This window comes from Eleutherodactylus coqui, chromosome 11 (assembly GCF_035609145.1).
Source record: "Eleutherodactylus coqui strain aEleCoq1 chromosome 11, aEleCoq1.hap1, whole genome shotgun sequence".
Classification (NCBI taxonomy): domain Eukaryota; kingdom Metazoa; phylum Chordata; class Amphibia; order Anura; family Eleutherodactylidae; genus Eleutherodactylus; species Eleutherodactylus coqui.
This window is the reverse complement of record NC_089847.1, coordinates 52640915-52781759: the sequence shown is the minus strand read 5'-3', so window position 1 is coordinate 52781759 and position 140845 is coordinate 52640915. Positions and strand designations below refer to the sequence as shown.

Here is a 140845-nt window from a genome sequence, read left to right as displayed (position 1 = left end):
GGTTCGATTCCCCGACGGGGACTGCTTTTCTCGTTTTCTACGAAGCTATTTCCCAAGACTGTCGCCATCTTTGACAAAGTCCATCTCAAGAAGAAGTGCTTCCTGCTAAATGCTAAGAAGCATGCCACTTTGCTATCCTCTTGCCTATGTACTATTTACAACACCAGGTTATGTTTTTCTGCATTTCACCTCCAAACAGCGCTTTGTCCCCAGGAATCACTGCAGCTTTACCTTTGGGGAAAAGGAAAAAGTCTGATTTGTCAGACTTGAGATTTCTTTAGCTGGACTTTGCAGTTAGATGACTCAAGATATCATCTGTGGAAGCTATTTTTCTTTTGGCAGAACATCTGCGTATGTGTAAATGGGCAAAATTCTATCGGTCCCAAGAGTAAATGGGTCTGCCCGAATACTGCCATGCTTTCATCAGCTTCTTCCTCGTTAGTATAGTGGCGAGTAGTCACGCGGGAGACCGGGGTTCGATTCCCCGACGGGGAGTGCTTTTCTCGTTTTCTACGAAGCTATTTCCCAAGACTGTCGCCATCTTTGACAAAGTCCATCTCAAGAAGAAGTGCTTCCTGCTAAATGCTAAGAAGCATGCCAATTTGCTATCCTCTTGCCTATGTACTGTTTACAACACCAGGTTATGTTTTTCTGCATTTCACCTCCAAACAGCGCTTTGTCCCCAGGAATCACAGCAGCTTTACCTTTGGGGAAAGAGAAAAAGTCTGATTTGTCAGACTTGAGATTTCTTTAGCTGGACTTTGCAGTTAGATGACTCAAGATATCATCTGTGGAAGCTATTTTTCTTTTGGCAGAACATCTGCGTATGTGTAAATGGGCAAAATTCTATCGGTCCCAAGAGTAAATGGGTCTGCCCGAATACTGCCATGCTTTCATCAGCTTCTTCCTCGTTAGTATAGTGGCGAGTAGTCACGCGGGAGACCGGGGTTCGATTCCCCAACGGGGAGTGCTTTTCTCGTTTTCTACGAAGCTATTTCCCAAGACTGTCGCCATCTTTGACAAAGTCCATCTCAAGAAGAAGTGCTTCCTGCTAAATGCTAAGAAGCATGCCACTTTGCTATCCTCTTGCCTATGTACTGTTTACAACACCAGGTTATGTTTTTCTGCATTTCACCTCCAAACAGCGCTTTGTCCCCAGGAATCACTGCAGCTTTACCTTTGGGGAAAAGGAAAAAGTCTGATTTGTCAGACTTGAGATTTCTTTAGCTGGACTTTGCAGTTAGATGACTCAAGATATCATCTGTGGAAGCTATTTTTCTTTTGGCAGAACATCTGCGTATGTGTAAATGGGCAAAATTCTATCGGTCCCAAGAGTAAATGGGTCTGCCCGAATACTGCCATGCTTTCATCAGCTTCTTCCTCGTTAGTATAGTGGCGAGTAGTCACGCGGGAGACCGGGGTTCGATTCCCCGACGGGGAGTGCTTTTCTCGTTTTCTACGAAGCTATTTCCCAAGACTGTCGCCATCTTTGACAAAGTCCATCTCAAGAAGAAGTGCTTCCTGCTAAATGCTAAGAAGCATGCCACTTTGCTATCCTCTTGCCTATGTACTGTTTACAACACCAGGTTATGTTTTTCTGCATTTCACCTCCAAACAGCGCTTTGTCCCCAGGAATCACTGCAGCTTTACCTTTGGGGAAAGAGAAAAAGTCTGATTTGTCAGACTTGAGATTTCTTTAGCTGGACTTTGCAGTTAGATGACTCAAGATATCATCTGTGGAAGCTATTTTTCTTTTGGCAGAACATCTGCGTATGTGTAAATGGGCAAAATTCTATCGGTCCCAAGAGTAAATGGGTCCGCCCGAATACTGCCATGCTTTCATCAGCTTCTTCCTCGTTAGTATAGTGGCGAGTAGTCACGCCTGTCACGCGAGAGACTGGGGTTCGATTCCCCGACGGGGAGTGCTTTTCTCGTTTTCTACGAAGCTATTTCCCAAGACTGTCGCCATCTTTGACAAAGTCCATCTCAAGAAGAAGTGCTTCCTGCTAAATGCTAAGAAGCATGCCACTTTGCTATCCTCTTGCCTATGTAATATTTACAACACCAGGTTATGTTTTTCTGCATTTCACCTCCAAACAGCGCTTTGTCCCCAGGAATCACTGCAGCTTTACCTTTGGGGAAAAGGAAAAAGTCTGATTTGTCAGACTTGAGATTTCTTTAGCTGGACTTTGCAGTTAGATGACTCAAGATATCATCTGTGGAAGCTATTTTTCTTTTGGCAGAACATCTGCGTATGTGTAAATGGGCAAAATTCTATCGGTCCCAAGAGTAAATGGGTCTGCCCGAATACTGCCATGCTTTCATCAGCTTCTTCCTCGTTAGTATAGTGGTGAGTATCCCCGCCTGTCACGCGGGAGACCGGGGTTCGATTCCCCGACGGGGAGTGCTTTTCTCGTTTTCTACGAAGCTATTTCCCAAGACTGTCGCCATCTTTGACAAAGTCCATCTCAAGAAGAAGTGCTTCCTGCTAAATGCTAAGAAGCATGCCACTTTGCTATCCTCTTGCCTATGTACTATTTACAACACCAGGTTATGTTTTTCTGCATTTCACCTCCAAACAGCGCTTTGTCCCCAGGAATCACTGCAGCTTTACCTTTGGGGAAAAGGAAAAAGTCTGATTTGTCAGACTTGAGATTTCTTTAGCTGGACTTTGCAGTTAGATGACTCAAGATATCATCTGTGGAAGCTATTTTTCTTTTGGCAGAACATCTGCGTATGTGTAAATGGGCAAAATTCTATCGGTCCCAAGAGTAAATGGGTCCGCCCGAATACTGCCATGCTTTCATCAGCTTCTTCCTCGTTAGTATAGTGGCGAGTAGTCACGCCTGTCACGCGGGAGACCGGGGTTCGATTCCCCGACGGGGAGTGCTTTTCTCGTTTTCTACGAAGCTATTTCCCAAGACTGTCACCATCTTTGACAAAGTCCATCTCAAGAAGAAGTGCTTCCTGCTAAATGCTAAGAAGCATGCCACTTTGCTATCCTCTTGCCTATGTACTGTTTACAACACCAGGTTATGTTTTTCTGCATTTCACCTCCAAACAGCGCTTTGTCCCCAGGAATCACTGCAGCTTTACCTTTGGGGAAAGAGAAAAAGTCTGATTTGTCAGACTTGAGATTTCTTTAGCTGGACTTTGCAGTTAGATGACTCAAGATATCATCTGTGGAAGCTATTTTTCTTTTGGCAGAACATCTGCGTATGTGTAAATGGGCAAAATTCTATCGGTCCCAAGAGTAAATGAGTCTGCCCGAATACTGCCATGCTTTCATCAGCTTCTTCCTCGTTAGTATAGTGGCGAGTAGTCACGCGGGAGACCGGGGTTCGATTCCCCGACGGGGAGTGCTTTTCTCGTTTTCTACGAAGCTATTTCCCAAGACTGTCGCCATCTTTGACAAAGTCCATCTCAAGAAGAAGTGCTTCCTGCTAAATGCTAAGAAGCATGCCACTTTGCTATCCTCTTGCCTATGTACTGTTTACAACACCAGGTTATGTTTTTCTGCATTTCACCTCCAAACAGCGCTTTGTCCCCAGGAATCACTGCAGCTTTACCTTTGGGGAAAGAGAAAAAGTCTGATTTGTCAGACTTGAGATTTCTTTAGCTGGACTTTGCAGTTAGATGACTCAAGATATCATCTGTGGAAGCTATTTTTCTTTTGGCAGAACATCTGCGTATGTGTAAATGGGCAAAATTCTATCGGTCCCAAGAGTAAATGGGTCCGCCCGAATACTGCCATGCTTTCATCAGCTTCTTCCTCGTTAGTATAGTGGCGAGTAGTCACGCCTGTCACGTGGGAGACCGGGGTTCGATTCCCCGACGGGGAGTGCTTTTCTCGTTTTCTACGAAGCTATTTCCCAAGACTGTCGCCATCTTTGACAAAGTCCATCTCAAGAAGAAGTGCTTCCTGCTAAATGCTAAGAAGCATGCCAATTTGCTATCCTCTTGCCTATGTACTGTTTACAACACCAGGTTATGTTTTTCTGCATTTCACCTCCAAACAGCGCTTTGTCCCCAGGAAACACAGCAGCTTTACCTTTGGGGAAAGAGAAAAAGTCTGATTTGTCAGACTTGAGATTTCTTTAGCTGGACTTTGCAGTTAGATGACTCAAGATATCATCTGTGGAAGCTATTTTTCTTTTGGCAGAACATCTGCGTATGTGTAAATGGGCAAAATTCTATCGGTCCCAAGAGTAAATGGGTCTGCCCGAATACTGCCATGCTTTCATCAGCTTCTTCCTCGTTAGTATAGTGGCGAGTAGTCACGCGGGAGACCGGGGTTCGATTCCCCAACGGGGAGTGCTTTTCTCGTTTTCTACGAAGCTATTTCCCAAGACTGTCGCCATCTTTGACAAAGTCCATCTCAAGAAGAAGTGCTTCCTGCTAAATGCTAAGAAGCATGCCACTTTGCTATCCTCTTGCCTATGTACTGTTTACAACACCAGGTTATGTTTTTCTGCATTTCACCTCCAAACAGCGCTTTGTCCCCAGGAATCACTGCAGCTTTACCTTTGGGGAAAAGGAAAAAGTCTGATTTGTCAGACTTGAGATTTCTTTAGCTGGACTTTGCAGTTAGATGACTCAAGATATCATCTGTGGAAGCTATTTTTCTTTTGGCAGAACATCTGCGTATGTGTAAATGGGCAAAATTCTATCGGTCCCAAGAGTAAATGGGTCTGCCCGAATACTGCCATGCTTTCATCAGCTTCTTCCTCGTTAGTATAGTGGCGAGTAGTCACGCGGGAGACCGGGGTTCGATTCCCCGACGGGGACTGCTTTTCTCGTTTTCTACTAAGCTATTTCCCAAGACTGTCGCCATCTTTGACAAAGTCCATCTCAAGAAGAAGTGCTTCCTGCTAAATGCTAAGAAGCATGCCACTTTGCTATCCTCTTGCCTATGTACTGTTTACAACACCAGGTTATGTTTTTCTGCATTTCACCTCCAAACAGCGCTTTGTCCCCAGGAATCACTGCAGCTTTACCTTTGGGGAAAAGTAAAAAAAGTCTGATTTGTCAGACTTGAGATTTCTTTAGCTGGACTTTGCAGTTAGATGACTCAAGATATCATCTGTGGAAGCTATTTTTCTTTTGGCAGAACATCTGCGTATGTGTAAATGGGCAAAATTCTATCGGTCCCAAGAGTAAATGGGTCTGCCCGAATACTGCCATGCTTTCATCAGCTTCTTCCTCGTTAGTATAGTGGTGAGTGTTCCCACCTGTCACGCGGGAGACCGGGGTTCGATTCCCCGACGGGGAGTGCTTTTCTCGTTTTCTACGAAGCTATTTCCCAAGACTGTCGCCATCTTTGACAAAGTCCATCTCAAGAAGAAGTGCTTCCTGCTAAATGCTAAGAAGCATGCCACTTTGCTATCCTCTTGCCTATGTACTGTTTACAACACCAGGTTATGTTTTTCTGCATTTCACCTCCAAACAGCGCTTTGTCCCCAGGAATCACTGCAGCTTTACCTTTGGGGAAAGAGAAAAAGTCTGATTTGTCAGACTTGAGATTTCTTTAGCTGGACTTTGCAGTTAGATGACTCAAGATATCATCTGTGGAAGCTATTTTTCTTTTGGCAGAACATCTGCATATGTGTAAATGGGCAAAATTCTATCGGTCCCAAGAGTAAATGGGTCTGACCGAATACTGCCATGCTTTCATCAGTTTCTTCCTCGTTAGTATAGTGGTGAGTATCCCCGCCTGTCACGCGGGAGACCGGGGTTCGATTCCCCGACGGGGAGTGCTTTTCTCGTTTTCTACGAAGCTATTTCCCAAGACTGTCGCCATCTTTGACAAAGTCCATCTCAAGAAGAAGTGCTTCCTGCTAAATGCTAAGAAGCATGCCACTTTGCTATCCTCTTGCCTATGTACTATTTACAACACCAGGTTATGTTTTTCTGCATTTCACCTCCAAACAGCGCTTTGTCCCCAGGAATCACTGCAGCTTTACCTTTGGGGAAAAGGAAAAAGTCTGATTTGTCAGACTTGAGATTTCTTTAGCTGGACTTTGCAGTTAGATGACTCAAGATATCATCTGTGGAAGCTATTTTTCTTTTGGCAGAACATCTGCGTATGTGTAAATGGGCAAAATTCTATCGGTCCCAAGAGTAAATGGGTCCGCCCGAATACTGCCATGCTTTCATCAGCTTCTTCCTCGTTAGTATAGTGGCGAGTAGTCACGCCTGTCACGTGGGAGACCGGGGTTCGATTCCCCGACGGGGAGTGCTTTTCTCGTTTTCTACTAAGCTATTTCCCAAGACTGTCGCCATCTTTGACAAAGTCCATCTCAAGAAGAAGTGCTTCCTGCTAAATGCTAAGAAGCATGCCAATTTGCTATCCTCTTGCCTATGTACTGTTTACAACACCAGGTTATGTTTTTCTGCATTTCACCTCCAAACAGCGCTTTGTCCCCAGGAAACACAGCAGCTTTACCTTTGGGGAAAGAGAAAAAGTCTGATTTGTCAGACTTGAGATTTCTTTAGCTGGACTTTGCAGTTAGATGACTCAAGATATCATCTGTGGAAGCTATTTTTCTTTTGGCAGAACATCTGCGTATGTGTAAATGGGCAAAATTCTATCGGTCCCAAGAGTAAATGGGTCTGCCCGAATACTGCCATGCTTTCATCAGCTTCTTCCTCGTTAGTATAGTGGCGAGTAGTCACGCGGGAGACCGGGGTTCGATTCCCCAACGGGGAGTGCTTTTCTCGTTTTCTACGAAGCTATTTCCCAAGACTGTCGCCATCTTTGACAAAGTCCATCTCAAGAAGAAGTGCTTCCTGCTAAATGCTAAGAAGCATGCCACTTTGCTATCCTCTTGCCTATGTACTGTTTACAACACCAGGTTATGTTTTTCTGCATTTCACCTCCAAACAGCGCTTTGTCCCCAGGAATCACTGCAGCTTTACCTTTGGGGAAAAGGAAAAAGTCTGATTTGTCAGACTTGAGATTTCTTTAGCTGGACTTTGCAGTTAGATGACTCAAGATATCATCTGTGGAAGCTATTTTTCTTTTGGCAGAACATCTGCGTATGTGTAAATGGGCAAAATTCTATCGGTCCCAAGAGTAAATGGGTCTGCCCGAATACTGCCATGCTTTCATCAGCTTCTTCCTCGTTAGTATAGTGGCGAGTAGTCACGCGGGAGACCGGGGTTCGATTCCCCGACGGGGAGTGCTTTTCTCGTTTTCTACTAAGCTATTTCCCAAGACTGTCGCCATCTTTGACAAAGTCCATCTCAAGAAGAAGTGCTTCCTGCTAAATGCTAAGAAGCATGCCACTTTGCTATCCTCTTGCCTATGTACTGTTTACAACACCAGGTTATGTTTTTCTGCATTTCACCTCCAAACAGCGCTTTGTCCCCAGGAATCACTGCAGCTTTACCTTTGGGGAAAAGGAAAAAGTCTGATTTGTCAGACTTGAGATTTCTTTAGCTGGACTTTGCAGTTAGATGACTCAAGATATCATCTGTGGAAGCTATTTTTCTTTTGGCAGAACATCTGCGTATGTGTAAATGGGCAAAATTCTATCGGTCCCAAGAGTAAATGGGTCTGCCCGAATACTGCCATGCTTTCATCAGCTTCTTCCTCGTTAGTATAGTGGTGAGTGTTCCCACCTGTCACGCGGGAGACCGGGGTTCGATTCCCCGACGGGGAGTGCTTTTCTCGTTTTCTACGAAGCTATTTCCCAAGACTGTCGCCATCTTTGACAAAGTCCATCTCAAGAAGAAGTGCTTCCTGCTTAATGCTAAGAAGCATGCCACTTTGCTATCCTCTTGCCTATGTACTGTTTACAACACCAGGTTATGTTTTTCTGCATTTCACCTCCAAACAGCGCTTTGTCCCCAGGAATCACTGCAGCTTTACCTTTGGGGAAAGAGAAAAAGTCTGATTTGTCAGACTTGAGATTTCTTTAGCTGGACTTTGCAGTTAGATGACTCAAGATATCATCTGTGGAAGCTATTTTTCTTTTGGCAGAACATCTGCGTATGTGTAAATGGGCAAAATTCTATCGGTCCCAAGAGTAAATGGGTCTGACCGAATACTGCCATGCTTTCATCAGCTTCTTCCTCGTTAGTATAGTGGTGAGTATCCCTGCCTGTCATGCGGGAGACCGGGGTTCGATTCCCCGACGGGGACTGCTTTTCTCGTTTTCTACGAAGCTATTTCCCAAGACTGTCGCCATCTTTGACAAAGTCCATCTCAAGAAGAAGTGCTTCCTGCTAAATGCTAAGAAGCATGCCACTTTGCTATCCTCTTGCCTATGTACTGTTTACAACACCAGGTTATGTTTTTCTGCATTTCACCTCCAAACAGCGCTTTGTCCCCAGGAATCACTGCAGCTTTACCTTTGGGGAAAGAGAAAAAGTCTGATTTGTCAGACTTGAGATTTCTTTAGCTGGACTTTGCAGTTAGATGACTCAAGATATCATCTGTGGAAGCTATTTTTCTTTTGGCAGAACATCTGCGTATGTGTAAATGGGCAAAATTCTATCGGTCCCAAGAGTAAATGGGTCTGCCCGAATACTGCCATGCTTTCATCAGCTTCTTCCTCGTTAGTATAGTGGCGAGTAGTCACGCGGGAGACCGGGGTTCGATTCCCCGACGGGGAGTGCTTTTCTCGTTTTCTACGAAGCTATTTCCCAAGACTGTCGCCATCTTTGACAAAGTCCATCTCAAGAAGAAGTGCTTCCTGCTAAATGCTAAGAAGCATGTCACTTTGCTATCCTCTTGCCTATGTACTATTTACAACACCAGGTTATGTTTTTCTGCATTTCACCTCCAAACAGCGCTTTGTCCCCAGGAATCACTGCAGCTTTACCTTTGGGGAAAAGGAAAAAGTCTGATTTGTCAGACTTGAGATTTCTTTAGCTGGACTTTGCAGTTAGATGACTCAAGATATCATCTGTGGAAGCTATTTTTCTTTTGGCAGAACATCTGCGTATGTGTAAATGGGCAAAATTCTATCGGTCCCAAGAGTAAATGGGTCTGCCTGAATACTGCCATGCTTTCATCAGCTTCTTCCTCGTTAGTATAGTGGCGAGTAGTCACGCGGGAGACCGGGGTTCGATTCCCCGACGGGGAGTGCTTTTCTCGTTTTCTACGAAGCTATTTCCCAAGACTGTCGCCATCTTTGACAAAGTCCATCTCAAGAAGAAGTGCTTCCTGCTTAATGCTAAGAAGCATGCCACTTTGCTATCCTCTTGCCTATGTACTGTTTACAACACCAGGTTATGTTTTTCTGCATTTCACCTCCAAACAGCGCTTTGTCCCCAGGAATCACTGCAGCTTTACCTTTGGGGAAAGAGAAAAAGTCTGATTTGTCAGACTTGAGATTTCTTTAGCTGGACTTTGCAGTTAGATGACTCAAGATATCATCTGTGGAAGCTATTTTTCTTTTGGCAGAACATCTGCGTATGTGTAAATGGGCAAAATTCTATCGGTCCCAAGAGTAAATGGGTCTGCCTGAATACTGCCATGCTTTCATCAGCTTCTTCCTCATTAGTATAGTGGCGAGTAGTCACGCGGGAGACCGGGGTTCGATTCCCCGACGGGGAGTGCTTTTCTCGTTTTCTACGAAGCTATTTCCCAAGACTGTCGCCATCTTTGACAAAGTCCATCTCAAGAAGAAGTGCTTCCTGCTAAATGCTAAGAAGCATGCCACTTTGCTATCCTCTTGCCTATGTACTGTTTACAACACCAGGTTATGTTTTTCTGCATTTCACCTCCAAACAGCGCTTTGTCCCCAGGAATCACTGCAGCTTTACCTTTGGGGAAAGAGAAAAAGTCTGATTTGTCAGACTTGAGATTTCTTTAGCTGGACTTTGCAGTTAGATGACTCAAGATATCATCTGTGGAAGCTATTTTTCTTTTGGCAGAACATCTGCGTATGTGTAAATGGGCAAAATTCTATCGGTCCCAAGAGTAAATGGGTCTGACCGAATACTGCCATGCTTTCATCAGCTTCTTCCTCGTTAGTATAGTGGTGAGTATCCCCGCCTGTCATGCGGGAGACCGGGGTTCGATTCCCCGACGGGGACTGCTTTTCTCGTTTTCTACGAAGCTATTTCCCAAGACTGTCGCCATCTTTGACAAAGTCCATCTCAAGAAGAAGTGCTTCCTGCTAAATGCTAAGAAGCATGTCACTTTGCTATCCTCTTGCCTATGTACTATTTACAACACCAGGTTATGTTTTTCTGCATTTCACCTCCAAACAGCGCTTTGTCCCCAGGAATCACTGCAGCTTTACCTTTGGGGAAAAGGAAAAAGTCTGATTTGTCAGACTTGAGATTTCTTTAGCTGGACTTTGCAGTTAGATGACTCAAGATATCATCTGTGGAAGCTATTTTTCTTTTGGCAGAACATCTGCGTATGTGTAAATGGGCAAAATTCTATCGGTCCCAAGAGTAAATGGGTCTGCCTGAATACTGCCATGCTTTCATCAGCTTCTTCCTCGTTAGTATAGTGGCGAGTAGTCACGCGGGAGACCGGGGTTCGATTCCCCGACGGGGAGTGCTTTTCTCGTTTTCTACGAAGCTATTTCCCAAGACTGTCGCCATCTTTGACAAAGTCCATCTCAAGAAGAAGTGCTTCCTGCTAAATGCTAAGAAGCATGCCACTTTGCTATCCTCTTGCCTATGTACTGTTTACAACACCAGGTTATGTTTTTCTGCATTTCACCTCCAAACAGCGCTTTGTCCCCAGGAATCACTGCAGCTTTACCTTTGGGGAAAGAGAAAAAGTCTGATTTGTCAGACTTGAGATTTCTTTAGCTGGACTTTGCAGTTAGATGACTCAAGATATCATCTGTGGAAGCTATTTTTCTTTTGGCAGAACATCTGCTTATGTGTAAATGGGCAAAATTCTATCGGTCCCAAGAGTAAATGGGTCTGCCCGAATACTGCCATGCTTTCATCAGCTTCTTCCTCGTTAGTATAGTGGTGAGTGTTCCCGCCTGTCACGCGGGAGACCGGGGTTCGATTCCCCGACGGGGAGTGCTTTTCTCGTTTTCTACGAAGCTATTTCCCAAGACTGTCGCCATCTTTGACAAAGTCCATCTCAAGAAGAAGTGCTTCCTGCTTAATGCTAAGAAGCATGCCACTTTGCTATCCTCTTGCCTATGTACTGTTTACAACACCAGGTTATGTTTTTCTGCATTTCACCTCCAAACAGCGCTTTGTCCCCAGGAATCACTGCAGCTTTACCTTTGGGGAAAGAGAAAAAGTCTGATTTGTCAGACTTGAGATTTCTTTAGCTGGACTTTGCAGTTAGATGACTCAAGATATCATCTGTGGAAGCTATTTTTCTTTTGGCAGAACATCTGCGTATGTGTAAACGGGCAAAATTCTATCGGTCCCAAGAGTAAATGGGTCTGACCGAATACTGCCATGCTTTCATCAGCTTCTTCCTCGTTAGTATAGTGGTGAGTATCCCCGCCTGTCATGCGGGAGACCGGGGTTCGATTCCCCGACGGGGACTGCTTTTCTCGTTTTCTACGAAGCTATTTCCCAAGACTGTCGCCATCTTTGACAAAGTCCATCTCAAGAAGAAGTGCTTCCTGCTAAATGCTAAGAAGCATGCCACTTTGCTATCCTCTTGCCTATGTACTATTTACAACACCAGGTTATGTTTTTCTGCATTTCACCTCCAAACAGCGCTTTGTCCCCAGGAATCACTGCAGCTTTACCTTTGGGGAAAAGGAAAAAGTCTGATTTGTCAGACTTGAGATTTCTTTAGCTGGACTTTGCAGTTAGATGACTCAAGATATCATCTGTGGAAGCTATTTTTCTTTTGGCAGAACATCTGCGTATGTGTAAATGGGCAAAATTCTATCGGTCCCAAGAGTAAATGGGTCTGCCCGAATACTGCCATGCTTTCATCAGCTTCTTCCTCGTTAGTATAGTGGCGAGTAGTCACGCGGGAGACCGGGGTTCGATTCCCCGACGGGGAGTGCTTTTCTCGTTTTCTACGAAGCTATTTCCCAAGACTGTCGCCATCTTTGACAAAGTCCATCTCAAGAAGAAGTGCTTCCTGCTAAATGCTAAGAAGCATGCCAATTTGCTATCCTCTTGCCTATGTACTGTTTACAACACCAGGTTATGTTTTTCTGCATTTCACCTCCAAACAGCGCTTTGTCCCCAGGAATCACAGCAGCTTTACCTTTGGGGAAAGAGAAAAAGTCTGATTTGTCAGACTTGAGATTTCTTTAGCTGGACTTTGCAGTTAGATGACTCAAGATATCATCTGTGGAAGCTATTTTTCTTTTGGCAGAACATCTGCGTATGTGTAAATGGGCAAAATTCTATCGGTCCCAAGAGTAAATGGGTCTGCCCGAATACTGCCATGCTTTCATCAGCTTCTTCCTCGTTAGTATAGTGGTGAGTGTTCCCGCCTGTCACGCGGGAGACCGGGGTTCGATTCCCCGACGGGGAGTGCTTTTCTCGTTTTCTACGAAGCTATTTCCCAAGACTGTCGCCATCTTTGACAAAGTCCATCTCAAGAAGAAGTGCTTCCTGCTTAATGCTAAGAAGCATGCCACTTTGCTATCCTCTTGCCTATGTACTGTTTACAACACCAGGTTATGTTTTTCTGCATTTCACCTCCAAACAGCGCTTTGTCCCCAGGAATCACTGCAGCTTTACCTTTGGGGAAAGAGAAAAAGTCTGATTTGTCAGACTTGAGATTTCTTTAGCTGGACTTTGCAGTTAGATGACTCAAGATATCATCTGTGGAAGCTATTTTTCTTTTGGCAGAACATCTGCGTATGTGTAAACGGGCAAAATTCTATCGGTCCCAAGAGTAAATGGGTCTGACCGAATACTGCCATGCTTTCATCAGCTTCTTCCTCGTTAGTATAGTGGTGAGTATCCCCGCCTGTCATGCGGGAGACCGGGGTTCGATTCCCCGACGGGGACTGCTTTTCTCGTTTTCTACGAAGCTATTTCCCAAGACTGTCGCCATCTTTGACAAAGTCCATCTCAAGAAGAAGTGCTTCCTGCTAAATGCTAAGAAGCATGCCACTTTGCTATCCTCTTGCCTATGTACTATTTACAACACCAGGTTATGTTTTTCTGCATTTCACCTCCAAACAGCGCTTTGTCCCCAGGAATCACTGCAGCTTTACCTTTGGGGAAAAGGAAAAAGTCTGATTTGTCAGACTTGAGATTTCTTTAGCTGGACTTTGCAGTTAGATGACTCAAGATATCATCTGTGGAAGCTATTTTTCTTTTGGCAGAACATCTGCGTATGTGTAAATGGGCAAAATTCTATCGGTCCCAAGAGTAAATGGGTCTGCCCGAATACTGCCATGCTTTCATCAGCTTCTTCCTCGTTAGTATAGTGGCGAGTAGTCACGCGGGAGACCGGGGTTCGATTCCCCGACGGGGAGTGCTTTTCTCGTTTTCTACGAAGCTATTTCCCAAGACTGTCGCCATCTTTGACAAAGTCCATCTCAAGAAGAAGTGCTTCCTGCTAAATGCTAAGAAGCATGCCAATTTGCTATCCTCTTGCCTATGTACTGTTTACAACACCAGGTTATGTTTTTCTGCATTTCACCTCCAAACAGCGCTTTGTCCCCAGGAATCACAGCAGCTTTACCTTTGGGGAAAGAGAAAAAGTCTGATTTGTCAGACTTGAGATTTCTTTAGCTGGACTTTGCAGTTAGATGACTCAAGATATCATCTGTGGAAGCTATTTTTCTTTTGGCAGAACATCTGCGTATGTGTAAATGGGCAAAATTCTATCGGTCCCAAGAGTAAATGGGTCTGCCCGAATACTGCCATGCTTTCATCAGCTTCTTCCTCGTTAGTATAGTGGCGAGTAGTCACGCGGGAGACCGGGGTTCGATTCCCCAACGGGGAGTGCTTTTCTCGTTTTCTACGAAGCTATTTCCCAAGACTGTCGCCATCTTTGACAAAGTCCATCTCAAGAAGAAGTGCTTCCTGCTAAATGCTAAGAAGCATGCCACTTTGCTATCCTCTTGCCTATGTACTGTTTACAACACCAGGTTATGTTTTTCTGCATTTCACCTCCAAACAGCGCTTTGTCCCCAGGAATCACTGCAGCTTTACCTTTGGGGAAAAGGAAAAAGTCTGATTTGTCAGACTTGAGATTTCTTTAGCTGGACTTTGCAGTTAGATGACTCAAGATATCATCTGTGGAAGCTATTTTTCTTTTGGCAGAACATCTGCGTATGTGTAAATGGGCAAAATTCTATCGGTCCCAAGAGTAAATGGGTCTGCCCGAATACTGCCATGCTTTCATCAGCTTCTTCCTCGTTAGTATAGTGGCGAGTAGTCACGCGGGAGACCGGGGTTCGATTCCCCGACGGGGAGTGCTTTTCTCGTTTTCTACGAAGCTATTTCCCAAGACTGTCGCCATCTTTGACAAAGTCCATCTCAAGAAGAAGTGCTTCCTGCTAAATGCTAAGAAGCATGCCACTTTGCTATCCTCTTGCCTATGTACTGTTTACAACACCAGGTTATGTTTTTCTGCATTTCACCTCCAAACAGCGCTTTGTCCCCAGGAATCACTGCAGCTTTACCTTTGGGGAAAAGGAAAAAGTCTGATTTGTCAGACTTGAGATTTCTTTAGCTGGACTTTGCAGTTAGATGACTCAAGATATCATCTGTGGAAGCTATTTTTCTTTTGGCAGAACATCTGCGTATGTGTAAATGGGCAAAATTCTATCGGTCCCAAGAGTAAATGGGTCTGCCCGAATACTGCCATGCTTTCATCAGCTTCTTCCTCGTTAGTATAGTGGTGAGTGTTCCCACCTGTCACGCGGGAGACCGGGGTTCGATTCCCCGACGGGGAGTGCTTTTCTCGTTTTCTACGAAGCTATTTCCCAAGACTGTCGCCATCTTTGACAAAGTCCATCTCAAGAAGAAGTGCTTCCTGCTTAATGCTAAGAAGCATGCCACTTTGCTATCCTCTTGCCTATGTACTGTTTACAACACCAGGTTATGTTTTTCTGCATTTCACCTCCAAACAGCGCTTTGTCCCCAGGAATCACTGCAGCTTTACCTTTGGGGAAAGAGAAAAAGTCTGATTTGTCAGACTTGAGATTTCTTTAGCTGGACTTTGCAGTTAGATGACTCAAGATATCATCTGTGGAAGCTATTTTTCTTTTGGCAGAACATCTGCATATGTGTAAATGGGCAAAATTCTATCGGTCCCAAGAGTAAATGGGTCTGACCGAATACTGCCATGCTTTCATCAGTTTCTTCCTCGTTAGTATAGTGGTGAGTATCCCCGCCTGTCACGCGGGAGACCGGGGTTCGATTCCCCGACGGGGAGTGCTTTTCTCGTTTTCTACGAAGCTATTTCCCAAGACTGTCGCCATCTTTGACAAAGTCCATCTCAAGAAGAAGTGCTTCCTGCTAAATGCTAAGAAGCATGCCACTTTGCTATCCTCTTGCCTATGTACTATTTACAACACCAGGTTATGTTTTTCTGCATTTCACCTCCAAACAGCGCTTTGTCCCCAGGAATCACTGCAGCTTTACCTTTGGGGAAAAGGAAAAAGTCTGATTTGTCAGACTTGAGATTTCTTTAGCTGGACTTTGCAGTTAGATGACTCAAGATATCATCTGTGGAAGCTATTTTTCTTTTGGCAGAACATCTGCGTATGTGTAAATGGGCAAAATTCTATCGGTCCCAAGAGTAAATGGGTCCGCCCGAATACTGCCATGCTTTCATCAGCTTCTTCCTCGTTAGTATAGTGGCGAGTAGTCACGCCTGTCACGTGGGAGACCGGGGTTCGATTCCCCGACGGGGAGTGCTTTTCTCGTTTTCTACTAAGCTATTTCCCAAGACTGTCGCCATCTTTGACAAAGTCCATCTCAAGAAGAAGTGCTTCCTGCTAAATGCTAAGAAGCATGCCAATTTGCTATCCTCTTGCCTATGTACTGTTTACAACACCAGGTTATGTTTTTCTGCATTTCACCTCCAAACAGCGCTTTGTCCCCAGGAAACACAGCAGCTTTACCTTTGGGGAAAGAGAAAAAGTCTGATTTGTCAGACTTGAGATTTCTTTAGCTGGACTTTGCAGTTAGATGACTCAAGATATCATCTGTGGAAGCTATTTTTCTTTTGGCAGAACATCTGCGTATGTGTAAATGGGCAAAATTCTATCGGTCCCAAGAGTAAATGGGTCTGCCCGAATACTGCCATGCTTTCATCAGCTTCTTCCTCGTTAGTATAGTGGCGAGTAGTCACGCGGGAGACCGGGGTTCGATTCCCCAACGGGGAGTGCTTTTCTCGTTTTCTACGAAGCTATTTCCCAAGACTGTCGCCATCTTTGACAAAGTCCATCTCAAGAAGAAGTGCTTCCTGCTAAATGCTAAGAAGCATGCCACTTTGCTATCCTCTTGCCTATGTACTGTTTACAACACCAGGTTATGTTTTTCTGCATTTCACCTCCAAACAGCGCTTTGTCCCCAGGAATCACTGCAGCTTTACCTTTGGGGAAAAGGAAAAAGTCTGATTTGTCAGACTTGAGATTTCTTTAGCTGGACTTTGCAGTTAGATGACTCAAGATATCATCTGTGGAAGCTATTTTTCTTTTGGCAGAACATCTGCGTATGTGTAAATGGGCAAAATTCTATCGGTCCCAAGAGTAAATGGGTCTGCCCGAATACTGCCATGCTTTCATCAGCTTCTTCCTCGTTAGTATAGTGGCGAGTAGTCACGCGGGAGACCGGGGTTCGATTCCCCGACGGGGAGTGCTTTTCTCGTTTTCTACTAAGCTATTTCCCAAGACTGTCGCCATCTTTGACAAAGTCCATCTCAAGAAGAAGTGCTTCCTGCTAAATGCTAAGAAGCATGCCACTTTGCTATCCTCTTGCCTATGTACTGTTTACAACACCAGGTTATGTTTTTCTGCATTTCACCTCCAAACAGCGCTTTGTCCCCAGGAATCACTGCAGCTTTACCTTTGGGGAAAAGGAAAAAGTCTGATTTGTCAGACTTGAGATTTCTTTAGCTGGACTTTGCAGTTAGATGACTCAAGATATCATCTGTGGAAGCTATTTTTCTTTTGGCAGAACATCTGCGTATGTGTAAATGGGCAAAATTCTATCGGTCCCAAGAGTAAATGGGTCTGCCCGAATACTGCCATGCTTTCATCAGCTTCTTCCTCGTTAGTATAGTGGTGAGTGTTCCCACCTGTCACGCGGGAGACCGGAGTTCGATTCCCCGACGGGGAGTGCTTTTCTCGTTTTCTACGAAGCTATTTCCCAAGACTGTCGCCATCTTTGACAAAGTCCATCTCAAGAAGAAGTGCTTCCTGCTTAATGCTAAGAAGCATGCCACTTTGCTATCCTCTTGCCTATGTACTGTTTACAACACCAGGTTATGTTTTTCTGCATTTCACCTCCAAACAGCGCTTTGTCCCCAGGAATCACTGCAGCTTTACCTTTGGGGAAAGAGAAAAAGTCTGATTTGTCAGACTTGAGATTTCTTTAGCTGGACTTTGCAGTTAGATGACTCAAGATATCATCTGTGGAAGCTATTTTTCTTTTGGCAGAACATCTGCGTATGTGTAAATGGGCAAAATTCTATCGGTCCCAAGAGTAAATGGGTCTGACCGAATACTGCCATGCTTTCATCAGCTTCTTCCTCGTTAGTATAGTGGTGAGTATCCCCGCCTGTCATGCGGGAGACCGGGGTTCGATTCCCCGACGGGGACTGCTTTTCTCGTTTTCTACGAAGCTATTTCCCAAGACTGTCGCCATCTTTGACAAAGTCCATCTCAAGAAGAAGTGCTTCCTGCTAAATGCTAAGAAGCATGCCACTTTGCTATCCTCTTGCCTATGTACTGTTTACAACACCAGGTTATGTTTTTCTGCATTTCACCTCCAAACAGCGCTTTGTCCCCAGGAATCACTGCAGCTTTACCTTTGGGGAAAGAGAAAAAGTCTGATTTGTCAGACTTGAGATTTCTTTAGCTGGACTTTGCAGTTAGATGACTCAAGATATCATCTGTGGAAGCTATTTTTCTTTTGGCAGAACATCTGCGTATGTGTAAATGGGCAAAATTCTATCGGTCCCAAGAGTAAATGGGTCTGCCCGAATACTGCCATGCTTTCATCAGCTTCTTCCTCGTTAGTATAGTGGCGAGTAGTCACGCGGGAGACCGGGGTTCGATTCCCCGACGGGGAGTGCTTTTCTCGTTTTCTACGAAGCTATTTCCCAAGACTGTCGCCATCTTTGACAAAGTCCATCTCAAGAAGAAGTGCTTCCTGCTAAATGCTAAGAAGCATGTCACTTTGCTATCCTCTTGCCTATGTACTATTTACAACACCAGGTTATGTTTTTCTGCATTTCACCTCCAAACAGCGCTTTGTCCCCAGGAATCACTGCAGCTTTACCTTTGGGGAAAAGGAAAAAGTCTGATTTGTCAGACTTGAGATTTCTTTAGCTGGACTTTGCAGTTAGATGACTCAAGATATCATCTGTGGAAGCTATTTTTCTTTTGGCAGAACATCTGCGTATGTGTAAATGGGCAAAATTCTATCGGTCCCAAGAGTAAATGGGTCTGCCTGAATACTGCCATGCTTTCATCAGCTTCTTCCTCGTTAGTATAGTGGCGAGTAGTCACGCGGGAGACCGGGGTTCGATTCCCCGACGGGGAGTGCTTTTCTCGTTTTCTACGAAGCTATTTCCCAAGACTGTCGCCATCTTTGACAAAGTCCATCTCAAGAAGAAGTGCTTCCTGCTTAATGCTAAGAAGCATGCCACTTTGCTATCCTCTTGCCTATGTACTGTTTACAACACCAGGTTATGTTTTTCTGCATTTCACCTCCAAACAGCGCTTTGTCCCCAGGAATCACTGCAGCTTTACCTTTGGGGAAAGAGAAAAAGTCTGATTTGTCAGACTTGAGATTTCTTTAGCTGGACTTTGCAGTTAGATGACTCAAGATATCATCTGTGGAAGCTATTTTTCTTTTGGCAGAACATCTGCGTATGTGTAAATGGGCAAAATTCTATCGGTCCCAAGAGTAAATGGGTCTGCCTGAATACTGCCATGCTTTCATCAGCTTCTTCCTCATTAGTATAGTGGCGAGTAGTCACGCGGGAGACCGGGGTTCGATTCCCCGACGGGGAGTGCTTTTCTCGTTTTCTACGAAGCTATTTCCCAAGACTGTCGCCATCTTTGACAAAGTCCATCTCAAGAAGAAGTGCTTCCTGCTAAATGCTAAGAAGCATGTCACTTTGCTATCCTCTTGCCTATGTACTATTTACAACACCAGGTTATGTTTTTCTGCATTTCACCTCCAAACAGCGCTTTGTCCCCAGGAATCACTGCAGCTTTACCTTTGGGGAAAAGGAAAAAGTCTGATTTGTCAGACTTGAGATTTCTTTAGCTGGACTTTGCAGTTAGATGACTCAAGATATCATCTGTGGAAGCTATTTTTCTTTTGGCAGAACATCTGCGTATGTGTAAATGGGCAAAATTCTATCGGTCCCAAGAGTAAATGGGTCTGCCTGAATACTGCCATGCTTTCATCAGCTTCTTCCTCGTTAGTATAGTGGCGAGTAGTCACGCGGGAGACCGGGGTTCGATTCCCCGACGGGGAGTGCTTTTCTCGTTTTCTACGAAGCTATTTCCCAAGACTGTCGCCATCTTTGACAAAGTCCATCTCAAGAAGAAGTGCTTCCTGCTAAATGCTAAGAAGCATGCCAATTTGCTATCCTCTTGCCTATGTACTGTTTACAACACCAGGTTATGTTTTTCTGCATTTCACCTCCAAACAGCGCTTTGTCCCCAGGAAACACAGCAGCTTTACCTTTGGGGAAAGAGAAAAAGTCTGATTTGTCAGACTTGAGATTTCTTTAGCTGGACTTTGCAGTTAGATGACTCAAGATATCATCTGTGGAAGCTATTTTTCTTTTGGCAGAACATCTGCGTATGTGTAAATGGGCAAAATTCTATCGGTCCCAAGAGTAAATGGGTCTGCCCGAATACTGCCATGCTTTCATCAGCTTCTTCCTCGTTAGTATAGTGGCGAGTAGTCACGCGGGAGACCGGGGTTCGATTCCCCAACGGGGAGTGCTTTTCTCGTTTTCTACGAAGCTATTTCCCAAGACTGTCGCCATCTTTGACAAAGTCCATCTCAAGAAGAAGTGCTTCCTGCTAAATGCTAAGAAGCATGCCACTTTGCTATCCTCTTGCCTATGTACTGTTTACAACACCAGGTTATGTTTTTCTGCATTTCACCTCCAAACAGCGCTTTGTCCCCAGGAATCACTGCAGCTTTACCTTTGGGGAAAAGGAAAAAGTCTGATTTGTCAGACTTGAGATTTCTTTAGCTGGACTTTGCAGTTAGATGACTCAAGATATCATCTGTGGAAGCTATTTTTCTTTTGGCAGAACATCTGCGTATGTGTAAATGGGCAAAATTCTATCGGTCCCAAGAGTAAATGGGTCTGCCCGAATACTGCCATGCTTTCATCAGCTTCTTCCTCGTTAGTATAGTGGCGAGTAGTCACGCGGGAGACCGGGGTTCGATTCCCCGACGGGGAGTGCTTTTCTCGTTTTCTACTAAGCTATTTCCCAAGACTGTCGCCATCTTTGACAAAGTCCATCTCAAGAAGAAGTGCTTCCTGCTAAATGCTAAGAAGCATGCCACTTTGCTATCCTCTTGCCTATGTACTGTTTACAACACCAGGTTATGTTTTTCTGCATTTCACCTCCAAACAGCGCTTTGTCCCCAGGAATCACTGCAGCTTTACCTTTGGGGAAAAGGAAAAAGTCTGATTTGTCAGACTTGAGATTTCTTTAGCTGGACTTTGCAGTTAGATGACTCAAGATATCATCTGTGGAAGCTATTTTTCTTTTGGCAGAACATCTGCGTATGTGTAAATGGGCAAAATTCTATCGGTCCCAAGAGTAAATGGGTCTGCCCGAATACTGCCATGCTTTCATCAGCTTCTTCCTCGTTAGTATAGTGGTGAGTGTTCCCACCTGTCACGCGGGAGACCGGGGTTCGATTCCCCGACGGGGAGTGCTTTTCTCGTTTTCTACGAAGCTATTTCCCAAGACTGTCGCCATCTTTGACAAAGTCCATCTCAAGAAGAAGTGCTTCCTGCTTAATGCTAAGAAGCATGCCACTTTGCTATCCTCTTGCCTATGTACTGTTTACAACACCAGGTTATGTTTTTCTGCATTTCACCTCCAAACAGCGCTTTGTCCCCAGGAATCACTGCAGCTTTACCTTTGGGGAAAGAGAAAAAGTCTGATTTGTCAGACTTGAGATTTCTTTAGCTGGACTTTGCAGTTAGATGACTCAAGATATCATCTGTGGAAGCTATTTTTCTTTTGGCAGAACATCTGCGTATGTGTAAATGGGCAAAATTCTATCGGTCCCAAGAGTAAATGGGTCTGACCGAATACTGCCATGCTTTCATCAGCTTCTTCCTCGTTAGTATAGTGGTGAGTATCCCCGCCTGTCATGCGGGAGACCGGGGTTCGATTCCCCGACGGGGACTGCTTTTCTCGTTTTCTACGAAGCTATTTCCCAAGACTGTCGCCATCTTTGACAAAGTCCATCTCAAGAAGAAGTGCTTCCTGCTAAATGCTAAGAAGCATGCCACTTTGCTATCCTCTTGCCTATGTACTGTTTACAACACCAGGTTATGTTTTTCTGCATTTCACCTCCAAACAGCGCTTTGTCCCCAGGAATCACTGCAGCTTTACCTTTGGGGAAAGAGAAAAAGTCTGATTTGTCAGACTTGAGATTTCTTTAGCTGGACTTTGCAGTTAGATGACTCAAGATATCATCTGTGGAAGCTATTTTTCTTTTGGCAGAACATCTGCGTATGTGTAAATGGGCAAAATTCTATCGGTCCCAAGAGTAAATGGGTCTGCCCGAATACTGCCATGCTTTCATCAGCTTCTTCCTCGTTAGTATAGTGGCGAGTAGTCACGCGGGAGACCGGGGTTCGATTCCCCGACGGGGAGTGCTTTTCTCGTTTTCTACGAAGCTATTTCCCAAGACTGTCGCCATCTTTGACAAAGTCCATCTCAAGAAGAAGTGCTTCCTGCTAAATGCTAAGAAGCATGTCACTTTGCTATCCTCTTGCCTATGTACTATTTACAACACCAGGTTATGTTTTTCTGCATTTCACCTCCAAACAGCGCTTTGTCCCCAGGAATCACTGCAGCTTTACCTTTGGGGAAAAGGAAAAAGTCTGATTTGTCAGACTTGAGATTTCTTTAGCTGGACTTTGCAGTTAGATGACTCAAGATATCATCTGTGGAAGCTATTTTTCTTTTGGCAGAACATCTGCGTATGTGTAAATGGGCAAAATTCTATCGGTCCCAAGAGTAAATGGGTCTGCCTGAATACTGCCATGCTTTCATCAGCTTCTTCCTCGTTAGTATAGTGGCGAGTAGTCACGCGGGAGACCGGGGTTCGATTCCCCGACGGGGAGTGCTTTTCTCGTTTTCTACGAAGCTATTTCCCAAGACTGTCGCCATCTTTGACAAAGTCCATCTCAAGAAGAAGTGCTTCCTGCTTAATGCTAAGAAGCATGCCACTTTGCTATCCTCTTGCCTATGTACTGTTTACAACACCAGGTTATGTTTTTCTGCATTTCACCTCCAAACAGCGCTTTGTCCCCAGGAATCACTGCAGCTTTACCTTTGGGGAAAGAGAAAAAGTCTGATTTGTCAGACTTGAGATTTCTTTAGCTGGACTTTGCAGTTAGATGACTCAAGATATCATCTGTGGAAGCTATTTTTCTTTTGGCAGAACATCTGCGTATGTGTAAATGGGCAAAATTCTATCGGTCCCAAGAGTAAATGGGTCTGCCTGAATACTGCCATGCTTTCATCAGCTTCTTCCTCATTAGTATAGTGGCGAGTAGTCACGCGGGAGACCGGGGTTCGATTCCCCGACGGGGAGTGCTTTTCTCGTTTTCTACGAAGCTATTTCCCAAGACTGTCGCCATCTTTGACAAAGTCCATCTCAAGAAGAAGTGCTTCCTGCTAAATGCTAAGAAGCATGCCACTTTGCTATCCTCTTGCCTATGTACTGTTTACAACACCAGGTTATGTTTTTCTGCATTTCACCTCCAAACAGCGCTTTGTCCCCAGGAATCACTGCAGCTTTACCTTTGGGGAAAGAGAAAAAGTCTGATTTGTCAGACTTGAGATTTCTTTAGCTGGACTTTGCAGTTAGATGACTCAAGATATCATCTGTGGAAGCTATTTTTCTTTTGGCAGAACATCTGCGTATGTGTAAATGGGCAAAATTCTATCGGTCCCAAGAGTAAATGGGTCTGACCGAATACTGCCATGCTTTCATCAGCTTCTTCCTCGTTAGTATAGTGGTGAGTATCCCCGCCTGTCATGCGGGAGACCGGGGTTCGATTCCCCGACGGGGACTGCTTTTCTCGTTTTCTACGAAGCTATTTCCCAAGACTGTCGCCATCTTTGACAAAGTCCATCTCAAGAAGAAGTGCTTCCTGCTAAATGCTAAGAAGCATGTCACTTTGCTATCCTCTTGCCTATGTACTATTTACAACACCAGGTTATGTTTTTCTGCATTTCACCTCCAAACAGCGCTTTGTCCCCAGGAATCACTGCAGCTTTACCTTTGGGGAAAAGGAAAAAGTCTGATTTGTCAGACTTGAGATTTCTTTAGCTGGACTTTGCAGTTAGATGACTCAAGATATCATCTGTGGAAGCTATTTTTCTTTTGGCAGAACATCTGCGTATGTGTAAATGGGCAAAATTCTATCGGTCCCAAGAGTAAATGGGTCTGCCTGAATACTGCCATGCTTTCATCAGCTTCTTCCTCGTTAGTATAGTGGCGAGTAGTCACGCGGGAGACCGGGGTTCGATTCCCCGACGGGGAGTGCTTTTCTCGTTTTCTACGAAGCTATTTCCCAAGACTGTCGCCATCTTTGACAAAGTCCATCTCAAGAAGAAGTGCTTCCTGCTAAATGCTAAGAAGCATGCCAATTTGCTATCCTCTTGCCTATGTACTGTTTACAACACCAGGTTATGTTTTTCTGCATTTCACCTCCAAACAGCGCTTTGTCCCCAGGAAACACAGCAGCTTTACCTTTGGGGAAAGAGAAAAAGTCTGATTTGTCAGACTTGAGATTTCTTTAGCTGGACTTTGCAGTTAGATGACTCAAGATATCATCTGTGGAAGCTATTTTTCTTTTGGCAGAACATCTGCGTATGTGTAAATGGGCAAAATTCTATCGGTCCCAAGAGTAAATGGGTCTGCCCGAATACTGCCATGCTTTCATCAGCTTCTTCCTCGTTAGTATAGTGGCGAGTAGTCACGCGGGAGACCGGGGTTCGATTCCCCAACGGGGAGTGCTTTTCTCGTTTTCTACGAAGCTATTTCCCAAGACTGTCGCCATCTTTGACAAAGTCCATCTCAAGAAGAAGTGCTTCCTGCTAAATGCTAAGAAGCATGCCACTTTGCTATCCTCTTGCCTATGTACTGTTTACAACACCAGGTTATGTTTTTCTGCATTTCACCTCCAAACAGCGCTTTGTCCCCAGGAATCACTGCAGCTTTACCTTTGGGGAAAAGGAAAAAGTCTGATTTGTCAGACTTGAGATTTCTTTAGCTGGACTTTGCAGTTAGATGACTCAAGATATCATCTGTGGAAGCTATTTTTCTTTTGGCAGAACATCTGCGTATGTGTAAATGGGCAAAATTCTATCGGTCCCAAGAGTAAATGGGTCTGCCCGAATACTGCCATGCTTTCATCAGCTTCTTCCTCGTTAGTATAGTGGCGAGTAGTCACGCGGGAGACCGGGGTTCGATTCCCCGACGGGGAGTGCTTTTCTCGTTTTCTACTAAGCTATTTCCCAAGACTGTCGCCATCTTTGACAAAGTCCATCTCAAGAAGAAGTGCTTCCTGCTAAATGCTAAGAAGCATGCCACTTTGCTATCCTCTTGCCTATGTACTGTTTACAACACCAGGTTATGTTTTTCTGCATTTCACCTCCAAACAGCGCTTTGTCCCCAGGAATCACTGCAGCTTTACCTTTGGGGAAAAGGAAAAAGTCTGATTTGTCAGACTTGAGATTTCTTTAGCTGGACTTTGCAGTTAGATGACTCAAGATATCATCTGTGGAAGCTATTTTTCTTTTGGCAGAACATCTGCGTATGTGTAAATGGGCAAAATTCTATCGGTCCCAAGAGTAAATGGGTCTGCCCGAATACTGCCATGCTTTCATCAGCTTCTTCCTCGTTAGTATAGTGGTGAGTGTTCCCACCTGTCACGCGGGAGACCGGGGTTCGATTCCCCGACGGGGAGTGCTTTTCTCGTTTTCTACGAAGCTATTTCCCAAGACTGTCGCCATCTTTGACAAAGTCCATCTCAAGAAGAAGTGCTTCCTGCTTAATGCTAAGAAGCATGCCACTTTGCTATCCTCTTGCCTATGTACTGTTTACAACACCAGGTTATGTTTTTCTGCATTTCACCTCCAAACAGCGCTTTGTCCCCAGGAATCACTGCAGCTTTACCTTTGGGGAAAGAGAAAAAGTCTGATTTGTCAGACTTGAGATTTCTTTAGCTGGACTTTGCAGTTAGATGACTCAAGATATCATCTGTGGAAGCTATTTTTCTTTTGGCAGAACATCTGCGTATGTGTAAATGGGCAAAATTCTATCGGTCCCAAGAGTAAATGGGTCTGACCGAATACTGCCATGCTTTCATCAGCTTCTTCCTCGTTAGTATAGTGGTGAGTATCCCCGCCTGTCATGCGGGAGACCGGGGTTCGATTCCCCGACGGGGACTGCTTTTCTCGTTTTCTACGAAGCTATTTCCCAAGACTGTCGCCATCTTTGACAAAGTCCATCTCAAGAAGAAGTGCTTCCTGCTAAATGCTAAGAAGCATGCCACTTTGCTATCCTCTTGCCTATGTACTGTTTACAACACCAGGTTATGTTTTTCTGCATTTCACCTCCAAACAGCGCTTTGTCCCCAGGAATCACTGCAGCTTTACCTTTGGGGAAAGAGAAAAAGTCTGATTTGTCAGACTTGAGATTTCTTTAGCTGGACTTTGCAGTTAGATGACTCAAGATATCATCTGTGGAAGCTATTTTTCTTTTGGCAGAACATCTGCGTATGTGTAAATGGGCAAAATTCTATCGGTCCCAAGAGTAAATGGGTCTGCCCGAATACTGCCATGCTTTCATCAGCTTCTTCCTCGTTAGTATAGTGGCGAGTAGTCACGCGGGAGACCGGGGTTCGATTCCCCGACGGGGAGTGCTTTTCTCGTTTTCTACGAAGCTATTTCCCAAGACTGTCGCCATCTTTGACAAAGTCCATCTCAAGAAGAAGTGCTTCCTGCTAAATGCTAAGAAGCATGTCACTTTGCTATCCTCTTGCCTATGTACTATTTACAACACCAGGTTATGTTTTTCTGCATTTCACCTCCAAACAGCGCTTTGTCCCCAGGAATCACTGCAGCTTTACCTTTGGGGAAAAGGAAAAAGTCTGATTTGTCAGACTTGAGATTTCTTTAGCTGGACTTTGCAGTTAGATGACTCAAGATATCATCTGTGGAAGCTATTTTTCTTTTGGCAGAACATCTGCGTATGTGTAAATGGGCAAAATTCTATCGGTCCCAAGAGTAAATGGGTCTGCCTGAATACTGCCATGCTTTCATCAGCTTCTTCCTCGTTAGTATAGTGGCGAGTAGTCACGCGGGAGACCGGGGTTCGATTCCCCGACGGGGAGTGCTTTTCTCGTTTTCTACGAAGCTATTTCCCAAGACTGTCGCCATCTTTGACAAAGTCCATCTCAAGAAGAAGTGCTTCCTGCTTAATGCTAAGAAGCATGCCACTTTGCTATCCTCTTGCCTATGTACTGTTTACAACACCAGGTTATGTTTTTCTGCATTTCACCTCCAAACAGCGCTTTGTCCCCAGGAATCACTGCAGCTTTACCTTTGGGGAAAGAGAAAAAGTCTGATTTGTCAGACTTGAGATTTCTTTAGCTGGACTTTGCAGTTAGATGACTCAAGATATCATCTGTGGAAGCTATTTTTCTTTTGGCAGAACATCTGCGTATGTGTAAATGGGCAAAATTCTATCGGTCCCAAGAGTAAATGGGTCTGCCTGAATACTGCCATGCTTTCATCAGCTTCTTCCTCATTAGTATAGTGGCGAGTAGTCACGCGGGAGACCGGGGTTCGATTCCCCGACGGGGAGTGCTTTTCTCGTTTTCTACGAAGCTATTTCCCAAGACTGTCGCCATCTTTGACAAAGTCCATCTCAAGAAGAAGTGCTTCCTGCTAAATGCTAAGAAGCATGCCACTTTGCTATCCTCTTGCCTATGTACTGTTTACAACACCAGGTTATGTTTTTCTGCATTTCACCTCCAAACAGCGCTTTGTCCCCAGGAATCACTGCAGCTTTACCTTTGGGGAAAGAGAAAAAGTCTGATTTGTCAGACTTGAGATTTCTTTAGCTGGACTTTGCAGTTAGATGACTCAAGATATCATCTGTGGAAGCTATTTTTCTTTTGGCAGAACATCTGCGTATGTGTAAATGGGCAAAATTCTATCGGTCCCAAGAGTAAATGGGTCTGACCGAATACTGCCATGCTTTCATCAGCTTCTTCCTCGTTAGTATAGTGGTGAGTATCCCCGCCTGTCATGCGGGAGACCGGGGTTCGATTCCCCGACGGGGACTGCTTTTCTCGTTTTCTACGAAGCTATTTCCCAAGACTGTCGCCATCTTTGACAAAGTCCATCTCAAGAAGAAGTGCTTCCTGCTAAATGCTAAGAAGCATGTCACTTTGCTATCCTCTTGCCTATGTACTATTTACAACACCAGGTTATGTTTTTCTGCATTTCACCTCCAAACAGCGCTTTGTCCCCAGGAATCACTGCAGCTTTACCTTTGGGGAAAAGGAAAAAGTCTGATTTGTCAGACTTGAGATTTCTTTAGCTGGACTTTGCAGTTAGATGACTCAAGATATCATCTGTGGAAGCTATTTTTCTTTTGGCAGAACATCTGCGTATGTGTAAATGGGCAAAATTCTATCGGTCCCAAGAGTAAATGGGTCTGCCTGAATACTGCCATGCTTTCATCAGCTTCTTCCTCGTTAGTATAGTGGCGAGTAGTCACGCGGGAGACCGGGGTTCGATTCCCCGACGGGGAGTGCTTTTCTCGTTTTCTACGAAGCTATTTCCCAAGACTGTCGCCATCTTTGACAAAGTCCATCTCAAGAAGAAGTGCTTCCTGCTAAATGCTAAGAAGCATGCCAATTTGCTATCCTCTTGCCTATGTACTGTTTACAACACCAGGTTATGTTTTTCTGCATTTCACCTCCAAACAGCGCTTTGTCCCCAGGAAACACAGCAGCTTTACCTTTGGGGAAAGAGAAAAAGTCTGATTTGTCAGACTTGAGATTTCTTTAGCTGGACTTTGCAGTTAGATGACTCAAGATATCATCTGTGGAAGCTATTTTTCTTTTGGCAGAACATCTGCGTATGTGTAAATGGGCAAAATTCTATCGGTCCCAAGAGTAAATGGGTCTGCCCGAATACTGCCATGCTTTCATCAGCTTCTTCCTCGTTAGTATAGTGGCGAGTAGTCACGCGGGAGACCGGGGTTCGATTCCCCAACGGGGAGTGCTTTTCTCGTTTTCTACGAAGCTATTTCCCAAGACTGTCGCCATCTTTGACAAAGTCCATCTCAAGAAGAAGTGCTTCCTGCTAAATGCTAAGAAGCATGCCACTTTGCTATCCTCTTGCCTATGTACTGTTTACAACACCAGGTTATGTTTTTCTGCATTTCACCTCCAAACAGCGCTTTGTCCCCAGGAATCACTGCAGCTTTACCTTTGGGGAAAAGGAAAAAGTCTGATTTGTCAGACTTGAGATTTCTTTAGCTGGACTTTGCAGTTAGATGACTCAAGATATCATCTGTGGAAGCTATTTTTCTTTTGGCAGAACATCTGCGTATGTGTAAATGGGCAAAATTCTATCGGTCCCAAGAGTAAATGGGTCTGCCCGAATACTGCCATGCTTTCATCAGCTTCTTCCTCGTTAGTATAGTGGCGAGTAGTCACGCGGGAGACCGGGGTTCGATTCCCCGACGGGGAGTGCTTTTCTCGTTTTCTACTAAGCTATTTCCCAAGACTGTCGCCATCTTTGACAAAGTCCATCTCAAGAAGAAGTGCTTCCTGCTAAATGCTAAGAAGCATGCCACTTTGCTATCCTCTTGCCTATGTACTGTTTACAACACCAGGTTATGTTTTTCTGCATTTCACCTCCAAACAGCGCTTTGTCCCCAGGAATCACTGCAGCTTTACCTTTGGGGAAAAGGAAAAAGTCTGATTTGTCAGACTTGAGATTTCTTTAGCTGGACTTTGCAGTTAGATGACTCAAGATATCATCTGTGGAAGCTATTTTTCTTTTGGCAGAACATCTGCGTATGTGTAAATGGGCAAAATTCTATCGGTCCCAAGAGTAAATGGGTCTGCCCGAATACTGCCATGCTTTCATCAGCTTCTTCCTCGTTAGTATAGTGGTGAGTGTTCCCACCTGTCACGCGGGAGACCGGGGTTCGATTCCCCGACGGGGAGTGCTTTTCTCGTTTTCTACGAAGCTATTTCCCAAGACTGTCGCCATCTTTGACAAAGTCCATCTCAAGAAGAAGTGCTTCCTGCTTAATGCTAAGAAGCATGCCACTTTGCTATCCTCTTGCCTATGTACTGTTTACAACACCAGGTTATGTTTTTCTGCATTTCACCTCCAAACAGCGCTTTGTCCCCAGGAATCACTGCAGCTTTACCTTTGGGGAAAGAGAAAAAGTCTGATTTGTCAGACTTGAGATTTCTTTAGCTGGACTTTGCAGTTAGATGACTCAAGATATCATCTGTGGAAGCTATTTTTCTTTTGGCAGAACATCTGCGTATGTGTAAATGGGCAAAATTCTATCGGTCCCAAGAGTAAATGGGTCTGACCGAATACTGCCATGCTTTCATCAGCTTCTTCCTCGTTAGTATAGTGGTGAGTATCCCCGCCTGTCATGCGGGAGACCGGGGTTCGATTCCCCGACGGGGACTGCTTTTCTCGTTTTCTACGAAGCTATTTCCCAAGACTGTCGCCATCTTTGACAAAGTCCATCTCAAGAAGAAGTGCTTCCTGCTAAATGCTAAGAAGCATGCCACTTTGCTATCCTCTTGCCTATGTACTGTTTACAACACCAGGTTATGTTTTTCTGCATTTCACCTCCAAACAGCGCTTTGTCCCCAGGAATCACTGCAGCTTTACCTTTGGGGAAAGAGAAAAAGTCTGATTTGTCAGACTTGAGATTTCTTTAGCTGGACTTTGCAGTTAGATGACTCAAGATATCATCTGTGGAAGCTATTTTTCTTTTGGCAGAACATCTGCGTATGTGTAAATGGGCAAAATTCTATCGGTCCCAAGAGTAAATGGGTCTGCCCGAATACTGCCATGCTTTCATCAGCTTCTTCCTCGTTAGTATAGTGGCGAGTAGTCACGCGGGAGACCGGGGTTCGATTCCCCGACGGGGAGTGCTTTTCTCGTTTTCTACGAAGCTATTTCCCAAGACTGTCGCCATCTTTGACAAAGTCCATCTCAAGAAGAAGTGCTTCCTGCTAAATGCTAAGAAGCATGTCACTTTGCTATCCTCTTGCCTATGTACTATTTACAACACCAGGTTATGTTTTTCTGCATTTCACCTCCAAACAGCGCTTTGTCCCCAGGAATCACTGCAGCTTTACCTTTGGGGAAAAGGAAAAAGTCTGATTTGTCAGACTTGAGATTTCTTTAGCTGGACTTTGCAGTTAGATGACTCAAGATATCATCTGTGGAAGCTATTTTTCTTTTGGCAGAACATCTGCGTATGTGTAAATGGGCAAAATTCTATCGGTCCCAAGAGTAAATGGGTCTGCCTGAATACTGCCATGCTTTCATCAGCTTCTTCCTCGTTAGTATAGTGGCGAGTAGTCACGCGGGAGACCGGGGTTCGATTCCCCGACGGGGAGTGCTTTTCTCGTTTTCTACGAAGCTATTTCCCAAGACTGTCGCCATCTTTGACAAAGTCCATCTCAAGAAGAAGTGCTTCCTGCTTAATGCTAAGAAGCATGCCACTTTGCTATCCTCTTGCCTATGTACTGTTTACAACACCAGGTTATGTTTTTCTGCATTTCACCTCCAAACAGCGCTTTGTCCCCAGGAATCACTGCAGCTTTACCTTTGGGGAAAGAGAAAAAGTCTGATTTGTCAGACTTGAGATTTCTTTAGCTGGACTTTGCAGTTAGATGACTCAAGATATCATCTGTGGAAGCTATTTTTCTTTTGGCAGAACATCTGCGTATGTGTAAATGGGCAAAATTCTATCGGTCCCAAGAGTAAATGGGTCTGCCTGAATACTGCCATGCTTTCATCAGCTTCTTCCTCATTAGTATAGTGGCGAGTAGTCACGCGGGAGACCGGGGTTCGATTCCCCGACGGGGAGTGCTTTTCTCGTTTTCTACGAAGCTATTTCCCAAGACTGTCGCCATCTTTGACAAAGTCCATCTCAAGAAGAAGTGCTTCCTGCTAAATGCTAAGAAGCATGCCACTTTGCTATCCTCTTGCCTATGTACTGTTTACAACACCAGGTTATGTTTTTCTGCATTTCACCTCCAAACAGCGCTTTGTCCCCAGGAATCACTGCAGCTTTACCTTTGGGGAAAGAGAAAAAGTCTGATTTGTCAGACTTGAGATTTCTTTAGCTGGACTTTGCAGTTAGATGACTCAAGATATCATCTGTGGAAGCTATTTTTCTTTTGGCAGAACATCTGCGTATGTGTAAATGGGCAAAATTCTATCGGTCCCAAGAGTAAATGGGTCTGACCGAATACTGCCATGCTTTCATCAGCTTCTTCCTCGTTAGTATAGTGGTGAGTATCCCCGCCTGTCATGCGGGAGACCGGGGTTCGATTCCCCGACGGGGACTGCTTTTCTCGTTTTCTACGAAGCTATTTCCCAAGACTGTCGCCATCTTTGACAAAGTCCATCTCAAGAAGAAGTGCTTCCTGCTAAATGCTAAGAAGCATGTCACTTTGCTATCCTCTTGCCTATGTACTATTTACAACACCAGGTTATGTTTTTCTGCATTTCACCTCCAAACAGCGCTTTGTCCCCAGGAATCACTGCAGCTTTACCTTTGGGGAAAAGGAAAAAGTCTGATTTGTCAGACTTGAGATTTCTTTAGCTGGACTTTGCAGTTAGATGACTCAAGATATCATCTGTGGAAGCTATTTTTCTTTTGGCAGAACATCTGCGTATGTGTAAATGGGCAAAATTCTATCGGTCCCAAGAGTAAATGGGTCTGCCTGAATACTGCCATGCTTTCATCAGCTTCTTCCTCGTTAGTATAGTGGCGAGTAGTCACGCGGGAGACCGGGGTTCGATTCCCCGACGGGGAGTGCTTTTCTCGTTTTCTACGAAGCTATTTCCCAAGACTGTCGCCATCTTTGACAAAGTCCATCTCAAGAAGAAGTGCTTCCTGCTAAATGCTAAGAAGCATGCCACTTTGCTATCCTCTTGCCTATGTACTGTTTACAACACCAGGTTATGTTTTTCTGCATTTCACCTCCAAACAGCGCTTTGTCCCCAGGAATCACTGCAGCTTTACCTTTGGGGAAAGAGAAAAAGTCTGATTTGTCAGACTTGAGATTTCTTTAGCTGGACTTTGCAGTTAGATGACTCAAGATATCATCTGTGGAAGCTATTTTTCTTTTGGCAGAACATCTGCTTATGTGTAAATGGGCAAAATTCTATCGGTCCCAAGAGTAAATGGGTCTGCCCGAATACTGCCATGCTTTCATCAGCTTCTTCCTCGTTAGTATAGTGGTGAGTGTTCCCGCCTGTCACGCGGGAGACCGGGGTTCGATTCCCCGACGGGGAGTGCTTTTCTCGTTTTCTACGAAGCTATTTCCCAAGACTGTCGCCATCTTTGACAAAGTCCATCTCAAGAAGAAGTGCTTCCTGCTTAATGCTAAGAAGCATGCCACTTTGCTATCCTCTTGCCTATGTACTGTTTACAACACCAGGTTATGTTTTTCTGCATTTCACCTCCAAACAGCGCTTTGTCCCCAGGAATCACTGCAGCTTTACCTTTGGGGAAAGAGAAAAAGTCTGATTTGTCAGACTTGAGATTTCTTTAGCTGGACTTTGCAGTTAGATGACTCAAGATATCATCTGTGGAAGCTATTTTTCTTTTGGCAGAACATCTGCGTATGTGTAAATGGGCAAAATTCTATCGGTCCCAAGAGTAAATGGGTCTGACCGAATACTGCCATGCTTTCATCAGTTTCTTCCTCGTTAGTATAGTGGTGAGTATCCCCGCCTGTCACGCGGGAGACCGGGGTTCGATTCCCCGACGGGGAGTGCTTTTCTCGTTTTCTACGAAGCTATTTCCCAAGACTGTCGCCATCTTTGACAAAGTCCATCTCAAGAAGAAGTGCTTCCTGCTAAATGCTAAGAAGCATGCCACTTTGCTATCCTCTTGCCTATGTACTATTTACAACACCAGGTTATGTTTTTCTGCATTTCACCTCCAAACAGCGCTTTGTCCCCAGGAATCACTGCAGCTTTACCTTTGGGGAAAAGGAAAAAGTCTGATTTGTCAGACTTGAGATTTCTTTAGCTGGACTTTGCAGTTAGATGACTCAAGATATCATCTGTGGAAGCTATTTTTCTTTTGGCAGAACATCTGCGTATGTGTAAATGGGCAAAATTCTATCGGTCCCAAGAGTAAATGGGTCTGCCCGAATACTGCCATGCTTTCATCAGCTTCTTCCTCGTTAGTATAGTGGCGAGTAGTCACGCGGGAGACCGGGGTTCGATTCCCCGACGGGGAGTGCTTTTCTCGTTTTCTACGAAGCTATTTCCCAAGACTGTCGCCATCTTTGACAAAGTCCATCTCAAGAAGAAGTGCTTCCTGCTAAATGCTAAGAAGCATGTCACTTTGCTATCCTCTTGCCTATGTACTATTTACAACACCAGGTTATGTTTTTCTGCATTTCACCTCCAAACAGCGCTTTGTCCCCAGGAATCACTGCAGCTTTACCTTTGGGGAAAAGGAAAAAGTCTGATTTGTCAGACTTGAGATTTCTTTAGCTGGACTTTGCAGTTAGATGACTCAAGATATCATCTGTGGAAGCTATTTTTCTTTTGGCAGAACATCTGCGTATGTGTAAATGGGCAAAATTCTATCGGTCCCAAGAGTAAATGGGTCTGCCTGAATACTGCCATGCTTTCATCAGCTTCTTCCTCGTTAGTATAGTGGCGAGTAGTCACGCGGGAGACCGGGGTTCGATTCCCCGACGGGGAGTGCTTTTCTCGTTTTCTACGAAGCTATTTCCCAAGACTGTCGCCATCTTTGACAAAGTCCATCTCAAGAAGAAGTGCTTCCTGCTTAATGCTAAGAAGCATGCCACTTTGCTATCCTCTTGCCTATGTACTGTTTACAACACCAGGTTATGTTTTTCTGCATTTCACCTCCAAACAGCGCTTTGTCCCCAGGAATCACTGCAGCTTTACCTTTGGGGAAAGAGAAAAAGTCTGATTTGTCAGACTTGAGATTTCTTTAGCTGGACTTTGCAGTTAGATGACTCAAGATATCATCTGTGGAAGCTATTTTTCTTTTGGCAGAACATCTGCGTATGTGTAAATGGGCAAAATTCTATCGGTCCCAAGAGTAAATGGGTCTGCCTGAATACTGCCATGCTTTCATCAGCTTCTTCCTCATTAGTATAGTGGCGAGTAGTCACGCGGGAGACCGGGGTTCGATTCCCCGACGGGGAGTGCTTTTCTCGTTTTCTACGAAGCTATTTCCCAAGACTGTCGCCATCTTTGACAAAGTCCATCTCAAGAAGAAGTGCTTCCTGCTAAATGCTAAGAAGCATGCCACTTTGCTATCCTCTTGCCTATGTACTGTTTACAACACCAGGTTATGTTTTTCTGCATTTCACCTCCAAACAGCGCTTTGTCCCCAGGAATCACTGCAGCTTTACCTTTGGGGAAAGAGAAAAAGTCTGATTTGTCAGACTTGAGATTTCTTTAGCTGGACTTTGCAGTTAGATGACTCAAGATATCATCTGTGGAAGCTATTTTTCTTTTGGCAGAACATCTGCGTATGTGTAAATGGGCAAAATTCTATCGGTCCCAAGAGTAAATGGGTCTGACCGAATACTGCCATGCTTTCATCAGCTTCTTCCTCGTTAGTATAGTGGTGAGTATCCCCGCCTGTCATGCGGGAGACCGGGGTTCGATTCCCCGACGGGGACTGCTTTTCTCGTTTTCTACGAAGCTATTTCCCAAGACTGTCGCCATCTTTGACAAAGTCCATCTCAAGAAGAAGTGCTTCCTGCTAAATGCTAAGAAGCATGTCACTTTGCTATCCTCTTGCCTATGTACTATTTACAACACCAGGTTATGTTTTTCTGCATTTCACCTCCAAACAGCGCTTTGTCCCCAGGAATCACTGCAGCTTTACCTTTGGGGAAAAGGAAAAAGTCTGATTTGTCAGACTTGAGATTTCTTTAGCTGGACTTTGCAGTTAGATGACTCAAGATATCATCTGTGGAAGCTATTTTTCTTTTGGCAGAACATCTGCGTATGTGTAAATGGGCAAAATTCTATCGGTCCCAAGAGTAAATGGGTCTGCCTGAATACTGCCATGCTTTCATCAGCTTCTTCCTCGTTAGTATAGTGGCGAGTAGTCACGCGGGAGACCGGGGTTCGATTCCCCGACGGGGAGTGCTTTTCTCGTTTTCTACGAAGCTATTTCCCAAGACTGTCGCCATCTTTGACAAAGTCCATCTCAAGAAGAAGTGCTTCCTGCTAAATGCTAAGAAGCATGCCACTTTGCTATCCTCTTGCCTATGTACTGTTTACAACACCAGGTTATGTTTTTCTGCATTTCACCTCCAAACAGCGCTTTGTCCCCAGGAATCACTGCAGCTTTACCTTTGGGGAAAGAGAAAAAGTCTGATTTGTCAGACTTGAGATTTCTTTAGCTGGACTTTGCAGTTAGATGACTCAAGATATCATCTGTGGAAGCTATTTTTCTTTTGGCAGAACATCTGCTTATGTGTAAATGGGCAAAATTCTATCGGTCCCAAGAGTAAATGGGTCTGCCCGAATACTGCCATGCTTTCATCAGCTTCTTCCTCGTTAGTATAGTGGTGAGTGTTCCCGCCTGTCACGCGGGAGACCGGGGTTCGATTCCCCGACGGGGAGTGCTTTTCTCGTTTTCTACGAAGCTATTTCCCAAGACTGTCGCCATCTTTGACAAAGTCCATCTCAAGAAGAAGTGCTTCCTGCTTAATGCTAAGAAGCATGCCACTTTGCTATCCTCTTGCCTATGTACTGTTTACAACACCAGGTTATGTTTTTCTGCATTTCACCTCCAAACAGCGCTTTGTCCCCAGGAATCACTGCAGCTTTACCTTTGGGGAAAGAGAAAAAGTCTGATTTGTCAGACTTGAGATTTCTTTAGCTGGACTTTGCAGTTAGATGACTCAAGATATCATCTGTGGAAGCTATTTTTCTTTTGGCAGAACATCTGCGTATGTGTAAATGGGCAAAATTCTATCGGTCCCAAGAGTAAATGGGTCTGACCGAATACTGCCATGCTTTCATCAGTTTCTTCCTCGTTAGTATAGTGGTGAGTATCCCCGCCTGTCACGCGGGAGACCGGGGTTCGATTCCCCGACGGGGAGTGCTTTTCTCGTTTTCTACGAAGCTATTTCCCAAGACTGTCGCCATCTTTGACAAAGTCCATCTCAAGAAGAAGTGCTTCCTGCTAAATGCTAAGAAGCATGCCACTTTGCTATCCTCTTGCCTATGTACTATTTACAACACCAGGTTATGTTTTTCTGCATTTCACCTCCAAACAGCGCTTTGTCCCCAGGAATCACTGCAGCTTTACCTTTGGGGAAAAGGAAAAAGTCTGATTTGTCAGACTTGAGATTTCTTTAGCTGGACTTTGCAGTTAGATGACTCAAGATATCATCTGTGGAAGCTATTTTTCTTTTGGCAGAACATCTGCGTATGTGTAAATGGGCAAAATTCTATCGGTCCCAAGAGTAAATGGGTCCGCCCGAATACTGCCATGCTTTCATCAGCTTCTTCCTCGTTAGTATAGTGGCGAGTAGTCACGCCTGTCACGTGGGAGACCGGGGTTCGATTCCCCGACGGGGAGTGCTTTTCTCGTTTTCTACTAAGCTATTTCCCAAGACTGTCGCCATCTTTGACAAAGTCCATCTCAAGAAGAAGTGCTTCCTGCTAAATGCTAAGAAGCATGCCAATTTGCTATCCTCTTGCCTATGTACTGTTTACAACACCAGGTTATGTTTTTCTGCATTTCACCTCCAAACAGCGCTTTGTCCCCAGGAAACACAGCAGCTTTACCTTTGGGGAAAGAGAAAAAGTCTGATTTGTCAGACTTGAGATTTCTTTAGCTGGACTTTGCAGTTAGATGACTCAAGATATCATCTGTGGAAGCTATTTTTCTTTTGGCAGAACATCTGCGTATGTGTAAATGGGCAAAATTCTATCGGTCCCAAGAGTAAATGGGTCTGCCCGAATACTGCCATGCTTTCATCAGCTTCTTCCTCGTTAGTATAGTGGCGAGTAGTCACGCGGGAGACCGGGGTTCGATTCCCCAACGGGGAGTGCTTTTCTCGTTTTCTACGAAGCTATTTCCCAAGACTGTCGCCATCTTTGACAAAGTCCATCTCAAGAAGAAGTGCTTCCTGCTAAATGCTAAGAAGCATGCCACTTTGCTATCCTCTTGCCTATGTACTGTTTACAACACCAGGTTATGTTTTTCTGCATTTCACCTCCAAACAGCGCTTTGTCCCCAGGAATCACTGCAGCTTTACCTTTGGGGAAAAGGAAAAAGTCTGATTTGTCAGACTTGAGATTTCTTTAGCTGGACTTTGCAGTTAGATGACTCAAGATATCATCTGTGGAAGCTATTTTTCTTTTGGCAGAACATCTGCGTATGTGTAAATGGGCAAAATTCTATCGGTCCCAAGAGTAAATGGGTCTGCCCGAATACTGCCATGCTTTCATCAGCTTCTTCCTCGTTAGTATAGTGGCGAGTAGTCACGCGGGAGACCGGGGTTCGATTCCCCGACGGGGAGTGCTTTTCTCGTTTTCTACGAAGCTATTTCCCAAGACTGTCGCCATCTTTGACAAAGTCCATCTCAAGAAGAAGTGCTTCCTGCTTAATGCTAAGAAGCATGCCACTTTGCTATCCTCTTGCCTATGTACTGTTTACAACACCAGGTTATGTTTTTCTGCATTTCACCTCCAAACAGCGCTTTGTCCCCAGGAATCACTGCAGCTTTACCTTTGGGGAAAGAGAAAAAGTCTGATTTGTCAGACTTGAGATTTCTTTAGCTGGACTTTGCAGTTAGATGACTCAAGATATCATCTGTGGAAGCTATTTTTCTTTTGGCAGAACATCTGCGTATGTGTAAATGGGCAAAATTCTATCGGTCCCAAGAGTAAATGGGTCTGACCGAATACTGCCATGCTTTCATCAGTTTCTTCCTCGTTAGTATAGTGGTGAGTATCCCCGCCTGTCACGCGGGAGACCGGGGTTCGATTCCCCGACGGGGAGTGCTTTTCTCGTTTTCTACGAAGCTATTTCCCAAGACTGTCGCCATCTTTGACAAAGTCCATCTCAAGAAGAAGTGCTTCCTGCTAAATGCTAAGAAGCATGCCACTTTGCTATCCTCTTGCCTATGTACTATTTACAACACCAGGTTATGTTTTTCTGCATTTCACCTCCAAACAGCGCTTTGTCCCCAGGAATCACTGCAGCTTTACCTTTGGGGAAAAGGAAAAAGTCTGATTTGTCAGACTTGAGATTTCTTTAGCTGGACTTTGCAGTTAGATGACTCAAGATATCATCTGTGGAAGCTATTTTTCTTTTGGCAGAACATCTGCGTATGTGTAAATGGGCAAAATTCTATCGGTCCCAAGAGTAAATGGGTCCGCCCGAATACTGCCATGCTTTCATCAGCTTCTTCCTCGTTAGTATAGTGGCGAGTAGTCACGCCTGTCACGTGGGAGACCGGGGTTCGATTCCCCGACGGGGAGTGCTTTTCTCGTTTTCTACTAAGCTATTTCCCAAGACTGTCGCCATCTTTGACAAAGTCCATCTCAAGAAGAAGTGCTTCCTGCTAAATGCTAAGAAGCATGCCAATTTGCTATCCTCTTGCCTATGTACTGTTTACAACACCAGGTTATGTTTTTCTGCATTTCACCTCCAAACAGCGCTTTGTCCCCAGGAAACACAGCAGCTTTACCTTTGGGGAAAGAGAAAAAGTCTGATTTGTCAGACTTGAGATTTCTTTAGCTGGACTTTGCAGTTAGATGACTCAAGATATCATCTGTGGAAGCTATTTTTCTTTTGGCAGAACATCTGCGTATGTGTAAATGGGCAAAATTCTATCGGTCCCAAGAGTAAATGGGTCTGCCCGAATACTGCCATGCTTTCATCAGCTTCTTCCTCGTTAGTATAGTGGCGAGTAGTCACGCGGGAGACCGGGGTTCGATTCCCCAACGGGGAGTGCTTTTCTCGTTTTCTACGAAGCTATTTCCCAAGACTGTCGCCATCTTTGACAAAGTCCATCTCAAGAAGAAGTGCTTCCTGCTAAATGCTAAGAAGCATGCCACTTTGCTATCCTCTTGCCTATGTACTGTTTACAACACCAGGTTATGTTTTTCTGCATTTCACCTCCAAACAGCGCTTTGTCCCCAGGAATCACTGCAGCTTTACCTTTGGGGAAAAGGAAAAAGTCTGATTTGTCAGACTTGAGATTTCTTTAGCTGGACTTTGCAGTTAGATGACTCAAGATATCATCTGTGGAAGCTATTTTTCTTTTGGCAGAACATCTGCGTATGTGTAAATGGGCAAAATTCTATCGGTCCCAAGAGTAAATGGGTCTGCCCGAATACTGCCATGCTTTCATCAGCTTCTTCCTCGTTAGTATAGTGGCGAGTAGTCACGCGGGAGACCGGGGTTCGATTCCCCGACGGGGAGTGCTTTTCTCGTTTTCTACTAAGCTATTTCCCAAGACTGTCGCCATCTTTGACAAAGTCCATCTCAAGAAGAAGTGCTTCCTGCTAAATGCTAAGAAGCATGCCACTTTGCTATCCTCTTGCCTATGTACTGTTTACAACACCAGGTTATGTTTTTCTGCATTTCACCTCCAAACAGCGCTTTGTCCCCAGGAATCACTGCAGCTTTACCTTTGGGGAAAAGGAAAAAGTCTGATTTGTCAGACTTGAGATTTCTTTAGCTGGACTTTGCAGTTAGATGACTCAAGATATCATCTGTGGAAGCTATTTTTCTTTTGGCAGAACATCTGCGTATGTGTAAATGGGCAAAATTCTATCGGTCCCAAGAGTAAATGGGTCTGCCCGAATACTGCCATGCTTTCATCAGCTTCTTCCTCGTTAGTATAGTGGCGAGTAGTCACGCGGGAGACCGGGGTTCGATTCCCCGACGGGGAGTGCTTTTCTCGTTTTCTACGAAGCTATTTCCCAAGACTGTCGCCATCTTTGACAAAGTCCATCTCAAGAAGAAGTGCTTCCTGCTTAATGCTAAGAAGCATGCCACTTTGCTATCCTCTTGCCTATGTACTGTTTACAACACCAGGTTATGTTTTTCTGCATTTCACCTCCAAACAGCGCTTTGTCCCCAGGAATCACTGCAGCTTTACCTTTGGGGAAAGAGAAAAAGTCTGATTTGTCAGACTTGAGATTTCTTTAGCTGGACTTTGCAGTTAGATGACTCAAGATATCATCTGTGGAAGCTATTTTTCTTTTGGCAGAACATCTGCGTATGTGTAAATGGGCAAAATTCTATCGGTCCCAAGAGTAAATGGGTCTGACCGAATACTGCCATGCTTTCATCAGTTTCTTCCTCGTTAGTATAGTGGTGAGTATCCCCGCCTGTCACGCGGGAGACCGGGGTTCGATTCCCCGACGGGGAGTGCTTTTCTCGTTTTCTACGAAGCTATTTCCCAAGACTGTCGCCATCTTTGACAAAGTCCATCTCAAGAAGAAGTGCTTCCTGCTAAATGCTAAGAAGCATGCCACTTTGCTATCCTCTTGCCTATGTACTATTTACAACACCAGGTTATGTTTTTCTGCATTTCACCTCCAAACAGCGCTTTGTCCCCAGGAATCACTGCAGCTTTACCTTTGGGGAAAAGGAAAAAGTCTGATTTGTCAGACTTGAGATTTCTTTAGCTGGACTTTGCAGTTAGATGACTCAAGATATCATCTGTGGAAGCTATTTTTCTTTTGGCAGAACATCTGCGTATGTGTAAATGGGCAAAATTCTATCGGTCCCAAGAGTAAATGGGTCCGCCCGAATACTGCCATGCTTTCATCAGCTTCTTCCTCGTTAGTATAGTGGCGAGTAGTCACGCCTGTCACGTGGGAGACCGGGGTTCGATTCCCCGACGGGGAGTGCTTTTCTCGTTTTCTACTAAGCTATTTCCCAAGACTGTCGCCATCTTTGACAAAGTCCATCTCAAGAAGAAGTGCTTCCTGCTAAATGCTAAGAAGCATGCCAATTTGCTATCCTCTTGCCTATGTACTGTTTACAACACCAGGTTATGTTTTTCTGCATTTCACCTCCAAACAGCGCTTTGTCCCCAGGAAACACAGCAGCTTTACCTTTGGGGAAAGAGAAAAAGTCTGATTTGTCAGACTTGAGATTTCTTTAGCTGGACTTTGCAGTTAGATGACTCAAGATATCATCTGTGGAAGCTATTTTTCTTTTGGCAGAACATCTGCGTATGTGTAAATGGGCAAAATTCTATCGGTCCCAAGAGTAAATGGGTCTGCCCGAATACTGCCATGCTTTCATCAGCTTCTTCCTCGTTAGTATAGTGGCGAGTAGTCACGCGGGAGACCGGGGTTCGATTCCCCAACGGGGAGTGCTTTTCTCGTTTTCTACGAAGCTATTTCCCAAGACTGTCGCCATCTTTGACAAAGTCCATCTCAAGAAGAAGTGCTTCCTGCTAAATGCTAAGAAGCATGCCACTTTGCTATCCTCTTGCCTATGTACTGTTTACAACACCAGGTTATGTTTTTCTGCATTTCACCTCCAAACAGCGCTTTGTCCCCAGGAATCACTGCAGCTTTACCTTTGGGGAAAAGGAAAAAGTCTGATTTGTCAGACTTGAGATTTCTTTAGCTGGACTTTGCAGTTAGATGACTCAAGATATCATCTGTGGAAGCTATTTTTCTTTTGGCAGAACATCTGCGTATGTGTAAATGGGCAAAATTCTATCGGTCCCAAGAGTAAATGGGTCTGCCCGAATACTGCCATGCTTTCATCAGCTTCTTCCTCGTTAGTATAGTGGCGAGTAGTCACGCGGGAGACCGGGGTTCGATTCCCCGACGGGGAGTGCTTTTCTCGTTTTCTACTAAGCTATTTCCCAAGACTGTCGCCATCTTTGACAAAGTCCATCTCAAGAAGAAGTGCTTCCTGCTAAATGCTAAGAAGCATGCCACTTTGCTATCCTCTTGCCTATGTACTGTTTACAACACCAGGTTATGTTTTTCTGCATTTCACCTCCAAACAGCGCTTTGTCCCCAGGAATCACTGCAGCTTTACCTTTGGGGAAAAGGAAAAAGTCTGATTTGTCAGACTTGAGATTTCTTTAGCTGGACTTTGCAGTTAGATGACTCAAGATATCATCTGTGGAAGCTATTTTTCTTTTGGCAGAACATCTGCGTATGTGTAAATGGGCAAAATTCTATCGGTCCCAAGAGTAAATGGGTCTGCCCGAATACTGCCATGCTTTCATCAGCTTCTTCCTCGTTAGTATAGTGGTGAGTGTTCCCACCTGTCACGCGGGAGACCGGGGTTCGATTCCCCGACGGGGAGTGCTTTTCTCGTTTTCTACGAAGCTATTTCCCAAGACTGTCGCCATCTTTGACAAAGTCCATCTCAAGAAGAAGTGCTTCCTGCTTAATGCTAAGAAGCATGCCACTTTGCTATCCTCTTGCCTATGTACTGTTTACAACACCAGGTTATGTTTTTCTGCATTTCACCTCCAAACAGCGCTTTGTCCCCAGGAATCACTGCAGCTTTACCTTTGGGGAAAGAGAAAAAGTCTGATTTGTCAGACTTGAGATTTCTTTAGCTGGACTTTGCAGTTAGATGACTCAAGATATCATCTGTGGAAGCTATTTTTCTTTTGGCAGAACATCTGCGTATGTGTAAATGGGCAAAATTCTATCGGTCCCAAGAGTAAATGGGTCTGACCGAATACTGCCATGCTTTCATCAGCTTCTTCCTCGTTAGTATAGTGGTGAGTATCCCCGCCTGTCATGCGGGAGACCGGGGTTCGATTCCCCGACGGGGACTGCTTTTCTCGTTTTCTACGAAGCTATTTCCCAAGACTGTCGCCATCTTTGACAAAGTCCATCTCAAGAAGAAGTGCTTCCTGCTAAATGCTAAGAAGCATGCCACTTTGCTATCCTCTTGCCTATGTACTGTTTACAACACCAGGTTATGTTTTTCTGCATTTCACCTCCAAACAGCGCTTTGTCCCCAGGAATCACTGCAGCTTTACCTTTGGGGAAAGAGAAAAAGTCTGATTTGTCAGACTTGAGATTTCTTTAGCTGGACTTTGCAGTTAGATGACTCAAGATATCATCTGTGGAAGCTATTTTTCTTTTGGCAGAACATCTGCGTATGTGTAAATGGGCAAAATTCTATCGGTCCCAAGAGTAAATGGGTCTGCCCGAATACTGCCATGCTTTCATCAGCTTCTTCCTCGTTAGTATAGTGGCGAGTAGTCACGCGGGAGACCGGGGTTCGATTCCCCGACGGGGAGTGCTTTTCTCGTTTTCTACGAAGCTATTTCCCAAGACTGTCGCCATCTTTGACAAAGTCCATCTCAAGAAGAAGTGCTTCCTGCTAAATGCTAAGAAGCATGTCACTTTGCTATCCTCTTGCCTATGTACTATTTACAACACCAGGTTATGTTTTTCTGCATTTCACCTCCAAACAGCGCTTTGTCCCCAGGAATCACTGCAGCTTTACCTTTGGGGAAAAGGAAAAAGTCTGATTTGTCAGACTTGAGATTTCTTTAGCTGGACTTTGCAGTTAGATGACTCAAGATATCATCTGTGGAAGCTATTTTTCTTTTGGCAGAACATCTGCGTATGTGTAAATGGGCAAAATTCTATCGGTCCCAAGAGTAAATGGGTCTGCCTGAATACTGCCATGCTTTCATCAGCTTCTTCCTCGTTAGTATAGTGGCGAGTAGTCACGCGGGAGACCGGGGTTCGATTCCCCGACGGGGAGTGCTTTTCTCGTTTTCTACGAAGCTATTTCCCAAGACTGTCGCCATCTTTGACAAAGTCCATCTCAAGAAGAAGTGCTTCCTGCTTAATGCTAAGAAGCATGCCACTTTGCTATCCTCTTGCCTATGTACTGTTTACAACACCAGGTTATGTTTTTCTGCATTTCACCTCCAAACAGCGCTTTGTCCCCAGGAATCACTGCAGCTTTACCTTTGGGGAAAGAGAAAAAGTCTGATTTGTCAGACTTGAGATTTCTTTAGCTGGACTTTGCAGTTAGATGACTCAAGATATCATCTGTGGAAGCTATTTTTCTTTTGGCAGAACATCTGCGTATGTGTAAATGGGCAAAATTCTATCGGTCCCAAGAGTAAATGGGTCTGCCTGAATACTGCCATGCTTTCATCAGCTTCTTCCTCATTAGTATAGTGGCGAGTAGTCACGCGGGAGACCGGGGTTCGATTCCCCGACGGGGAGTGCTTTTCTCGTTTTCTACGAAGCTATTTCCCAAGACTGTCGCCATCTTTGACAAAGTCCATCTCAAGAAGAAGTGCTTCCTGCTAAATGCTAAGAAGCATGCCACTTTGCTATCCTCTTGCCTATGTACTGTTTACAACACCAGGTTATGTTTTTCTGCATTTCACCTCCAAACAGCGCTTTGTCCCCAGGAATCACTGCAGCTTTACCTTTGGGGAAAGAGAAAAAGTCTGATTTGTCAGACTTGAGATTTCTTTAGCTGGACTTTGCAGTTAGATGACTCAAGATATCATCTGTGGAAGCTATTTTTCTTTTGGCAGAACATCTGCGTATGTGTAAATGGGCAAAATTCTATCGGTCCCAAGAGTAAATGGGTCTGACCGAATACTGCCATGCTTTCATCAGCTTCTTCCTCGTTAGTATAGTGGTGAGTATCCCCGCCTGTCATGCGGGAGACCGGGGTTCGATTCCCCGACGGGGACTGCTTTTCTCGTTTTCTACGAAGCTATTTCCCAAGACTGTCGCCATCTTTGACAAAGTCCATCTCAAGAAGAAGTGCTTCCTGCTAAATGCTAAGAAGCATGTCACTTTGCTATCCTCTTGCCTATGTACTATTTACAACACCAGGTTATGTTTTTCTGCATTTCACCTCCAAACAGCGCTTTGTCCCCAGGAATCACTGCAGCTTTACCTTTGGGGAAAAGGAAAAAGTCTGATTTGTCAGACTTGAGATTTCTTTAGCTGGACTTTGCAGTTAGATGACTCAAGATATCATCTGTGGAAGCTATTTTTCTTTTGGCAGAACATCTGCGTATGTGTAAATGGGCAAAATTCTATCGGTCCCAAGAGTAAATGGGTCTGCCTGAATACTGCCATGCTTTCATCAGCTTCTTCCTCGTTAGTATAGTGGCGAGTAGTCACGCGGGAGACCGGGGTTCGATTCCCCGACGGGGAGTGCTTTTCTCGTTTTCTACGAAGCTATTTCCCAAGACTGTCGCCATCTTTGACAAAGTCCATCTCAAGAAGAAGTGCTTCCTGCTAAATGCTAAGAAGCATGCCAATTTGCTATCCTCTTGCCTATGTACTGTTTACAACACCAGGTTATGTTTTTCTGCATTTCACCTCCAAACAGCGCTTTGTCCCCAGGAAACACAGCAGCTTTACCTTTGGGGAAAGAGAAAAAGTCTGATTTGTCAGACTTGAGATTTCTTTAGCTGGACTTTGCAGTTAGATGACTCAAGATATCATCTGTGGAAGCTATTTTTCTTTTGGCAGAACATCTGCGTATGTGTAAATGGGCAAAATTCTATCGGTCCCAAGAGTAAATGGGTCTGCCCGAATACTGCCATGCTTTCATCAGCTTCTTCCTCGTTAGTATAGTGGCGAGTAGTCACGCGGGAGACCGGGGTTCGATTCCCCAACGGGGAGTGCTTTTCTCGTTTTCTACGAAGCTATTTCCCAAGACTGTCGCCATCTTTGACAAAGTCCATCTCAAGAAGAAGTGCTTCCTGCTAAATGCTAAGAAGCATGCCACTTTGCTATCCTCTTGCCTATGTACTGTTTACAACACCAGGTTATGTTTTTCTGCATTTCACCTCCAAACAGCGCTTTGTCCCCAGGAATCACTGCAGCTTTACCTTTGGGGAAAAGGAAAAAGTCTGATTTGTCAGACTTGAGATTTCTTTAGCTGGACTTTGCAGTTAGATGACTCAAGATATCATCTGTGGAAGCTATTTTTCTTTTGGCAGAACATCTGCGTATGTGTAAATGGGCAAAATTCTATCGGTCCCAAGAGTAAATGGGTCTGCCCGAATACTGCCATGCTTTCATCAGCTTCTTCCTCGTTAGTATAGTGGCGAGTAGTCACGCGGGAGACCGGGGTTCGATTCCCCGACGGGGAGTGCTTTTCTCGTTTTCTACTAAGCTATTTCCCAAGACTGTCGCCATCTTTGACAAAGTCCATCTCAAGAAGAAGTGCTTCCTGCTAAATGCTAAGAAGCATGCCACTTTGCTATCCTCTTGCCTATGTACTGTTTACAACACCAGGTTATGTTTTTCTGCATTTCACCTCCAAACAGCGCTTTGTCCCCAGGAATCACTGCAGCTTTACCTTTGGGGAAAAGGAAAAAGTCTGATTTGTCAGACTTGAGATTTCTTTAGCTGGACTTTGCAGTTAGATGACTCAAGATATCATCTGTGGAAGCTATTTTTCTTTTGGCAGAACATCTGCGTATGTGTAAATGGGCAAAATTCTATCGGTCCCAAGAGTAAATGGGTCTGCCCGAATACTGCCATGCTTTCATCAGCTTCTTCCTCGTTAGTATAGTGGTGAGTGTTCCCACCTGTCACGCGGGAGACCGGGGTTCGATTCCCCGACGGGGAGTGCTTTTCTCGTTTTCTACGAAGCTATTTCCCAAGACTGTCGCCATCTTTGACAAAGTCCATCTCAAGAAGAAGTGCTTCCTGCTTAATGCTAAGAAGCATGCCACTTTGCTATCCTCTTGCCTATGTACTGTTTACAACACCAGGTTATGTTTTTCTGCATTTCACCTCCAAACAGCGCTTTGTCCCCAGGAATCACTGCAGCTTTACCTTTGGGGAAAGAGAAAAAGTCTGATTTGTCAGACTTGAGATTTCTTTAGCTGGACTTTGCAGTTAGATGACTCAAGATATCATCTGTGGAAGCTATTTTTCTTTTGGCAGAACATCTGCGTATGTGTAAATGGGCAAAATTCTATCGGTCCCAAGAGTAAATGGGTCTGACCGAATACTGCCATGCTTTCATCAGCTTCTTCCTCGTTAGTATAGTGGTGAGTATCCCCGCCTGTCATGCGGGAGACCGGGGTTCGATTCCCCGACGGGGACTGCTTTTCTCGTTTTCTACGAAGCTATTTCCCAAGACTGTCGCCATCTTTGACAAAGTCCATCTCAAGAAGAAGTGCTTCCTGCTAAATGCTAAGAAGCATGCCACTTTGCTATCCTCTTGCCTATGTACTGTTTACAACACCAGGTTATGTTTTTCTGCATTTCACCTCCAAACAGCGCTTTGTCCCCAGGAATCACTGCAGCTTTACCTTTGGGGAAAGAGAAAAAGTCTGATTTGTCAGACTTGAGATTTCTTTAGCTGGACTTTGCAGTTAGATGACTCAAGATATCATCTGTGGAAGCTATTTTTCTTTTGGCAGAACATCTGCGTATGTGTAAATGGGCAAAATTCTATCGGTCCCAAGAGTAAATGGGTCTGCCCGAATACTGCCATGCTTTCATCAGCTTCTTCCTCGTTAGTATAGTGGCGAGTAGTCACGCGGGAGACCGGGGTTCGATTCCCCGACGGGGAGTGCTTTTCTCGTTTTCTACGAAGCTATTTCCCAAGACTGTCGCCATCTTTGACAAAGTCCATCTCAAGAAGAAGTGCTTCCTGCTAAATGCTAAGAAGCATGTCACTTTGCTATCCTCTTGCCTATGTACTATTTACAACACCAGGTTATGTTTTTCTGCATTTCACCTCCAAACAGCGCTTTGTCCCCAGGAATCACTGCAGCTTTACCTTTGGGGAAAAGGAAAAAGTCTGATTTGTCAGACTTGAGATTTCTTTAGCTGGACTTTGCAGTTAGATGACTCAAGATATCATCTGTGGAAGCTATTTTTCTTTTGGCAGAACATCTGCGTATGTGTAAATGGGCAAAATTCTATCGGTCCCAAGAGTAAATGGGTCTGCCTGAATACTGCCATGCTTTCATCAGCTTCTTCCTCGTTAGTATAGTGGCGAGTAGTCACGCGGGAGACCGGGGTTCGATTCCCCGACGGGGAGTGCTTTTCTCGTTTTCTACGAAGCTATTTCCCAAGACTGTCGCCATCTTTGACAAAGTCCATCTCAAGAAGAAGTGCTTCCTGCTTAATGCTAAGAAGCATGCCACTTTGCTATCCTCTTGCCTATGTACTGTTTACAACACCAGGTTATGTTTTTCTGCATTTCACCTCCAAACAGCGCTTTGTCCCCAGGAATCACTGCAGCTTTACCTTTGGGGAAAGAGAAAAAGTCTGATTTGTCAGACTTGAGATTTCTTTAGCTGGACTTTGCAGTTAGATGACTCAAGATATCATCTGTGGAAGCTATTTTTCTTTTGGCAGAACATCTGCGTATGTGTAAATGGGCAAAATTCTATCGGTCCCAAGAGTAAATGGGTCTGCCTGAATACTGCCATGCTTTCATCAGCTTCTTCCTCATTAGTGTAGTGGCGAGTAGTCACGCGGGAGACCGGGGTTCGATTCCCCGACGGGGAGTGCTTTTCTCGTTTTCTACGAAGCTATTTCCCAAGACTGTCGCCATCTTTGACAAAGTCCATCTCAAGAAGAAGTGCTTCCTGCTAAATGCTAAGAAGCATGCCACTTTGCTATCCTCTTGCCTATGTACTGTTTACAACACCAGGTTATGTTTTTCTGCATTTCACCTCCAAACAGCGCTTTGTCCCCAGGAATCACTGCAGCTTTACCTTTGGGGAAAGAGAAAAAGTCTGATTTGTCAGACTTGAGATTTCTTTAGCTGGACTTTGCAGTTAGATGACTCAAGATATCATCTGTGGAAGCTATTTTTCTTTTGGCAGAACATCTGCGTATGTGTAAATGGGCAAAATTCTATCGGTCCCAAGAGTAAATGGGTCTGACCGAATACTGCCATGCTTTCATCAGCTTCTTCCTCGTTAGTATAGTGGTGAGTATCCCCGCCTGTCATGCGGGAGACCGGGGTTCGATTCCCCGACGGGGACTGCTTTTCTCGTTTTCTACGAAGCTATTTCCCAAGACTGTCGCCATCTTTGACAAAGTCCATCTCAAGAAGAAGTGCTTCCTGCTAAATGCTAAGAAGCATGTCACTTTGCTATCCTCTTGCCTATGTACTATTTACAACACCAGGTTATGTTTTTCTGCATTTCACCTCCAAACAGCGCTTTGTCCCCAGGAATCACTGCAGCTTTACCTTTGGGGAAAAGGAAAAAGTCTGATTTGTCAGACTTGAGATTTCTTTAGCTGGACTTTGCAGTTAGATGACTCAAGATATCATCTGTGGAAGCTATTTTTCTTTTGGCAGAACATCTGCGTATGTGTAAATGGGCAAAATTCTATCGGTCCCAAGAGTAAATGGGTCTGCCTGAATACTGCCATGCTTTCATCAGCTTCTTCCTCGTTAGTATAGTGGCGAGTAGTCACGCGGGAGACCGGGGTTCGATTCCCCGACGGGGAGTGCTTTTCTCGTTTTCTACGAAGCTATTTCCCAAGACTGTCGCCATCTTTGACAAAGTCCATCTCAAGAAGAAGTGCTTCCTGCTAAATGCTAAGAAGCATGCCACTTTGCTATCCTCTTGCCTATGTACTGTTTACAACACCAGGTTATGTTTTTCTGCATTTCACCTCCAAACAGCGCTTTGTCCCCAGGAATCACTGCAGCTTTACCTTTGGGGAAAGAGAAAAAGTCTGATTTGTCAGACTTGAGATTTCTTTAGCTGGACTTTGCAGTTAGATGACTCAAGATATCATCTGTGGAAGCTATTTTTCTTTTGGCAGAACATCTGCTTATGTGTAAATGGGCAAAATTCTATCGGTCCCAAGAGTAAATGGGTCTGCCCGAATACTGCCATGCTTTCATCAGCTTCTTCCTCGTTAGTATAGTGGTGAGTGTTCCCGCCTGTCACGCGGGAGACCGGGGTTCGATTCCCCGACGGGGAGTGCTTTTCTCGTTTTCTACGAAGCTATTTCCCAAGACTGTCGCCATCTTTGACAAAGTCCATCTCAAGAAGAAGTGCTTCCTGCTTAATGCTAAGAAGCATGCCACTTTGCTATCCTCTTGCCTATGTACTGTTTACAACACCAGGTTATGTTTTTCTGCATTTCACCTCCAAACAGCGCTTTGTCCCCAGGAATCACTGCAGCTTTACCTTTGGGGAAAGAGAAAAAGTCTGATTTGTCAGACTTGAGATTTCTTTAGCTGGACTTTGCAGTTAGATGACTCAAGATATCATCTGTGGAAGCTATTTTTCTTTTGGCAGAACATCTGCGTATGTGTAAATGGGCAAAATTCTATCGGTCCCAAGAGTAAATGGGTCTGACCGAATACTGCCATGCTTTCATCAGCTTCTTCCTCGTTAGTATAGTGGTGAGTATCCCCGCCTGTCATGCGGAGACCGGGGTTCGATTCCCCGACGGGGACTGCTTTTCTCGTTTTCTACGAAGCTATTTCCCAAGACTGTCGCCATCTTTGACAAAGTCCATCTCAAGAAGAAGTGCTTCCTGCTAAATGCTAAGAAGCATGCCACTTTGCTATCCTCTTGCCTATGTACTATTTACAACACCAGGTTATGTTTTTCTGCATTTCACCTCCAAACAGCGCTTTGTCCCCAGGAATCACTGCAGCTTTACCTTTGGGGAAAAGGAAAAAGTCTGATTTGTCAGACTTGAGATTTCTTTAGCTGGACTTTGCAGTTAGATGACTCAAGATATCATCTGTGGAAGCTATTTTTCTTTTGGCAGAACATCTGCGTATGTGTAAATGGGCAAAATTCTATCGGTCCCAAGAGTAAATGGGTCTGCCCGAATACTGCCATGCTTTCATCAGCTTCTTCCTCGTTAGTATAGTGGCGAGTAGTCACGCGGGAGACCGGGGTTCGATTCCCCGACGGGGAGTGCTTTTCTCGTTTTCTACGAAGCTATTTCCCAAGACTGTCGCCATCTTTGACAAAGTCCATCTCAAGAAGAAGTGCTTCCTGCTAAATGCTAAGAAGCATGCCAATTTGCTATCCTCTTGCCTATGTACTGTTTACAACACCAGGTTATGTTTTTCTGCATTTCACCTCCAAACAGCGCTTTGTCCCCAGGAATCACAGCAGCTTTACCTTTGGGGAAAGAGAAAAAGTCTGATTTGTCAGACTTGAGATTTCTTTAGCTGGACTTTGCAGTTAGATGACTCAAGATATCATCTGTGGAAGCTATTTTTCTTTTGGCAGAACATCTGCGTATGTGTAAATGGGCAAAATTCTATCGGTCCCAAGAGTAAATGGGTCTGCCCGAATACTGCCATGCTTTCATCAGCTTCTTCCTCGTTAGTATAGTGGCGAGTAGTCACGCGGGAGACCGGGGTTCGATTCCCCAACGGGGAGTGCTTTTCTCGTTTTCTACGAAGCTATTTCCCAAGACTGTCGCCATCTTTGACAAAGTCCATCTCAAGAAGAAGTGCTTCCTGCTAAATGCTAAGAAGCATGCCACTTTGCTATCCTCTTGCCTATGTACTGTTTACAACACCAGGTTATGTTTTTCTGCATTTCACCTCCAAACAGCGCTTTGTCCCCAGGAATCACTGCAGGTTTACCTTTGGGGAAAAGGAAAAAGTCTGATTTGTCAGACTTGAGATTTCTTTAGCTGGACTTTGCAGTTAGATGACTCAAGATATCATCTGTGGAAGCTATTTTTCTTTTGGCAGAACATCTGCGTATGTGTAAATGGGCAAAATTCTATCGGTCCCAAGAGTAAATGGGTCTGCCCGAATACTGCCATGCTTTCATCAGCTTCTTCCTCGTTAGTATAGTGGCGAGTAGTCACGCGGGAGACCGGGGTTCGATTCCCCGACGGGGAGTGCTTTTCTCGTTTTCTACGAAGCTATTTCCCAAGACTGTCGCCATCTTTGACAAAGTCCATCTCAAGAAGAAGTGCTTCCTGCTAAATGCTAAGAAGCATGCCACTTTGCTATCCTCTTGCCTATGTACTGTTTACAACACCAGGTTATGTTTTTCTGCATTTCACCTCCAAACAGCGCTTTGTCCCCAGGAATCACTGCAGCTTTACCTTTGGGGAAAAGGAAAAAGTCTGATTTGTCAGACTTGAGATTTCTTTAGCTGGACTTTGCAGTTAGATGACTCAAGATATCATCTGTGGAAGCTATTTTTCTTTTGGCAGAACATCTGCGTATGTGTAAATGGGCAAAATTCTATCGGTCCCAAGAGTAAATGGGTCTGACCGAATACTGCCATGCTTTCATCAGCTTTTTCCTCGTTAGTATAGTGGTGAGTATCCCCGCCTGTCATGCGGGAGACCGGGGTTCGATTCCCCGACGGGGACTGCTTTTCTCGTTTTCTACGAAGCTATTTCCCAAGACTGTCGCCATCTTTGACAAAGTCCATCTCAAGAAGAAGTGCTTCCTGCTAAATGCTAAGAAGCATGCCACTTTGCTATCCTCTTGCCTATGTACTGTTTACAACACCAGGTTATGTTTTTCTGCATTTCACCTCCAAACAGCGCTTTGTCCCCAGGAATCACTGCAGCTTTACCTTTGGGGAAAGAGAAAAAGTCTGATTTGTCAGACTTGAGATTTCTTTAGCTGGACTTTGCAGTTAGATGACTCAAGATATCATCTGTGGAAGCTATTTTTCTTTTGGCAGAACATCTGCGTATGTGTAAATGGGCAAAATTCTATCGGTCCCAAGAGTAAATGGGTCTGCCCGAATACTGCCATGCTTTCATCAGCTTCTTCCTCGTTAGTATAGTGGCGAGTAGTCACGCGGGAGACCGGGGTTCGATTCCCCGACGGGGAGTGCTTTTCTCGTTTTCTACGAAGCTATTTCCCAAGACTGTCGCCATCTTTGACAAAGTCCATCTCAAGAAGAAGTGCTTCCTGCTAAATGCTAAGAAGCATGTCACTTTGCTATCCTCTTGCCTATGTACTATTTACAACACCAGGTTATGTTTTTCTGCATTTCACCTCCAAACAGCGCTTTGTCCCCAGGAATCACTGCAGCTTTACCTTTGGGGAAAAGGAAAAAGTCTGATTTGTCAGACTTGAGATTTCTTTAGCTGGACTTTGCAGTTAGATGACTCAAGATATCATCTGTGGAAGCTATTTTTCTTTTGGCAGAACATCTGCGTATGTGTAAATGGGCAAAATTCTATCGGTCCCAAGAGTAAATGGGTCTGCCTGAATACTGCCATGCTTTCATCAGCTTCTTCCTCGTTAGTATAGTGGCGAGTAGTCACGCGGGAGACCGGGGTTCGATTCCCCGACGGGGAGTGCTTTTCTCGTTTTCTACGAAGCTATTTCCCAAGACTGTCGCCATCTTTGACAAAGTCCATCTCAAGAAGAAGTGCTTCCTGCTAAATGCTAAGAAGCATGCCACTTTGCTATCCTCTTGCCTATGTACTGTTTACAACACCAGGTTATGTTTTTCTGCATTTCACCTCCAAACAGCGCTTTGTCCCCAGGAATCACTGCAGCTTTACCTTTGGGGAAAGAGAAAAAGTCTGATTTGTCAGACTTGAGATTTCTTTAGCTGGACTTTGCAGTTAGATGACTCAAGATATCATCTGTGGAAGCTATTTTTCTTTTGGCAGAACATCTGCGTATGTGTAAATGGGCAAAATTCTATCGGTCCCAAGAGTAAATGGGTCTGCCCGAATACTGCCATGCTTTCATCAGCTTCTTCCTCGTTAGTATAGTGGTGAGTGTTCCCGCCTGTCACGCGGGAGACCGGGGTTCGATTCCCCGACGGGGAGTGCTTTTCTCGTTTTCTACGAAGCTATTTCCCAAGACTGTCGCCATCTTTGACAAAGTCCATCTCAAGAAGAAGTGCTTCCTGCTTAATGCTAAGAAGCATGCCACTTTGCTATCCTCTTGCCTATGTACTGTTTACAACACCAGGTTATGTTTTTCTGCATTTCACCTCCAAACAGCGCTTTGTCCCCAGGAATCACTGCAGCTTTACCTTTGGGGAAAGAGAAAAAGTCTGATTTGTCAGACTTGAGATTTCTTTAGCTGGACTTTGCAGTTAGATGACTCAAGATATCATCTGTGGAAGCTATTTTTCTTTTGGCAGAACATCTGCGTATGTGTAAATGGGCAAAATTCTATCGGTCCCAAGAGTAAATGGGTCTGACCGAATACTGCCATGCTTTCATCAGCTTCTTCCTCGTTAGTATAGTGGTGAGTATCCCCGCCTGTCATGCGGGAGACCGGGGTTCGATTCCCCGACGGGGACTGCTTTTCTCGTTTTCTACGAAGCTATTTCCCAAGACTGTCGCCATCTTTGACAAAGTCCATCTCAAGAAGAAGTGCTTCCTGCTAAATGCTAAGAAGCATGCCACTTTGCTATCCTCTTGCCTATGTACTATTTACAACACCAGGTTATGTTTTTCTGCATTTCACCTCCAAACAGCGCTTTGTCCCCAGGAATCACTGCAGCTTTACCTTTGGGGAAAAGGAAAAAGTCTGATTTGTCAGACTTGAGATTTCTTTAGCTGGACTTTGCAGTTAGATGACTCAAGATATCATCTGTGGAAGCTATTTTTCTTTTGGCAGAACATCTGCGTATGTGTAAATGGGCAAAATTCTATCGGTCCCAAGAGTAAATGGGTCTGCCCGAATACTGCCATGCTTTCATCAGCTTCTTCCTCGTTAGTATAGTGGCGAGTAGTCACGCGGGAGACCGGGGTTCGATTCCCCGACGGGGAGTGCTTTTCTCGTTTTCTACGAAGCTATTTCCCAAGACTGTCGCCATCTTTGACAAAGTCCATCTCAAGAAGAAGTGCTTCCTGCTAAATGCTAAGAAGCATGCCAATTTGCTATCCTCTTGCCTATGTACTGTTTACAACACCAGGTTATGTTTTTCTGCATTTCACCTCCAAACAGCGCTTTGTCCCCAGGAATCACAGCAGCTTTACCTTTGGGGAAAGAGAAAAAGTCTGATTTGTCAGACTTGAGATTTCTTTAGCTGGACTTTGCAGTTAGATGACTCAAGATATCATCTGTGGAAGCTATTTTTCTTTTGGCAGAACATCTGCGTATGTGTAAATGGGCAAAATTCTATCGGTCCCAAGAGTAAATGGGTCTGCCCGAATACTGCCATGCTTTCATCAGCTTCTTCCTCGTTAGTATAGTGGCGAGTAGTCACGCGGGAGACCGGGGTTCGATTCCCCGACGGGGAGTGCTTTTCTCGTTTTCTACGAAGCTATTTCCCAAGACTGTCGCCATCTTTGACAAAGTCCATCTCAAGAAGAAGTGCTTCCTGCTAAATGCTAAGAAGCATGCCACTTTGCTATCCTCTTGCCTATGTACTGTTTACAACACCAGGTTATGTTTTTCTGCATTTCACCTCCAAACAGCGCTTTGTCCCCAGGAATCACTGCAGCTTTACCTTTGGGGAAAAGGAAAAAGTCTGATTTGTCAGACTTGAGATTTCTTTAGCTGGACTTTGCAGTTAGATGACTCAAGATATCATCTGTGGAAGCTATTTTTCTTTTGGCAGAACATCTGCGTATGTGTAAATGGGCAAAATTCTATCGGTCCCAAGAGTAAATGGGTCTGCCCGAATACTGCCATGCTTTCATCAGCTTCTTCCTCGTTAGTATAGTGGCGAGTAGTCACGCGGGAGACCGGGGTTCGATTCCCCGACGGGGAGTGCTTTTCTCGTTTTCTACGAAGCTATTTCCCAAGACTGTCGCCATCTTTGACAAAGTCCATCTCAAGAAGAAGTGCTTCCTGCTAAATGGTAAGAAGCATGCCAATTTGCTATCCTCTTGCCTATGTACTGTTTACAACACCAGGTTATGTTTTTCTGCATTTCACCTCCAAACAGCGCTTTGTCCCCAGGAATCACAGCAGCTTTACCTTTGGGGAAAGAGAAAAAGTCTGATTTGTCAGACTTGAGATTTCTTTAGCTGGACTTTGCAGTTAGATGACTCAAGATATCATCTGTGGAAGCTATTTTTCTTTTGGCAGAACATCTGCGTATGTGTAAATGGGCAAAATTCTATCGGTCCCAAGAGTAAATGGGTCTGCCCGAATACTGCCATGCTTTCATCAGCTTCTTCCTCGTTAGTATAGTGGCGAGTAGTCACGCGGGAGACCGGGGTTCGATTCCCCAACGGGGAGTGCTTTTCTCGTTTTCTACGAAGCTATTTCCCAAGACTGTCGCCATCTTTGACAAAGTCCATCTCAAGAAGAAGTGCTTCCTGCTAAATGCTAAGAAGCATGCCACTTTGCTATCCTCTTGCCTATGTACTGTTTACAACACCAGGTTATGTTTTTCTGCATTTCACCTCCAAACAGCGCTTTGTCCCCAGGAATCACTGCAGCTTTACCTTTGGGGAAAAGGAAAAAGTCTGATTTGTCAGACTTGAGATTTCTTTAGCTGGACTTTGCAGTTAGATGACTCAAGATATCATCTGTGGAAGCTATTTTTCTTTTGGCAGAACATCTGCGTATGTGTAAATGGGCAAAATTCTATCGGTCCCAAGAGTAAATGGGTCTGCCCGAATACTGCCATGCTTTCATCAGCTTCTTCCTCGTTAGTATAGTGGCGAGTAGTCACGCGGGAGACCGGGGTTCGATTCCCCGACGGGGAGTGCTTTTCTCGTTTTCTACGAAGCTATTTCCCAAGACTGTCGCCATCTTTGACAAAGTCCATCTCAAGAAGAAGTGCTTCCTGCTAAATGCTAAGAAGCATGCCACTTTGCTATCCTCTTGCCTATGTACTGTTTACAACACCAGGTTATGTTTTTCTGCATTTCACCTCCAAACAGCGCTTTGTCCCCAGGAATCACTGCAGCTTTACCTTTGGGGAAAGAGAAAAAGTCTGATTTGTCAGACTTGAGATTTCTTTAGCTGGACTTTGCAGTTAGATGACTCAAGATATCATCTGTGGAAGCTATTTTTCTTTTGGCAGAACATCTGCGTATGTGTAAATGGGCAAAATTCTATCGGTCCCAAGAGTAAATGGGTCTGCCCGAATACTGCCATGCTTTCATCAGCTTCTTCCTCGTTAGTATAGTGGTGAGTAGTCACGCCTGTCACGCGGGAGACTGGGGTTCGATTCCCCGACGGGGAGTGCTTTTCTCGTTTTCTACGAAGCTATTTCCCAAGACTGTCGCCATCTTTGACAAAGTCCATCTCAAGAAGAAGTGCTTCCTGCTAAATGCTAAGAAGCATGCCACTTTGCTATCCTCTTGCCTATGTACTATTTACAACACCAGGTTATGTTTTTCTGCATTTCACCTCCAAACAGCGCTTTGTCCTCAGGAATCACTGCAGCTTTACCTTTGGGGAAAAGGAAAAAGTCTGATTTGTCAGACTTGAGATTTCTTTAGCTGGACTTTGCAGTTAGATGACTCAAGATATCATCTGTGGAAGCTATTTTTCTTTTGGCAGAACATCTGCGTATGTGTAAATGGGCAAAATTCTATCGGTCCCAAGAGTAAATGGGTCCGCCCGAATACTGCCATGCTTTCATCAGCTTCTTCCTCGTTAGTATAGTGGCGAGTAGTCACGCCTGTCACGCGGGAGACCGGGGTTCGATTCCCCGACGGGGAGTGCTTTTCTCGTTTTCTACGAAGCTATTTCCCAAGACTGTCACCATCTTTGACAAAGTCCATCTCAAGAAGAAGTGCTTCCTGCTAAATGCTAAGAAGCATGCCACTTTGCTATCCTCTTGCCTATGTACTGTTTACAACACCAGGTTATGTTTTTCTGCATTTCACCTCCAAACAGCGCTTTGTCCCCAGGAATCACTGCAGCTTTACCTTTGGGGAAAGAGAAAAAGTCTGATTTGTCAGACTTGAGATTTCTTTAGCTGGACTTTGCAGTTAGATGACTCAAGATATCATCTGTGGAAGCTATTTTTCTTTTGGCAGAACATCTGCGTATGTGTAAATGGGCAAAATTCTATCGGTCCCAAGAGTAAATGAGTCTGCCCGAATACTGCCATGCTTTCATCAGCTTCTTCCTCGTTAGTATAGTGGCGAGTAGTCACGCGGGAGACCGGGGTTCGATTCCCCGACGGGGAGTGCTTTTCTCGTTTTCTACGAAGCTATTTCCCAAGACTGTCGCCATCTTTGACAAAGTCCATCTCAAGAAGAAGTGCTTCCTGCTAAATGCTAAGAAGCATGCCACTTTGCTATCCTCTTGCCTATGTACTGTTTACAACACCAGGTTATGTTTTTCTGCATTTCACCTCCAAACAGCGCTTTGTCCCCAGGAATCACTGCAGCTTTACCTTTGGGGAAAGAGAAAAAGTCTGATTTGTCAGACTTGAGATTTCTTTAGCTGGACTTTGCAGTTAGATGACTCAAGATATCATCTGTGGAAGCTATTTTTCTTTTGGCAGAACATCTGCATATGTGTAAATGGGCAAAATTCTATCGGTCCCAAGAGTAAATGGGTCTGACCGAATACTGCCATGCTTTCATCAGTTTCTTCCTCGTTAGTATAGTGGTGAGTATCCCCGCCTGTCACGCGGGAGACCGGGGTTCGATTCCCCGACGGGGAGTGCTTTTCTCGTTTTCTACGAAGCTATTTCCCAAGACTGTCGCCATCTTTGACAAAGTCCATCTCAAGAAGAAGTGCTTCCTGCTAAATGCTAAGAAGCATGCCACTTTGCTATCCTCTTGCCTATGTACTATTTACAACACCAGGTTATGTTTTTCTGCATTTCACCTCCAAACAGCGCTTTGTCCCCAGGAATCACTGCAGCTTTACCTTTGGGGAAAAGGAAAAAGTCTGATTTGTCAGACTTGAGATTTCTTTAGCTGGACTTTGCAGTTAGATGACTCAAGATATCATCTGTGGAAGCTATTTTTCTTTTGGCAGAACATCTGCGTATGTGTAAATGGGCAAAATTCTATCGGTCCCAAGAGTAAATGGGTCCGCCCGAATACTGCCATGCTTTCATCAGCTTCTTCCTCGTTAGTATAGTGGCGAGTAGTCACGCCTGTCACGTGGGAGACCGGGGTTCGATTCCCCGACGGGGAGTGCTTTTCTCGTTTTCTACTAAGCTATTTCCCAAGACTGTCGCCATCTTTGACAAAGTCCATCTCAAGAAGAAGTGCTTCCTGCTAAATGCTAAGAAGCATGCCAATTTGCTATCCTCTTGCCTATGTACTGTTTACAACACCAGGTTATGTTTTTCTGCATTTCACCTCCAAACAGCGCTTTGTCCCCAGGAAACACAGCAGCTTTACCTTTGGGGAAAGAGAAAAAGTCTGATTTGTCAGACTTGAGATTTCTTTAGCTGGACTTTGCAGTTAGATGACTCAAGATATCATCTGTGGAAGCTATTTTTCTTTTGGCAGAACATCTGCGTATGTGTAAATGGGCAAAATTCTATCGGTCCCAAGAGTAAATGGGTCTGCCCGAATACTGCCATGCTTTCATCAGCTTCTTCCTCGTTAGTATAGTGGCGAGTAGTCACGCGGGAGACCGGGGTTCGATTCCCCAACGGGGAGTGCTTTTCTCGTTTTCTACGAAGCTATTTCCCAAGACTGTCGCCATCTTTGACAAAGTCCATCTCAAGAAGAAGTGCTTCCTGCTAAATGCTAAGAAGCATGCCACTTTGCTATCCTCTTGCCTATGTACTGTTTACAACACCAGGTTATGTTTTTCTGCATTTCACCTCCAAACAGCGCTTTGTCCCCAGGAATCACTGCAGCTTTACCTTTGGGGAAAAGGAAAAAGTCTGATTTGTCAGACTTGAGATTTCTTTAGCTGGACTTTGCAGTTAGATGACTCAAGATATCATCTGTGGAAGCTATTTTTCTTTTGGCAGAACATCTGCGTATGTGTAAATGGGCAAAATTCTATCGGTCCCAAGAGTAAATGGGTCTGCCCGAATACTGCCATGCTTTCATCAGCTTCTTCCTCGTTAGTATAGTGGCGAGTAGTCACGCGGGAGACCGGGGTTCGATTCCCCGACGGGGAGTGCTTTTCTCGTTTTCTACTAAGCTATTTCCCAAGACTGTCGCCATCTTTGACAAAGTCCATCTCAAGAAGAAGTGCTTCCTGCTAAATGCTAAGAAGCATGCCACTTTGCTATCCTCTTGCCTATGTACTGTTTACAACACCAGGTTATGTTTTTCTGCATTTCACCTCCAAACAGCGCTTTGTCCCCAGGAATCACTGCAGCTTTACCTTTGGGGAAAAGGAAAAAGTCTGATTTGTCAGACTTGAGATTTCTTTAGCTGGACTTTGCAGTTAGATGACTCAAGATATCATCTGTGGAAGCTATTTTTCTTTTGGCAGAACATCTGCGTATGTGTAAATGGGCAAAATTCTATCGGTCCCAAGAGTAAATGGGTCTGCCCGAATACTGCCATGCTTTCATCAGCTTCTTCCTCGTTAGTATAGTGGCGAGTAGTCACGCGGGAGACCGGGGTTCGATTCCCCGACGGGGAGTGCTTTTCTCGTTTTCTACGAAGCTATTTCCCAAGACTGTCGCCATCTTTGACAAAGTCCATCTCAAGAAGAAGTGCTTCCTGCTAAATGCTAAGAAGCATGCCACTTTGCTATCCTCTTGCCTATGTACTGTTTACAACACCAGGTTATGTTTTTCTGCATTTCACCTCCAAACAGCGCTTTGTCCCCAGGAATCACTGCAGCTTTACCTTTGGGGAAAGAGAAAAAGTCTGATTTGTCAGACTTGAGATTTCTTTAGCTGGACTTTGCAGTTAGATGACTCAAGATATCATCTGTGGAAGCTATTTTTCTTTTGGCAGAACATCTGCGTATGTGTAAATGGGCAAAATTCTATCGGTCCCAAGAGTAAATGGGTCTGCCCGAATACTGCCATGCTTTCATCAGCTTCTTCCTCGTTAGTATAGTGGTGAGTAGTCACGCCTGTCACGCGGGAGACTGGGGTTCGATTCCCCGACGGGGAGTGCTTTTCTCGTTTTCTACGAAGCTATTTCCCAAGACTGTCGCCATCTTTGACAAAGTCCATCTCAAGAAGAAGTGCTTCCTGCTAAATGCTAAGAAGCATGCCACTTTGCTATCCTCTTGCCTATGTACTATTTACAACACCAGGTTATGTTTTTCTGCATTTCACCTCCAAACAGCGCTTTGTCCTCAGGAATCACTGCAGCTTTACCTTTGGGGAAAAGGAAAAAGTCTGATTTGTCAGACTTGAGATTTCTTTAGCTGGACTTTGCAGTTAGATGACTCAAGATATCATCTGTGGAAGCTATTTTTCTTTTGGCAGAACATCTGCGTATGTGTAAATGGGCAAAATTCTATCGGTCCCAAGAGTAAATGGGTCCGCCCGAATACTGCCATGCTTTCATCAGCTTCTTCCTCGTTAGTATAGTGGCGAGTAGTCACGCCTGTCACGCGGGAGACCGGGGTTCGATTCCCCGACGGGGAGTGCTTTTCTCGTTTTCTACGAAGCTATTTCCCAAGACTGTCACCATCTTTGACAAAGTCCATCTCAAGAAGAAGTGCTTCCTGCTAAATGCTAAGAAGCATGCCACTTTGCTATCCTCTTGCCTATGTACTGTTTACAACACCAGGTTATGTTTTTCTGCATTTCACCTCCAAACAGCGCTTTGTCCCCAGGAATCACTGCAGCTTTACCTTTGGGGAAAGAGAAAAAGTCTGATTTGTCAGACTTGAGATTTCTTTAGCTGGACTTTGCAGTTAGATGACTCAAGATATCATCTGTGGAAGCTATTTTTCTTTTGGCAGAACATCTGCGTATGTGTAAATGGGCAAAATTCTATCGGTCCCAAGAGTAAATGAGTCTGCCCGAATACTGCCATGCTTTCATCAGCTTCTTCCTCGTTAGTATAGTGGCGAGTAGTCACGCGGGAGACCGGGGTTCGATTCCCCGACGGGGAGTGCTTTTCTCGTTTTCTACGAAGCTATTTCCCAAGACTGTCGCCATCTTTGACAAAGTCCATCTCAAGAAGAAGTGCTTCCTGCTAAATGCTAAGAAGCATGCCACTTTGCTATCCTCTTGCCTATGTACTGTTTACAACACCAGGTTATGTTTTTCTGCATTTCACCTCCAAACAGCGCTTTGTCCCCAGGAATCACTGCAGCTTTACCTTTGGGGAAAGAGAAAAAGTCTGATTTGTCAGACTTGAGATTTCTTTAGCTGGACTTTGCAGTTAGATGACTCAAGATATCATCTGTGGAAGCTATTTTTCTTTTGGCAGAACATCTGCATATGTGTAAATGGGCAAAATTCTATCGGTCCCAAGAGTAAATGGGTCTGACCGAATACTGCCATGCTTTCATCAGTTTCTTCCTCGTTAGTATAGTGGTGAGTATCCCCGCCTGTCACGCGGGAGACCGGGGTTCGATTCCCCGACGGGGAGTGCTTTTCTCGTTTTCTACGAAGCTATTTCCCAAGACTGTCGCCATCTTTGACAAAGTCCATCTCAAGAAGAAGTGCTTCCTGCTAAATGCTAAGAAGCATGCCACTTTGCTATCCTCTTGCCTATGTACTATTTACAACACCAGGTTATGTTTTTCTGCATTTCACCTCCAAACAGCGCTTTGTCCCCAGGAATCACTGCAGCTTTACCTTTGGGGAAAAGGAAAAAGTCTGATTTGTCAGACTTGAGATTTCTTTAGCTGGACTTTGCAGTTAGATGACTCAAGATATCATCTGTGGAAGCTATTTTTCTTTTGGCAGAACATCTGCGTATGTGTAAATGGGCAAAATTCTATCGGTCCCAAGAGTAAATGGGTCCGCCCGAATACTGCCATGCTTTCATCAGCTTCTTCCTCGTTAGTATAGTGGCGAGTAGTCACGCCTGTCACGTGGGAGACCGGGGTTCGATTCCCCGACGGGGAGTGCTTTTCTCGTTTTCTACTAAGCTATTTCCCAAGACTGTCGCCATCTTTGACAAAGTCCATCTCAAGAAGAAGTGCTTCCTGCTAAATGCTAAGAAGCATGCCAATTTGCTATCCTCTTGCCTATGTACTGTTTACAACACCAGGTTATGTTTTTCTGCATTTCACCTCCAAACAGCGCTTTGTCCCCAGGAAACACAGCAGCTTTACCTTTGGGGAAAGAGAAAAAGTCTGATTTGTCAGACTTGAGATTTCTTTAGCTGGACTTTGCAGTTAGATGACTCAAGATATCATCTGTGGAAGCTATTTTTCTTTTGGCAGAACATCTGCGTATGTGTAAATGGGCAAAATTCTATCGGTCCCAAGAGTAAATGGGTCTGCCCGAATACTGCCATGCTTTCATCAGCTTCTTCCTCGTTAGTATAGTGGCGAGTAGTCACGCGGGAGACCGGGGTTCGATTCCCCAACGGGGAGTGCTTTTCTCGTTTTCTACGAAGCTATTTCCCAAGACTGTCGCCATCTTTGACAAAGTCCATCTCAAGAAGAAGTGCTTCCTGCTAAATGCTAAGAAGCATGCCACTTTGCTATCCTCTTGCCTATGTACTGTTTACAACACCAGGTTATGTTTTTCTGCATTTCACCTCCAAACAGCGCTTTGTCCCCAGGAATCACTGCAGCTTTACCTTTGGGGAAAAGGAAAAAGTCTGATTTGTCAGACTTGAGATTTCTTTAGCTGGACTTTGCAGTTAGATGACTCAAGATATCATCTGTGGAAGCTATTTTTCTTTTGGCAGAACATCTGCGTATGTGTAAATGGGCAAAATTCTATCGGTCCCAAGAGTAAATGGGTCTGCCCGAATACTGCCATGCTTTCATCAGCTTCTTCCTCGTTAGTATAGTGGCGAGTAGTCACGCGGGAGACCGGGGTTCGATTCCCCGACGGGGAGTGCTTTTCTCGTTTTCTACTAAGCTATTTCCCAAGACTGTCGCCATCTTTGACAAAGTCCATCTCAAGAAGAAGTGCTTCCTGCTAAATGCTAAGAAGCATGCCACTTTGCTATCCTCTTGCCTATGTACTGTTTACAACACCAGGTTATGTTTTTCTGCATTTCACCTCCAAACAGCGCTTTGTCCCCAGGAATCACTGCAGCTTTACCTTTGGGGAAAAGGAAAAAGTCTGATTTGTCAGACTTGAGATTTCTTTAGCTGGACTTTGCAGTTAGATGACTCAAGATATCATCTGTGGAAGCTATTTTTCTTTTGGCAGAACATCTGCGTATGTGTAAATGGGCAAAATTCTATCGGTCCCAAGAGTAAATGGGTCTGCCCGAATACTGCCATGCTTTCATCAGCTTCTTCCTCGTTAGTATAGTGGTGAGTATCCCCGCCTGTCACGCGGGAGACCGGCGTTCGATTCCCCGACGGGGAGTGCTTTTCTCGTTTTCTACGAAGCTATTTCCCAAGACTGTCGCCATCTTTGACAAAGTCCATCTCAAGAAGAAGTGCTTCCTGCTAAATGCTAAGAAGCATGCCACTTTGCTATCCTCTTGCCTATGTACTATTTACAACACCAGGTTATGTTTTTCTGCATTTCACCTCCAAACAGCGCTTTGTCCCCAGGAATCACTGCAGCTTTACCTTTGGGGAAAAGGAAAAAGTCTGATTTGTCAGACTTGAGATTTCTTTAGCTGGACTTTGCAGTTAGATGACTCAAGATATCATCTGTGGAAGCTATTTTTCTTTTGGCAGAACATCTGCGTATGTGTAAATGGGCAAAATTCTATCGGTCCCAAGAGTAAATGGGTCCGCCCGAATACTGCCATGCTTTCATCAGCTTCTTCCTCGTTAGTATAGTGGCGAGTAGTCACGCCTGTCACGCGGGAGACCGGGGTTCGATTCCCCGACGGGGAGTGCTTTTCTCGTTTTCTACGAAGCTATTTCCCAAGACTGTCGCCATCTTTGACAAAGTCCATCTCAAGAAGAAGTGCTTCCTGCTAAATGCTAAGAAGCATGCCACTTTGCTATCCTCTTGCCTATGTACTGTTTACAACACCAGGTTATGTTTTTCTGCATTTCACCTCCAAACAGCGCTTTGTCCCCAGGAATCACTGCAGCTTTACCTTTGGGGAAAGAGAAAAAGTCTGATTTGTCAGACTTGAGATTTCTTTAGCTGGACTTTGCAGTTAGATGACTCAAGATATCATCTGTGGAAGCTATTTTTCTTTTGGCAGAACATCTGCGTATGTGTAAATGGGCAAAATTCTATCGGTCCCAAGAGTAAATGAGTCTGCCCGAATACTGCCATGCTTTCATCAGCTTCTTCCTCGTTAGTATAGTGGCGAGTAGTCACGCGGGAGACCGGGGTTCGATTCCCCGACGGGGAGTGCTTTTCTCGTTTTCTACGAAGCTATTTCCCAAGACTGTCGCCATCTTTGACAAAGTCCATCTCAAGAAGAAGTGCTTCCTGCTAAATGCTAAGAAGCATGCCACTTTGCTATCCTCTTGCCTATGTACTGTTTACAACACCAGGTTATGTTTTTCTGCATTTCACCTCCAAACAGCGCTTTGTCCCCAGGAATCACTGCAGCTTTACCTTTGGGGAAAGAGAAAAAGTCTGATTTGTCAGACTTGAGATTTCTTTAGCTGGACTTTGCAGTTAGATGACTCAAGATATCATCTGTGGAAGCTATTTTTCTTTTGGCAGAACATCTGCATATGTGTAAATGGGCAAAATTCTATCGGTCCCAAGAGTAAATGGGTCTGACCGAATACTGCCATGCTTTCATCAGTTTCTTCCTCGTTAGTATAGTGGTGAGTATCCCCGCCTGTCACGCGGGAGACCGGGGTTCGATTCCCCGACGGGGAGTGCTTTTCTCGTTTTCTACGAAGCTATTTCCCAAGACTGTCGCCATCTTTGACAAAGTCCATCTCAAGAAGAAGTGCTTCCTGCTAAATGCTAAGAAGCATGCCACTTTGCTATCCTCTTGCCTATGTACTGTTTACAACACCAGGTTATGTTTTTCTGCATTTCACCTCCAAACAGCGCTTTGTCCCCAGGAATCACTGCAGCTTTACCTTTGGGGAAAGAGAAAAAGTCTGATTTGTCAGACTTGAGATTTCTTTAGCTGGACTTTGCAGTTAGATGACTCAAGATATCATCTGTGGAAGCTATTTTTCTTTTGGCAGAACATCTGCGTATGTGTAAATGGGCAAAATTCTATCGGTCCCAAGAGTAAATGAGTCTGCCCGAATACTGCCATGCTTTCATCAGCTTCTTCCTCGTTAGTATAGTGGCGAGTAGTCACGCGGGAGACCGGGGTTCGATTCCCCGACGGGGAGTGCTTTTCTCGTTTTCTACGAAGCTATTTCCCAAGACTGTCGCCATCTTTGACAAAGTCCATCTCAAGAAGAAGTGCTTCCTGCTAAATGCTAAGAAGCATGCCACTTTGCTATCCTCTTGCCTATGTACTGTTTACAACACCAGGTTATGTTTTTCTGCATTTCACCTCCAAACAGCGCTTTGTCCCCAGGAATCACTGCAGCTTTACCTTTGGGGAAAGAGAAAAAGTCTGATTTGTCAGACTTGAGATTTCTTTAGCTGGACTTTGCAGTTAGATGACTCAAGATATCATCTGTGGAAGCTATTTTTCTTTTGGCAGAACATCTGCATATGTGTAAATGGGCAAAATTCTATCGGTCCCAAGAGTAAATGGGTCTGACCGAATACTGCCATGCTTTCATCAGTTTCTTCCTCGTTAGTATAGTGGTGAGTATCCCCGCCTGTCACGCGGGAGACCGGGGTTCGATTCCCCGACGGGGAGTGCTTTTCTCGTTTTCTACGAAGCTATTTCCCAAGACTGTCGCCATCTTTGACAAAGTCCATCTCAAGAAGAAGTGCTTCCTGCTAAATGCTAAGAAGCATGCCACTTTGCTATCCTCTTGCCTATGTACTGTTTACAACACCAGGTTATGTTTTTCTGCATTTCACCTCCAAACAGCGCTTTGTCCCCAGGAATCACTGCAGCTTTACCTTTGGGGAAAGAGAAAAAGTCTGATTTGTCAGACTTGAGATTTCTTTAGCTGGACTTTGCAGTTAGATGACTCAAGATATCATCTGTGGAAGCTATTTTTCTTTTGGCAGAACATCTGCGTATGTGTAAATGGGCAAAATTCTATCGGTCCCAAGAGTAAATGGGTCTGCCCGAATACTGCCATGCTTTCATCAGCTTCTTCCTCGTTAGTATAGTGGCGAGTAGTCACGCGGGAGACCGGGGTTCTATTCCCCAACGGGGAGTGCTTTTCTCGTTTTCTACGAAGCTATTTCCCAAGACTGTCGCCATCTTTGACAAAGTCCATCTCAAGAAGAAGTGCTTCCTGCTAAATGCTAAGAAGCATGCCACTTTGCTATCCTCTTGCCTATGTACTGTTTACAACACCAGGTTATGTTTTTCTGCATTTCACCTCCAAACAGCGCTTTGTCCCCAGGAATCACTGCAGCTTTACCTTTGGGGAAAAGGAAAAAGTCTGATTTGTCAGACTTGAGATTTCTTTAGCTGGACTTTGCAGTTAGATGACTCAAGATATCATCTGTGGAAGCTATTTTTCTTTTGGCAGAACATCTGCGTATGTGTAAATGGGCAAAATTCTATCGGTCCCAAGAGTAAATGGGTCTGCCCGAATACTGCCATGCTTTCATCAGCTTCTTCCTCGTTAGTATAGTGGCGAGTAGTCACGCGGGAGACCGGGGTTCGATTCCCCGACGGGGAGTGCTTTTCTCGTTTTCTACTAAGCTATTTCCCAAGACTGTCGCCATCTTTGACAAAGTCCATCTCAAGAAGAAGTGCTTCCTGCTAAATGCTAAGAAGCATGCCACTTTGCTATCCTCTTGCCTATGTACTGTTTACAACACCAGGTTATGTTTTTCTGCATTTCACCTCCAAACAGCGCTTTGTCCCCAGGAATCACTGCAGCTTTACCTTTGGGGAAAGAGAAAAAGTCTGATTTGTCAGACTTGAGATTTCTTTAGCTGGACTTTGCAGTTAGATGACTCAAGATATCATCTGTGGAAGCTATTTTTCTTTTGGCAGAACATCTGCGTATGTGTAAATGGGCAAAATTCTATCGGTCCCAAGAGTAAATGGGTCTGCCCGAATACTGCCATGCTTTCATCAGCTTCTTCCTCGTTAGTATAGTGGCGAGTAGTCACGCGGGAGACCGGGGTTCGATTCCCCGACGGGGAGTGCTTTTCTCGTTTTCTACGAAGCTATTTCCCAAGACTGTCGCCATCTTTGACAAAGTCCATCTCAAGAAGAAGTGCTTCCTGCTAAATGCTAAGAAGCATGCCACTTTGCTATCCTCTTGCCTATGTACTGTTTACAACACCAGGTTATGTTTTTCTGCATTTCACCTCCAAACAGCGCTTTGTCCCCAGGAATCACTGCAGCTTTACCTTTGGGGAAAGAGAAAAAGTCTGATTTGTCAGACTTGAGATTTCTTTAGCTGGACTTTGCAGTTAGATGACTCAAGATATCATCTGTGGAAGCTATTTTTCTTTTGGCAGAACATCTGCGTATGTGTAAATGGGCAAAATTCTATCGGTCCCAAGAGTAAATGGGTCCGCCCGAATACTGCCATGCTTTCATCAGCTTCTTCCTCGTTAGTATAGTGGCGAGTAGTCACGCCTGTCACGCGGGAGACTGGGGTTCGATTCCCCGACGGGGAGTGCTTTTCTCGTTTTCTACGAAGCTATTTCCCAAGACTGTCGCCATCTTTGACAAAGTCCATCTCAAGAAGAAGTGCTTCCTGCTAAATGCTAAGAAGCATGCCACTTTGCTATCCTCTTGCCTATGTAATATTTACAACACCAGGTTATGTTTTTCTGCATTTCACCTCCAAACAGCGCTTTGTCCCCAGGAATCACTGCAGCTTTACCTTTGGGGAAAAGGAAAAAGTCTGATTTGTCAGACTTGAGATTTCTTTAGCTGGACTTTGCAGTTAGATGACTCAAGATATCATCTGTGGAAGCTATTTTTCTTTTGGCAGAACATCTGCGTATGTGTAAATGGGCAAAATTCTATCGGTCCCAAGAGTAAATGGGTCTGCCCGAATACTGCCATGCTTTCATCAGCTTCTTCCTCGTTAGTATAGTGGTGAGTATCCCCGCCTGTCACGCGGGAGACCGGGGTTCGATTCCCCGACGGGGAGTGCTTTTCTCGTTTTCTACGGAGCTATTTCCCAAGACTGTCGCCATCTTTGACAAAGTCCATCTCAAGAAGAAGTGCTTCCTGCTAAATGCTAAGAAGCATGCCACTTTGCTATCCTCTTGCCTATGTACTATTTACAACACCAGGTTATGTTTTTCTGCATTTCACCTCCAAACAGCGCTTTGTCCCCAGGAATCACTGCAGCTTTACCTTTGGGGAAAGAGAAAAAGTCTGATTTGTCAGACTTGAGATTTCTTTAGCTGGACTTTGCAGTTAGATGACTCAAGATATCATCTGTGGAAGCTATTTTTCTTTTGGCAGAACATCTGCGTATGTGTAAATGGGCAAAATTCTATCGGTCCCAAGAGTAAATGGGTCTGCCTGAATACTGCCATGCTTTCATCAGCTTCTTCCTCGTTAGTATAGTGGCGAGTAGTCACGCGGGAGACCGGGGTTCGATTCCCCGACGGGGAGTGCTTTTCTCGTTTTCTACGAAGCTATTTCCCAAGACTGTCGCCATCTTTGACAAAGTCCATCTCAAGAAGAAGTGCTTCCTGCTAAATGCTAAGAAGCATGCCACTTTGCTATCCTCTTGCCTATGTACTGTTTACAACACCAGGTTATGTTTTTCTGCATTTCACCTCCAAACAGCGCTTTGTCCCCAGGAATCACTGCAGCTTTACCTTTGGGGAAAGAGAAAAAGTCTGATTTGTCAGACTTGAGATTTCTTTAGCTGGACTTTGCAGTTAGATGACTCAAGATATCATCTGTGAAAGCTATTTTTCTTTTGGCAGAACATCTGCATATGTGTAAATGGGCAAAATTCTATCGGTCCCAAGAGTAAATGGGTCTGACCGAATACTGCCATGCTTTCATCAGTTTCTTCCTCGTTAGTATAGTGGCGAGTAGTCACGCGGGAGACCGGGGTTCGATTCCCCGACGGGGAGTGCTTTTCTCGTTTTCTACAAAGCTATTTCCCAAGACTGTCGCCATCTTTGACAAAGTCCATCTCAAGAAGAAGTGCTTCCTGCTAAATGCTAAGAAGCATGCCACTTTGCTATCCTCTTGCCTATGTACTGTTTACAACACCAGGTTATGTTTTTCTGCATTTCACCTCCAAACAGCGCTTTGTCCCCAGGAATCACTGCAGCTTTACCTTTGGGGAAAGAGAAAAAGTCTGATTTGTCAGACTTGAGATTTCTTTAGCTGGACTTTGCAGTTAGATGACTCAAGATATCATCTGTGGAAGCTATTTTTCTTTTGGCAGAACATCTGCGTATGTGTAAATGGGCAAAATTCTATCGGTCCCAAGAGTAAATGGGTCCGCCCGAATACTGCCATGCTTTCATCAGCTTCTTCCTCGTTAGTATAGTGGCGAGTAGTCACGCCTGTCACGCGGGAGACTGGGGTTCGATTCCCCGACGGGGAGTGCTTTTCTCGTTTTCTACGAAGCTATTTCCCAAGACTGTCGCCATCTTTGACAAAGTCCATCTCAAGAAGAAGTGCTTCCTGCTAAATGCTAAGAAGCATGCCACTTTGCTATCCTCTTGCCTATGTAATATTTACAACACCAGGTTATGTTTTTCTGCATTTCACCTCCAAACAGCGCTTTGTCCCCAGGAATCACTGCAGCTTTACCTTTGGGGAAAAGGAAAAAGTCTGATTTGTCAGACTTGAGATTTCTTTAGCTGGACTTTGCAGTTAGATGACTCAAGATATCATCTGTGGAAGCTATTTTTCTTTTGGCAGAACATCTGCGTATGTGTAAATGGGCAAAATTCTATCGGTCCCAAGAGTAAATGGGTCTGCCCGAATACTGCCATGCTTTCATCAGCTTCTTCCTCGTTAGTATAGTGGTGAGTATCCCCGCCTGTCACGCGGGAGACCGGGGTTCGATTCCCCGACGGGGAGTGCTTTTCTCGTTTTCTACGAAGCTATTTCCCAAGACTGTCGCCATCTTTGACAAAGTCCATCTCAAGAAGAAGTGCTTCCTGCTAAATGCTAAGAAGCATGCCACTTTGCTATCCTCTTGCCTATGTACTATTTACAACACCAGGTTATGTTTTTCTGCATTTCACCTCCAAACAGCGCTTTGTCCCCAGGAATCACTGCAGCTTTACCTTTGGGGAAAGAGAAAAAGTCTGATTTGTCAGACTTGAGATTTCTTTAGCTGGACTTTGCAGTTAGATGACTCAAGATATCATCTGTGGAAGCTATTTTTCTTTTGGCAGAACATCTGCGTATGTGTAAATGGGCAAAATTCTATCGGTCCCAAGAGTAAATGGGTCTGCCTGAATACTGCCATGCTTTCATCAGCTTCTTCCTCGTTAGTATAGTGGCGAGTAGTCACGCGGGAGACCGGGGTTCGATTCCCCGACGGGGAGTGCTTTTCTCGTTTTCTACGAAGCTATTTCCCAAGACTGTCGCCATCTTTGACAAAGTCCATCTCAAGAAGAAGTGCTTCCTGCTAAATGCTAAGAAGCATGCCACTTTGCTATCCTCTTGCCTATGTACTGTTTACAACACCAGGTTATGTTTTTCTGCATTTCACCTCCAAACAGCGCTTTGTCCCCAGGAATCACTGCAGCTTTACCTTTGGGGAAAGAGAAAAAGTCTGATTTGTCAGACTTGAGATTTCTTTAGCTGGACTTTGCAGTTAGATGACTCAAGATATCATCTGTGAAAGCTATTTTTCTTTTGGCAGAACATCTGCATATGTGTAAATGGGCAAAATTCTATCGGTCCCAAGAGTAAATGGGTCTGACCGAATACTGCCATGCTTTCATCAGTTTCTTCCTCGTTAGTATAGTGGCGAGTAGTCACGCGGGAGACCGGGGTTCGATTACCCGACGGGGAGTGCTTTTCTCGTTTTCTACGAAGCTATTTCCCAAGACTGTCGCCATCTTTGACAAAGTCCATCTCAAGAAGAAGTGCTTCCTGCTAAATGCTAAGAAGCATGCCACTTTGCTATCCTCTTGCCTATGTACTGTTTACAACACCAGGTTATGTTTTTCTGCATTTCACCTCCAAACAGCGCTTTGTCCCCAGGAATCACTGCAGCTTTACCTTTGGGGAAAGAGAAAAAGTCTGATTTGTCAGACTTGAGATTTCTTTAGCTGGACTTTGCAGTTAGATGACTCAAGATATCATCTGTGGAAGCTATTTTTCTTTTGGCAGAACATCTGCGTATGTGTAAATGGGCAAAATTCTATCGGTCCCAAGAGTAAATGGGTCCGCCCGAATACTGCCATGCTTTCATCAGCTTCTTCCTCGTTAGTATAGTGGCGAGTAGTCACGCCTGTCACGCGGGAGACTGGGGTTCGATTCCCCGACGAGTGCTTTTCTCGTTTTCTACGAAGCTATTTCCCAAGACTGTCGCCATCTTTGACAAAGTCCATCTCAAGAAGAAGTGCTTCCTGCTAAATGCTAAGAAGCATGCCACTTTGCTATCCTCTTGCCTATGTAATATTTACAACACCAGGTTATGTTTTTCTGCATTTCACCTCCAAACAGCGCTTTGTCCCCAGGAATCACTGCAGCTTTACCTTTGGGGAAAAGGAAAAAGTCTGATTTGTCAGACTTGAGATTTCTTTAGCTGGACTTTGCAGTTAGATGACTCAAGATATGATCTGTGGAAGCTATTTTTCTTTTGGCAGAACATCTGCGTATGTGTAAATGGGCAAAATTCTATCGGTCCCAAGAGTAAATGGGTCTGCCCGAATACTGCCATGCTTTCATCAGCTTCTTCCTCGTTAGTATAGTGGTGAGTATCCCCGCCTGTCACGCGGGAGACCGGGGTTCGATTCCCCGACGGGGAGTGCTTTTCTCGTTTTCTACGAAGCTATTTCCCAAGACTGTCGCCATCTTTGACAAAGTCCATCTCAAGAAGAAGTGCTTCCTGCTAAATGCTAAGAAGCATGCCACTTTGCTATCCTCTTGCCTATGTACTGTTTACAACACCAGGTTATGTTTTTCTGCATTTCACCTCCAAACAGCGCTTTGTCCCCAGGAATCACTGCAGCTTTACCTTTGGGGAAAGAGAAAAAGTCTGATTTGTCAGACTTGAGATTTCTTTAGCTGGACTTTGCAGTTAGATGACTCAAGATATCATCTGTGAAAGCTATTTTTCTTTTGGCAGAACATCTGCATATGTGTAAATGGGCAAAATTCTATCGGTCCCAAGAGTAAATGGGTCTGACCGAATACTGCCATGCTTTCATCAGTTTCTTCCTCGTTAGTATAGTGGTGAGTATCCCCGCCTGTCACGCGGGAGACCGGGGTTCGATTCCCCGACGGGGAGTGCTTTTCTCGTTTTCTACGAAGCTATTTCCCAAGACTGTCGCCATCTTTGACAAAGTCCATCTCAAGAAGAAGTGCTTCCTGCTAAATGCTAAGAAGCATGCCACTTTGCTATCCTCTTGCCTATGTACTATTTACAACACCAGGTTATGTTTTTCTGCATTTCACCTCCAAACAGCGCTTTGTCCCCAGGAATCACTGCAGCTTTACCTTTGGGGAAAGAGAAAAAGTCTGATTTGTCAGACTTGAGATTTCTTTAGCTGGACTTTGCAGTTAGATGACTCAAGATATCATCTGTGGAAGCTATTTTTCTTTTGGCAGAACATCTGCGTATGTGTAAATGGGCAAAATTCTATCGGTCCCAAGAGTAAATGGGTCCGCCCGAATACTGCCATGCTTTCATCAGCTTCTTCCTCGTTAGTATAGTGGTGAGTGTTCCCGCCTGTCACGCGGGAGACCGGGGTTCGATTCCCCGACGGGGAGTGCTTTTCTCGTTTTCTACGAAGCTATTTCCCAAGACTGTCGCCATCTTTGACAAAGTCCATCTCAAGAAGAAGTGCTTCCTGCTAAATGCTAAGAAGCATGCCACTTTGCTATCCTCTTGCCTATGTAATATTTACAACACCAGGTTATGTTTTTCTGCATTTCACCTCCAAACAGCGCTTTGTCCCCAGGAATCACTGCAGCTTTACCTTTGGGGAAAAGGAAAAAGTCTGATTTGTCAGACTTGAGATTTCTTTAGCTGGACTTTGCAGTTAGATGACTCAAGATATCATCTGTGGAAGCTATTTTTCTTTTGGCAGAACATCTGCGTATGTGTAAATGGGCAAAATTCTATCGGTCCCAAGAGTAAATGGGTCTGCCCGAATACTGCCATGCTTTCATCAGCTTCTTCCTCGTTAGTATAGTGGTGAGTATCCCCGCCTGTCACGCGGGAGACCGGGGTTCGATTCCCCGACGGGGAGTGCTTTTCTCGTTTTCTACGAAGCTATTTCCCAAGACTGTCGCCATCTTTGACAAAGTCCATCTCAAGAAGAAGTGCTTCCTGCTAAATGCTAAGAAGCATGTCACTTTGCTATCCTCTTGCCTATGTACTATTTACAACACCAGGTTATGTTTTTCTGCATTTCACCTCCAAACAGCGCTTTGTCCCCAGGAATCACTGCAGCTTTACCTTTGGGGAAAAGGAAAAAGTCTGATTTGTCAGACTTGAGATTTCTTTAGCTGGACTTTGCAGTTAGATGACTCAAGATATCATCTGTGGAAGCTATTTTTCTTTTGGCAGAACATCTGCGTATGTGTAAATGGGCAAAATTCTATCGGTCCCAAGAGTAAATGGGTCTGCCTGAATACTGCCATGCTTTCATCCGCTTCTTCCTCGTTAGTATAGTGGCGAGTAGTCACGCGGGAGACCGGGGTTCGATTCCCCGACGGGGAGTGCTTTTCTCGTTTTCTACGAAGCTATTTCCCAAGACTGTCGCCATCTTTGACAAAGTCCATCTCAAGAAGAAGTGCTTCCTGCTAAATGCTAAGAAGCATGCCACTTTGCTATCCTCCTGCCTATGTACTGTTTACAACACCAGGTTATGTTTTTCTGCATTTCACCTCCAAACAGCGCTTTGTCCCCAGGAATCACTGCAGCTTTACCTTTGGGGAAAGAGAAAAAGTCTGATTTGTCAGACTTGAGATTTCTTTAGCTGGACTTTGCAGTTAGATGACTCAAGATATCATCTGTGGAAGCTATTTTTCTTTTGGCAGAACATCTGCGTATGTGTAAATGGGCAAAATTCTATCGGTCCCAAGAGTAAATGGGTCTGCCCGAATACTGCCATGCTTTCATCAGCTTCTTCCTCGTTAGTATAGTGGCGAGTAGTCACGCGGGAGACCGGGGTTCGATTCCCCGACGGGGAGTGCTTTTCTCGTTTTCTACGAAGCTATTTCCCAAGACTGTCGCCATCTTTGACAAAGTCCATCTCAAGAAGAAGTGCTTCCTGCTAAATGCTAAGAAGCATGCCACTTTGCTATCCTCTTGCCTATGTACTGTTTACAACACCAGGTTATGTTTTTCTGCATTTCACCTCCAAACAGCGCTTTGTCCCCAGGAATCACTGCAGCTTTACCTTTGGGGAAAGAGAAAAAGTCTGATTTGTCAGACTTGAGATTTCTTTAGCTGGACTTTGCAGTTAGATGACTCAAGATATCATCTGTGGAAGCTATTTTTCTTTTGGCAGAACATCTGCGTATGTGTAAATGGGCAAAATTCTATCGGTCCCAAGAGTAAATGGGTCCGCCCGAATACTGCCATGCTTTCATCAGCTTCTTCCTCGTTAGTATAGTGGCGAGTAGTCACGCCTGTCACGCGGGAGACTGGGGTTCGATTCCCCGACGGGGAGTGCTTTTCTCGTTTTCTACGAAGCTATTTCCCAAGACTGTCGCCATCTTTGACAAAGTCCATCTCAAGAAGAAGTGCTTCCTGCTAAATGCTAAGAAGCATGCCACTTTGCTATCCTCTTGCCTATGTAATATTTACAACACCAGGTTATGTTTTTCTGCATTTCACCTCCAAACAGCGCTTTGTCCCCAGGAATCACTGCAGCTTTACCTTTGGGGAAAAGGAAAAAGTCTGATTTGTCAGACTTGAGATTTCTTTAGCTGGACTTTGCAGTTAGATGACTCAAGATATCATCTGTGGAAGCTATTTTTCTTTTGGCAGAACATCTGCGTATGTGTAAATGGGCAAAATTCTATCGGTCCCAAGAGTAAATGGGTCTGCCCGAATACTGCCATGCTTTCATCAGCTTCTTCCTCGTTAGTATAGTGGTGAGTATCCCCGCCTGTCACGCGGGAGACTGGGGTTCGATTCCCCGACGGGGAGTGCTTTTCTCGTTTTCTACGAAGCTATTTCCCAAGACTGTCGCCATCTTTGACAAAGTCCATCTCAAGAAGAAGTGCTTCCTGCTAAATGCTAAGAAGCATGCCACTTTGCTATCCTCTTGCCTATGTACTGTTTACAACACCAGGTTATGTTTTTCTGCATTTCACCTCCAAACAGCGCTTTGTCCCCAGGAATCACTGCAGCTTTACCTTTGGGGAAAGAGAAAAAGTCTGATTTGTCAGACTTGAGATTTCTTTAGCTGGACTTTGCAGTTAGATGACTCAAGATATCATCTGTGGAAGCTATTTTTCTTTTGGCAGAACATCTGCATATGTGTAAATGGGCAAAATTCTATCGGTCCCAAGAGTAAATGGGTCTGACCGAATACTGCCATGCTTTCATCAGTTTCTTCCTCGTTAGTATAGTGGTGAGTATCCCCGCCTGTCACGCGGGAGACCGGGGTTCGATTCCCCGACGGGGAATGCTTTTCTCGTTTTCTACGAAGCTATTTCCCAAGACTGTCGCCATCTTTGACAAAGTCCATCTCAAGAAGAAGTGCTTCCTGCTAAATGCTAAGAAGCATGCCACTTTGCTATCCTCTTGCCTATGTACTATTTACAACACCAGGTTATGTTTTTCTGCATTTCACCTCCAAACAGCGCTTTGTCCCCAGGAATCACTGCAGCTTTACCTTTGGGGAAAAGGAAAAAGTCTGATTTGTCAGACTTGAGATTTCTTTAGCTGGACTTTGCAGTTAGATGACTCAAGATATCATCTGTGGAAGCTATTTTTCTTTTGGCAGAACATCTGCGTATGTGTAAATGGGCAAAATTCTATCGGTCCCAAGAGTAAATGGGTCCGCCCGAATACTGCCATGCTTTCATCAGCTTCTTCCTCGTTAGTATAGTGGCGAGTAGTCACGCCTGTCACGCGGGAGACCGGGGTTCGATTCCCGGACGGGGAGTGCTTTTCTCGTTTTCTACTAAGCTATTTCCCAAGACTGTCGCCATCTTTGACAAAGTCCATCTCAAGAAGAAGTGCTTCCTGCTAAATGCTAAGAAGCATGCCACTTTGCTATCCTCTTGCCTATGTACTGTTTACAACACCAGGTTATGTTTTTCTGCATTTCACCTCCAAACAGCGCTTTGTCCCCAGGAATCACTGCAGCTTTACCTTTGGGGAAAGAGAAAAAGTCTGATTTGTCAGACTTGAGATTTCTTTAGCTGGACTTTGCAGTTAGATGACTCAAGATATCATCTGTGGAAGCTATTTTTCTTTTGGCAGAACATCTGCGTATGTGTAAATGGGCAAAATTCTATCGGTCCCAAGAGTAAATGGGTCCGCCCGAATACTGCCATGCTTTCATCAGCTTCTTCCTCGTTAGTATAGTGGCGAGTAGTCACGCCTGTCACGCGGGAGACCGGGGTTCGATTCCCCGACGGGGAGTGCTTTTTCTCGTTTTCTACGAAGCTATTTCCCAAGACTGTCGCCATCTTTGACAAAGTCCATCTCAAGAAGAAGTGCTTCCTGCTAAATGCTAAGAAGCATGCCACTTTGCTATCCTCTTGCCTATGTACTATTTACAACACCAGGTTATGTTTTTCTGCATTTCACCTCCAAACAGCGCTTTGTCCCCAGGAATCACTGCAGCTTTACCTTTGGGGAAAAGGAAAAATTCTGATTTGTCAGACTTGAGATTTCTTTAGCTGGACTTTGCAGTTAGATGACTCAAGATATCATCTGTGGAAGCTATTTTTCTTTTGGCAGAACATCTGCGTATGTGTAAATGGGCAAAATTCTATCAGTCCCAAGAGTAAATGGGTCCGCCCGAATACTGCCATGCTTTCATCAGCTTCTTCCTCGTTAGTATAGTGGTGAGTGTTCCCGCCTGTCACGCGGGAGACCGGGGTTCGATTCCCCGACGGGGAGTGCTTTTCTCGTTTTCTACGAAGCTATTTCCCAAGACTGTCGCCATCTTTGACAAAGTCCATCTCAAGAAGAAGTGCTTCCTGCTAAATGCTAAGAAGCATGCCACTTTGCTATCCTCTTGCCTATGTAATATTTACAACACCAGGTTATGTTTTTCTGCATTTCACCTCCAAACAGCGCTTTGTCCCCAGGAATCACTGCAGCTTTACCTTTGGGGAAAAGGAAAAAGTCTGATTTGTCAGACTTGAGATTTCTTTAGCTGGACTTTGCAGTTAGATGACTCAAGATATCATCTGTGGAAGCTATTTTTCTTTTGGCAGAACATCTGCGTATGTGTAAATGGGCAAAATTCTATCGGTCCCAAGAGTAAATGGGTCTGCCCGAATACTGCCATGCTTTCATCAGCTTCTTCCTCGTTAGTATAGTGGTGAGTATCCCCGCCTGTCACGCGGGAGACCGGGGTTCGATTCCCCGACGGGGAGTGCTTTTCTCGTTTTCTACGAAGCTATTTCCCAAGACTGTCGCCATCTTTGACAAAGTCCATCTCAAGAAGAAGTGCTTCCTGCTAAATGCTAAGAAGCATGTCACTTTGCTATCCTCTTGCCTATGTACTATTTACAACACCAGGTTATGTTTTTCTGCATTTCACCTCCAAACAGCGCTTTGTCCCCAGGAATCACTGCAGCTTTACCTTTGGGGAAAAGGAAAAAGTCTGATTTGTCAGACTTGAGATTTCTTTAGCTGGACTTTGCAGTTAGATGACTCAAGATATCATCTGTGGAAGCTATTTTTCTTTTGGCAGAACATCTGCGTATGTGTAAATGGGCAAAATTCTATCGGTCCCAAGAGTAAATGGGTCTGCCTGAATACTGCCATGCTTTCATCAGCTTCTTCCTCGTTAGTATAGTGGCGAGTAGTCACGCGGGAGACCGGGGTTCGATTCCCCGACGGGGAGTGCTTTTCTCGTTTTCTACGAAGCTATTTCCCAAGACTGTCGCCATCTTTGACAAAGTCCATCTCAAGAAGAAGTGCTTCCTGCTAAATGCTAAGAAGCATGCCACTTTGCTATCCTCTTGCCTATGTACTGTTTACAACACCAGGTTATGTTTTTCTGCATTTCACCTCCAAACAGCGCTTTGTCCCCAGGAATCACTGCAGCTTTACCTTTGGGGAAAGAGAAAAAGTCTGATTTGTCAGACTTGAGATTTCTTTAGCTGGACTTTGCAGTTAGATGACTCAAGATATCATCTGTGGAAGCTATTTTTCTTTTGGCAGAACATCTGCGTATGTGTAAATGGGCAAAATTCTATCGGTCCCAAGAGTAAATGGGTCTGCCCGAATACTGCCATGCTTTCATCAGCTTCTTCCTCGTTAGTATAGTGGTGAGTGTTCCCGCCTGTCACGCGGGAGACCGGGGTTCGATTCCCCGACGGGGAGTGCTTTTCTCGTTTTCTACGAAGCTATTTCCCAAGACTGTCGCCATCTTTGACAAAGTCCATCTCAAGAAGAAGTGCTTCCTGCTAAATGCTAAGAAGCATGCCACTTTGCTATCCTCTTGCCTATGTAATATTTACAACACCAGGTTATGTTTTTCTGCATTTCACCTCCAAACAGCGCTTTGTCCCCAGGAATCACTGCAGCTTTACCTTTGGGGAAAAGGAAAAAGTCTGATTTGTCAGACTTGAGATTTCTTTAGCTGGACTTTGCAGTTAGATGACTCAAGATATCATCTGTGGAAGCTATTTTTCTTTTGGCAGAACATCTGCGTATGTGTAAATGGGCAAAATTCTATCGGTCCCAAGAGTAAATGGGTCTGCCCGAATACTGCCATGCTTTCATCAGCTTCTTCCTCGTTAGTATAGTGGTGAGTATCCCCGCCTGTCACGCGGGAGACCGGGGTTCGATTCCCCGACGGGGAGTGCTTTTCTCGTTTTCTACGAAGCTATTTCCCAAGACTGTCGCCATCTTTGACAAAGTCCATCTCAAGAAGAAGTGCTTCCTGCTAAATGCTAAGAAGCATGTCACTTTGCTATCCTCTTGCCTATGTACTATTTACAACACCAGGTTATGTTTTTCTGCATTTCACCTCCAAACAGCGCTTTGTCCCCAGGAATCACTGCAGCTTTACCTTTGGGGAAAAGGAAAAAGTCTGATTTGTCAGACTTGAGATTTCTTTAGCTGGACTTTGCAGTTAGATGACTCAAGATATCATCTGTGGAAGCTATTTTTCTTTTGGCAGAACATCTGCGTATGTGTAAATGGGCAAAATTCTATCGGTCCCAAGAGTAAATGGGTCTGCCTGAATACTGCCATGCTTTCATCAGCTTCTTTCTCGTTAGTATAGTGGCGAGTAGTCACGCGGGAGACCGGGGTTCGATTCCCCGACGGGGAGTGCTTTTCTCGTTTTCTACGAAGCTATTTCCCAAGACTGTCGCCATCTTTGACAAAGTCCATCTCAAGAAGAAGTGCTTCCTGCTAAATGCTAAGAAGCATGCCACTTTGCTATCCTCTTGCCTATGTACTGTTTACAACACCAGGTTATGTTTTTCTGCATTTCACCTCCAAACAGCGCTTTGTCCCCAGGAATCACTGCAGCTTTACCTTTGGGGAAAGAGAAAAAGTCTGATTTGTCAGACTTGAGATTTCTTTAGCTGGACTTTGCAGTTAGATGACTCAAGATATCATCTGTGGAAGCTATTTTTCTTTTGGCAGAACATCTGCGTATGTGTAAATGGGCAAAATTCTATCGGTCCCAAGAGTAAATGGGTCTGCCCGAATACTGCCATGCTTTCATCAGCTTCTTGCTCGTTAGTATAGTGGCGAGTAGTCACGCGGGAGACCGGGGTTCGATTCCCCGACGGGGAGTGCTTTTCTCGTTTTCTACGAAGCTATTTCCCAAGACTGTCGCCATCTTTGACAAAGTCCATCTCAAGAAGAAGTGCTTCCTGCTAAATGCTAAGAAGCATGTCACTTTGCTATCCTCTTGCCTATGTACTATTTACAACACCAGGTTATGTTTTTCTGCATTTCACCTCCAAACAGCGCTTTGTCCCCAGGAATCACTGCAGCTTTACCTTTGGGGAAAAGGAAAAAGTCTGATTTGTCAGACTTGAGATTTCTTTAGCTGGACTTTGCAGTTAGATGACTCAAGATATCATCTGTGGAAGCTATTTTTCTTTTGGCAGAACATCTGCGTATGTGTAAATGGGCAAAATTCTATCGGTCCCAAGAGTAAATGGGTCTGCCTGAATACTGCCATGCTTTCATCAGCTTCTTCCTCGTTAGTATAGTGGCGAGTAGTCACGCGGGAGACCGGGGTTCGATTCCCCGACGGGGAGTGCTTTTCTCGTTTTCTACGAAGCTATTTCCCAAGACTGTCGCCATCTTTGACAAAGTCCATCTCAAGAAGAAGTGCTTCCTGCTAAATGCTAAGAAGCATGCCAATTTGCTATCCTCTTGCCTATGTACTGTTTACAACACCAGGTTATGTTTTTCTGCATTTCACCTCCAAACAGCGCATTGTCCCCAGGAATCACTGCAGCTTTACCTTTGGGGAAAGAGAAAAAGTCTGATTTGTCAGACTTGAGATTTCTTTAGCTGGACTTTGCAGTTAGATGACTCAAGATATCATCTGTGGAAGCTATTTTTCTTTTGGCAGAACATCTGCGTATGTGTAAATGGGCAAAATTCTATCGGTCCCAAGAGTAAATGGGTCTGCCCGAATACTGCCATGCTTTCATCAGCTTCTTCCTCGTTAGTATAGTGGTGAGTGTTCCCGCCTGTCACGCGGGAGACCGGGGTTCGATTCCCCGACGGGGAGTGCTTTTCTCGTTTTCTACGAAGCTATTTCCCAAGACTGTCGCCATCTTTGACAAAGTCCATCTCAAGAAGAAGTGCTTCCTGCTTAATGCTAAGAAGCATGCCACTTTGCTATCCTCTTGCCTATGTACTGTTTACAACACCAGGTTATGTTTTTCTGCATTTCACCTCCAAACAGCGCTTTGTCCCCAGGAATCACTGCAGCTTTACCTTTGGGGAAAGAGAAAAAGTCTGATTTGTCAGACTTGAGATTTCTTTAGCTGGACTTTGCAGTTAGATGACTCAAGATATCATCTGTGGAAGCTATTTTTCTTTTGGCAGAACATCTGCGTATGTGTAAATGGGCAAAATTCTATCGGTCCCAAGAGTAAATGGGTCTGACCGAATACTGCCATGCTTTCATCAGCTTCTTCCTCGTTAGTATAGTGGTGAGTATCCCCGCCTGTCATGCGGGAGACCGGGGTTCGATTCCCCGACGGGGAGTGCTTTTCTCGTTTTCTACGAAGCTATTTCCCAAGACTGTCGCCATCCTTGACAAAGTCCATCTCAAGAAGAAGTGCTTCCTGCTAAATGCTAAGAAGCATGCCACTTTGCTATCCTCTTGCCTATGTACTATTTACAACACCAGGTTATGTTTTTCTGCATTTCACCTCCAAACAGCGCTTTGTCCCCAGGAATCACTGCAGCTTTACCTTTGGGGAAAAGGAAAAAGTCTGATTTGTCAGACTTGAGATTTCTTTAGCTGGACTTTGCAGTTAGATGACTCAAGATATCATCTGTGGAAGCTATTTTTCTTTTGGCAGAACATCTGCGTATGTGTAAATGGGCAAAATTCTATCGGTCCCAAGAGTAAATGGGTCTGCCCGAATACTGCCATGCTTTCATCAGCTTCTTCCTCGTTAGTATAGTGGCGAGTAGTCACGCGGGAGACCGGGGTTCGATTCCCCGACGGGGAGTGCTTTTCTCGTTTTCTACGAAGCTATTTCCCAAGACTGTCGCCATCTTTGACAAAGTCCATCTCAAGAAGAAGTGCTTCCTGCTAAATGCTAAGAAGCATGCCAATTTGCTATCCTCTTGCCTATGTACTGTTTACAACACCAGGTTATGTTTTTCTGCATTTCACCTCCAAACAGCGCTTTGTCCCCAGGAATCACAGCAGCTTTACCTTTGGGGAAAGAGAAAAAGTCTGATTTGTCAGACTTGAGATTTCTTTAGCTGGACTTTGCAGTTAGATGACTCAAGATATCATCTGTGGAAGCTATTTTTCTTTTGGCAGAACATCTGCGTATGTGTAAATGGGCAAAATTCTATCGGTCCCAAGAGTAAATGGGTCTGCCCGAATACTGCCATGCTTTCATCAGCTTCTTCCTCGTTAGTATAGTGGCGAGTAGTCACGCGGGAGACCGGGGTTCGATTCCCCAACGGGGAGTGCTTTTCTCGTTTTCTACGAAGCTATTTCCCAAGACTGTCGCCATCTTTGACAAAGTCCATCTCAAGAAGAAGTGCTTCCTGCTAAATGCTAAGAAGCATGCCACTTTGCTATCCTCTTGCCTATGTACTGTTTACAACACCAGGTTATGTTTTTCTGCATTTCACCTCCAAACAGCGCTTTGTCCCCAGGAATCACTGCAGCTTTACCTTTGGGGAAAAGGAAAAAGTCTGATTTGTCAGACTTGAGATTTCTTTAGCTGGACTTTGCAGTTAGATGACTCAAGATATCATCTGTGGAAGCTATTTTTCTTTTGGCAGAACATCTGCGTATGTGTAAATGGGCAAAATTCTATCGGTCCCAAGAGTAAATGGGTCTGCCCGAATACTGCCATGCTTTCATCAGCTTCTTCCTCGTTAGTATAGTGGCGAGTAGTCACGCGGGAGACCGGGGTTCGATTCCCCGACGGGGAGTGCTTTTCTCGTTTTCTACGAAGCTATTTCCCAAGACTGTCGCCATCTTTGACAAAGTCCATCTCAAGAAGAAGTGCTTCCTGCTAAATGCTAAGAAGCATGCCACTTTGCTATCCTCTTGCCTATGTACTGTTTACAACACCAGGTTATGTTTTTCTGCATTTCACCTCCAAACAGCGCTTTGTCCCCAGGAATCACTGCAGCTTTACCTTTGGGGAAAGAGAAAAAGTCTGATTTGTCAGACTTGAGATTTCTTTAGCTGGACTTTGCAGTTAGATGACTCAAGATATCATCTGTGGAAGCTATTTTTCTTTTGGCAGAACATCTGCGTATGTGTAAATGGGCAAAATTCTATCGGTCCCAAGAGTAAATGGGTCTGCCCGAATACTGCCATGCTTTCATCAGCTTCTTCCTCGTTAGTATAGTGGCGAGTAGTCACGCGGGAGACCGGGGTTCGATTCCCCGACGGGGAGTGCTTTTCTCGTTTTCTACGAAGCTATTTCCCAAGACTGTCGCCATCTTTGACAAAGTCCATCTCAAGAAGAAGTGCTTCCTGCTAAATGCTAAGAAGCATGCCACTTTGCTATCCTCTTGCCTATGTACTGTTTACAACACCAGGTTATGTTTTTCTGCATTTCACCTCCAAACAGCGCTTTGTCCCCAGGAATCACTGCAGCTTTACCTTTGGGGAAAGAGAAAAAGTCTGATTTGTCAGACTTGAGATTTCTTTAGCTGGACTTTGCAGTTAGATGACTCAAGATATCATCTGTGGAAGCTATTTTTCTTTTGGCAGAACATCTGCGTATGTGTAAATGGGCAAAATTCTATCGGTCCCAAGAGTAAATAGGTCTGCCCGAATACTGCCATGCTTTCATCAGCTTCTTCCTCGTTAGTATAGTGGCGAGTAGTCACGCGGGAGACCGGGGTTCGATTCCCCGACGGGGAGTGCTTTTCTCGTTTTCTACGAAGCTATTTCCCAAGACTGTCGCCATCTTTGACAAAGTCCATCTCAAGAAGAAGTGCTTCCTGCTAAATGCTAAGAAGCATGCCACTTTGCTATCCTCTTGCCTATGTACTGTTTACAACACCAGGTTATGTTTTTCTGCATTTCACCTCCAAACAGCGCTTTGTCCCCAGGAATCACTGCAGCTTTACCTTTGGGGAAAAGGAAAAAGTCTGATTTGTCAGACTTGAGATTTCTTTAGCTGGACTTTGCAGTTAGATGACTCAAGATATCATCTGTGGAAGCTATTTTTCTTTTGGCAGAACATCTGCGTATGTGTAAATGGGCAAAATTCTATCGGTCCCAAGAGTAAATGGGTCTGCCCGAATACTGCCATGCTTTCATCAGCTTCTTCCTCGTTAGTATAGTGGCGAGTAGTCACGCGGGAGACCGGGGTTCGATTCCCCGACGGGGAGTGCTTTTCTCGTTTTCTACGAAGCTATTTCCCAAGACTGTCGCCATCTTTGACAAAGTCCATCTCAAGAAGAAGTGCTTCCTGCTAAATGCTAAGAAGCATGCCACTTTGCTATCCTCTTGCCTATGTACTGTTTACAACACCAGGTTATGTTTTTCTGCATTTCACCTCCAAACAGCGCTTTGTCCCCAGGAATCACTGCAGCTTTACCTTTGGGGAAAGAGAAAAAGTCTGATTTGTCAGACTTGAGATTTCTTTAGCTGGACTTTGCAGTTAGATGACTCAAGATATCATCTGTGGAAGCTATTTTTCTTTTGGCAGAACATCTGCGTATGTGTAAATGGGCAAAATTCTATCGGTCCCAAGAGTAAATGGGTCTGCCCGAATACTGCCATGCTTTCATCAGCTTCTTCCTCGTTAGTATAGTGGCGAGTAGTCACGCGGGAGACCGGGGTTCGATTCCCCGACGGGGAGTGCTTTTCTCGTTTTCTACGAAGCTATTTCCCAAGACTGTCGCCATCTTTGACAAAGTCCATCTCAAGAAGAAGTGCTTCCTGCTAAATGCTAAGAAGCATGCCACTTTGCTATCCTCTTGCCTATGTACTGTTTACAACACCAGGTTATGTTTTTCTGCATTTCACCTCCAAACAGCGCTTTGTCCCCAGGAATCACTGCAGCTTTACCTTTGGGGAAAGAGAAAAAGTCTGATTTGTCAGACTTGAGATTTCTTTAGCTGGACTTTGCAGTTAGATGACTCAAGATATCATCTGTGGAAGCTATTTTTCTTTTGGCAGAACATCTGCGTATGTGTAAATGGGCAAAATTCTATCGGTCCCAAGAGTAAATGGGTCTGCCCGAATACTGCCATGCTTTCATCAGCTTCTTCCTCGTTAGTATAGTGGCGAGTAGTCACGCGGGAGACCGGGGTTCGATTCCCCGACGGGGAGTGCTTTTCTCGTTTTCTACGAAGCTATTTCCCAAGACTGTCGCCATCTTTGACAAAGTCCATCTCAAGAAGAAGTGCTTCCTGCTAAATGCTAAGAAGCATGCCACTTTGCTATCCTCTTGCCTATGTACTGTTTACAACACCAGGTTATGTTTTTCTGCATTTCACCTCCAAACAGCGCTTTGTCCCCAGGAATCACTGCAGCTTTACCTTTGGGGAAAAGGAAAAAGTCTGATTTGTCAGACTTGAGATTTCTTTAGCTGGACTTTGCAGTTAGATGACTCAAGATATCATCTGTGGAAGCTATTTTTCTTTTGGCAGAACATCTGCGTATGTGTAAATGGGCAAAATTCTATCGGTCCCAAGAGTAAATGGATCTGCCCAAATACTGCCATCCTTTCATCAGCTACTTCCTCGTTAGTATAGTGGTGAGTATCCCCGCCTGTCACGCGGGAGACCGGGGTTCGATTCCCCGACGGGGAGTGCTTTTCTCGTTTTCTACGAAGCTATTTCCCAAGACTGTCGCCATCTTTGACAAAGTCCATCTCAAGAAGAAGTGCTTCCTGCTAAATGCTAAGAAGCATGCCACTTTGCTATCCTCTTGCCTATGTACTGTTTACAACACCAGGTTATGTTTTTCTGCATTTCACCTCCAAACAGCGCTTTGTCCCCAGGAATCACTGCAGCTTTACCTTTGGGGAAAGAGAAAAAGTCTGATTTGTCAGACTTGAGATTTCTTTAGCTGGACTTTGCAGTTAGATGACTCAAGATATCATCTGTGGAAGCTATTTTTCTTTTGGCAGAACATCTGCGTATGTGTAAATGGGCAAAATTCTATCGGTCCCAAGAGTAAATGGGTCTGCCCGAATACTGCCATGCTTTCATCAGCTTCTTCCTCGTTAGTATAGTGGCGAGTAGTCACGCGGGAGACCGGGGTTCGATTCCCCGACGGGGAGTGCTTTTCTCGTTTTCTACGAAGCTATTTCCCAAGACTGTCGCCATCTTTGACAAAGTCCATCTCAAGAAGAAGTGCTTCCTGCTAAATGCTAAGAAGCATGCCACTTTGCTATCCTCTTGCCTATGTACTGTTACAACACCAGGTTATGTTTTTCTGCATTTCACCTCCAAACAGCGCTTTGTCCCCAGGAATCACTGCAGCTTTACCTTTGGGGAAAGAGAAAAAGTCTGATTTGTCAGACTTGAGATTTCTTTAGCTGGACTTTGCAGTTAGATGACTCAAGATATCATCTGTGGAAGCTATTTTTCTTTTGGCAGAACATCTGCGTATGTGTAAATGGGCAAAATTCTATCGGTCCCAAGAGTAAATGGGTCTGCCCGAATACTGCCATGTTTTCATCAGCTTCTTCCTCGTTAGTATAGTGGCGAGTAGTCACGCGGGAGACCGGGGTTCGATTCCCCGACGGGGAGTGCTTTTCTCGTTTTCTACGAAGCTATTTCCCAAGACTGTCGCCATCTTTGACAAAGTCCATCTCAAGAAGAAGTGCTTCCTGCTAAATGCTAAGAAGCATGCCACTTTGCTATCCTCTTGCCTATGTACTGTTTACAACACCAGGTTATGTTTTTCTGCATTTCACCTCCAAACAGCGCTTTGTCCCCAGGAATCACTGCAGCTTTACCTTTGGGGAAAGAGAAAAAGTCTGATTCTTCAGACTTGAGATTTCTTTAGCTGGACTTTGCAGTTAGATGACTCAAGATATCATCTGTGGAAGCTATTTTTCTTTTGGCAGAACATCTGCGTATGTGTAAATGGGCAAAATTCTATCGGTCCCAAGAGTAAATAGGTCTGCCCGAATACTGCCATGCTTTCATCAGCTTCTTCCTCGTTAGTATAGTGGCGAGTAGTCACGCGGGAGACCGGGGTTCGATTCCCCGACGGGGAGTGCTTTTCTCGTTTTCTACGAAGCTATTTCCCAAGACTGTCGCCATCTTTGACAAAGTCCATCTCAAGAAGAAGTGCTTCCTGCTAAATGCTAAGAAGCATGCCACTTTGCTATCCTCTTGCCTATGTACTGTTTACAACACCAGGTTATGTTTTTCTGCATTTCACCTCCAAACAGCGCTTTGTCCCCAGGAATCACTGCAGCTTTACCTTTGGGGAAAGAGAAAAAGTCTGATTTGTCAGACTTGAGATTTCTTTAGCTGGACTTTGCAGTTAGATGACTCAAGATATCATCTGTGGAAGCTATTTTTCTTTTGGCAGAACATCTGCGTATGTGTAAATGGGCAAAATTCTATCGGTCCCAAGAGTAAATGGGTCTGCCCGAATACTGCCATGCTTTCATCAGCTTCTTCCTCGTTAGTATAGTGGCGAGTAGTCACGCGGGAGACCGGGGTTCGATTCCCCGACGGGGAGTGCTTTTCTCGTTTTCTACGAAGCTATTTCCCAAGACTGTCGCCATCTTTGACAAAGTCCATCTCAAGAAGAAGTGCTTCCTGCTAAATGCTAAGAAGCATGCCACTTTGCTATCCTCTTGCCTATGTACTGTTTACAACACCAGGTTATGTTTTTCTGCATTTCACCTCCAAACAGCGCTTTGTCCCCAGGAATCACTGCAGCTTTACCTTTGGGGAAAGAGAAAAAGTCTGATTTGTCAGACTTGAGATTTCTTTAGCTGGACTTTGCAGTTAGATGACTCAAGATATCATCTGTGGAAGCTATTTTTCTTTTGGCAGAACATCTGCGTATGTGTAAATGGGCAAAATTCTATCGGTCCCAAGAGTAAATGGGTCTGCCCGAATACTGCCATGCTTTCATCAGCTTCTTCCTCGTTAGTATAGTGGCGAGTAGTCACGCGGGAGACCGGGGTTCGATTCCCCGACGGGGAGTGCTTTTCTCGTTTTCTACGAAGCTATTTCCCAAGACTGTCGCCATCTTTGACAAAGTCCATCTCAAGAAGAAGTGCTTCCTGCTAAATGCTAAGAAGCATGCCACTTTGCTATCCTCTTGCCTATGTAATATTTACAACACCAGGTTATGTTTTTCTGCATTTCACCTCCAAACAGCGCTTTGTCCCCAGGAATCACTGCAGCTTTACCTTTGGGGAAAAGGAAAAAGTCTGATTTGTCAGACTTGAGATTTCTTTAGCTGGACTTTGCAGTTAGATGACTCAAGATATCATCTGTGGAAGCTATTTTTCTTTTGGCAGAACATCTGCGTATGTGTAAATGGGCAAAATTCTATCGGTCCCAAGAGTAAATGGGTCTGCCCGAATACTGCCATGCTTTCATCAGCTTCTTCCTCGTTAGTATAGTGGCGAGTAGTCACGCGGGAGACCGGGGTTCGATTCCCCGACGGGGAGTGCTTTTCTCGTTTTCTACGAAGCTATTTCCCAAGACTGTCGCCATCTTTGACAAAGTCCATCTCAAGAAGAAGTGCTTCCTGCTAAATGCTAAGAAGCATGCCACTTTGCTATCCTCTTGCCTATGTACTGTTTACAACACCAGGTTATGTTTTTCTGCATTTCACCTCCAAACAGCGCTTTGTCCCCAGGAATCACTGCAGCTTTACCTTTGGGGAAAGAGAAAAAGTCTGATTTGTCAGACTTGAGATTTCTTTAGCTGGACTTTGCAGTTAGATGACTCAAGATATCATCTGTGGAAGCTATTTTTCTTTTGGCAGAACATCTGCGTATGTGTAAATGGGCAAAATTCTATCGGTCCCAAGAGTAAATGGGTCTGCCCGAATACTGCCATGCTTTCATCAGCTTCTTCCTCGTTAGTATAGTGGCGAGTAGTCACGCGGGAGACCGGGGTTCGATTCCGCGACGGGGAGTGCTTTTCTCGTTTTCTACGAAGCTATTTCCCAAGACTGTCGCCATCTTTGACAAAGTCCATCTCAAGAAGAAGTGCTTCCTGCTAAATGCTAAGAAGCATGCCACTTTGCTATCCTCTTGCCTATGTACTGTTTACAACACCAGGTTATGTTTTTCTGCATTTCACCTCCAAACAGCGCTTTGTCCCCAGGAATCACTGCAGCTTTACCTTTGGGGAAAGAGAAAAAGTCTGATTTGTCAGACTTGAGATTTCTTTAGCTGGACTTTGCAGTTAGATGACTCAAGATATCATCTGTGGAAGCTATTTTTCTTTTGGCAGAACATCTGCGTATGTGTAAATGGGCAAAATTCTATCGGTCCCAAGAGTAAATGGGTCTGCCCGAATACTGCCATGCTTTCATCAGCTTCTTCCTCGTTAGTATAGTGGCGAGTAGTCACGCGGGAGACCGGGGTTCGATTCCCCGACGGGGAGTGCTTTTCTCGTTTTCTACGAAGCTATTTCCCAAGACTGTCGCCATCTTTGACAAAGTCCATCTCAAGAAGAAGTGCTTCCTGCTAAATGCTAAGAAGCATGCCACTTTGCTATCCTCTTGCCTATGTACTATTTACAACACCAGGTTATGTTTTTCTGCATTTCACCTCCAAACAGCGCTTTGTCCCCAGGAATCACTGCAGCTTTACCTTTGGGGAAAAGGAAAAAGTCTGATTTGTCAGACTTGAGATTTCTTTAGCTGGACTTTGCAGTTAGATGACTCAAGATATCATCTGTGGAAGCTATTTTTCTTTTGGCAGAACATCTGCGTATGTGTAAATGGGCAAAATTCTATCGGTCCCAAGAGTAAATGGGTCTGCCCGAATACTGCCATGCTTTCATCAGCTTCTTCCTCGTTAGTATAGTGGCGAGTAGTCACGCGGGAGACCGGGGTTCGATTCCCCGACGGGGAGTGCTTTTCTCGTTTTCTACGAAGCTATTTCCCAAGACTGTCGCCATCTTTGACAAAGTCCATCTCAAGAAGAAGTGCTTCCTGCTAAATGCTAAGAAGCATGCCACTTTGCTATCCTCTTGCCTATGTACTATTTACAACACCAGGTTATGTTTTTCTGCATTTCACCTCCAAACAGCGCTTTGTCCCCAGGAATCACTGCAGCTTTACCTTTGGGGAAAAGGAAAAAGTCTGATTTGTCAGACTTGAGATTTCTTTAGCTGGACTTTGCAGTTAGATGACTCAAGATATCATCTGTGGAAGCTATTTTTCTTTTGGCAGAACATCTGCGTATGTGTAAATGGGCAAAATTCTATCGGTCCCAAGAGTAAATGGGTCTGCCCGAATACTGCCATGCTTTCATCAGCTTCTTCCTCGTTAGTATAGTGGCGAGTAGTCACGCGGGAGACCGGGGTTCGATTCCCCGACGGGGAGTGCTTTTCTCGTTTTCTACGAAGCTATTTCCCAAGACTGTCGCCATCTTTGACAAAGTCCATCTCAAGAAGAAGTGCTTCCTGCTAAATGCTAAGAAGCATGCCACTTTGCTATCCTCTTGCCTATGTACTGTTTACAACACCAGGTTATGTTTTTCTGCATTTCACCTCCAAACAGCGCTTTGTCCCCAGGAATCACTGCAGCTTTACCTTTGGGGAAAGAGAAAAAGTCTGATTTGTCAGACTTGAGATTTCTTTAGCTGGACTTTGCAGTTAGATGACTCAAGATATCATCTGTGGAAGCTATTTTTCTTTTGGCAGAACATCTGCGTATGTGTAAATGGGCAAAATTCTATCGGTCCCAAGAGTAAATGGGTCTGCCCGAATACTGCCATGCTTTCATCAGCTTCTTCCTCGTTAGTATAGTGGCGAGTAGTCACGCGGGAGACCGGGGTTCGATTCCCCGACGGGGAGTGCTTTTCTCGTTTTCTACGAAGCTATTTCCCAAGACTGTCGCCATCTTTGACAAAGTCCATCTCAAGAAGAAGTGCTTCCTGCTAAATGCTAAGAAGCATGCCACTTTGCTATCCTCTTGCCTATGTACTGTTTACAACACCAGGTTATGTTTTTCTGCATTTCACCTCCAAACAGCGCTTTGTCCCCAGGAATCACTGCAGCTTTACCTTTGGGGAAAGAGAAAAAGTCTGATTTGTCAGACTTGAGATTTCTTTAGCTGGACTTTGCAGTTAGATGACTCAAGATATCATCTGTGGAAGCTATTTTTCTTTTGGCAGAACATCTGCGTATGTGTAAATGGGCAAAATTCTATCGGTCCCAAGAGTAAATGGGTCCGCCCGAATACTGCCATGCTTTCATCAGCTTCTTCCTCGTTAGTATAGTGGCGAGTAGTCACGCCTGTCACGCGGGAGACCGGGGTTCGATTCCCCGACGGGGAGTGCTTTTCTCGTTTTCTACGAAGCTATTTCCCAAGACTGTCGCCATCTTTGACAAAGTCCATCTCAAGCAGAAGTGCTTCCTGCTAAATGCTAAGAAGCATGCCACTTTGCTATCCTCTTGCCTATGTACTGTTTACAACACCAGGTTATGTTTTTCTGCATTTCACCTCCAAACAGCGCTTTGTCCCCAGGAATCACTGCAGCTTTACCTTTGGGGAAAGAGAAAAAGTCTGATTTGTCAGACTTGAGATTTCTTTAGCTGGACTTTGCAGTTAGATGACTCAAGATATCATCTGTGGAAGCTATTTTTCTTTTGGCAGAACATCTGCGTATGTGTAAATGGGCAAAATTCTATCGGTCCCAAGAGTAAATGGGTCTGCCCGAATACTGCCATGCTTTCATCAGCTTCTTCCTCGTTAGTATAGTGGCGAGTAGTCACGCGGGAGACCGGGGTTCGATTCCCCGACGGGGAGTGCTTTTCTCGTTTTCTACGAAGCTATTTCCCAAGACTGTCGCCATCTTTGACAAAGTCCATCTCAAGAAGAAGTGCTTCCTGCTAAATGCTAAGAAGCATGCCACTTTGCTATCCTCTTGCCTATGTACTGTTACAACACCAGGTTATGTTTTTCTGCATTTCACCTCCAAACAGCGCTTTGTCCCCAGGAATCACTGCAGCTTTACCTTTGGGGAAAGAGAAAAAGTCTGATTTGTCAGACTTGAGATTTCTTTAGCTGGACTTTGCAGTTAGATGACTCAAGATATCATCTGTGGAAGCTATTTTTCTTTTGGCAGAACATCTGCGTATGTGTAAATGGGCAAAATTCTATCGGTCCCAAGAGTAAATGGGTCTGCCCGAATACTGCCATGCTTTCATCAGCTTCTTCCTCGTTAGTATAGTGGCGAGTAGTCACGCGGGAGACCGGGGTTCGATTCCCCGACGGGGAGTGCTTTTCTCGTTTTCTACGAAGCTATTTCCCAAGACTGTCGCCATCTTTGACAAAGTCCATCTCAAGAAGAAGTGCTTCCTGCTAAATGCTAAGAAGCATGCCACTTTGCTATCCTCTTGCCTATGTACTGTTTACAACACCAGGTTATGTTTTTCTGCATTTCACCTCCAAACAGCGCTTTGTCCCCAGGAATCACTGCAGCTTTACCTTTGGGGAAAGAGAAAAAGTCTGATTTGTCAGACTTGAGATTTCTTTAGCTGGACTTTGCAGTTAGATGACTCAAGATATCATCTGTGGAAGCTATTTTTCTTTTGGCAGAACATCTGCGTATGTGTAAATGGGCAAAATTCTATCGGTCCCAAGAGTAAATGGGTCCGCCCGAATACTGCCATGCTTTCTTCAGCTTCTTCCTCGTTAGTATAGTGGCGAGTAGTCACGCCTGTCACGCGGGAGACTGGGGTTCGATTCCCCGACGGGGAGTGCTTTTCTCGTTTTCTACGAAGCTATTTCCCAAGACTGTCGCCATCTTTGACAAAGTCCATCTCAAGAAGAAGTGCTTCCTGCTAAATGCTAAGAAGCATGCCACTTTGCTATCCTCTTGCCTATGTAATATTTACAACACCAGGTTATGTTTTTCTGCATTTCACCTCCAAACAGCGCTTTGTCCCCAGGAATCACTGCAGCTTTACCTTTGGGGAAAAGGAAAAAGTCTGATTTGTCAGACTTGAGATTTCTTTAGCTGGACTTTGCAGTTAGATGACTCAAGATATCATCTGTGGAAGCTATTTTTCTTTTGGCAGAACATCTGCGTATGTGTAAATGGGCAAAATTCTATCGGTCCCAAGAGTAAATGGGTCTGCCCGAATACTGCCATGTTTTCATCAGCTTCTTCCTCGTTAGTATAGTGGTGAGCATCCCCGCCTGTCACGCGGGAGACCGGGGTTCGATTCCCCGACGGGGAGTGCTTTTCTCGTTTTATACGAAGCTATTTCCCAAGACTGTCGCCATCTTTGACAAAGTCCATCTCAAGAAGAAGTGCTTCCTGCTAAATGCTAAGAAGCATGCCACTTTGCTATCCTCTTGCCTATGTACTGTTTACAACACCAGGTTATGTTTTTCTGCATTTCACCTCCAAACAGCGCTTTGTCCCCAGGAATCACTGCAGCTTTACCTTTGGGGAAAGAGAAAAAGTCTGATTTGTCAGACTTGAGATTTCTTTAGCTGGACTTTGCAGTTAGATGACTCAAGATATCATCTGTGGAAGCTATTTTTCTTTTGGCAGAACATCTGCGTATGTGTAAATGGGCAAAATTCTATCGGTCCCAAGAGTAAATGGGTCCGCCCGAATACTGCCATGCTTTCATCAGCTTCTTCCTCGTTAGTATAGTGGCGAGTAGTCACGCCTGTCACGCGGGAGACCGGGGTTCGATTCCCTGACGGGGAGTGCTTTTCTCGTTTTCTACGAAGCTATTTCCCAAGACTGTCGCCATCTTTGACAAAGTCCATCTCAAGAAGAAGTGCTTCCTGCTAAATGCTAAGAAGCATGCCATTTTGCTATCCTCTTGCCTATGTACTGTTTACAACACCAGGTTATGTTTTTCTGCATTTCACCTCCAAACAGCGCTTTGTCCCCAGGAATCACTGCAGCTTTACCTTTGGGGAAAGAGAAAAAGTCTGATTTGTCAGACTTGAGATTTCTTTAGCTGGACTTTGCAGTTAGATGACTCAAGATATCATCTGTGGAAGCTATTTTTCTTTTGGCAGAACATCTGCATATGTGTAAATGGGCAAAATTCTATCGGTCCCAAGAGTAAATGGGTCTGACCGAATACTGCCATGCTTTTATCAGCTTCTTTCTCGTTAGTATAGTGGTGAGTATCCCCGCCTGTCACGCGGGAGACCGCGGCTCGTTTCCCCGACGGGGAGTGCTTTTCTCGTTTTCTACGAAGCTATTTCCCAAGACTGTCGCCATCTTTGACAAAGTCCATCTCAAGAAGAAGTGCTTCCTGCTAAATGCTAAGAAGCATGCCACTTTGCTATCCTCTTGCCTATGTACTGTTTACAACACCAGGTTATGTTTTTCTGCATTTCACCTCCAAACAGCGCTTTGTCCCCAGGAATCACTGCAGCTTTACCTTTGGGGAAAGAGAAAAAGTCTGATTTGTCAGACTTGAGATTTCTTTAGCTGGACTTTGCAGTTAGATGACTCAAGATATCATCTGTGGAAGCTATTTTTCTTTTGGCAGAACATCTGCGTATGTGTAAATGGGCAAAATTCTATCGGTCCCAAGAGTAAATGGGTCTGCCCGAATACTGCCATGCTTTCATCAGCTTCTTCCTCGTTAGTATAGTGGCGAGTAGTCACGCGGGAGACCGGGGTTCGATTCCCCGACGGGGAGTGCTTTTCTCGTTTTCTACGAAGCTATTTCCCAAGACTGTCGCCATCTTTGACAAAGTCCATCTCAAGAAGAAGTGCTTCCTGCTTAATGCTAAGAAGCATGCCACTTTGCTATCCTCTTGCCTATGTACTGTTTACAACACCAGGTTATGTTTTTCTGCATTTCACCTCCAAACAGCGCTTTGTCCCCAGGAATCACTGCAGCTTTACCTTTGGGGAAAGAGAAAAAGTCTGATTTGTCAGACTTGAGATTTCTTTAGCTGGACTTTGCAGTTAGATGACTCAAGATATCATCTGTGGAAGCTATTTTTCTTTTGGCAGAACATCTGCGTATGTGTAAATGGGCAAAATTCTATCGGTCCCAAGAGTAAATGGGTCTGACCGAATACTGCCATGCTTTCATCAGCTTCTTCCTCGTTAGTATAGTGGTGAGTATCCCCGCCTGTCACGCGGGAGACCGGGGTTCGATTCCCCGACGGGGACTGCTTTTCTCGTTTTCTACGAAGCTATTTCCCAAGACTGTCGCCATCTTTGACAAAGTCCATCTCAAGAAGAAGTGCTTCCTGCTAAATGCTAAGAAGCATGCCACTTTGCTATCCTCTTGCCTATGTACTATTTACAACACCAGGTTATGTTTTTCTGCATTTCACCTCCAAACAGCGCTTTGTCCCCAGGAATCACTGCAGCTTTACCTTTGGGGAAAAGGAAAAAGTCTGATTTGTCAGACTTGAGATTTCTTTAGCTGGACTTTGCAGTTAGATGACTCAAGATATCATCTGTGGAAGCTATTTTTCTTTTGGCAGAACATCTGCGTATGTGTAAATGGGCAAAATTCTATCGGTCCCAAGAGTAAATGGGTCTGCCCGAATACTGCCATGCTTTCATCAGCTTCTTCCTCGTTAGTATAGTGGCGAGTAGTCACGCGGGAGACCGGGGTTCGATTCCCCGACGGGGAGTGCTTTTCTCGTTTTCTACGAAGCTATTTCCCAAGACTGTCGCCATCTTTGACAAAGTCCATCTCAAGAAGAAGTGCTTCCTGCTAAATGCTAAGAAGCATGCCACTTTGCTATCCTCTTGCCTATGTACTGTTTACAACACCAGGTTATGTTTTTCTGCATTTCACCTCCAAACAGCGCTTTGTCCCCAGGAATCACTGCAGCTTTACCTTTGGGGAAAGAGAAAAAGTCTGATTTGTCAGACTTGAGATTTCTTTAGCTGGACTTTGCAGTTAGATGACTCAAGATATCATCTGTGGAAGCTATTTTTCTTTTGGCAGAACATCTGCGTATGTGTAAATGGGCAAAATTCTATCGGTCCCAAGAGTAAATGGGTCTGCCCGAATACTGCCATGCTTTCATCAGCTTCTTCCTCGTTAGTATAGTGGCGAGTAGTCACGCGGGAGACCGGGGTTCGATTCCCCGACGGGGAGTGCTTTTCTCGTTTTCTACGAAGCTATTTCCCAAGACTGTCGCCATCTTTGACAAAGTCCATCTCAAGAAGAAGTGCTTCCTGCTAAATGCTAAGAAGCATGCCACTTTGCTATCCTCTTGCCTATGTACTGTTTACAACACCAGGTTATGTTTTTCTGCATTTCACCTCCAAACAGCGCTTTGTCCCCAGGAATCACTGCAGCTTTACCTTTGGGGAAAGAGAAAAAGTCTGATTTGTCAGACTTGAGATTTCTTTAGCTGGACTTTGCAGTTAGATGACTCAAGATATCATCTGTGGAAGCTATTTTTCTTTTGGCAGAACATCTGCGTATGTGTAAATGGGCAAAATTCTATCGGTCCCAAGAGTAAATGGGTCCGCCCGAATACTGCCATGCTTTCATCAGCTTCTTCCTCGTTAGTATAGTGGCGAGTAGTCACGTCTGTCACGCGGGAGACCGGGGTTCGATTCCCCGACGGGGAGTGCTTTTCTCGTTTTCTACGAAGCTATTTCCCAAGACTGTCGCCATCTTTGACAAAGTCCATCTCAAGAAGAAGTGCTTCCTGCTAAATGCTAAGTAGCATGCCACTTTGCTATCCTCTTGCCTATGTACTATTTACAACACCAGGTTATGTTTTTCTGCATTTCACCTCCAAACAGCGCTTTGTCCCCAGGAATCACTGCAGCTTTACCTTTGGGGAAAAGGAAAAAGTCTGATTTGTCAGACTTGAGATTTCTTTAGCTGGACTTTGCAGTTAGATGACTCAAGATATCATCTGTGGAAGCTATTTTTCTTTTGGCAGAACATCTGCGTATGTGTTAATGGGCAAAATTCTATCGGTCCCAAGAGTAAATGGGTCCGCCCGAATACTGCCATGCTTTCATCAGCTTCTTCCTCGTTAGTATAGTGGCGAGTAGTCACGCCTGTCACGCGGGAGACCGGGGTTCGATTCCCTGACGGGGAGTGCTTTTCTCGTTTTCTACGAAGCTATTTCCCAAGACTGTCGCCATCTTTGACAAAGTCCATCTCAAGAAAAAGTGCTTCCTGCTAAATGCTAAGAAGCATGCCACTTTGCTATCCTCTTGCCTATGTACTGTTTACAACACCAGGTTATGTTTTTCTGCATTTCACCTCCAAACAGCGCTTTGTCCCCAGGAATCACTGCAGCTTTACCTTTGGGGAAAGAGAAAAAGTCTGATTTGTCAGACTTGAGATTTCTTTAGCTGGACTTTGCAGTTAGATGACTCAAGATATCATCTGTGGAAGCTATTTTTCTTTTGGCAGAACATCTGCATATGTGTAAATGGGCAAAATTCTATCGGTCCCAAGAGTAAATGGGTCTGACCGAATACTGCCATGCTTTTATCAGCTTCTTTCTCGTTAGTATAGTGGTGAGTATCCCCGCCTGTCACGCGGGAGACCGCGGCTCGATTCCCCGACGGGGAGTGCTTTTCTCGTTTTCTACGAAGCTATTTCCCAAGACTGTCGCCATCTTTGACAAAGTCCATCTCAAGAAGAAGTGCTTCCTGCTAAATGCTAAGAAGCATGCCACTTTGCTATCCTCTTGCCTATGTACTGTTTACAACACCAGGTTATGTTTTTCTGCATTTCACCTCCAAACAGCGCTTTGTCCCCAGGAATCACTGCAGCTTTACCTTTGGGGAAAAGGAAAAAGTCTGATTTGTCAGACTTGAGATTTCTTTAGCTGGACTTTGCAGTTAGATGACTCAAGATATCATCTGTGGAAGCTATTTTTCTTTTGGCAGAACATCTGCGTATGTGTAAATGGGCAAAATTCTATCGGTCCCAAGAGTAAATGGGTCTGCCCGAATACTGCCATGCTTTCATCAGCTTCTTCCTCGTTAGTATAGTGGCGAGTAGTCACGCGGGAGACCGGGGTTCGATTCCCCGACGGGGAGTGCTTTTCTCGTTTTCTACGAAGCTATTTCCCAAGACTGTCGCCATCTTTGACAAAGTCCATCTCAAGAAGAAGTGCTTCCTGCTAAATGCTAAGAAGCATGCCACTTTGCTATCCTCTTGCCTATGTACTGTTTTCAACACCAGGTTATGTTTTTCTGCATTTCACCTCCAAACAGCGCTTTGTCCCCAGGAATCACTGCAGCTTTACCTTTGGGGAAAGAGAAAAAGTCTGATTTGTCAGACTTGAGATTTCTTTAGCTGGACTTTGCAGTTAGATGACTCAAGATATCATCTGTGGAAGCTATTTTTCTTTTGGCAGAACATCTGCGTATGTGTAAATGGGCAAAATTCTATCGGTCCCAAGAGTAAATGGGTCTGCCCGAATACTGCCATGCTTTCATCAGCTTCTTCCTCGTTAGTATAGTGGCGAGTAGTCACGCGGGAGACCGGGGTTCGATTCCCCGACGGGGAGTGCTTTTCTCGTTTTCTACGAAGCTATTTCCCAAGACTGTCGCCATCTTTGACAAAGTCCATCTCAAGAAGAAGTGCTTCCTGCTAAATGCTAAGAAGCATGCCACTTTGCTATCCTCTTGCCTATGTACTGTTTACAACACCAGGTTATGTTTTTCTGCATTTCACCTCCAAACAGCGCTTTGTCCCCAGGAATCACTGCAGCTTTACCTTTGGGGAAAGAGAAAAAGTCTGATTTGTCAGACTTGAGATTTCTTTAGCTGGACTTTGCAGTTAGATGACTCAAGATATCATCTGTGGAAGCTATTTTTCTTTTGGCAGAACATCTGCGTATGTGTAAATGGGCAAAATTCTATCGGTCCCAAGAGTAAATGGGTCCGCCCGAATACTGCCATGCTTTCATCAGCTTCTTCCTCGTTAGTATAGTGGCGAGTAGTCACGCCTGTCACGCGGGAGACCGGGGTTCGATTCCCCGACGGGGAGTGCTTTTCTCGTTTTCTACGAAGCTATTTCCCAAGACTGTCGCCATCTTTGACAAAGTCCATCTCAAGAAGAAGTGCTTCCTGCTAAATGCTAAGTAGCATGCCACTTTGCTATCCTCTTGCCTATGTACTATTTACAACACCAGGTTATGTTTTTCTGCATTTCACCTCCAAACAGCACTTTGTCCCCAGGAATCACTGCAGCTTTACCTTTGGGGAAAAGGAAAAAGTCTGATTTGTCAGACTTGAGATTTCTTTAGCTGGACTTTGCAGTTAGATGACTCAAGATATCATCTGTGGAAGCTATTTTTCTTTTGGCAGAACATCTGCGTATGTGTTAATGGGCAAAATTCTATCGGTCCCAAGAGTAAATGGGTCCGCCCGAATACTGCCATGCTTTCATCAGCTTCTTCCTCGTTAGTATAGTGGCGAGTAGTCACGCCTGTCACGCGGGAGACCGGGGTTCGATTCCCTGACGGGGAGTGCTTTTCTCGTTTTCTACGAAGCTATTTCCCAAGACTGTCGCCATCTTTGACAAAGTCCATCTCAAGAAAAAGTGCTTCCTGCTAAATGCTAAGAAGCATGCCACTTTGCTATCCTCTTGCCTATGTACTGTTTACAACACCAGGTTATGTTTTTCTGCATTTCACCTCCAAACAGCGCTTTGTCCCCAGGAATCACTGCAGCTTTACCTTTGGGGAAAGAGAAAAAGTCTGATTTGTCAGACTTGAGATTTCTTTAGCTGGACTTTGCAGTTAGATGACTCAAGATATCATCTGTGGAAGCTATTTTTCTTTTGGCAGAACATCTGCATATGTGTAAATGGGCAAAATTCTATCGGTCCCAAGAGTAAATGGGTCTGACCGAATACTGCCATGCTTTTATCAGCTTCTTTCTCGTTAGTATAGTGGTGAGTATCCCCGCCTGTCACGCGGGAGACCGCGGCTCGATTCCCTGACGGGGAGTGCTTTTCTCGTTTTCTACGAAGCTATTTCCCAAGACTGTCGCCATCTTTGACAAAGTCCATCTCAAGAAGAAGTGCTTCCTGCTAAATGCTAAGAAGCATGCCACTTTGCTATCCTCTTGCCTATGTACTATTTACAACACCAGGTTATGTTTTTCTGCATTTCACCTCCAAACAGCGCTTTGTCCCCAGGAATCACTGCAGCTTTACCTTTGGGGAAAGAGAAAAAGTCTGATTTGTCAGACTTGAGATTTCTTTAGCTGGACTTTGCAGTTAGATGACTCAAGATATCATCTGTGGAAGCTATTTTTCTTTTGGCAGAACATCTGCATATGTGTAAATGGGCAAAATTCTATCGGTCCCAAGAGTAAATGGGTCTGACCGAATACTGCCATGCTTTTATCAGCTTCTTTCTCGTTAGTATAGTGGTGAGTATCCCCGCCTGTCACGCGGGAGACCGCGGCTCGATTCCCCGACGGGGAGTGCTTTTCTCGTTTTCTACGAAGCTATTTCCCAAGACTGTCGCCATCTTTGACAAAGTCCATCTCAAGAAGAAGTGCTTCCTGCTAAATGCTAAGAAGCATGCCACTTTGCTATCCTCTTGCCTATGTACTGTTTACAACACCAGGTTATGTTTTTCTGCATTTCACCTCCAAACAGCGCTTTGTCCCCAGGAATCACTGCAGCTTTACCTTTGGGGAAAGAGAAAAAGTCTGATTTGTCAGACTTGAGATTTCTTTAGCTGGACTTTGCAGTTAGATGACTCAAGATATCATCTGTGGAAGCTATTTTTCTTTTGGCAGAACATCTGCGTATGTGTAAATGGGCAAAATTCTATCGGTCCCAAGAGTAAATGGGTCTGCCCGAATACTGCCATGCTTTCATCAGCTTCTTCCTCGTTAGTATAGTGGCGAGTAGTCACGCGGGAGACCGGGGTTCGATTCCCCGACGGGGAGTGCTTTTCTCGTTTTCTACGAAGCTATTTCCCAAGACTGTCGCCATCTTTGACAAAGTCCATCTCAAGAAGAAGTGCTTCCTGCTAAATGCTAAGAAGCATGCCACTTTGCTATCCTCTTGCCTATGTACTATTTACAACACCAGGTTATGTTTTTCTGCATTTCACCTCCAAACAGCGCTTTGTCCCCAGGAATCACTGCAGTTTTACCTTTGGGGAAAAGGAAAAAGTCTGATTTGTCAGACTTGAGATTTCTTTAGCTGGACTTTGCAGTTAGATGACTCAAGATATCATCTGTGGAAGCTATTTTTTCCTTTGGCAGAACATCTGCGTATGTGTAAATGGGCAAAATTCTATCGGTCCCAAGAGTAAATGGGTCTGCCCGAATACTGCCATGCTTTCATCAGCTTCTTCCTCGTTAGTATAGTGGCGAGTAGTCACGCGTGAGACCGGGGTTCGATTCCCCAACGGGGAGTGCTTTTCTCGTTTTCTACGAAGCTATTTCCCAAGACTGTCGCCATCTTTGACAAAGTCCATCTCAAGCAGAAGTGCTTCCTGCTAAATGCTAAGAAGCATGCCACTTTGCTATCCTCTTGCCTATGTACTGTTTACAACACCAGGTTATGTTTTTCTGCATTTCACCTCCAAACAGCGCTTTGTCCCCAGGAATCACTGCAGCTTTACCTTTGGGGAAAGAGAAAAAGTCTGATTTGTCAGACTTGAGATTTCTTTAGCTGGACTTTGCAGTTAGATGACTCAAGATATCATCTGTGGAAGCTATTTTTCTTTTGGCAGAACATCTGCGTATGTGTAAATGGGCAAAATTCTATCGGTCCCAAGAGTAAATGGGTCTGCCCGAATACTGCCATGCTTTCATCAGCTTCTTCCTCGTTAGTATAGTGGCGAGTAGTCACGCGGGAGACCGGGGTTCGATTCCCCGACGGGGAGTGCTTTTCTCGTTTTCTACGAAGCTATTTCCCAAGACTGTCGCCATCTTTGACAAAGTCCATCTCAAGAAGAAGTGCTTCCTGCTAAATGCTAAGAAGCATGCCACTTTGCTATCCTCTTGCCTATGTACTGTTTACAACACCAGGTTATGTTTTTCTGCATTTCACCTCCAAACAGCGCTTTGTCCCCAGGAATCACTGCAGCTTTACCTTTGGGGAAAGAGAAAAAGTCTGATTTGTCAGACTTGAGATTTCTTTAGCTGGACTTTGCAGTTAGATGACTCAAGATATCATCTGTGGAAGCTATTTTTCTTTTGGCAGAACATCTGCGTATGTGTAAATGGGCAAAATTCTATCGGTCCCAAGAGTAAATGGGTCTGCCCGAATACTGCCATGCTTTCATCAGCTTCTTCCTCGTTAGTATAGTGGCGAGTAGTCACGCGGGAGACCGGGGTTCGATTCCCCGACGGGGAGTGCTTTTCTCGTTTTCTACGAAGCTATTTCCCAAGACTGTCGCCATCTTTGACAAAGTCCATCTCAAGAAGAAGTGCTTCCTGCTAAATGCTAAGAAGCATGCCACTTTGCTATCCTCTTGCCTATGTACTGTTTACAACACCAGGTTATGTTTTTCTGCATTTCACCTCCAAACAGCGCTTTGTCCCCAGGAATCACTGCAGCTTTACCTTTGGGGAAAGAGAAAAAGTCTGATTTGTCAGACTTGAGATTTCTTTAGCTGGACTTTGCAGTTAGATGACTCAAGATATCATCTGTGGAAGCTATTTTTCTTTTGGCAGAACATCTGCGTATGTGTAAATGGGCAAAATTCTATCGGTCCCAAGAGTAAATCGATCTGCCCAAATACTGCCATCCTTTCATCAGCTACTTCCTCGTTAGTATAGTGGTGAGTATCCCCGCCTGTCACGCGGGAGACCGGGGTTCGATTCCCCGACGGGGAGTGCTTTTCTCGTTTTCTACGAAGCTATTTCCCAAGACTGTCGCCATCTTTGACAAAGTCCATCTCAAGAAGAAGTGCTTCCTGCTAAATGCTAAGAAGCATGCCACTTTGCTATCCTCTTGCCTATGTACTATTTACAACACCAGGTTATATTTTTCTGCATTTCACCTCCAAACAGCGCTTTGTCCCCAGGAATCACTGCAGCTTTACCTTTGGGGAAAAGGAAAAAGTCTGATTTGTCAGACTTGAGATTTCTTTAGCTGGACTTTGCAGTTAGATGACTCAAGATATCATCTGTGGAAGCTATTTTTCTTTTGGCAGAACATCTGCGTATGTGTAAATGGGCAAAATTCTATCGGTCCCAAGAGTAAATGGGTCTGCCCGAATACTGCCATGCTTTCATCAGCTTCTTCCTCGTTAGTATAGTGGCGAGTAGTCACGCGGGAGACCGGGGTTCGATTCCCCGACGGGGAGTGCTTTTCTCGTTTTCTACGAAGCTATTTCCCAAGACTGTCGCCATCTTTGACAAAGTCCATCTCAAGAAGAAGTGCTTCCTGCTAAATGCTAAGAAGCATGCCACTTTGCTATCCTCTTGCCTATGTACTGTTTACAACACCAGGTTATGTTTTTCTGCATTTCACCTCCAAACAGCGCTTTGTCCCCAGGAATCACTGCAGCTTTACCTTTGGGGAAAGAGAAAAAGTCTGATTTGTCAGACTTGAGATTTCTTTAGCTGGACTTTGCAGTTAGATGACTCAAGATATCATCTGTGGAAGCTATTTTTCTTTTGGCAGAACATCTGCGTATGTGTAAATGGGCAAAATTCTATCGGTCCCAAGAGTAAATGGGTCCGCCCGAATACTGCCATGCTTTCATCAGCTTCTTCCTCGTTAGTATAGTGGCGAGTAGTCACGCCTGTCACGCGGGAGACCGGGGTTCGATTCCCCGACGGGGAGTGCTTTTCTCGTTTTCTACGAAGCTATTTCCCAAGACTGTCGCCATCTTTGACAAAGTCCATCTCAAGAAGAAGTGCTTCCTGCTAAATGCTAAGTAGCATGCCACTTTGCTATCCTCTTGCCTATGTACTATTTACAACACCAGGTTATGTTTTTCTGCATTTCACCTCCAAACAGCGCTTTGTCCCCAGGAATCACTGCAGCTTTACCTTTGGGGAAAAGGAAAAAGTCTGATTTGTCAGACTTGAGATTTCTTTAGCTGGACTTTGCAGTTAGATGACTCAAGATATCATCTGTGGAAGCTATTTTTCTTTTGGCAGAACATCTGCGTATGTGTTAATGGGCAAAATTCTATCGGTCCCAAGAGTAAATGGGTCCGCCCGAATACTGCCATGCTTTCATCAGCTTCTTCCTCGTTAGTATAGTGGCGAGTAGTCACGCCTGTCACGCGGGAGACCGGGGTTCGATTCCCTGACGGGGAGTGCTTTTCTCGTTTTCTACGAAGCTATTTCCCAAGACTGTCGCCATCTTTGACAAAGTCCATCTCAAGAAAAAGTGCTTCCTGCTAAATGCTAAGAAGCATGCCACTTTGCTATCCTCTTGCCTATGTACTGTTTACAACACCAGGTTATGTTTTTCTGCATTTCACCTCCAAACAGCGCTTTGTCCCCAGGAATCACTGCAGCTTTACCTTTGGGGAAAGAGAAAAAGTCTGATTTGTCAGACTTGAGATTTCTTTAGCTGGACTTTGCAGTTAGATGACTCAAGATATCATCTGTGGAAGCTATTTTTCTTTTGGCAGAACATCTGCATATGTGTAAATGGGCAAAATTCTATCGGTCCCAAGAGTAAATGGGTCTGACCGAATACTGCCATGCTTTTATCAGCTTCTTTCTCGTTAGTATAGTGGTGAGTATCCCCGCCTGTCACGCGGGAGACTGCGGCTCGATTCCCCGACGGGGAGTGCTTTTCTCGTTTTCTACGAAGCTATTTCCCAAGACTGTCGCCATCTTTGACAAAGTCCATCTCAAGAAGAAGTGCTTCCTGCTAAATGCTAAGAAGCATGCCACTTTGCTATCCTCTTGCCTATGTACTATTTACAACACCAGGTTATGTTTTTCTGCATTTCACCTCCAAACAGCGCTTTGTCCCCAGGAATCACTGCAGCTTTACCTTTGGGGAAAAGGAAAAAGTCTGATTTGTCAGACTTGAGATTTCTTTAGCTGGACTTTGCAGTTAGATGACTCAAGATATCATCTGTGGAAGCTATTTTTCTTTTGGCAGAACATCTGCGTATGTGTAAATGGGCAAAATTCTATCGGTCCCAAGAGTAAATGGGTCTGCCCGAATACTGCCATGCTTTCATCAGCTTCTTCCTCGTTAGTATAGTGGCGAGTAGTCACGCGTGAGACCGGGGTTCGATTCCCCAACGGGGAGTGCTTTTCTCGTTTTCTACGAAGCTATTTCCCAAGACTGTCGCCATCTTTGACAAAGTCCATCTCAAGCAGAAGTGCTTCCTGCTAAATGCTAAGAAGCATGCCACTTTGCTATCCTCTTGCCTATGTACTGTTTACAACACCAGGTTATGTTTTTCTGCATTTCACCTCCAAACAGCGCTTTGTCCCCAGGAATCACTGCAGCTTTACCTTTGGGGAAAAGGAAAAAGTCTGATTTGTCAGACTTGAGATTTCTTTAGCTGGACTTTGCAGTTAGATGACTCAAGATATCATCTGTGGAAGCTATTTTTCTTTTGGCAGAACATCTGCGTATGTGTAAATGGGCAAAATTCTATCGGTCCCAAGAGTAAATGGGTCTGCCCGAATACTGCCATGCTTTCATCAGCTTCTTCCTCGTTAGTATAGTGGCGAGTAGTCACGCGGGAGACCGGGGTTCGATTGCCCGACGGGGAGTGCTTTTCTCGTTTTCTACGAAGCTATTTCCCAAGACTGTCGCCATCTTTGACAAAGTCCATCTCAAGAAGAAGTGCTTCCTGCTAAATGCTAAGAAGCATGCCACTTTGCTATCCTCTTGCCTATGTACTGTTTACAACACCAGGTTATGTTTTTCTGCATTTCACCTCCAAACAGCGCTTTGTCCCCAGGAATCACTGCAGCTTTACCTTTGGGGAAAGAGAAAAAGTCTGATTTGTCAGACTTGAGATTTCTTTAGCTGGACTTTGCAGTTAGATGACTCAAGATATCATCTGTGGAAGCTATTTTTCTTTTGGCAGAACATCTGCGTATGTGTAAATGGGCAAAATTCTATCGGTCCCAAGAGTAAATGGGTCCGCCCGAATACTGCCATGCTTTCATCAGCTTCTTCCTCGTTAGTATAGTGGCGAGTAGTCACGCCTGTCACGCGGGAGACCGGGGTTCGATTCCCCGACGGGGAGTGCTTTTCTCGTTTTCTACGAAGCTATTTCCCAAGACTGTCGCCATCTTTGACAAAGTCCATCTCAAGAAGAAGTGCTTCCTGCTAAATGCTAAGTAGCATGCCACTTTGCTATCCTCTTGCCTATGTACTATTTACAACACCAGGTTATGTTTTTCTGCATTTCACCTCCAAACAGCGCTTTGTCCCCAGGAATCACTGCAGCTTTACCTTTGGGGAAAAGGAAAAAGTCTGATTTGTCAGACTTGAGATTTCTTTAGCTGGACTTTGCAGTTAGATGACTCAAGATATCATCTGTGGAAGCTATTTTTCTTTTGGCAGAACATCTGCGTATGTGTTAATGGGCAAAATTCTATCGGTCCCAAGAGTAAATGGGTCCGCCCGAATACTGCCATGCTTTCATCAGCTTCTTCCTCGTTAGTATAGTGGCGAGTAGTCACGCCTGTCACGCGGGAGACCGGGGTTCGATTCCCTGACGGGGAGTGCTTTTCTCGTTTTCTACGAAGCTATTTCCCAAGACTGTCGCCATCTTTGACAAAGTCCATCTCAAGAAAAAGTGCTTCCTGCTAAATGCTAAGAAGCATGCCACTTTGCTATCCTCTTGCCTATGTACTGTTTACAACACCAGGTTATGTTTTTCTGCATTTCACCTCCAAACAGCGCTTTGTCCCCAGGAATCACTGCAGCTTTACCTTTGGGGAAAGAGAAAAAGTCTGATTTGTCAGACTTGAGATTTCTTTAGCTGGACTTTGCAGTTAGATGACTCAAGATATCATCTGTGGAAGCTATTTTTCTTTTGGCAGAACATCTGCATATGTGTAAATGGGCAAAATTCTATCGGTCCCAAGAGTAAATGGGTCTGACCGAATACTGCCATGCTTTTATCAGCTTCTTTCTCGTTAGTATAGTGGTGAGTATCCCCGCCTGTCACGCGGGAGACCGCGGCTCGATTCCCCGACGGGGAGTGCTTTTCTCGTTTTCTACGAAGCTATTTCCCAAGACTGTCGCCATCTTTGACAAAGTCCATCTCAAGAAGAAGTGCTTCCTGCTAAATGCTAAGAAGCATGCCACTTTGCTATCCTCTTGCCTATGTACTATTTACAACACCAGGTTATGTTTTTCTGCATTTCACCTCCAAACAGCGCTTTGTCCCCAGGAATCACTGCAGCTTTACCTTTGGGGAAAAGGAAAAAGTCTGATTTGTCAGACTTGAGATTTCTTTAGCTGGACTTTGCAGTTAGATGACTCAAGATATCATCTGTGGAAGCTATTTTTCTTTTGGCAGAACATCTGCGTATGTGTAAATGGGCAAAATTCTATCGGTCCCAAGAGTAAATGGGTCTGCCCGAATACTGCCATGCTTTCATCAGCTTCTTCCTCGTTAGTATAGTGGCGAGTAGTCACGCGTGAGACCGGGGTTCGATTCCCCAACGGGGAGTGCTTTTCTCGTTTTCTACGAAGCTATTTCCCAAGACTGTCGCCATCTTTGACAAAGTCCATCTCAAGCAGAAGTGCTTCCTGCTAAATGCTAAGAAGCATGCCACTTTGCTATCCTCTTGCCTATGTACTGTTTACAACACCAGGTTATGTTTTTCTGCATTTCACCTCCAAACAGCGCTTTGTCCCCAGGAATCACTGCAGCTTTACCTTTGGGGAAAAGGAAAAAGTCTGATTTGTCAGACTTGAGATTTCTTTAGCTGGACTTTGCAGTTAGATGACTCAAGATATCATCTGTGGAAGCTATTTTTCTTTTGGCAGAACATCTGCGTATGTGTAAATGGGCAAAATTCTATCGGTCCCAAGAGTAAATGGGTCTGCCCGAATACTGCCATGCTTTCATCAGCTTCTTCCTCGTTAGTATAGTGGCGAGTAGTCACGCGGGAGACCGGGGTTCGATTGCCCGACGGGGAGTGCTTTTCTCGTTTTCTACGAAGCTATTTCCCAAGACTGTCGCCATCTTTGACAAAGTCCATCTCAAGAAGAAGTGCTTCCTGCTAAATGCTAAGAAGCATGCCACTTTGCTATCCTCTTGCCTATGTACTGTTTACAACACCAGGTTATGTTTTTCTGCATTTCACCTCCAAACAGCGCTTTGTCCCCAGGAATCACTGCAGCTTTACCTTTGGGGAAAGAGAAAAAGTCTGATTTGTCAGACTTGAGATTTCTTTAGCTGGACTTTGCAGTTAGATGACTCAAGATATCATCTGTGGAAGCTATTTTTCTTTTGGCAGAACATCTGCGTATGTGTAAATGGGCAAAATTCTATCGGTCCCAAGAGTAAATGGGTCCGCCCGAATACTGCCATGCTTTCATCAGCTTCTTCCTCCTTAGTATAGTGGCGAGTAGTCACGCCTGTCACGCGGGAGACCGGGGTTCGATTCCCCGACGGGGAGTGCTTTTCTCGTTTTCTACGAAGCTATTTCCCAAGACTGTCGCCATCTTTGACAAAGTCCATCTCAAGAAGAAGTGCTTCCTGCTAAATGCTAAGTAGCATGCCACTTTGCTATCCTCTTGCCTATGTACTATTTACAACACCAGGTTATGTTTTTCTGCATTTCACCTCCAAACAGCGCTTTGTCCCCAGGAATCACTGCAGCTTTACCTTTGGGGAAAAGGAAAAAGTCTGATTTGTCAGACTTGAGATTTCTTTAGCTGGACTTTGCAGTTAGATGACTCAAGATATCATCTGTGGAAGCTATTTTTCTTTTGGCAGAACATCTGCGTATGTGTTAATGGGCAAAATTCTATCGGTCCCAAGAGTAAATGGGTCCGCCCGAATACTGCCATGCTTTCATCAGCTTCTTCCTCGTTAGTATAGTGGCGAGTAGTCACGCCTGTCACGCGGGAGACCGGGGTTCGATTCCCTGACGGGGAGTGCTTTTCTCGTTTTCTACGAAGCTATTTCCCAAGACTGTCGCCATCTTTGACAAAGTCCATCTCAAGAAAAAGTGCTTCCTGCTAAATGCTAAGAAGCATGCCACTTTGCTATCCTCTTGCCTATGTACTGTTTACAACACCAGGTTATGTTTTTCTGCATTTCACCTCCAAACAGCGCTTTGTCCCCAGGAATCACTGCAGCTTTACCTTTGGGGAAAGAGAAAAAGTCTGATTTGTCAGACTTGAGATTTCTTTAGCTGGACTTTGCAGTTAGATGACTCAAGATATCATCTGTGGAAGCTATTTTTCTTTTGGCAGAACATCTGCATATGTGTAAATGGGCAAAATTCTATCGGTCCCAAGAGTAAATGGGTCTGACCGAATACTGCCATGCTTTTATCAGCTTCTTTCTCGTTAGTATAGTGGTGAGTATCCCCGCCTGTCACGCGGGAGACCGCGGCTCGATTCCCTGACGGGGAGTGCTTTTCTCGTTTTCTACGAAGCTATTTCCCAAGACTGTCGCCATCTTTGACAAAGTCCATCTCAAGAAGAAGTGCTTCCTGCTAAATGCTAAGAAGCATGCCACTTTGCTATCCTCTTGCCTATGTACTATTTACAACACCAGGTTATGTTTTTCTGCATTTCACCTCCAAACAGCGCTTTGTCCCCAGGAATCACTGCAGCTTTACCTTTGGGGAAAGAGAAAAAGTCTGATTTGTCAGACTTGAGATTTCTTTAGCTGGACTTTGCAGTTAGATGACTCAAGATATCATCTGTGGAAGCTATTTTTCTTTTGGCAGAACATCTGCATATGTGTAAATGGGCAAAATTCTATCGGTCCCAAGAGTAAATGGGTCTGACCGAATACTGCCATGCTTTTATCAGCTTCTTTCTCGTTAGTATAGTGGTGAGTATCCCCGCCTGTCACGCGGGAGACCGCGGCTCGATTCCCCGACGGGGAGTGCTTTTCTCGTTTTCTACGAAGCTATTTCCCAAGACTGTCGCCATCTTTGACAAAGTCCATCTCAAGAAGAAGTGCTTCCTGCTAAATGCTAAGAAGCATGCCACTTTGCTATCCTCTTGCCTATGTACTGTTTACAACACCAGGTTATGTTTTTCTGCATTTCACCTCCAAACAGCGCTTTGTCCCCAGTAATCACTGCAGCTTTACCTTTGGGGAAAGAGAAAAAGTCTGATTTGTCAGACTTGAGATTTCTTTAGCTGGACTTTGCAGTTAGATGACTCAAGATATCATCTGTGGAAGCTATTTTTCTTTTGGCAGAACATCTGCGTATGTGTAAATGGGCAAAATTCTATCGGTCCCAAGAGTAAATGGGTCTGCCCGAATACTGCCATGCTTTCATCAGCTTCTTCCTCGTTAGTATAGTGGCGAGTAGTCACGCGGGAGACCGGGGTTCGATTCCCCGACGGGGAGTGCTTTTCTCGTTTTCTACGAAGCTATTTCCCAAGACTGTCGCCATCTTTGACAAAGTCCATCTCAAGAAGAAGTGCTTCCTGCTAAATGCTAAGAAGCATGCCACTTTGCTATCCTCTTGCCTATGTACTATTTACAACACCAGGTTATGTTTTTCTGCATTTCACCTCCAAACAGCGCTTTGTCCCCAGGAATCACTGCAGCTTTACCTTTGGGGAAAAGGAAAAAGTCTGATTTGTCAGACTTGAGATTTCTTTAGCTGGACTTTGCAGTTAGATGACTCAAGATATCATCTGTGGAAGCTATTTTTTCCTTTGGCAGAACATCTGCGTATGTGTAAATGGGCAAAATTCTATCGGTCCCAAGAGTAAATGGGTCTGCCCGAATACTGCCATGCTTTCATCAGCTTCTTCCTCGTTAGTATAGTGGCGAGTAGTCACGCGTGAGACCGGGGTTCGATTCCCCAACGGGGAGTGCTTTTCTCGTTTTCTACGAAGCTATTTCCCAAGACTGTCGCCATCTTTGACAAAGTCCATCTCAAGCAGAAGTGCTTCCTGCTAAATGCTAAGAAGCATGCCACTTTGCTATCCTCTTGCCTATGTACTGTTTACAACACCAGGTTATGTTTTTCTGCATTTCACCTCCAAACAGCGCTTTGTCCCCAGGAATCACTGCAGCTTTACCTTTGGGGAAAGAGAAAAAGTCTGATTTGTCAGACTTGAGATTTCTTTAGCTGGACTTTGCAGTTAGATGACTCAAGATATCATCTGTGGAAGCTATTTTTCTTTTGGCAGAACATCTGCGTATGTGTAAATGGGCAAAATTCTATCGGTCCCAAGAGTAAATGGGTCTGCCCGAATACTGCCATGCTTTCATCAGCTTCTTCCTCGTTAGTATAGTGGCGAGTAGTCACGCGGGAGACCGGGGTTCGATTCCCCGACGGGGAGTGCTTTTCTCGTTTTCTACGAAGCTATTTCCCAAGACTGTCGCCATCTTTGACAAAGTCCATCTCAAGAAGAAGTGCTTCCTGCTAAATGCTAAGAAGCATGCCACTTTGCTATCCTCTTGCCTATGTACTGTTTACAACACCAGGTTATGTTTTTCTGCATTTCACCTCCAAACAGCGCTTTGTCCCCAGGAATCACTGCAGCTTTACCTTTGGGGAAAGAGAAAAAGTCTGATTTGTCAGACTTGAGATTTCTTTAGCTGGACTTTGCAGTTAGATGACTCAAGATATCATCTGTGGAAGCTATTTTTCTTTTGGCAGAACATCTGCGTATGTGTAAATGGGCAAAATTCTATCGGTCCCAAGAGTAAATGGGTCCGCCCGAATACTGCCATGCTTTCATCAGCTTCTTCCTCGTTAGTATAGTGGCGAGTAGTCACGCCTGTCACGCGGGAGACCGGGGTTCGATTCCCCAACGGGGAGTGCTTTTCTCGTTTTCTACGAAGCTATTTCCCAAGACTGTCGCCATCTTTGACAAAGTCCATCTCAAGAAGAAGTGCTTCCTGCTAAATGCTAAGAAGCATGCCACTTTGCTATCCTCTTGCCTATGTACTGTTTACAACACCAGGTTATGTTTTTCTGCATTTCACCTCCAAACAGCGCTTTGTCCCCAGGAATCACTGCAGCTTTACCTTTGGGGAAAAGGAAAAAGTCTGATTTGTCAGACTTGAGATTTCTTTAGCTGGACTTTGCAGTTAGATGACTCAAGATATCATCTGTGGAAGCTATTTTTCTTTTGGCAGAACATCTGCGTATGTGTTAATGGGCAAAATTCTATCGGTCCCAAGAGTAAATGGGTCCGCCCGAATACTGCCATGCTTTCATCAGCTTCTTCCTCGTTAGTATAGTGGCGAGTAGTCACGCCTGTCACGCGGGAGACCGGGGTTCGATTCCCTGACGGGGAGTGCTTTTCTCGTTTTCTACGAAGCTATTTCCCAAGACTGTCGCCATCTTTGACAAAGTCCATCTCAAGAAAAAGTGCTTCCTGCTAAATGCTAAGAAGCATGCCACTTTGCTATCCTCTTGCCTATGTACTGTTTACAACACCAGGTTATGTTTTTCTGCATTTCACCTCCAAACAGCGCTTTGTCCCCAGGAATCACTGCAGCTTTACCTTTGGGGAAAGAGAAAAAGTCTGATTTGTCAGACTTGAGATTTCTTTAGCTGGACTTTGCAGTTAGATGACTCAAGATATCATCTGTGGAAGCTATTTTTCTTTTGGCAGAACATCTGCATATGTGTAAATGGGCAAAATTCTATCGGTCCCAAGAGTAAATGGGTCTGACCGAATACTGCCATGCTTTTATCAGCTTCTTTCTCGTTAGTATAGTGGTGAGTATCCCCGCCTGTCACGCGGGAGACCGCGGCTCGATTCCCCGACGGGGAGTGTTTTTCTCGTTTTCTACGAAGCTATTTCCCAAGACTGTCGCCATCTTTGACAAAGTCCATCTCAAGAAGAAGTGCTTCCTGCTAAATGCTAAGAAGCATGCCACTTTGCTATCCTCTTGCCTATGTACTGTTTACAACACCAGGTTATGTTTTTCTGCATTTCACCTCCAAACAGCGCTTTGTCCCCAGGAATCACTGCAGCTTTACCTTTGGGGAAAGAGAAAAAGTCTGATTTGTCAGACTTGAGATTTCTTTAGCTGGACTTTGCAGTTGGATGACTCAAGATATCATCTGTGGAAGCTATTTTTCTTTTGGCAGAACATCTGCGTATGTGTAAATGGGCAAAATTCTATCGGTCCCAAGAGTAAATGGGTCTGCCCGAATACTGCCATGCTTTCATCAGCTTCTTCCTCGTTAGTATAGTGGCGAGTAGTCACGCGGGAGACCGGGGTTCGATTCCCCGACGGGGAGTGCTTTTCTCGTTTTCTACGAAGCTATTTCCCAAGACTGTCGCCATCTTTGACAAAGTCCATCTCAAGAAGAAGTGCTTCCTGCTAAATGCTAAGAAGCATGCCACTTTGCTATCCTCTTGCCTATGTACTGTTTACAACACCAGGTTATGTTTTTCTGCATTTCACCTCCAAACAGCGCTTTGTCCCCAGGAATCACTGCAGCTTTACCTTTGGGGAAAGAGAAAAAGTCTGATTTGTCAGACTTGAGATTTCTTTAGCTGGACTTTGCAGTTAGATGACTCAAGATATCATCTGTGGAAGCTATTTTTCTTTTGGCAGAACATCTGCGTATGTGTAAATGGGCAAAATTCTATCGGTCCCAAGAGTAAATGGGTCTGCCCGAATACTGCCATGCTTTCATCAGCTTCTTCCTCGTTAGTATAGTGGTGAGTGTTCCCGCCTGTCACGCGGGAGACCGGGGTTCGATTCCCCGACGGGGAGTGCTTTTCTCGTTTTCTACGAAGCTATTTCCCAAGACTGTCGCCATCTTTGACAAAGTCCATCTCAAGAAGAAGTGCTTCCTGCTAAATGCTAAGAAGCATGCCACTTTGCTATCCTCTTGCCTATGTACTATTTACAACACCAGGTTATGTTTTTCTGCATTTCACCTCCAAACAGCGCTTTGTCCCCAGGAATCACTGCAGCTTTACCTTTGGGGAAAAGGAAAAAGTCTGATTTGTCAGACTTGAGATTTCTTTAGCTGGACTTTGCAGTTAGATGACTCAAGATATCATCTGTGGAAGCTATTTTTCTTTTGGCAGAACATCTGCGTATGTGTAAATGGGCAAAATTCTATCGGTCCCAAGAGTAAATGGGTCTGCCCGAATACTGCCATGCTTTCATCAGCTTCTTCCTCGTTAGTATAGTGGCGAGTAGTCACGCGGGAGACCGGGGTTCGATTCCCCGACGGGGAGTGCTTTTCTCGTTTTCTACGAAGCTATTTCCCAAGACTGTCGCCATCTTTGACAAAGTCCATCTCAAGAAGAAGTGCTTCCTGCTAAATGCTAAGAAGCATGCCACTTTGCTATCCTCTTGCCTATGTACTGTTTACAACACCAGGTTATGTTTTTCTGCATTTCACCTCCAAACAGCGCTTTGTCCCCAGGAATCACTGCAGCTTTACCTTTGGGGAAAGAGAAAAAGTCTGATTTGTCAGACTTGAGATTTCTTTAGCTGGACTTTGCAGTTAGATGACTCAAGATATCATCTGTGGAAGCTATTTTTCTTTTGGCAGAACATCTGCGTATGTGTAAATGGGCAAAATTCTATCGGTCCCAAGAGTAAATGGGTCTGCCCGAATACTGCCATGCTTTCATCAGCTTCTTCCTCGTTAGTATAGTGGCGAGTAGTCACGCGGGAGACCGGGGTTCGATTCCCCGACGGGGAGTGCTTTTCTCGTTTTCTACGAAGCTATTTCCCAAGACTGTCGCCATCTTTGACAAAGTCCATCTCAAGAAGAAGTGCTTCCTGCTAAATGCTAAGAAGCATGCCACTTTGCTATCCTCTTGCCTATGTACTGTTTACAACACCAGGTTATGTTTTTCTGCATTTCACCTCCAAACAGCGCTTTGTCCCCAGGAATCACTGCAGCTTTACCTTTGGGGAAAGAGAAAAAGTCTGATTTGTCAGACTTGAGATTTCTTTAGCTGGACTTTGCAGTTAGATGACTCAAGATATCATCTGTGGAAGCTATTTTTCTTTTGGCAGAACATCTGCGTATGTGTAAATGGGCAAAATTCTATCGGTCCCAAGAGTAAATGGGTCCACCCGAATACTGCCATGCTTTCATCAGCTTCTTCCTCGTTAGTATAGTGGCGAGTAGTCATGCCTGTCACGCGGGAGACCGGGGTTCGATTCCCCGACGGGGAGTGCTTTTCTCGTTTTCTACGAAGCTATTTCCCAAGACTGTCGCCATCTTTGACAAAGTCCATCTCAAGAAGAAGTGCTTCCTGCTAAATGCTAAGTAGCATGCCACTTTGCTATCCTCTTGCCTATGTAATATTTACAACACCAGGTTATGTTTTTCTGCATTTCACCTCCAAACAGCGCTTTGTCCCCAGGAATCACTGCAGCTTTACCTTTGGGGAAAAGGAAAAAGTCTGATTTGTCAGACTTGAGATTTCTTTAGCTGGACTTTGCAGTTAGATGACTCAAGATATCATCTGTGGAAGCTATTTTTCTTTTGGCAGAACATCTGCGTATGTGTAAATGGGCAAAATTCTATCGGTCCCAAGAGTAAATGGGTCTGCCCGAATACTGCCATGCTTTCATCAGCTTCTTCCTCGTTAGTATAGTGGTGAGTATCCCCGCCTGTCACGTGGGAGACCGGGGTTCGATTCCCCGACGGGGAGTGCTTTTCTTGTTTTCTACGAAGCTATTTCCCAAGACTGTCGCCATCTTTGACAAAGTCCATCTCAAGAAGAAGTGCTTCCTGCTAAATGCTAAGAAGCATGCCACTTTGCTATCCTCTTGCCTATGTACTGTTTACAACACCAGGTTATGTTTTTCTGCATTTCACCTCCAAACAGCGCTTTGTCCCCAGGAATCACTGCAGCTTTACCTTTGGGGAAAGAGAAAAAGTCTGATTTGTCAGACTTGAGATTTCTTTAGCTGGACTTTGCAGTTAGATGACTCAAGATATCATCTGTGGAAGCTATTTTTCTTTTGGCAGAACATCTGCATATGTGTAAATGGGCAAAATTCTATCGGTCCCAAGAGTAAATGGGTCTGACCGAATACTGCCATGCTTTCATCAGCTTCTTTCTCGTTAGTATAGTGGTGAGTATCCCCGCCTGTCACGCGGGAGACCGGGGCTCGATTCCCCGACGGGGAGTGCTTTTCTCGTTTTCTACGAAGCTATTTCCCAAGACTGTCGCCATCTTTGACAAAGTCCATCTCAAGAAGAAGTGCTTCCTGCTAAATGCTAAGAAGCATGCCACTTTGCTATCCTCTTGCCTATGTACTGTTTACAACACCAGGTTATGTTTTTCTGCATTTCACCTCCAAACAGCGCTTTGTCCCCAGGAATCACTGCAGCTTTACCTTTGGGGAAAGAGAAAAAGTCTGATTTGTCAGACTTGAGATTTCTTTAGCTGGACTTTGCAGTTAGATGACTCAAGATATCATCTGTGGAAGCTATTTTTCTTTTGGCAGAACATCTGCGTATGTGTAAATGGGCAAAATTCTATCGGTCCCAAGAGTAAATGGGTCTGCCCGAATACTGCCATGCTTTCATCAGCTTCTTCCTCGTTAGTATAGTGGCGAGTAGTCACGCGGGAGACCGGGGTTCGATTCCCCGACGGGGAGTGCTTTTCTCGTTTTCTACGAAGCTATTTCCCAAGACTGTCGCCATCTTTGACAAAGTCCATCTCAAGAAGAAGTGCTTCCTGCTAAATGCTAAGAAGCATGCCACTTTGCTATCCTCTTGCCTATGTACTGTTTACAACACCAGGTTATGTTTTTCTGCATTTCACCTCCAAACAGCGCTTTGTCCCCAGGAATCACTGCAGCTTTACCTTTGGGGAAAGAGAAAAAGTCTGATTTGTCAGACTTGAGATTTCTTTAGCTGGACTTTGCAGTTAGATGACTCAAGATATCATCTGTGGAAGCTATTTTTCTTTTGGCAGAACATCTGCGTATGTGTAAATGGGCAAAATTCTATCGGTCCCAAGAGTAAATGGGTCTGCCCGAATACTGCCATGCTTTCATCAGCTTCTTCCTCGTTAGTATAGTGGTGAGTGTTCCCGCCTGTCACGCGGGAGACCGGGGTTCGATTCCCCGACGGGGAGTGCTTTTCTCGTTTTCTACGAAGCTATTTCCCAAGACTGTCGCCATCTTTGACAAAGTCCATCTCAAGAAGAAGTGCTTCCTGCTTAATGCTAAGAAGCATGCCACTTTGCTATCCTCTTGCCTATGTACTGTTTACAACACCAGGTTATGTTTTTCTGCATTTCACCTCCAAACAGCGCTTTGTCCCCAGGAATCACTGCAGCTTTACCTTTGGGGAAAGAGAAAAAGTCTGATTTGTCAGACTTGAGATTTCTTTAGCTGGACTTTGCAGTTAGATGACTCAAGATATCATCTGTGGAAGCTATTTTTCTTTTGGCAGAACATCTGCGTATGTGTAAATGGGCAAAATTCTATCGGTCCCAAGAGTAAATGGGTCTGCCCGAATACTGCCATGCTTTCATCAGCTTCTTCCTCGTTAGTATAGTGGCGAGTAGTCACGCGGGAGACCGGGGTTCGATTCCCCGACGGGGAGTGCTTTTCTCGTTTTCTACGAAGCTATTTCCCAAGACTGTCGCCATCTTTGACAAAGTCCATCTCAAGAAGAAGTGCTTCCTGCTAAATGCTAAGAAGCATGCCACTTTGCTATCCTCTTGCCTATGTACTGTTTACAACACCAGGTTATGTTTTTCTGCATTTCACCTCCAAACAGCGCTTTGTCCCCAGGAATCACTGCAGCTTTACCTTTGGGGAAAGAGAAAAAGTCTGATTTGTCAGACTTGAGATTTCTTTAGCTGGACTTTGCAGTTAGATGACTCAAGATATCATCTGTGGAAGCTATTTTTCTTTTGGCAGAACATCTGCGTATGTGTAAATGGGCAAAATTCTATCGGTCCCAAGAGTAAATGGGTCCGCCCGAATACTGCCATGCTTTCATCAGCTTCTTCCTCGTTAGTATAGTGGCGAGTAGTCACGCCTGTCACGCGGGAGACCGGGGTTCGATTCCCCGACGGGGAGTGCTTTTCTCGTTTTCTACGAAGCTATTTCCCAAGACTGTCGCCATCTTTGACAAAGTCCATCTCAAGAAGAAGTGCTTCCTGCTAAATGCTAAGTAGCATGCCACTTTGCTATCCTCTTGCCTATGTAATATTTACAACACCAGGTTATGTTTTTCTGCATTTCACCTCCAAACAGCGCTTTGTCCCCAGGAATCACTGCAGCTTTACCTTTGGGGAAAAGGAAAAAGTCTGATTTGTCAGACTTGAGATTTCTTTAGCTGGACTTTGCAGTTAGATGACTCAAGATATCATCTGTGGAAGCTATTTTTCTTTTGGCAGAACATCTGCGTATGTGTAAATGGGCAAAATTCTATCGGTCCCAAGAGTAAATGGGTCTGCCCGAATACTGCCATGCTTTCATCAGCTTCTTCCTCGTTAGTATAGTGGTGGGTATCTCCGCCTGTCACGTGGGAGACCGGGGTTCGATTCCCCGACGGGGAGTGCTTTTCTCGTTTTCTACGAAGCTATTTCCCAAGACTGTCGCCATCTTTGACAAAGTCCATCTCAAGAAGAAGTGCTTCCTGCTAAATGCTAAGAAGCATGCCACTTTGCTATCCTCTTGCCTATGTACTGTTTACAACACCAGGTTATGTTTTTCTGCATTTCACCTCCAAACAGCGCTTTGTCCCCAGGAATCACTGCAGCTTTACCTTTGGGGAAAGAGAAAAAGTCTGATTTGTCAGACTTGAGATTTCTTTAGCTGGACTTTGCAGTTAGATGACTCAAGATATCATCTGTGGAAGCTATTTTTCTTTTGGCAGAACATCTGCATATGTGTAAATGGGCAAAATTCTATCGGTCCCAAGAGTAAATGGGTCTGACCGAATACTGCCATGCTTTCATCAGCTTCTTTCTCGTTAGTATAGTGGTGAGTATCCCCGCCTGTCACGCGGGAGACCGGGGCTCGATTCCCCGACGGGGAGTGCTTTTCTCGTTTTCTACGAAGCTATTTCCCAAGACTGTCGCCATCTTTGACAAAGTCCATCTCAAGAAGAAGTGCTTCCTGCTAAATGCTAAGAAGCATGCCACTTTGCTATCCTCTTGCCTATGTACTGTTTACAACACCAGGTTATGTTTTTCTGCATTTCACCTCCAAACAGCGCTTTGTCCCCAGGAATCACTGCAGCTTTACCTTTGGGGAAAGAGAAAAAGTCTGATTTGTCAGACTTGAGATTTCTTTAGCTGGACTTTGCAGTTAGATGACTCAAGATATCATCTGTGGAAGCTATTTTTCTTTTGGCAGAACATCTGCGTATGTGTAAATGGGCAAAATTCTATCGGTCCCAAGAGTAAATGGGTCTGCCCGAATACTGCCATGCTTTCATCAGCTTCTTCCTCGTTAGTATAGTGGCGAGTAGTCACGCGGGAGACCGGGGTTCGATTCCCCGACGGGGAGTGCTTTTCTCGTTTTCTACGAAGCTATTTCCCAAGACTGTCGCCATCTTTGACAAAGTCCATCTCAAGAAGAAGTGCTTCCTGCTAAATGCTAAGAAGCATGCCACTTTGCTATCCTCTTGCCTATGTACTGTTTACAACACCAGGTTATGTTTTTCTGCATTTCACCTCCAAACAGCGCTTTGTCCCCAGGAATCACTGCAGCTTTACCTTTGGGGAAAGAGAAAAAGTCTGATTTGTCAGACTTGAGATTTCTTTAGCTGGACTTTGCAGTTAGATGACTCAAGATATCATCTGTGGAAGCTATTTTTCTTTTGGCAGAACATCTGCGTATGTGTAAATGGGCAAAATTCTATCGGTCCCAAGAGTAAATGGGTCTGCCCGAATACTGCCATGCTTTCATCAGCTTCTTCCTCGTTAGTATAGTGGTGAGTGTTCCCGCCTGTCACGCGGGAGACCGGGGTTCGATTCCCCGACGGGGAGTGCTTTTCTCGTTTTCTACGAAGCTATTTCCCAAGACTGTCGCCATCTTTGACAAAGTCCATCTCAAGAAGAAGTGCTTCCTGCTTAATGCTAAGAAGCATGCCACTTTGCTATCCTCTTGCCTATGTACTGTTTACAACACCAGGTTATGTTTTTCTGCATTTCACCTCCAAACAGCGCTTTGTCCCCAGGAATCACTGCAGCTTTACCTTTGGGGAAAGAGAAAAAGTCTGATTTGTCAGACTTGAGATTTCTTTAGCTGGACTTTGCAGTTAGATGACTCAAGATATCATCTGTGGAAGCTATTTTTCTTTTGGCAGAACATCTGCGTATGTGTAAATGGGCAAAATTCTATCGGTCCCAAGAGTAAATGGGTCTGCCCGAATACTGCCATGCTTTCATCAGCTTCTTCCTCGTTAGTATAGTGGCGAGTAGTCACGCGGGAGACCGGGGTTCGATTCCCCGACGGGGAGTGCTTTTCTCGTTTTCTACGAAGCTATTTCCCAAGACTGTCGCCATCTTTGACAAAGTCCATCTCAAGAAGAAGTGCTTCCTGCTAAATGCTAAGAAGCATGCCACTTTGCTATCCTCTTGCCTATGTACTGTTACAACACCAGGTTATGTTTTTCTGCATTTCACCTCCAAACAGCGCTTTGTCCCCAGGAATCACTGCAGCTTTACCTTTGGGGAAAGAGAAAAAGTCTGATTTGTCAGACTTGAGATTTCTTTAGCTGGACTTTGCAGTTAGATGACTCAAGATATCATCTGTGGAAGCTATTTTTCTTTTGGCAGAACATCTGCGTATGTGTAAATGGGCAAAATTCTATCGGTCCCAAGAGTAAATGGGTCTGCCCGAATACTGCCATGTTTTCATCAGCTTCTTCCTCGTTAGTATAGTGGCGAGTAGTCACGCGGGAGACCGGGGTTCGATTCCCCGACGGGGAGTGCTTTTCTCGTTTTCTACGAAGCTATTTCCCAAGACTGTCGCCATCTTTGACAAAGTCCATCTCAAGAAGAAGTGCTTCCTGCTAAATGCTAAGAAGCATGCCACTTTGCTATCCTCTTGCCTATGTACTGTTTACAACACCAGGTTATGTTTTTCTGCATTTCACCTCCAAACAGCGCTTTGTCCCCAGGAATCACTGCAGCTTTACCTTTGGGGAAAGAGAAAAAGTCTGATTTGTCAGACTTGAGATTTCTTTAGCTGGACTTTGCAGTTAGATGACTCAAGATATCATCTGTGGAAGCTATTTTTCTTTTGGCAGAACATCTGCGTATGTGTAAATGGGCAAAATTCTATCGGTCCCAAGAGTAAATGGGTCTGCCCGAATACTGCCATGCTTTCATCAGCTTCTTCCTCGTTAGTATAGTGGCGAGTAGTCACGCGGGAGACCGGGGTTCGATTCCCCGACGGGGAGTGCTTTTCTCGTTTTCTACGAAGCTATTTCCCAAGACTGTCGCCATCTTTGACAAAGTCCATCTCAAGAAGAAGTGCTTCCTGCTAAATGCTAAGAAGCATGCCACTTTGCTATCCTCTTGCCTATGTACTGTTTACAACACCAGGTTATGTTTTTCTGCATTTCACCTCCAAACAGCGCTTTGTCCCCAGGAATCACTGCAGCTTTACCTTTGGGGAAAGAGAAAAAGTCTGATTTGTCAGACTTGAGATTTCTTTAGCTGGACTTTGCAGTTAGATGACTCAAGATATCATCTGTGGAAGCTATTTTTCTTTTGGCAGAACATCTGCGTATGTGTAAATGGGCAAAATTCTATCGGTCCCAAGAGTAAATGGGTCTGCCCGAATACTGCCATGCTTTCATCAGCTTCTTCCTCGTTAGTATAGTGGCGAGTAGTCACGCGGGAGACCGGGGTTCGATTCCCCAACGGGGAGTGCTTTTCTCGTTTTCTACGAAGCTATTTCCCAAGACTGTCGCCATCTTTGACAAAGTCCATCTCAAGCAGAAGTGCTTCCTGCTAAATGCTAAGAAGCATGCCACTTTGCTATCCTCTTGCCTATGTACTGTTTACAACACCAGGTTATGTTTTTCTGCATTTCACCTCCAAACAGCGCTTTGTCCCCAGGAATCACTGCAGCTTTACCTTTGGGGAAAAGGAAAAAGTCTGATTTGTCAGACTTGAGATTTCTTTAGCTGGACTTTGCAGTTAGATGACTCAAGATTTCATCTGTGGAAGCTATTTTTCTTTTGGCAGAACATCTGCGTATGTGTAAATGGGCAAAATTCTATCGGTCCCAAGAGTAAATGGGTCTGCCCGAATACTGCCATGCTTTCATCAGCTTCTTCCTCATTAGTATAGTGGCGAGTAGTCACGCGGGAGACCGGGGTTCGATTCCCCGACGGGGAGTGCTTTTCTCGTTTTCTACGAAGCTATTTCCCAAGACTGTCGCCATCTTTGACAAAGTCCATCTCAAGAAGAAGTGCTTCCTGCTAAATGCTAAGAAGCATGCCACTTTGCTATCCTCTTGCCTATGTACTATTTACAACACCAGGTTATGTTTTTCTGCATTTCACCTCCAAACAGCGCTTTGTCCCCAGGAATCACTGCAGCTTTACCTTTGGGGAAAAGGAAAAAGTCTGATTTGTCAGACTTGAGATTTCTTTAGCTGGACTTTGCAGTTAGATGACTCAAGATATCATCTGTGGAAGCTATTTTTCTTTTGGCAGAACATCTGCGTATGTGTAAATGGGCAAAATTCTATCGGTCCCAAGAGTAAATGGGTCTGCCCGAATACTGCCATGCTTTCATCAGCTTCTTCCTCGTTAGTATAGTGGCGAGTAGTCACGCGGGAGACCGGGGTTCGATTCCCCAACGGGGAGTGCTTTTCTCGTTTTCTACGAAGCTATTTCCCAAGACTGTCGCCATCTTTGACAAAGTCCATCTCAAGCAGAAGTGCTTCCTGCTAAATGCTAAGAAGCATGCCACTTTGCTATCCTCTTGCCTATGTACTGTTTACAACACCAGGTTATGTTTTTCTGCATTTCACCTCCAAACAGCGCTTTGTCCCCAGGAATCACTGCAGCTTTACCTTTGGGGAAAAGGAAAAAGTCTGATTTGTCAGACTTGAGATTTCTTTAGCTGGACTTTGCAGTTAGATGACTCAAGATATCATCTGTGGAAGCTATTTTTCTTTTGGCAGAACATCTGCGTATGTGTAAATGGGCAAAATTCTATCGGTCCCAAGAGTAAATGGGTCTGCCCGAATACTGCCATGCTTTCATCAGCTTCTTCCTCATTAGTATAGTGGCGAGTAGTCACGCGGGAGACCGGGGTTCGATTCCCCGACGGGGAGTGCTTTTCTCGTTTTCTACGAAGCTATTTCCCAAGACTGTCGCCATCTTTGACAAAGTCCATCTCAAGAAGAAGTGCTTCCTGCTAAATGCTAAGAAGCATGCCACTTTGCTATCCTCTTGCCTATGTACTGTTTACAACACCAGGTTATGTTTTTCTGCATTTCACCTCCAAACAGCGCTTTGTCCCCAGGAATCACTGCAGCTTTACCTTTGGGGAAAAGGAAAAAGTCTGATTTGTCAGACTTGAGATTTCTTTAGCTGGACTTTGCAGTTAGATGACTCAAGATTTCATCTGTGGAAGCTATTTTTCTTTTGGCAGAACATCTGCGTATGTGTAAATGGGCAAAATTCTATCGGTCCCAAGAGTAAATGGGTCTGCCCGAATACTGCCATGCTTTCATCAGCTTCTTCCTCATTAGTATAGTGGCGAGTAGTCACGCGGGAGACCGGGGTTCGATTCCCCGACGGGGAGTGCTTTTCTCGTTTTCTACGAAGCTATTTCCCAAGACTGTCGCCATCTTTGACAAAGTCCATCTCAAGAAGAAGTGCTTCCTGCTAAATGCTAAGAAGCATGCCACTTTGCTATCCTCTTGCCTATGTACTATTTACAACACCAGGTTATGTTTTTCTGCATTTCACCTCCAAACAGCGCTTTGTCCCCAGGAATCACTGCAGCTTTACCTTTGGGGAAAAGGAAAAAGTCTGATTTGTCAGACTTGAGATTTCTTTAGCTGGACTTTGCAGTTAGATGACTCAAGATATCATCTGTGGAAGCTATTTTTCTTTTGGCAGAACATCTGCGTATGTGTAAATGGGCAAAATTCTATCGGTCCCAAGAGTAAATGGGTCTGCCCGAATACTGCCATGCTTTCATCAGCTTCTTCCTCGTTAGTATAGTGGCGAGTAGTCACGCGGGAGACCGGGGTTCGATTCCCCAACGGGGAGTGCTTTTCTCGTTTTCTACGAAGCTATTTCCCAAGACTGTCGCCATCTTTGACAAAGTCCATCTCAAGCAGAAGTGCTTCCTGCTAAATGCTAAGAAGCATGCCACTTTGCTATCCTCTTGCCTATGTACTGTTTACAACACCAGGTTATGTTTTTCTGCATTTCACCTCCAAACAGCGCTTTGTCCCCAGGAATCACTGCAGCTTTACCTTTGGGGAAAAGGAAAAAGTCTGATTTGTCAGACTTGAGATTTCTTTAGCTGGACTTTGCAGTTAGATGACTCAAGATATCATCTGTGGAAGCTATTTTTCTTTTGGCAGAACATCTGCGTATGTGTAAATGGGCAAAATTCTATCGGTCCCAAGAGTAAATGGGTCTGCCCGAATACTGCCATGCTTTCATCAGCTTCTTCCTCGTTAGTATAGTGGTGAGTGTTCCCGCCTGTCACGCGGGAGACCGGGGTTCGATTCCCCGACGGGGAGTGCTTTTCTCGTTTTCTACGAAGCTATTTCCCAAGACTGTCGCCATCTTTGACAAAGTCCATCTCAAGAAGAAGTGCTTCCTGCTTAATGCTAAGAAGCATGCCACTTTGCTATCCTCTTGCCTATGTACTGTTTACAACACCAGGTTATGTTTTTCTGCATTTCACCTCCAAACAGCGCTTTGTCCCCAGGAATCACTGCAGCTTTACCTTTGGGGAAAGAGAAAAAGTCTGATTTGTCAGACTTGAGATTTCTTTAGCTGGACTTTGCAGTTAGATGACTCAAGATATCATCTGTGGAAGCTATTTTTCTTTTGGCAGAACATCTGCGTATGTGTAAATGGGCAAAATTCTATCGGTCCCAAGAGTAAATGGGTCTGACCGAATACTGCCATGCTTTCATCAGCTTCTTCCTCGTTAGTATAGTGTTGAGTATCCCCGCCTGTCACGCGGGAGACCGGGGTTCGATTCCCCGACGGGGACTGCTTTTCTCGTTTTCTACGAAGCTATTTCCCAAGACTGTCGCCATCTTTGACAAAGTCCATCTCAAGAAGAAGTGCTTCCTGCTAAATGCTAAGAAGCATGCCACTTTGCTATCCTCTTGCCTATGTACTATTTACAACACCAGGTTATGTTTTTCTGCATTTCACCTCCAAACAGCGCTTTGTCCCCAGGAATCACTGCAGCTTTACCTTTGGGGAAAAGGAAAAAGTCTGATTTGTCAGACTTGAGATTTCTTTAGCTGGACTTTGCAGTTAGATGACTCAAGATATCATCTGTGGAAGCTATTTTTCTTTTGGCAGAACATCTGCGTATGTGTAAATGGGCAAAATTCTATCGGTCCCAAGAGTAAATGGGTCTGCCCGAATACTGCCATGCTTTCATCAGCTTCTTCCTCGTTAGTATAGTGGCGAGTAGTCACGCGGGAGACCGGGGTTCGATTCCCCAACGGGGAGTGCTTTTCTCGTTTTCTACGAAGCTATTTCCCAAGACTGTCGCCATCTTTGACAAAGTCCATCTCAAGCAGAAGTGCTTCCTGCTAAATGCTAAGAAGCATGCCACTTTGCTATCCTCTTGCCTATGTACTGTTTACAACACCAGGTTATGTTTTTCTGCATTTCACCTCCAAACAGCGCTTTGTCCCCAGGAATCACTGCAGCTTTACCTTTGGGGAAAGAGAAAAAGTCTGATTTGTCAGACTTGAGATTTCTTTAGCTGGACTTTGCAGTTAGATGACTCAAGATATCATCTGTGGAAGCTATTTTTCTTTTGGCAGAACATCTGCGTATGTGTAAATGGGCAAAATTCTATCGGTCCCAAGAGTAAATGGGTCTGCCCGAATACTGCCATGTTTTCATCAGCTTCTTCCTCGTTAGTATAGTGGCGAGTAGTCACGCGGGAGACCGGGGTTCGATTCCCCGACGGGGAGTGCTTTTCTCGTTTTCTACGAAGCTATTTCCCAAGACTGTCGCCATCTTTGACAAAGTCCATCTCAAGAAGAAGTGCTTCCTGCTAAATGCTAAGAAGCATGCCACTTTGCTATCCTCTTGCCTATGTACTGTTTACAACACCAGGTTATGTTTTTCTGCATTTCACCTCCAAACAGCGCTTTGTCCCCAGGAATCACTGCAGCTTTACCTTTGGGGAAAGAGAAAAAGTCTGATTTGTCAGACTTGAGATTTCTTTAGCTGGACTTTGCAGTTAGATGACTCAAGATATCATCTGTGGAAGCTATTTTTCTTTTGGCAGAACATCTGCGTATGTGTAAATGGGCAAAATTCTATCGGTCCCAAGAGTAAATGGGTCTGCCCGAATACTGCCATGCTTTCATCAGCTTCTTCCTCGTTAGTATAGTGGCGAGTAGTCACGCAGGAGACCGGGGTTCGATTCCCCGACGGGGAGTGCTTTTCTCGTTTTCTACGAAGCTATTTCCCAAGACTGTCGCCATCTTTGACAAAGTCCATCTCAAGAAGAAGTGCTTCCTGCTAAATGCTAAGAAGCATGCCACTTTGCTATCCTCTTGCCTATGTACTGTTTACAACACCAGGTTATGTTTTTCTGCATTTCACCTCCAAACAGCGCTTTGTCCCCAGGAATCACTGCAGCTTTACCTTTGGGGAAAGAGAAAAAGTCTGATTTGTCAGACTTGAGATTTCTTTAGCTGGACTTTGCAGTTAGATGACTCAAGATATCATCTGTGGAAGCTATTTTTCTTTTGGCAGAACATCTGCGTATGTGTAAATGGGCAAAATTCTATCGGTCCCAAGAGTAAATGGGTCTGCCCGAATACTGCCATGCTTTCATCAGCTTCTTCCTCGTTAGTATAGTGGCGAGTAGTCACGCGGGAGACCGGGGTTCGATTCCCCAACGGGGAGTGCTTTTCTCGTTTTCTACGAAGCTATTTCCCAAGACTGTCGCCATCTTTGACAAAGTCCATCTCAAGCAGAAGTGCTTCCTGCTAAATGCTAAGAAGCATGCCACTTTGCTATCCTCTTGCCTATGTACTGTTTACAACACCAGGTTATGTTTTTCTGCATTTCACCTCCAAACAGCGCTTTGTCCCCAGGAATCACTGCAGCTTTACCTTTGGGGAAAAGGAAAAAGTCTGATTTGTCAGACTTGAGATTTCTTTAGCTGGACTTTGCAGTTAGATGACTCAAGATATCATCTGTGGAAGCTATTTTTCTTTTGGCAGAACATCTGCGTATGTGTAAATGGGCAAAATTCTATCGGTCCCAAGAGTAAATGGGTCTGCCCGAATACTGCCATGCTTTCATCAGCTTCTTCCTCATTAGTATAGTGGCGAGTAGTCACGCGGGAGACCGGGGTTCGATTCCCCGACGGGGAGTGCTTTTCTCGTTTTCTACGAAGCTATTTCCCAAGACTGTCGCCATCTTTGACAAAGTCCATCTCAAGAAGAAGTGCTTCCTGCTAAATGCTAAGAAGCATGCCACTTTGCTATCCTCTTGCCTATGTACTGTTTACAACACCAGGTTATGTTTTTCTGCATTTCACCTCCAAACAGCGCTTTGTCCCCAGGAATCACTGCAGCTTTACCTTTGGGGAAAGAGAAAAAGTCTGATTTGTCAGACTTGAGATTTCTTTAGCTGGACTTTGCAGTTAGATGACTCAAGATATCATCTGTGGAAGCTATTTTTCTTTTGGCAGAACATCTGCGTATGTGTAAATGGGCAAAATTCTATCGGTCCCAAGAGTAAATGGGTCTGCCCGAATACTGCCATGCTTTCATCAGCTTCTTCCTCGTTAGTATAGTGGCGAGTAGTCACGCGGGAGACCGGGGTTCGATTCCCCGACGGGGAGTGCTTTTCTCGTTTTCTACGAAGCTATTTCCCAAGACTGTCGCCATCTTTGACAAAGTCCATCTCAAGAAGAAGTGCTTCCTGCTAAATGCTAAGAAGCATGCCACTTTGCTATCCTCTTGCCTATGTACTGTTTACAACACCAGGTTATGTTTTTCTGCATTTCACCTCCAAACAGCGCTTTGTCCCCAGGAATCACTGCAGCTTTACCTTTGGGGAAAGAGAAAAAGTCTGATTTGTCAGACTTGAGATTTCTTTAGCTGGACTTTGCAGTTAGATGACTCAAGATATCATCTGTGGAAGCTATTTTTCTTTTGGCAGAACATCTGCGTATGTGTAAATGGGCAAAATTCTATCGGTCCCAAGAGTAAATGGGTCTGCCCGAATACTGCCATGCTTTCATCAGCTTCTTCCTCGTTAGTATAGTGGCGAGTAGTCACGCGGGAGACCGGGGTTCGATTCCCCGACGGGGAGTGCTTTTCTCGTTTTCTACGAAGCTATTTCCCAAGACTGTCGCCATCTTTGACAAAGTCCATCTCAAGAAGAAGTGCTTCCTGCTAAATGCTAAGAAGCATGCCACTTTGCTATCCTCTTGCCTATGTACTGTTTACAACACCAGGTTATGTTTTTCTGCATTTCACCTCCAAACAGCGCTTTGTCCCCAGGAATCACTGCAGCTTTACCTTTGGGGAAAGAGAAAAAGTCTGATTTGTCAGACTTGAGATTTCTTTAGCTGGACTTTGCAGTTAGATGACTCAAGATATCATCTGTGGAAGCTATTTTTCTTTTGGCAGAACATCTGCGTATGTGTAAATGGGCAAAATTCTATCGGTCCCAAGAGTAAATGGGTCTGCCCGAATACTGCCATGCTTTCATCAGCTTCTTCCTCGTTAGTATAGTGGCGAGTAGTCACGCGGGAGACCGGGGTTCGATTCCCCGACGGGGAGTGCTTTTCTCGTTTTCTACGAAGCTATTTCCCAAGACTGTCGCCATCTTTGACAAAGTCCATCTCAAGAAGAAGTGCTTCCTGCTAAATGCTAAGAAGCATGCCACTTTGCTATCCTCTTGCCTATGTAATATTTACAACACCAGGTTATGTTTTTCTGCATTTCACCTCCAAACAGCGCTTTGTCCCCAGGAATCACTGCAGCTTTACCTTTGGGGAAAAGGAAAAAGTCTGATTTGTCAGACTTGAGATTTCTTTAGCTGGACTTTGCAGTTAGATGACTCAAGATATCATCTGTGGAAGCTATTTTTCTTTTGGCAGAACATCTGCGTATGTGTAAATGGGCAAAATTCTATCGGTCCCAAGAGTAAATGGGTCTGCCCGAATACTGCCATGCTTTCATCAGCTTCTTCCTCGTTAGTATAGTGGTGAGTATCCCCGCCTGTCACGCGGGAGACCGGGGTTCGATTCCCCGACGGGGAGTGCTTTTCTCGTTTTCTACGAAGCTATTTCCCAAGACTGTCGCCATCTTTGACAAAGTCCATCTCAAGAAGAAGTGCTTCCTGCTAAATGCTAAGAAGCATGTCACTTTGCTATCCTCTTGCCTATGTACTATTTACAACACCAGGTTATGTTTTTCTGCATTTCACCTCCAAACAGCGCTTTGTCCCCAGGAATCACTGCAGCTTTACCTTTGGGGAAAAGGAAAAAGTCTGATTTGTCAGACTTGAGATTTCTTTAGCTGGACTTTGCAGTTAGATGACTCAAGATATCATCTGTGGAAGCTATTTTTCTTTTGGCAGAACATCTGCGTATGTGTAAATGGGCAAAATTCTATCGGTCCCAAGAGTAAATGGGTCTGCCTGAATACTGCCATGCTTTCATCAGCTTCTTCCTCGTTAGTATAGTGGCGAGTAGTCACGCGGGAGACCGGGGTTCGATTCCCCGACGGGGAGTGCTTTTCTCGTTTTCTACGAAGCTATTTCCCAAGACTGTCGCCATCTTTGACAAAGTCCATCTCAAGAAGAAGTGCTTCCTGCTAAATGCTAAGAAGCATGCCACTTTGCTATCCTCTTGCCTATGTACTGTTTACAACACCAGGTTATGTTTTTCTGCATTTCACCTCCAAACAGCGCTTTGTCCCCAGGAATCACTGCAGCTTTACCTTTGGGGAAAGAGAAAAAGTCTGATTTGTCAGACTTGAGATTTCTTTAGCTGGACTTTGCAGTTAGATGACTCAAGATATCATCTGTGGAAGCTATTTTTCTTTTGGCAGAACATCTGCGTATGTGTAAATGGGCAAAATTCTATCGGTCCCAAGAGTAAATGGGTCTGCCCGAATACTGCCATGCTTTCATCAGCTTCTTCCTCATTAGTATAGTGGCGAGTAGTCACGCGGGAGACCGGGGTTCGATTCCCCGACGGGGAGTGCTTTTCTCGTTTTCTACGAAGCTATTTCCCAAGACTGTCGCCATCTTTGACAAAGTCCATCTCAAGAAGAAGTGCTTCCTGCTAAATGCTAAGAAGCATGCCACTTTGCTATCCTCTTGCCTATGTACTGTTTACAACACCAGGTTATGTTTTTCTGCATTTCACCTCCAAACAGCGCTTTGTCCCCAGGAATCACTGCAGCTTTACCTTTGGGGAAAGAGAAAAAGTCTGATTTGTCAGACTTGAGATTTCTTTAGCTGGACTTTGCAGTTAGATGACTCAAGATATCATCTGTGGAAGCTATTTTTCTTTTGGCAGAACATCTGCGTATGTGTAAATGGGCAAAATTCTATCGGTCCCAAGAGTAAATGGATCTGCCCAATTACTGCCATGCTTTCATCAGCTACTTCCTCGTTAGTATAGTGGTGAGTATCCCCACCTGTCACGCGGGAGACCGGGCTTCGATTCCCCGACGGGGAGTGCTTTTCTCGTTTTCTACGAAGCTATTTCCCAAGACTGTCGCCATCTTTGACAAAGTCCATCTCAAGAAGAAGTGCTTCCTGCTAAATGCTAAGAAGCATGCCACTTTGCTATCCTCTTGCTTATGTATTTACAACACCAGGTTATGTTTTTCTGCATTTCACCTCCAAACAGCGCTTTGTCCCCAGGAATCACTGCAGCTTTACCTTTGGGGAAAAGGAAAAAGTCTGATTTGTCAGACTTGAGATTTCTTTAGCTGGACTTTGCAGTTAGATGACTCAAGATATCATCTGTGGAAGCTATTTTTCTTTTGGCAGAACATCTGCGTATGTGTAAATGGGCAAAATTCTATCGGTCCCAAGAGTAAATGGGTCTGCCCGAATACTGCTATGCTTTCATTAGCTTCTTCCTCGTTAGTATAGTGGTGAGTATTCCTGCCTGTCACGCGGGAGACCGGGGTTCGATTCCCCGACGGGGAGTGCTTTTCTCGTTTTCTACGAAGCTATTTCCCAAGACTGTCGCCATCTTTGACAAAGTCCATCTCAAGAAGAAGTGCTTCCTGCTAAATGCTAAGAAGCATGCCACTTTGCTATCCTCTTGCCTATGTACTATTTACAACACCAGGTTATGTTTTTCTGCATTTCACCTCCAAACAGCGCTTTGTCCCCAGGAATCACTGCAGCTTTACCTTTGGGGAAAAGGAAAAAGTCTGATTTGTCAGACTTGAGATTTCTTTAGCTGGACTTTGCAGTTAGATGACTCAAGATATCATCTGTGGAAGCTATTTTTCTTTTGGCAGAACATCTGCGTATGTGTAAATGGGCAAAATTCTATCGGTCCCAAGAGTAAATGGGTCTGCCCGAATACTGCCATGCTTTCATCAGCTTCTTCCTCGTTAGTATAGTGGCGAGTAGTCACGCGGGAGACCGGGGTTCGATTCCCCAACGGGGAGTGCTTTTCTCGTTTTCTACGAAGCTATTTCCCAAGACTGTCGCCATCTTTGACAAAGTCCATCTCAAGCAGAAGTGCTTCCTGCTAAATGCTAAGAAGCATGCCACTTTGCTATCCTCTTGCCTATGTACTGTTTACAACACCAGGTTATGTTTTTCTGCATTTCACCTCCAAACAGCGCTTTGTCCCCAGGAATCACTGCAGCTTTACCTTTGGGGAAAAGGAAAAAGTCTGATTTGTCAGACTTGAGATTTCTTTAGCTGGACTTTGCAGTTAGATGACTCAAGATATCATCTGTGGAAGCTATTTTTCTTTTGGCAGAACATCTGCGTATGTGTAAATGGGCAAAATTCTATCGGTCCCAAGAGTAAATGGGTCTGCCCGAATACTGCCATGCTTTCATCAGCTTCTTCCTCATTAGTATAGTGGCGAGTAGTCACGCGGGAGACCGGGGTTCGATTCCCCGACGGGGAGTGCTTTTCTCGTTTTCTACGAAGCTATTTCCCAAGACTGTCGCCATCTTTGACAAAGTCCATCTCAAGAAGAAGTGCTTCCTGCTAAATGCTAAGAAGCATGCCACTTTGCTATCCTCTTGCCTATGTACTGTTTACAACACCAGGTTATGTTTTTCTGCATTTCACCTCCAAACAGCGCTTTGTCCCCAGGAATCACTGCAGCTTTACCTTTGGGGAAAGAGAAAAAGTCTGATTTGTCAGACTTGAGATTTCTTTAGCTGGACTTTGCAGTTAGATGACTCAAGATATCATCTGTGGAAGCTATTTTTCTTTTGGCAGAACATCTGCGTATGTGTAAATGGGCAAAATTCTATCGGTCCCAAGAGTAAATGGGTCTGCCCGAATACTGCCATGCTTTCATCAGCTTCTTCCTCGTTAGTATAGTGGCGAGTAGTCACGCGGGAGACCGGGGTTCGATTCCCCGACGGGGAGTGCTTTTCTCGTTTTCTACGAAGCTATTTCCCAAGACTGTCGCCATCTTTGACAAAGTCCATCTCAAGAAGAAGTGCTTCCTGCTAAATGCTAAGAAGCATGCCACTTTGCTATCCTCTTGCCTATGTACTGTTTACAACACCAGGTTATGTTTTTCTGCATTTCACCTCCAAACAGCGCTTTGTCCCCAGGAATCACTGCAGCTTTACCTTTGGGGAAAGAGAAAAAGTCTGATTTGTCAGACTTGAGATTTCTTTAGCTGGACTTTGCAGTTAGATGACTCAAGATATCATCTGTGGAAGCTATTTTTCTTTTGGCAGAACATCTGCGTATGTGTAAATGGGCAAAATTCTATCGGTCCCAAGAGTAAATGGGTCTGCCCGAATACTGCCATGCTTTCATCAGCTTCTTCCTCGTTAGTATAGTGGCGAGTAGTCACGCGGGAGACCGGGGTTCGATTCCCCGACGGGGAGTGCTTTTCTCGTTTTCTACGAAGCTATTTCCCAAGACTGTCGCCATCTTTGACAAAGTCCATCTCAAGAAGAAGTGCTTCCTGCTAAATGCTAAGAAGCATGCCACTTTGCTATCCTCTTGCCTATGTACTGTTTACAACACCAGGTTATGTTTTTCTGCATTTCACCTCCAAACAGCGCTTTGTCCCCAGGAATCACTGCAGCTTTACCTTTGGGGAAAGAGAAAAAGTCTGATTTGTCAGACTTGAGATTTCTTTAGCTGGACTTTGCAGTTAGATGACTCAAGATATCATCTGTGGAAGCTATTTTTCTTTTGGCAGAACATCTGCGTATGTGTAAATGGGCAAAATTCTATCGGTCCCAAGAGTAAATGGGTCTGCCCGAATACTGCCATGCTTTCATCAGCTTCTTCCTCGTTAGTATAGTGGCGAGTAGTCACGCGGGAGACCGGGGTTCGATTCCCCGACGGGGAGTGCTTTTCTCGTTTTCTACGAAGCTATTTCCCAAGACTGTCGCCATCTTTGACAAAGTCCATCTCAAGAAGAAGTGCTTCCTGCTAAATGCTAAGAAGCATGCCACTTTGCTATCCTCTTGCCTATGTAATATTTACAACACCAGGTTATGTTTTTCTGCATTTCACCTCCAAACAGCGCTTTGTCCCCAGGAATCACTGCAGCTTTACCTTTGGGGAAAAGGAAAAAGTCTGATTTGTCAGACTTGAGATTTCTTTAGCTGGACTTTGCAGTTAGATGACTCAAGATATCATCTGTGGAAGCTATTTTTCTTTTGGCAGAACATCTGCGTATGTGTAAATGGGCAAAATTCTATCGGTCCCAAGAGTAAATGGGTCTGCCCGAATACTGCCATGCTTTCATCAGCTTCTTCCTCGTTAGTATAGTGGTGAGTATCCCCGCCTGTCACGCGGGAGACCGGGGTTCGATTCCCCGACGGGGAGTGCTTTTCTCGTTTTCTACGAAGCTATTTCCCAAGACTGTCGCCATCTTTGACAAAGTCCATCTCAAGAAGAAGTGCTTCCTGCTAAATGCTAAGAAGCATGTCACTTTGCTATCCTCTTGCCTATGTACTATTTACAACACCAGGTTATGTTTTTCTGCATTTCACCTCCAAACAGCGCTTTGTCCCCAGGAATCACTGCAGCTTTACCTTTGGGGAAAAGGAAAAAGTCTGATTTGTCAGACTTGAGATTTCTTTAGCTGGACTTTGCAGTTAGATGACTCAAGATATCATCTGTGGAAGCTATTTTTCTTTTGGCAGAACATCTGCGTATGTGTAAATGGGCAAAATTCTATCGGTCCCAAGAGTAAATGGGTCTGCCTGAATACTGCCATGCTTTCATCAGCTTCTTCCTCGTTAGTATAGTGGCGAGTAGTCACGCGGGAGACCGGGGTTCGATTCCCCGACGGGGAGTGCTTTTCTCGTTTTCTACGAAGCTATTTCCCAAGACTGTCGCCATCTTTGACAAAGTCCATCTCAAGAAGAAGTGCTTCCTGCTAAATGCTAAGAAGCATGCCACTTTGCTATCCTCTTGCCTATGTACTGTTTACAACACCAGGTTATGTTTTTCTGCATTTCACCTCCAAACAGCGCTTTGTCCCCAGGAATCACTGCAGCTTTACCTTTGGGGAAAGAGAAAAAGTCTGATTTGTCAGACTTGAGATTTCTTTAGCTGGACTTTGCAGTTAGATGACTCAAGATATCATCTGTGGAAGCTATTTTTCTTTTGGCAGAACATCTGCGTATGTGTAAATGGGCAAAATTCTATCGGTCCCAAGAGTAAATGGGTCTGCCCGAATACTGCCATGCTTTCATCAGCTTCTTCCTCATTAGTATAGTGGCGAGTAGTCACGCGGGAGACCGGGGTTCGATTCCCCGACGGGGAGTGCTTTTCTCGTTTTCTACGAAGCTATTTCCCAAGACTGTCGCCATCTTTGACAAAGTCCATCTCAAGAAGAAGTGCTTCCTGCTAAATGCTAAGAAGCATGCCACTTTGCTATCCTCTTGCCTATGTACTGTTTACAACACCAGGTTATGTTTTTCTGCATTTCACCTCCAAACAGCGCTTTGTCCCCAGGAATCACTGCAGCTTTACCTTTGGGGAAAGAGAAAAAGTCTGATTTGTCAGACTTGAGATTTCTTTAGCTGGACTTTGCAGTTAGATGACTCAAGATATCATCTGTGGAAGCTATTTTTCTTTTGGCAGAACATCTGCGTATGTGTAAATGGGCAAAATTCTATCGGTCCCAAGAGTAAATGGATCTGCCCAATTACTGCCATGCTTTCATCAGCTACTTCCTCGTTAGTATAGTGGTGAGTATCCCCACCTGTCACGCGGGAGACCGGGCTTCGATTCCCCGACGGGGAGTGCTTTTCTCGTTTTCTACGAAGCTATTTCCCAAGACTGTCGCCATCTTTGACAAAGTCCATCTCAAGAAGAAGTGCTTCCTGCTAAATGCTAAGAAGCATGCCACTTTGCTATCCTCTTGCTTATGTATTTACAACACCAGGTTATGTTTTTCTGCATTTCACCTCCAAACAGCGCTTTGTCCCCAGGAATCACTGCAGCTTTACCTTTGGGGAAAAGGAAAAAGTCTGATTTGTCAGACTTGAGATTTCTTTAGCTGGACTTTGCAGTTAGATGACTCAAGATATCATCTGTGGAAGCTATTTTTCTTTTGGCAGAACATCTGCGTATGTGTAAATGGGCAAAATTCTATCGGTCCCAAGAGTAAATGGGTCTGCCCGAATACTGCTATGCTTTCATTAGCTTCTTCCTCGTTAGTATAGTGGTGAGTATTCCTGCCTGTCACGCGGGAGACCGGGGTTCGATTCCCCGACGGGGAGTGCTTTTCTCGTTTTCTACGAAGCTATTTCCCAAGACTGTCGCCATCTTTGACAAAGTCCATCTCAAGAAGAAGTGCTTCCTGCTAAATGCTAAGAAGCATGCCACTTTGCTATCCTCTTGCCTATGTATTTACAACACCAGGTTATGTTTTTCTGCATTTCACCTCCAAACAGCGCTTTGTCCCCAGGAATCACTGCAGCTTTACCTTTGGGGAAAAGGAAAAAGTCTGATTTGTCAGACTTGAGATTTCTTTAGCTGGACTTTGCAGTTAGATGACTCAAGATATCATCTGTGGAAGCTATTTTTCTTTTGGCAGAACATCTGCGTATGTGTAAATGGGCAAAATTCTATCGGTCCCAAGAGTAAATGGGTCTGCCCGAATACTGCCATGCTTTCATCAGCTTCTTCCTCGTTAGTATAGTGGCGAGTAGTCACGCGGGAGACCGGGGTTCGATTCCCCGACGGGGAGTGCTTTTCTCGTTTTCTACGAAGCTATTTCCCAAGACTGTCGCCATCTTTGACAAAGTCCATCTCAAGAAGAAGTGCTTCCTGCTAAATGCTAAGAAGCATGCCACTTTGCTATCCTCTTGCCTATGTACTGTTTACAACACCAGGTTATGTTTTTCTGCATTTCACCTCCAAACAGCGCTTTGTCCCCAGGAATCACTGCAGCTTTACCTTTGGGGAAAGAGAAAAAGTCTGATTTGTCAGACTTGAGATTTCTTTAGCTGGACTTTGCAGTTAGATGACTCAAGATATCATCTGTGGAAGCTATTTTTCTTTTGGCAGAACATATGCGTATGTGTAAATGGGCAAAATTCTATCGGTCCCAAGAGTAAATGGGTCTGCCCGAATACTGCCATGCTTTCATCAGCTTCTTCCTCGTTAGTATAGTGGCGAGTAGTCACGCGGGAGACCGGGGTTCGATTCCCCGACGGGGAGTGCTTTTCTCGTTTTCTACGAAGCTATTTCCCAAGACTGTCGCCATCTTTGACAAAGTCCATCTCAAGAAGAAGTGCTTCCTGCTAAATGCTAAGAAGCATGCCACTTTGCTATCCTCTTGCCTATGTACTGTTTACAACACCAGGTTATGTTTTTCTGCATTTCACCTCCAAACAGCGCTTTGTCCCCAGGAATCACTGCAGCTTTACCTTTGGGGAAAGAGAAAAAGTCTGATTTGTCAGACTTGAGATTTCTTTAGCTGGACTTTGCAGTTAGATGACTCAAGATATCATCTGTGGAAGCTATTTTTCTTTTGGCAGAACATCTGCGTATGTGTAAATGGGCAAAATTCTATCGGTCCCAAGAGTAAATGGGTCTGCCCGAATACTGCCATGCTTTCATCAGCTTCTTCCTCGTTAGTATAGTGGCGAGTAGTCACGCGGGAGACCGGGGTTCGATTCCCCGACGGGGAGTGCTTTTCTCGTTTTCTACGAAGCTATTTCCCAAGACTGTCGCCATCTTTGACAAAGTCCATCTCAAGAAGAAGTGCTTCCTGCTAAATGCTAAGAAGCATGCCACTTTGCTATCCTCTTGCCTATGTACTGTTTACAACACCAGGTTATGTTTTTCTGCATTTCACCTCCAAACAGCGCTTTGTCCCCAGGAATCACTGCAGCTTTACCTTTGGGGAAAGAGAAAAAGTCTGATTTGTCAGACTTGAGATTTCTTTAGCTGGACTTTGCAGTTAGATGACTCAAGATATCATCTGTGGAAGCTATTTTTCTTTTGGCAGAACATCTGCGTATGTGTAAATGGGCAAAATTCTATCGGTCCCAAGAGTAAATGGATCTGCCCAAATACTGCCATGCTTTCATCAGCTACTTCCTCGTTAGTATAGAGGTGGGTATCCCCGCCTGTCACGCGGGAGACCGGGGTTCGATTCCCCGACGGGGAGTGCTTTTCTCGTTTTCTACGAAGCTATTTCCCAAGACTGTCGCCATCTTTGACAAAGTCCATCTCAAGAAGAAGTGCTTCCTGCTAAATGCTAAGAAGCATGCCACTTTGCTATCCTCTTGCCTATGTATTTACAACACCAGGTTATGTTTTTCTGCATTTCACCTCCAAACAGCGCTTTGTCCCCAGGAATCACTGCAGCTTTACCTTTGGGGAAAAGGAAAAAGTCTGATTTGTCAGACTTGAGATTTCTTTAGCTGGACTTTGCAGTTAGATGACTCAAGATATCATCTGTGGAAGCTATTTTTCTTTTGGCAGAACATCTGCGTATGTGTAAATGGGCAAAATTCTATCAGTCCCAAGAGTAAATGGGTCTGCCCGAATACTGCTATGCTTTCATTAGCTTCTTCCTCGTTAGTATAGTGGTGAGTATTCCTGCCTGTCACGCGGGAGACCGGGGTTCGATTCCCCGACGGGGAGTGCTTTTCTCGTTTTCTACGAAGCTATTTCCCAAGACTGTCGCCATCTTTGACAAAGTCCATCTCAAGAAGAAGTGCTTCCTGCTAAATGCTAAGAAGCATGCCACTTTGCTATCCTCTTGCCTATGTACTATTTACAACACCAGGTTATGTTTTTCTGCATTTCACCTCCAAACAGCGCTTTGTCCCCAGGAATCACTGCAGCTTTACCTTTGGGGAAAAGGAAAAAGTCTGATTTGTCAGACTTGAGATTTCTTTAGCTGGACTTTGCAGTTAGATGACTCAAGATATCATCTGTGGAAGCTATTTTTCTTTTGGCAGAACATCTGCGTATGTGTAAATGGGCAAAATTCTATCGGTCCCAAGAGTAAATGGGTCTGCCCGAATACTGCCATGCTTTCATCAGCTTCTTCCTCGTTAGTATAGTGGCGAGTAGTCACGCGGGAGACCGGGGTTCGATTCCCCGACGGGGAGTGCTTTTCTCGTTTTCTACGAAGCTATTTCCCAAGACTGTCGCCATCTTTGACAAAGTCCATCTCAAGAAGAAGTGCTTCCTGCTAAATGCTAAGAAGCATGCCACTTTGCTATCCTCTTGCCTATGTACTGTTTACAACACCAGGTTAT

At 44.7% G+C, this 140845-nt stretch overlaps 23 non-coding genes across 23 annotated transcripts; all 23 read left to right on the top strand.

Moving 5' to 3' along the window:
- The first annotated feature begins 2333 nt into the window (after positions 1-2333).
- TRNAD-GUC (transfer RNA aspartic acid (anticodon GUC)) lies at positions 2334-2405 on the top strand. The gene has a single exon. It is a non-coding gene; the product is annotated as a tRNA-Asp (tRNA).
- A 3277-nt stretch (positions 2406-5682) lies between these two features.
- Positions 5683-5754, top strand: TRNAD-GUC (transfer RNA aspartic acid (anticodon GUC)). Its single transcript has one exon. It is a non-coding gene; the product is annotated as a tRNA-Asp (tRNA).
- Positions 5755-15232: 9478 nt separating this feature from the next.
- TRNAD-GUC (transfer RNA aspartic acid (anticodon GUC)) lies at positions 15233-15304 on the top strand. The gene has a single exon. It is a non-coding gene; the product is annotated as a tRNA-Asp (tRNA).
- Positions 15305-33332: 18028 nt separating this feature from the next.
- Positions 33333-33404, top strand: TRNAD-GUC (transfer RNA aspartic acid (anticodon GUC)). Its single transcript has one exon. It is a non-coding gene; the product is annotated as a tRNA-Asp (tRNA).
- Positions 33405-36670: 3266 nt separating this feature from the next.
- TRNAD-GUC (transfer RNA aspartic acid (anticodon GUC)) lies at positions 36671-36742 on the top strand. Its single transcript has one exon. It is a non-coding gene; the product is annotated as a tRNA-Asp (tRNA).
- Positions 36743-38580: 1838 nt separating this feature from the next.
- On the top strand, positions 38581-38652 carry TRNAD-GUC (transfer RNA aspartic acid (anticodon GUC)). The gene has a single exon. It is a non-coding gene; the product is annotated as a tRNA-Asp (tRNA).
- A 2311-nt stretch (positions 38653-40963) lies between these two features.
- Positions 40964-41035, top strand: TRNAD-GUC (transfer RNA aspartic acid (anticodon GUC)). Its single transcript has one exon. It is a non-coding gene; the product is annotated as a tRNA-Asp (tRNA).
- An 18036-nt stretch (positions 41036-59071) lies between these two features.
- TRNAD-GUC (transfer RNA aspartic acid (anticodon GUC)) lies at positions 59072-59143 on the top strand. Its single transcript has one exon. It is a non-coding gene; the product is annotated as a tRNA-Asp (tRNA).
- A 3748-nt stretch (positions 59144-62891) lies between these two features.
- On the top strand, positions 62892-62963 carry TRNAD-GUC (transfer RNA aspartic acid (anticodon GUC)). Its single transcript has one exon. It is a non-coding gene; the product is annotated as a tRNA-Asp (tRNA).
- A 3275-nt stretch (positions 62964-66238) lies between these two features.
- TRNAD-GUC (transfer RNA aspartic acid (anticodon GUC)) lies at positions 66239-66310 on the top strand. The gene has a single exon. It is a non-coding gene; the product is annotated as a tRNA-Asp (tRNA).
- Positions 66311-67193: 883 nt separating this feature from the next.
- On the top strand, positions 67194-67265 carry TRNAD-GUC (transfer RNA aspartic acid (anticodon GUC)). The gene has a single exon. It is a non-coding gene; the product is annotated as a tRNA-Asp (tRNA).
- Positions 67266-69576: 2311 nt separating this feature from the next.
- On the top strand, positions 69577-69648 carry TRNAD-GUC (transfer RNA aspartic acid (anticodon GUC)). Its single transcript has one exon. It is a non-coding gene; the product is annotated as a tRNA-Asp (tRNA).
- A 1838-nt stretch (positions 69649-71486) lies between these two features.
- Positions 71487-71558, top strand: TRNAD-GUC (transfer RNA aspartic acid (anticodon GUC)). Its single transcript has one exon. It is a non-coding gene; the product is annotated as a tRNA-Asp (tRNA).
- A 1835-nt stretch (positions 71559-73393) lies between these two features.
- TRNAD-GUC (transfer RNA aspartic acid (anticodon GUC)) lies at positions 73394-73465 on the top strand. Its single transcript has one exon. It is a non-coding gene; the product is annotated as a tRNA-Asp (tRNA).
- A 410-nt stretch (positions 73466-73875) lies between these two features.
- Positions 73876-73947, top strand: TRNAD-GUC (transfer RNA aspartic acid (anticodon GUC)). The gene has a single exon. It is a non-coding gene; the product is annotated as a tRNA-Asp (tRNA).
- Positions 73948-74839: 892 nt separating this feature from the next.
- TRNAD-GUC (transfer RNA aspartic acid (anticodon GUC)) lies at positions 74840-74911 on the top strand. Its single transcript has one exon. It is a non-coding gene; the product is annotated as a tRNA-Asp (tRNA).
- A 2320-nt stretch (positions 74912-77231) lies between these two features.
- On the top strand, positions 77232-77303 carry TRNAD-GUC (transfer RNA aspartic acid (anticodon GUC)). The gene has a single exon. It is a non-coding gene; the product is annotated as a tRNA-Asp (tRNA).
- A 1857-nt stretch (positions 77304-79160) lies between these two features.
- On the top strand, positions 79161-79232 carry TRNAD-GUC (transfer RNA aspartic acid (anticodon GUC)). Its single transcript has one exon. It is a non-coding gene; the product is annotated as a tRNA-Asp (tRNA).
- Positions 79233-80597: 1365 nt separating this feature from the next.
- On the top strand, positions 80598-80669 carry TRNAD-GUC (transfer RNA aspartic acid (anticodon GUC)). Its single transcript has one exon. It is a non-coding gene; the product is annotated as a tRNA-Asp (tRNA).
- A 6577-nt stretch (positions 80670-87246) lies between these two features.
- TRNAD-GUC (transfer RNA aspartic acid (anticodon GUC)) lies at positions 87247-87318 on the top strand. The gene has a single exon. It is a non-coding gene; the product is annotated as a tRNA-Asp (tRNA).
- Positions 87319-104399: 17081 nt separating this feature from the next.
- TRNAD-GUC (transfer RNA aspartic acid (anticodon GUC)) lies at positions 104400-104471 on the top strand. Its single transcript has one exon. It is a non-coding gene; the product is annotated as a tRNA-Asp (tRNA).
- A 26641-nt stretch (positions 104472-131112) lies between these two features.
- Positions 131113-131184, top strand: TRNAD-GUC (transfer RNA aspartic acid (anticodon GUC)). Its single transcript has one exon. It is a non-coding gene; the product is annotated as a tRNA-Asp (tRNA).
- Positions 131185-135866: 4682 nt separating this feature from the next.
- On the top strand, positions 135867-135938 carry TRNAD-GUC (transfer RNA aspartic acid (anticodon GUC)). Its single transcript has one exon. It is a non-coding gene; the product is annotated as a tRNA-Asp (tRNA).
- The last annotated feature ends 4907 nt before the right edge of the window (positions 135939-140845 follow it).